Raw genomic sequence first — 144,179 nt, 5'->3', positions numbered from 1 at the left:
GGGATGATTGAGCCACTCATGCACAAGTCTCTCCAGAGGCCGATGGTCGTGATAAAAAGTGATTTAAAATAGTTTTCCAACGTTTTTATCCACAAAACCCATTGGTCTCCGATTGCACACCTGTACATATCATTCATGACGATCACAGGGAACTGAATGATGGGCAATTTAGAGGCCAAACCAGCATGCGAGCTAGCGGGTTTTTTTTAAAGGTTTAAAATAACATTCGAGAGATCAGACCCCAAAAAGGTTGACAATTTTTTTTAAAGGCACTGTTCTTGACTTGTGTGTTACGTTTTTATGATGATGATGAGCCGAAGCTTACAATGAAAGCCTAAATTTCATACCTTGAATAGTCCATGTACTGGAGGCTGAATTGTATAGTCTCATTGCAGTAGTTTCACATAAACTAAGAATATGTGATGTGCTGTGATCATATTCAGCATATAATACAGGTGAAAAACTCAACACATCCGTCAATAACACTCCGGCCTTAAAACAAAATGAAACGATATAACAGGCAACGTTTTAGGCAATGGCCCTTTTTCACAGTACATAAACAGAAGGGTCATGAGAGGTCGAGTTAATAAGGATTGGAGACTGCACTTGACTGTAAATGGATATACGCATCACTTTCAAATGGAAGTAAAAATGTGTGAATTTAGAATTACGTTATTACGCCAATGTATTCGCTCTGATGGTCCTCAATGTTTAACATACCAAAACGGTGTCAAACACGTGCTCAACACTTTCCTTCCTTTGACAAATGCCATTTCAAATCTCGGCACTCTGTTTTTTTTATTGATGAATGCATGAATTAATGCTCGCGCATATTTAATTTTTAATAGCATAAAAATGTGCTAATTAAGCTAATCCCGCTGGGTAGTCAAACGCACACGTTATTTAAAACGCACTCATTATTTAAAAGGCAACACATTTGCTCTGTGCATATTTGTTTGAGCGGAAGGAGGGAGTCTGTCGGCTAACTGGGCTGTACTGGTCGAGTCTGGGCTCCGTTCATTTAGGCCACTTCTCGGATTCATGGCGGGGGACCCAAGAGGCCAAGGTTGGGTTCGAGGCTAAACGCGACGAGGCCAAGCCGGGGATGAGGACCGAGGGCCTTTTACACGGAGGCGAGGTGTCAAGGCCACCAAAGGCCGCATCCTCCTGGCTGAGGCCAGTGGCTGGGCGGTGCCTCTAAGCCGGTCTTCTTCATCGCAAGGCTCGCGGGCCACTGGTGGCCTTTACTGCGGCCCATGATGTGCAGCCCCCGACAATAAACACACACGTGACAACACACCCCTCCTCCCGATCATCGTCGTGCTGCTGTCAAACCCCCAATGGTTTCAAATGATGTCTTCTCGGCGAAAGTGACCTCCCCCCCCCCACCCCGTCTGAAAATTAGCGAAGAACACTGATCTAAGCCGAATCCTTGGACTGTGGCCAACACACTCGAGCCAACAAATTCAAGGATGAGATGTGAGAAAAAGTCATCAAGCCGACCCCAAGGCCGAGGAACGGTCTTGACGACTCGAGGTTTACGCTGTGCTGGGCAAGGCAGGGGTAGGGTTACCTCCTGGTTACACCAGCCCGCAGGGGATTATTGTGCCCGTCCGTCGTGCAGGGAGGGGCTGGGTGGGGAAGGAGGGGCTGTGTGGGAATGGGAGGTTGGGGAGGGGCTGGGTGCGGAGGGTGGGGCTGGGTGGGGATGGGAGGGTGGGGCTGGGTGGGGAGGGTGGGGATGGGCTGGGTGGGGAGGGTGGGGCTGGGTGGGGAGGGGCTGGTCACCCCGTGGTGCCCTTATAAAACTCAACGTTTAACCTACTCAGGCCGGTTTGTGCCCGCCCTCACAGTCGGGCATATTTGCAGAATACCCCACGCCGCCGTTGACCCTGGCCATTGACCGAGCAACCCAACGTTCCTACCAGCTCCCTCCGCAGGAATTTGTTTGTTGCGTGGGATCAGTCTGTACTGTGCTACAACTGGATTAACTGAACTGGGTTGGGCTAAGTTGAGAAAGATCGTGCTGGGCTTGGCTGGATTAAGCTGGAACAGACCTACAAGCCGGCAAGAGGCTGCCTCGTGTTTCTTTGTGAAGACCCTAACCACAATTACATGCTTATGCTGGCATTAACACTGATACACAGATCTGCAGTGCTCGCATCTTAAGTAGTAACTTTTAAACCACGTACAATTGGGCGTCGGGGGGAGGGGGGGGGGTGTGGTCTAAAACTCGTGGCTAAAACTCCACATTCCTTCAACGGGGACGAAACTCGGCGAATCCCATGATATCTAGCTTGGGAATCACCATAGGAGAATCACGATTCCTGCAGGAATTGTCCATCACTTACAGGGGACCCCTCAAATTATATAGAACCTGGAGCGATTTCAATTTGCAACCTAGGGATTGTGGTGCATGAACTACAAGTGCATATTTATATCTTGACTTAAAGCTTTCGTGACTACAGGAAGTCATGCAGATTGAACAATAATATCTACGTGACTTTACCGAAAGACCCAAAGAATATAAGTTATCTGTGTGTCTATGTTGTGTGTCTATCTCTGTGTGTCTCTGTGTGTGTGTCTATGTTTTGTGTATCTCTCTGTGTCTCTGTGTTGTCTCTCTCTGCTTGTGTGTCTGTCTGTGTGTCCCCGTGTCTGTGTTTGGTCTCTCTCTCTCAAATGTAGTTCTACCTGATTACGACTGCTTGTGTTGCAATCGAAACGTCGTATTATATTCTTTCATTTATTTATTTTCTTTCTACGTGACTTTACCGAAAGAACCAACGAGTAATACCCAAATAATATGTAGATATTGATTTAAATATTAATCAATTCCTTTGCATTCTTTATTTCAATTATTCTAGAATGCAGTTGGGATTGAAGATTGTGCGTGCACGCGTGTGTGTGTCTGTGGATTCTGTGGGCTGTGAGCCACGGAGTGGGAAGGGAGTGATACGAGCAAAACCCAGCTGGATAAACCAAGGGACTGAAAACAAATGAGCATTCAAAGAACGCTCACTTCTAAATAACCTGAATAAATTAGGGCGATATTGTTTTGCAGATTTGAAATTGTATTAATGACTCGTATGAGGTTATTTCATTATTTTGCAACATATCAAATCACTCAATAAAGCATTCCATCTTGTTAACATGAATTCATTTTTAACATGTTCAAAGAGTTATGCAAAGATGCAGGCTGCTTGTGTAGATCCTCTACTGAACTTTTTGTCTGCATGTAGGAGTGCACCACAACTGGCAACTTTACACATTTCACGGTTCTTATTAATGGGAAGTCCATGATTCTGACAATGTATTACCTTAAATGCAAATCCTAAAAGGTATACATATTGAAATAATCTTGATTTGAAGCTTTCGTGACTGCGATATTGCTGACGGACGCTTGTACTGCACCTGATACGTCGTGATTTATTTTATTTTATACCTACGTGACTTTACCGAAATAACCAAAGAGTATATATTGAAAGAACATCAAAATAACAACTGCGTTGTATTCCATGTGCAATTCGTCTGTTATCTGCACGCTAAACGTCCGTCTTTTGCACGCTCGTTAGGCATTAATAACCTCGACTGTGCATCCTCAGGTGAGGAATCTCACCTGTTTAATATTTAATTTCCCATAAAGTTGCTCGTGATTTAAACCCGGGGATTTGCTAGGCTGACGCCCCGGCACGAACGCAATGGCGGGTAGCAATCTGGAGAGCCCAGTTGCAGGTTTTGTGTGACACTGGGCATGATTTATTGACGAGCTCTCTGCAATATTGATGTGCTGCTTTGACTCGGGCTGATATTACAGCTGGGGTTAGGCGAGCAAGCATTGTTGCGCCAAATGCTCCCACTCTCAGGCTATTTAGGGCCGACAGCAGGGGGCAGGCAGCTGGCTAAAGAGCCTCGTCGACTCCAGGAATCATGCTTTATTTAACTTACGGGGATTTTATTTGTCGAATAAGTAAGCACTTTAAAATACCACCCCTCCCCCGCCCCAATATGCATATGTGTGCATATATGGGGGTGGACTTCTCCACGCATCTGGCTGTAGCCTAATGAAGCTCGTTGTAATTACTGGCGAAACGTCGTACTCAGATTGTAAATGTTGTGGCTTGGCTCTCCAACACACCGGTTAGTGCTGTACTAGTACACTACACTATACACTACACTATACACTACACTACACACTAGTGCTGTACTAGTGACGAATTGGCCACGTTCTGTTTACGTGACAACCCTTACTCGTTGGCTGTGTCGGGTGGTGGCGGGTTTTAACGACACATTTATATATTTACGGGATCTAACCCAACCAAAACCTATATTATGGACATGTGTGCATGTTGTTTGTCTCCTATTGAGCAGTGTTATATCGTGCCTGTTATTGAAACGCGAACCATTTTATATTCCGTTTAACACGTAGCAGTCGGGCTTTCGCGACCGATATTATCTATAAAAGAGGTGTTTTTGGCTTAGATCTCTGTAAATATAAATGTGTCGTTAAACCCACCACCACCCGACACAGCCAATTAGTAAGGGGTTTGTCACGTCAACAGAACGTGCCAATTCGTGACTATCGTCTTGGTTCTTTCGGTAAAGTCACGTAGAAGGGAAGTAATAAAATAATAAAAATAAAACAGAATAAAATAATTCTCACGACGTTTCGGCTACAACGCAAGCAGCCGTCTTCAGGTGAAAACCAGGTCTGTTATTATTTTATTACTTCCCTTCTACGGCTGCTTGCGTTGTAGCCGAAACGTCGTGAGAATGATTTTATTATGTTTTATTTTTATTATTGTATTACTTCCCTTCTACGTGACTTTACCGAAAGAACCAAGAAGATGAATCCCTGCAGTCACGAAAGCTTTAAATCGAAATTCGTGACTAGTTCAGTACACCGGTGTGTTTTGTAGAGCAAACCCGCAGCATTTTCTATTCCTCTTCTTGGTTCTTTCGGTAAAGTCACGTAGAAGGGAAATAATAAAATAATACAAATAAAACATAATAAAATAATTCTCACGACGTTTCGGCCACAATGCAAACAGACCTGTTCTTCACCTGAGGACGGCTGCTTGCGTTGTGGCCGAAACGTCGTGAGAATTATTTTATTGTTTTATTTTTTATTACTTTATTATTTCCCTTCTACGTGACTTTACCGAAAGAACCAAGAAGATGAATCCCTGCAGTCACGAAAGCTTTAAATCGAAAAATCCCTATGCGTTGTTTACACATCGCACAAGGTACTCATTTGAGGCTCACGCACAGAGTCAGACTCACACTCAGCCTGGTTTTGTCACATGCACACCTATGCAGACCACGAGAACGAGAGACGATATTCGCCAAACAAATGGCTTGGGCCACCCACAGCAGCTTTGTGCCAGGCTTTGCTTGAAATTCGAGGCTATCACGAGAGGTGCTGCTGGCAGGTCACGGGACAGACCCACGGGTGTCCGTACGGGTTGGCCGAGACGCCTGTCAGATCCACCAACTGTGCTCCCCACCGAGTCGCCTTGCTGCGATTTACCCACCCGGACATTTCCCGTGTCCGTTGTTGTGAGCGTCGCTCATTGCTCTAGGGGGTTGTTTATGTCTCTGCAACAAAAAAAAGTATACCCCGTGTCGCCTTTAACAGACTCATCTGTGAGACAACTTTTTTTTAATAGACTGTCAGGGCAAATGTCGTGCGACGTGCCACCTATGAAGGCCGGCAGGTCGCACAAGGGAGGTGGATGCAGGCCAGTGGTACCAAGGCCGTAGCCATGGAGTCAACATTGGGGGGGGGGGGGGGGCCCAAATCTTCCAGGGGGTCTGGGGGTCCCCTCCCAGAGAAAAATCTAAATTTGAAAACGAATTTCTTGCCTAAAATATTTAAAAATTCACTAACACATGCGATTGACTTTTTATTTATTTTTAACAATAATGTCTAAGAGTGTATTGTATTACATTGCTCTGTTTTTGATTTTTTTACCTTTTCTTGTTTCATTGTATATAATGGCAGAGATTAAGTACAACTATAACCACAATCATATAAACAGAAATCTATTGTAAAGCAATATATTGGGGGGGGGGGCATTTTGAGCATATTTCAATATTATAGTTACGGCCTTGAGTGGTACGCTGGGCCGTCTTTGTCTGCCCCCGTGTTGATGTTTTACACACCACACCATCAGGTACTGTCCTCGTTTAAGGCTAAGTCGACTTAGAGGAAGCCCTGGACCGATTCAAATATTCGCCACTACTTGGACAACAAAGATCCCCCGTATACCCTTAACATACGGTTGGGGGCAAGTGATGTTAGCGAGCAGCCCATATGAAGGCCGGAGCGACACACGAGGGGGTGGGTGGCCAGGCACCACGCCCGACCGCCTTTGTCTCCCCAATGGCGATGTTTGCTACACACCGCACCAGGTGCTCATTTGAGGCTGAGTCGACGCAGAGTCGAGTCGTGGGCACGGCCACGGTCCATGTGGACGCGTCGGCATCACGTTGCAACACCTCCCTCTGCTGGCGGAATGTCACGACTGCATTTAAACCGAATTCCGGATCATTCGCACTCGTTGTCTTCAGAACGCGTCTAATACCAAATGAGCAGATGTTTGCGTTGGCAGAAAGACGGTTAACCTCAGAATATATACACAGCTGTCAACCCATGCGGTTTAGCCCGTAGTCTTGTAGTTTTCAGGTCCAGACGGCGTACAGCCGTTTCAATACGGGCACAAAAAAATGTCTATTTGTTTGTGTTTATCCCTTGTTATGGTACTTTGTAGGAAGAACGCTGAGATTTATAAGGGCACCACGGGGTGACCAATGAGATCTGAATTGGTCTGTAATAAGGTAGGGCACTGGTAAGGGGTTGACAGGAATGTAGTAGTGTAGTGTATAGTGTAGTGTATAGTAGTGTAGTGTAATGTGAATTGGTCTGTAATAAGGTAGGGAGGGCACTGATAAGGGCTTGACATGTTTGTATATATGCCATTTTTTGCCAGTTTGTCCGCTCTTCTTGCAACGTGCAATGCCCCAAATAACTGTAATAAGTTTTATTGAGATGTTTCATGCATTAAATATATATTCATTATACAGTATTTTGTTTGATTATTTTATAAACGTACTACAATTTCCATGACCGTGGGACGATCGAAAGATATAAAGTGCGTACAGAACAGTAAACACAGGAAGCAAAATTTTGCAGTAATTTGTGTAAAATAATGTAGTATACTACACCGGCACTGCCTCCTCTCGGATATGTGTGGGGCCACCCGTCATAGTGATGTGCTGCTAAGGAGAGTAAACTTGGCTGACCCTAAGGGACATTTGGTTGTACAGGGCCCACTCCAGAAAACCCCCAGCGCCAGCCTTGTATTATATCCTGGACACCATTCTGAGAACGGCTGTAAGAGAATGTGACGTAATCCAGAGTGACAAAGCCTGCCACGACCAACAATGCCCTCTTGGCCCGCACGTCTGGCAGAGTACATCTTTGTAAGATGCAACTTTCACTTTTCGGCAAACGCCGTGTTTCATTATAATTTACACATGTTTCATTATAAACGCACAAATAAACCTCTGAATGGACCACCATGTTACATTACTGTATAGTAATATGACAATTTCAACTTTAACGCACCGCGAAGAGAAAGTATGACTCAGAGGAGCGAGAAGCCACCACAGATAAACATGAAGCCAGCCACGCGATGCGCCGGTGCCAACAACTGCCCACGCTCTGCGGTCCTCTCTATATATGTCGAGGTGCTATCGGCCAATTGACGTCTCTATATGTGGGAGGAAACTGAAGCACCCAAAAGGAAAAAAAAACACGCGTTTGAAGGAGAAATACTCTCCCGCATTTTTGCTGTACTGCCTTCTCCTGGCGAGCCAGGGTATAAAGACCTCAACGCACATGGGAAGAGAGTTTCGCAACATTTATGCGGTAATCCACCAATCCTCAGTGCCTCCACAGTGTTGGATCACAGGCATGAGGAATCTAAGAGCGCTGTGCATGGGGATGAGTAATGTAAGTATTTTGAACTTCCTGGCATTCTTCCAACTCACGTGGGGTCTCTCATCCTTGTCTATTTTTTTTATCAGATTATTTCTGTCCTGGAGCCATCTCCCAGTCGACTCCACAGTCCTTCGTGCACTTTAAAAGATACCCTGACGTGTCACAGCAAGAGCAATTGCCTTTTTTCACAAATAGAATTAAAAGAAAATAATCAACCGTGTGCGACTGCGGTGGAGTGCAACAAACAGTGGAACGCATCATGAACTCGTGTTGAATGCATGCCAATAGGGTTTCTGTGTGAGTCTATGGGTCTCTGTGTGAGTCTATGGGTCTCTGTGTGAGTCTATGGGTCTCTGTGTGAGTCTACGGGTCTCTGTGTGAGTTTATGGGTCTCTGTGTGAGTCTATGGGTCTCTGCTGTATGAGTCTATGTGTATCTGCTGTGTGAGTCTATGGGTCTCTGCTGTGTGAGTCTATGGGTCTCTGCTGTGTGAGTCTATGGGTCTCTGCTGTGTGAGTCTATGGGTCTCTGCTGTGTGAGTCTATGGGTCTCTGCTGTGTGAGTCTATGGGTCTCTGCTGTGTGAGTCTATGGGTCTCTCTGTGCGTCTATGGGTCTCTGCTGTGTGAGTCTGTAGGTCTCTGCTGTGTGAGTCTATAGGTCTCTGCTGTGTGAGTCTATGGGTCTCTGCTGTGTGAGTCTATGGGTCTCTGCTGTGTGAGTCTATGGGTCTCTGCTGTGTGAGTCTATGGGTCTCTCTGTGCGTCTGTAGGTCTCTGTTGTGTGAGTCTATGGGTCTCTGCTGTGTGAGTCTATGGGTCTCTGCTGTGTGAGTCTATGGGTCTCTGCTGTGTGAGTCTATGGGTCTCTGCTGTGTGAGTCTATGGGTCTCTCTGTGCGTCTATGGGTCCCTGCTGTGTGAGTCTATGGGTCTCTGTTGTGTGAGTCTATGGGTCTCTGCTGTGTGAGTCTATGGGTCTCTGCTGTGTGAGTCTATGGGTCTCTGCTGTGTGAGTCTATGGGTCTCTCTGTGCGTCTATGGGTCTCTGCTGTGTGAGTCTATGGGTCTCTGTTGTGTGAGTCTATGGGTCTCTGCTGTGTGAGTCTATGGGTCTCTGCTGTGTGAGTCTATGGGTTTCTCTGTGAGTCTATGGGTCTCTGCTGTGTGAGTCTATGGGTTTCTCTGTGCGTCTATAGGTCTCTGTGTAAGCATTCTCCGAGGGAACGAGTGTAGCCAGCCTCTGGATTCACAACTTAGACGCCGATCTACTGCTGCCACAGAATTCCTACCCATATCGAACAGAGAATACTCCATACCATAGTTCACCACGTAAAGGCACTATCTCTCGGTCTCTATCCTGGTGAATTATGCGTTCACGAGCTTCATTCCGATGCGGTTTTCCTCCCTTGCGCCATGTGCTCGCCATGTGAGTCGACTTTCTTTCAGCTGGTCTCAGATGGCTACCATCATTTTTGCCTTTCTCTCCATCTCTTCATTTCTGACCTGGACAAGAGTTTCGTGAAAACTAATTATTTGGCGATGCTGTGTGACGTTAAATGCAGCCATACATTATCATTACCACCACACCGTAACAATGCCTTTGACAATGGTCCTTCTGCATAGCACGTGCATCAAGGCCGTGAGGCACAGAGTGGACAATACGAGTTGGGGACTGCACTTTGCACCGAGGAGCCTGTGACGAGAATTACAGACATGACTACGGCACTGCAACGTTGTGCTTTGTCTCGTCGGAGTGATTGTTCGCACCTAAAGAAGGCATTGGCACTGCAAAGAAAAGCAAGCTTAAATTTTGACTTGAAATTTTGTGATTGCAGGAATTGATATTCTTGGCTCTTTCGGTAAGGTCACGTAGATAGAAAAATAAAAATAATTAAATTAAAATTATAAATGAATTGAAAATAATTCTTTTTATCTTCTTGGTTCTTTCGGTAAAGTCACGTAGAAGGGAAATAATAAAATAATAAAAATAAAACATTATATTTTATTATAATATTTAATAGTTTTATTTGTATTATTTTATTATTTCCCTTCTACGTGACTTTATCGAAAGAACCAAGAAGATGAATCTCTGCAGTCACGAAAGTTTTAAATCGAAATTTAATTATTTTTATTTTTTATTCAACATTAATTTTATCATATTCTTGGTTCTTTCGGTAAATACATATATTTTTTTTATTATTTTATGATCTCCCTTCCACGTGACTTTACCGACAGATCCCATGGCAGGAGAGTTGAGAATGCTGTTACCGAGCAATGCCTGCCGCGTATGCATTGATGAGTCAACAGGCACTGTCCGTTGTGGTCTCCTGGAGTCGCCGTTGTTGTGAGAGCACAGGGCCAGTAGCTGCCCTGGACCTGCCCAAGCAAAGCAGCTGCTGACACGAGGCTTCGGTCTGGAAAAGATCAGAGAGCTGAAACAGAACAGACATCACCGCAGGGACAGATCGGACGCAAGATGGCAGTCCAGAGTCAGTCGAGAATTATGTCTTTGAATCGAATGAAATAGCTTCTGCAGACTTTCCGCATGTTAAATGTACCTCTGACCCATGATTGTTCTTCATAAATCACGGTAGCTACTGGGCCTTTTGACATATTTATTGAGCTTAACATAAAACGTTGAGGTATTTCTGCGATGGGAGTGTGTTTCTTTTTTCGTCCCATTACTGCTTTTGCATATAACAACTGTGAAGCACGGGAATAATTTTATAATTATCATCACTGGTCGTGTGGTGTCACATGGTTTTGTTTGATTAAAAAAAAGTGTTTATATCGTTTGAACAATATATAATAGCAGGGAAAGTTGTTACCCTTGACCCGGGTGTGCACACCAGGTACTGTACGTGATGCCATTTTTTAAATCTGGAATGCAACGAATTTGTTTCGCTGCAACATCAGCCGCACACACACACACACACAGAACACACATTCACGTGGTCCGATTAACATTGCTGGCTGTAACATCAGCCACACACACACACAGAACACACCTTTACGTGCTCCCATTAACATTGCTGGCTGTAACATCAGCCGCACACAGAACACACCTTTACGTGCTCCCATTAACATTGCTGGCTGTAACATCAGCCGCACACACACAGAACACACCGTCACGTGGTCCCATTAACATTTCTGGCTGTAACATCAGCCACACACACACAGAACACAACTTCACGTGGCCCCATTAACATTGCTGGCTGTAACATCAGCCAAACACACACAGAACACACATTCACATGGTCCGATTAACATTGCTAGCTGTAACATCAGCCGCACACACACACACAGAACACACATTCACGTGGTCCGATTAACATTGCTAGCTGTAACATCAGCCACACACACACAAAACACAACTTCACGTGCTCCCATTAACATTGCTGGCTGTAACATCAGCCGCACACAGAACACACCTTTACGTGCTCCCATTAACATTGCTGGCTGTAACATCAGCCGCACACACACAAAACACACCGTCACGTGGTCCCATTAACATTTCTGGCTGTAACATCAGCCACACACACACAGAACACAACTTCACGTGGTCCCATTAACATTGCTGGCTGTAACATCAGCCAAACACACACAGAACACACCTTCACGTGCTCCCATTAACATTGCTAGCTGTAACATCAGCCACACACACACAGAACACAACGTCACGTGCTCCCATTAACATTGCTAGCTGTAACAGCCACACACACACACAGAACACACCTTCACGTGCTCCCATTAACATTGCTGGCTGTAACATCAGCCACACACACAAACAAAACACAACTTCACGTGCTCCCATTAACATTGCTGGCTGTAACATCAGCCACACACAAACAAAACACAACTTCACGTGCTCCCATTAACATTGCTGGCTGTAACATCAGCCACACACACACAAAACACAACTTCACGTGGTCCCATTAACATTGCTGGCTGTAACATCAGCGACACACACACACATAACACACCTTCACGTGGCCCCATTAACATTGCTGGCTGTAACATCAGCCACACACACACATAACACACCTTCACGTGGTCCCATTAACATTGCTGGCAGTCGTCACTCGAGACGCGCAGTTAAGCGAATGCCTTCATCGCAACATCTAGCTTTTGAACGACAGAGAAGCTTTGCGAACAAAATAAAATAGCCCGAGCCCTCTCGTGTGCGCAAGTGTTCACAGACCGCGGTGCAGGCCACGGATAATTAGGATCCGGTTACAACTTATGCAATGCCTGCAAGTCCAGGCAGCACTCCGACTTTGGATTAAAACTCAATTCAGCTGAAGTCACCTAACTTGTCACTTCCAGCACCTGACGGTGTATGCACGGCACGGGGGTGTTGTGTTTAATTTACAATCTTCCAGTTCGGGGAGAGGGGTGGGGGTCAATGCTACGTGTTATGTTTGTTCACCAATTAAGTAATTTGCGTGTTCTAGATTTGAAGCTTTCGTGACTGCAAGGATTCATACTCTTAGTTCTTTCGGTAAAGTCACGTAGGTAAAAAAATGAAATTAATAATTAATAATTAATTTTATTAATTTTTAAAAAAATGACATTAAAATTAATCATTTAGTTTTTTACTTGTAATTTCATTTTTTTACCTACGTGACTTTACCAAAAGAACTAAAATAATAATTAGCTTGTATTCATTTTATCTAATTCGGCTCATTTGGATCGTGACACTGGCACAGGTAATATCGATGAACGCGATTAATTGCGCACATACAGTATTTCACGACAGAGAGTTTTCTCCATAGTTCAAAGTCCCCCATGTACCATCCTGAACACGTAGGCCTGCTCCTTCCACCGGTAAAGCAGATGACAGCGCGTTATTTGTTTTGCAATAGATGCCACCGATAAATGTCATGTAGCAGACAGCTTATTGGGTGCCACTGCATTGGCAGTGGTGCACGAGCACAAATAAGGCACGCAAACAAAACAACGCAATACATTTGTCAATAATGATGAGGCCATGAGAGGCGCAAGATAACGATATAATAGGTGGCGTTTATGGCGATGGCCATTCTTCAGAGCACGCTTCGTGTGCCAGCATCGATGATTATAATGACAGCAACATTGAGGCAGCGTTGAGCCTCTCCGCAGAGTGGCCGAGCATTGGCAGGGTGGACTGTGACCAACGATGTTTTCCCTGCCCTGATCAATCAGTCACGCCACGTCAACGCTAAAGGACCGTCCTTAAATGACGTCACGCGATTTTGGACTATTTTTGATACCGCCCCCCCCTCGTCACACAGCGTCACAAAAAGTTAGACCCCCCCCTCAAATATGACGTCACAAAGCTCCCCCTCTCCCAAAAAAAAAAATTCAAATCGTCATTGAAGTGCGTATTTAATGTGGCGCTGCACTCTGATGTTGTAGGAGAAAACATTTATTAAAAAATCTATTTAATTAAGTTGAACGTGTCTATATTTATTTAAAGTTGCGCATTTTGATGTGACGTCACATTTCTCAAACACCCCCCCCCCTCGTCACACGTCGTCACGAATGTCTGACCCCCCCCCCCCTAGATGCGTGACGTCATTTATGGACGGCCCCTAATGTGCACTTCCCCAGAATATTTCTCCGCAGATTTGGCACTTTGAGACTTCTTCCCCCGGAAAAAAGACCCTTATCCTTGCGTTGTTTGAGAGCGTTTAGCAGACTTGATGATGACGGGCAAGGGACCTTTCATTTTAGAGATGCCTAACAATCAATGCTGAGCACGCAACTGAATTCGAAAACTGCTCCTTCGTATGTCATTGTGGCATTGATTCAAAATAAAAATGTCACCCCCCCCCCTCTGCCCACTCAAACAGCAAGCTGAGTCGACAGCCCAAAGCGAATGGTGGGTATTCCTCATTTCTATGGCAAGGACGAGTCGTCCCGAAGAACAGTTGTTCACGACAAAGGTGGAGCTTAACGTATTTTGTTGACAGCAGAGAAACAATGGGATGAATGGACCTGCTCATTGGGATTTGAACTCACAATCATATTCCATTCTTCCCGACACATTAAAAGGGCATTTGTTTCTTGTTGGTATCGGTAGTCATTTAAACATGCAACATTCTACACGGGTTCCCACATTTTACACACACGCACGTCGCTAAAGCAAACATTTTGTTAGGTCTTCGTGGGTATAAATAAATTAAATACGATGGCATTACTGCACTAGGACGCCGCTTAATGGCCTCGTATGTCAAACGGTGAATGGGCCCCAACTCAGTCCCATAAAATCCTTCATGTTAATGCACTGAGTTACGATCACGAGATGGAAATCTTACATATAAAAAAGAGCACAAACACTGGAAGCACCGAGACGCAAGGTCGTTTGGCTGCGGGGGGCTCTTTAACGAGGTACGACATTCACGGAGAGCCGCAGCCTCGCTCCGGTAGCTTTTGGCCGAGGTGCCCCCTGCTGCTGCTGCTACTGCTGCTCACCTAAGCAGCAGCAGCAGTAGCAGCAGCAGAAGGAGCGGGCCGCGAGGTGAGGGAGGCGCCCGTTACCAGACGGCAACTTCCTGCGAAAGCTTTACCCGTCGTGTCTGTTGGGGGAGGGGGGTCCCCCTTCAAGGCGGGGGGGACCCCCCCCCTCCTTCCTGCCTCTCCCCGTAACAGCAATGATTTCAACTCGCTCTCGACGGCAGGGAACGGACTCAAGAGGCGCGAGGAGCCACAGGCAACGTGCGAAGGCGGCCAGGTAAATGAACTGGCACCAGCGCTTGTCCAAGCTCCGCGATCCTCTGGATATTAAGATGTTTTCAGGCAATTGGCGAGTGTTTATGTGTCGGAGGAAACTGCAGCGCCTGGAGAAAGCCCACGTGTGCGAGGAGGTAACACTCTATTCCACACAGATGATTAGGTGGGGTCCTGTATTCGCTGTAGATGCATTATCATGGCCAGGCCACGTGCATAGCCATCAGTATTTGGCTGCTGTAAATTTCCACGTGATAAGCCGAATCGTTGAGCTATCATTTGTGGCCAGGTCGCTTCTGAAAAAAGAGCTATGAAGCTCAGTGGGCCTTGCCTGGTAAAATAAAAAGAAGTGTTGTTATCAAACATACGACTCATTCTTAGAAGGCCGCAAGTTCAAGTACCAGTAGAGGAGTAACTCAGCACTTCATCCATCTGCTTTCAGTAGAATTCTCAACATTCTGTCCCGTTCCTCCGCTCAATGACGGTGGAATTCTTTACCCAAGGCTATCAGAGACTCGGACACCATTGCTGGTGTTTTTTTTATCTCATCTTATAACTAATTTTAATTGCCTGGACCATTTAACACCATGGGGACCTCATTTGCCAGTAAAAATATGATAATTGGTTCTTTACCCTTCTACCTGGCAACAAAACTGACACCTTTTAACAAGGAGTCATGTTTGCATAGACCGCAATACCTGCAGTCATAAATACAAACAAAAGACATAACTCTGATAATGTGCACTGTCCTTGAAGTTGATTGGTCCACACCCGAGACAGCTTTCCTTCGAGCCTAGTCTCACATGGGTTGGACCAGAAGACGCCAAAAGGCGCACAACTCAAAGACAATGCACCATCAGAGTATGAGGTCCCCATAGTGTAGATGCTTGCCCCGAGCTCTCATACTCTGATGGTGCATTGTCTTTGAGTTGTGCGCCTTTTGGCGTCTTCTGGTCCAACCCATGTGAGACTAGGCTCGAAGAAAAGCTGTCTCGGGTGTGGACCAATCAACTTCAAGGACAGTGCACATTATCAGAGTTATGTCTTTTGTTTGTATTTATGACTGCAGGTATTGCGGTCTATGCAAACATGACTCCTTGTAAAAAGGTGTCAGTTTTGTTGCCAGGTAGAAGGGTAAAGAACCAATTATCATATTTTTACTGGCAAATGAGGTCCCCATAGTGTAGATGCTTGCCCCGAGCTCTCATACTCTGATGGTGCATTGTCTTTGAGTTGTGCGCCTTTTGGCGTCTTCTGGTCCAACCCATGTGAGACTAGGCTCGAAGGAAAGCTGTCTCGGGTGTGAACCAATCAACTTCAAGGACAGTGCACATTATCAGAGTTATGTCTTTTGTTTGTATTTATGACTGCAGGTATTGCGGTCTATGCAAACATGACTCCTTGTAAAAATGTGTCAGTTTTGTTGCCAGGTAGAAGGGTAAAGAACCAATTATCATGGACCATTTAAGTTATAGTTTTTTTTCTCTTCGGTAGTCATTGTATGTTTAATTTTATGACACTTTGAGATGTTTGTTTTTGTGCAAGGCGCGATACAAAATAAATAATGTTATGATCATTGCTGTCCATGACGAGGAGTGGCCATGCGATGCTTGCAGATAGACTGACTTTAATTTTTACTTTGATTACAAAGCACACATGTTCTTCCTGCAATGTCTATACTGTATTGCAAACGGTATCGGCATCGTTCTCTAGCTTTGCAACCAAAGTGTTCTATTAACGCCGTAATATTTTTCATGTATGGGTGGTTATAATTTGCATTCATACCGGACATGCCATACGCTCGTGTCTACTTGCAACGCCAGCTTTAGCATACACTCGGCGCAATTGATGGATATTAACTGTTATCAATATTATTTAATGGGCTGTCATTTAAATAAACCTATGATCATATCACTCCGACATGTGCCCGATGTCTCGTCTAGTCTCAGATTCTAGGCGTGGGTGGTGCTTGAATGGGTGACTACTGCTATGTACGCACCATCCGATTCACACGGTTGGCAAAGTACGGTGCGAAAGAAGTTCTACATACATACGCGAAGGGCGGATGCAATTGGCGTCGCGAGCAGTAGGGGGCAGTGCAGCGAAACACGTTGTTGTCTCTGCGAAACCTTCCCCAACCCACCTTCGTCAACCCGCACTGACCAAAGTGGTGAAGTATGGTCAGATATCCCTCACAGCCCACAAGGTGTGGGGCCAGTGGTCAGGGCGGTGAACGCTGTCATCTAGCAGTGGATTTGTACAAGACACAGGCTGTACAGAACATGCACATTTAAATACAATTTGTCTTATGAGTCAATCTATAGGTCATGGACTTCAATACATGGGTTTTTTTTTCTACTACATGAGTGGAAGTAAAATAAACAGACTTCAGTGATTCACGTACAACGGAAACATTTTCCCTTCTTCATAAAACCGCTCATCAGCAGACGCAATACATGCGGTGGTGGAAATTGAAGCCAGCTGCAGCAGCTTATCCGGCAACATTATAGCTCACGTTAAGGCATTGCTCGCAAACAATGTGAATAAACAACAGCTTACGGAATGTGTAACGCTTGCGAGCTTCGGAGCCATTCGTCGTGTGCCTGCGAGCCGATGTTTGGTGCCGAGTGGCCGGCGGGCACCTTGACAAGGGAGGCAGAAGCCGGGGGGGCTGTGACGCCCTCTTCGACGTCACACGCGGCCTTGGAGGGCCGTGACAGCTGGGCCAAAAAAAAAATATTTCTTAAATACGTAAATGTTTTACTGTACAGCATACCGAGAGAGAGAAAAAAAACCCCACAATATGGTCGATGCAAACATGACTCCTTGTAAAAAAAGTGTCAGTTTTGTTGCCAGATAAAAGGGTAAACAAACAATTATCATATTTTTTACTGGCAAATGAGGTTTCAATGGTGGAAATGCTTACCCCGAGCTCTCATACTCTGATGGTGCATTGCCTTTGAGTTGTGCGCCTTTTGGCGTCATCTGGTCCAACACCATGTGAGACTAGGCTCTAAGGAAAGCTGTCTCGGGTGTGGACCAATCAACTTCAAGGACAGTGCATACATTATCAGAGTTATGTTTTTTGTTTGCATTATGACTGCAGGTATTGTGGTCTATGCAAACATGACTCATTCTAAAAAAAGGTGTCAGTTTTGTTGCCAGATAAAAGGGTAAAAAAATATATAATATACGGAGATTTATACTCCGTGGAGATGTGTGATCGCGCTTTGAGTGGCAGGCAGAGTTGTGCCAGTAAGGTGGCTCGTGTGGATCCAAGAATAAATTTGACTTGACATGACTCACCGAGGTTGACATTTGATTCTTTTCCTTTACCTTTCCTATACTTTGCACTCCCGTCGTGTTTTTGTACTGTTGTTGTTGTGACGTTCTTACCCCGTGCTCCGACTGGACATTTGTAGAATAGAGCTGTATAGCTAATCGGATTCTCCAGTAGAAATACAGATTCTGTTTCTCAGTGGATCTCACAGCGTGGCAGTTAAAACAATGGTGCAAGAACTGCCTTTTTGTGTTTAGTAGTTTGTTGTCCCCCCCCCCCCCGTCGCACCTCCGCGTTGCACGGTTGACTATGTACGATGCGAAAGAAGTTCAAAATGCATGCATACGTATGTTTGTTTCATTCCCTCTGCCTATCTTTTCTTAACAGTAAATGGAGACACCAGAGTTAGTCGACTGGCGGGTCGCGCGTGGCGAGGAGGCGACACTGTGGGCACTCCCACTTCGTCCAAGTCGTTTGGTCAGCGTGGTTACAAAAAAAAGGGCCAATGTAATGTCTACAGATTGGCTCTGTTCAGCTTGCTCGAGTAAAAGGCCCTTCCACTAGTTCAAGTTAATTCAAGTTCATTTATTAGGTATAGCCCTGTGAGCCATTCGGCTCTTGAATCGGGTGCAACCGCAACAAACAAAAAACAAAAACATGAACAAGAAAACATGTTAAAGTGAATATGTGACTAAGTGCAAACAGAAAATCCAAGTAAAGACAGCAAAATATTGCAGAAAAATCACCGTACACCAACCCTGTGCAAATATCCCAGTGAGATGAAAGTCAAACAACAACAACCACAAGACAACTTAGATTAAGGCCATCAGTCTAACTCTGTACTACAACAAACAAACATGGCCAAACCAAAAAACTTTTCGAAAATCACCAAAATAAAGCCATAAAAGCAATGCAACAGTGATCATAGGAACTGTGACCGAATTTTCACAATAAACGACGTAAACAACATGTACTACCAAAACTCTGCAGCCATAGCTGGCTGCATGAGTCACTCCACAACAGTAGGAGCATCAGTCGGAGTATCAACATTTTTCAATGCACCTTTAAGATCAGCGCATTAAATCAACACACTAGCAGTGCCGTGAGAAAGCTATTGCAGCCCTGCACCTTTGCATCTATGCATATCCTACAATACGGAAACTTTCTCAACCCATTCATGACAAATGGCAGTTTAACAAAGACGTCGCGCAGCTGGCTTGAGGGTAGGCAAATTCGTTTTTTTGTTTTTAACAAAGTCGCTGCACACAGGCCCGGAGGCTCAACTTCAAGCGGCTCACAACATTACCGCATTGCGGCCCGTGTGCCGATCTCGCACCAGAGTTCACTCACGAACTAAACGATTTTTTTCGATTTAAAGCTTTCGTGACTGCAGGGATTAATCTTCTTGGTTCTTTCGGTAAAGTCACGTAGAAGGGAAGTAATAAAATAAATAAAAATAAAACATAATAAAAATAATTCTCACGACGTTTCGGCCACAACGCAAGCAGCCGTCCTCAGGTGAAGAATGGGCTCAGTTCAGCTTTCTTCACCTGAGGACGGCTGCTTGCGTTGTGGCCGAAACGTCGTGAGAATTATTTTATTATGTTTTATTTGTATTATTTTATTACTTCCCTTCTACGTGACTTTACCGAAACGTCGTGAATTTTTTAATTTGTTTTATTTTACTTTTATTAATTTAAATGTTTTACCTACGTGACTTTACCGAAAAAACATAAGAGTATGAATCCTTGCAGTCACGAAAGCTTCAAATCTAGAAGATAAACGATTTTTATTTTCTATTCTACCAGGTAAGGCCAACTGTGAGCTTTACAGCTCATTTTTCAGAAGCAACCTGGCTATCACAAATGATAGCCCAACCAAGTGGCTCATCACGCCTGTTGATTCTAAAAAAACGTGGCGGGGAAAAACCGGTACGACCCCGGGAAAAATCCACGCGACCACGAGGAGAAAGAGAGAGAGGGGACGTGCAAACTTCAAATAAACAACAGGCGTCAGGGTCGTGTGGCTTGTCGACAGAATGGCTACTCAGGCTACTTGCTCAGTTCACCGTGTAAAGTCCACTGCCTATAAAAATTCACTGGTCAACGACAACAAAACATTGTTTTCTGGCCTGGAAGTTTGCAGCTGTTTTAGACTAATTTCAGGGTCCTGATTCCAAATCTGATCTCAGATTTGCTCTATCACATCTCATTTTTATGCTATCGGCATACCCCATTTTCATTGATTTTACCCGAAATTAACTCTGTCACTTATGATTGCAAGTTGTTGCGAGTCAGTGACTGCTTTAGTGCTAAAATATGGTGCTGTATTTTGAGGATAGTGTGTTTAAAATATCATTTTATGTAGATATCCACAGTTATTTAATATTTTTCTTCTGCAGTTTTTATTGAAAATGCAATATTTGATATCTCAAAAACCTGATGTGATAGACAAAAACTGATGCCAGATTTGAAATCAGCACCCCAAAAATACATTAAACCCGTTGGAATACCTTATGCCAGAACAAGTGTATTGACCAGTGTTATATCGCACATAGGTTGCCGGCGTTATGATTCCATTACAGCTAATTGGGTCGCTGCGTTAGTTTACTTGCTTGGCGATTGATATGCCTGATCATTTTGGCGTCCTTAAATAACCTTTTTGGAAAGTCATGAAAAAAATTCACACAAAGGCAGAAGTGGGTGTTTGAGGAATGCATGGAAATGGGCGAATGTATACACGGTGCTGTATCTTGTTATTTTTAAAGGCACCAACCTCAACCACGTTATAGATTTTTTTCCCCCATTCACCACGCATTTGGACACCCTTACAAAGGATATTTTTTTTTTGCGATAGGACGGAGTGGAGTACCTTCTTTAACGTTTCCACCATCAACTCATCTACCTACAAACTGCCCCGATTGCTGTCTGAGACCCTGCTTCCATTCACGGACAAGACCACATCAGCAGTACTTAACTCAGCTCACTTGGTTTCTCTAATCAAGGACATTTCACTGTCTCCAGATGATTTGCTTGTCAGCTTCGATGTAGTCTCTCTGTTCACCAAGGTACCTGTACCTGACACCATAGCAATCATTGAGGACTTGGTCCAACAGTGACTGAATCCTGATGTACCAACATTGGTGAGGCACTGCCTTACCAACACTTACTTCACCTGGAATGGTACATTCTACAAACAAAATTAACGTACCCCTATGGGTTCTCCCTTATCACCAGTGGTAGCGAATGTTTTCATGGAAAATTTTGAAATAGATGCCATCCTGACATCCATCCTACGTCCTTCCCTGTGGAAGAGATACGTAGATGACACTTTCGTCATCTGGCCACATGGCCAGCCAGCACTGAACCAATTTTTCAACCGCATAAATTCCATACACCCATCCATCAAATTCACCATGGAAGTGGGAAATGATGGCAAGCTACCATTCCTAGATGTTTTGATCGAGAAGAGGCCTGATGGCTCGTTGGGATATTCCGTCTACATGAAAGCCACCCACATGGATTCCTATCTAAAGCCTGACTCCCACCACCATCCGGCCCAGAAGAACTCCCTCATCAAAACACTACACCATAGGGCCCGCTGCATCTCCGACCAGCACTGCCTACGTGACTTTAACGAAAGAACCAAAGAGTATGGATTCCTGCAGTCACAGAAGCTTCAAATCAAAATTGACTAACCACTGCATGGTATCTTCTTGGTTCTTTCGGTAAAGTAAAAAAATACACTGCATGGTACTCACAGACATTGGTGTATTTTCACGCTCTTTCATTCCTTGCCTAACTGCACACGTGCATTCAAGCACATTGAACACGATTGCTCGTGACATACGCGCGTGTGTGTATGCTTCAGACAGCCACAGCATTAGAATTGTGTGCAAGCACATTTTTACATAAACGCATAAAACTGTTCGAATTAACACTCTTGTGGCAGCTTTTGCGCCCATGAGCACAATTGAGTTGTAAGTTCAAACTCGGGTTGGCAGTCGATTTATCCCATCATCACCACGGGATTCACGGGGTTGATGGGTATGCGGAATTATTCACAACAGGCTGGCGCAGAGCCGATGTGCACCATCCCCTTTGCTCATTCAATAAGGGAGACGCGTTGACCTTTTTGTGCGGGAGGGGGGAGTGGGGTTACGGGTACAATTGTGGTTGTATGAAAAGGCTGGATCACGCCACTAGGACTGTGACATTCCATCCGAGGCTGAGGACCGGCAAAGGAAGATGCGAAGGAAATAATTCTCGTTTGAGGGTCTTATTGCATTTACGTTCAAACTGCTGTGGAGGCCAAAGTGTCTAGAAAAAAAGTGATTTCTTTTTGTATCTCTACACAAGTCATTGGTAGCTGTGTATCAATGAATTGTATACCGTACTCGTCGAATTAATCGAATGCGTGGTTGCATTCCAAAGCTTTTAATCTTCATCTTTAATTTCAGATACAGACGTTAACGTTATTGTGCTGCATAATCACCTCAATGTCCCTATCCGATTGCCACTGATATATATTCCCTGTGTAGGGTGATACCGCATACAAAGTGATGCACTTCCCAGAAATATAGACTCATTGACACTGACGCAACGCAGCTCATTTCATGGCCAGGGAATGATGAACACGGCCCATGCGAAGTGATCATTTGGGCTACTTGTTTAATGAGGATGTGGGGGGGGGGGTGAGGGAAGTGATAATTGGATACGGAAATTCACTCGCATGTGACATGGCCGTTCGTTATTTAAAAAAACAAAAATCTGTTGATAATTGTTGACGTGATATGTCTAGACGGTCGAGATGTATCTTCAACTGCGCATTACTCGTGACCCAGAGAAGCCAATGCGGTACAGTATATCAATATTACCACTAGTTGTGCACAATTGAATATGAGGATAAAATATAACTGCTGTCATCAAGAATATTTACAGTTTATAGATACCGTACACACATAAAAAAAGTTACGTCCACACATTTCGTTCTAACAATAACTAAACATTCAAATGAATGCGTTAACCAACCATGTAACCTTAATTTTGAAGCTTTCATGACTGCAGGAATTATTCTTTGGTTCTTTCTGTAAATAAATTATTTAATTTATTATTTTATCTTTATACGTGACTTTACCGAAAGAACCAAAGAATAATATAACCTTCGTTTGTTTAAGTGTATCGCTTTAGTTATTGTGACGTAAGGCTAACATTTTGGCTCGCATGTATGTGACATCCATTCTGACGTTACGTAAGTAATGGTTTTGGGAGCCACAATTAAGAAAACGTCAGGGAAATGTAATTACGTTGCAATTAAATATAATCACAAAGTATAGTGCAACGCAGAAATTACATTTCTCCACATTTAATCTACAGTCAGCGGTCGCCGCAAATTAACACGACCGAAGAGCATTATCCTTGGTGAAGTTGCCGAGTAATCTCCCACTCGACAACGGGGGATAAAAAAAAATCCAACAAGTCGTGTCGCCACACCGTGGGCATGTTGCTCAATATTAAAGCCCTCTTTTACCCTCTGTTGCCATCTCTCACAATCAACACTTTACGTCATACCCTCTTGCTCATTTCACAATAAGCCCTGTATGGTAAGAGGACGGCGGGGTTTTTTTTTTGGTTTAATCTGGAGTGGTACGATAAAGGCAGGATTTTATTTTGTACGTCTAAAATTACTCGACTATCACGATAGTATCTTGAGACGCTGCACAGGAGGTGGGAGACGAGAGGAAAAAACATTTTTGGAAGATTAAAACAAGAGAGGTTCGGGTTTTCAGGCAGAGGGAAAGAAACCCCACAGCGCACGGGAGAGACGAACGGGATTTGTAACCAAGATCACCCGCAGGCGGAGACGTGGGAAGGTTTTTTTTAATGAGATAATCGATTCAAACTAGCGTTGGTAAATCATTTTAGCGTTATCGCCAGAAAATAACTGGTTAAAGCACCGGTTACCGTACTCTTAGGTTTTTTCGGTAAAGTCACATAAAATGTATCTGGGAATAAAACATAACATGGTTTCGCTTTCGAACCGAGGAACGAAGGGAGCTGCCACAATGGTGTAATGCACAGCACGGTGGACATGTGACCCGAAGAGAGGGCCTCCGGTTTGACTCCGTCTCCCGGTGCAGCAGTTGAAATAAACGGGACAGGTTTATTCCGTCACACGTGCCACCTTTATCCGCCCAGCGGTGTAAATGTGGAACACCGCCACGGTCGGTTAATCAAGTTCAAGTTCATGTATTAGGTATAGCACTATGAGCCATTTGGCTCTTGAATCGGGTGCAACCGCAACAAACAAAAAACAAAAAACATGAACAAGAAAACATCTTAAAGTGAATATGTGACTAAGTGCAAACGGAAAATCCAAGAAAAGACAGCTAAATATTGCAGAAAAAATACCGTACACCAACGCTGTGTGCAAAAATCCCAGTGGGATGCAAGTCAAACAACAACAACAACAACCACAAGACAACTTAGATTAAGGCCATCAGTCTTACTCCGTGCTACAACAAACAAACGTGGCCAAACCAGTAAACTTTTCGAAATCACCAAAATAAAGCAATGAAACAGTGATCATAGGAACTGTGACGGAATTTTCACAATAAACGACAAACAACATGTACTATCGAAAGCGATGAGGTCAGTGCGAGTCCGTCCGCCTGTTTCTAGGTGTCTGGTTAGTGTGGGAAAAGAAGGCCAATATTGGTTTAACACGTAGCAGGCTTTCGCGACCAATATCATCCATAATATAGGGATTTTTCGAGTTAGATCGCGTAAATATATAAGTGTGTCGTTAAAACCCGCCACCACCCGACACAGCAAACTAGTAAGGGTTGTCGCGTAAAGAGAACGTGGCCAATTCGTCACTAGTACAGCACTAGTGTGTAGTGTAGTGTATAGTGTAGTGTATAATGTAGTGTATAGTGTAGTATACTAGTACAGCACCACCGGTGTGTTGGAGAGCCAAGCCACAACGTTCACAATCTGAGTGCGACGTTTCGCCAGTAATTACAACTAGCTTCATCAGGCGACAGCCAGATTTGTGGAGAAGTCCACCTGTTTCGTTCGGTTTGCGGATTTTAACGACGCATTTATATATTTACGCGATCTAACCAAAAAAAAAACTCTATTATGGAAGGGCAATGTCTCTCAAGAGTAAGCTTTCTTGAGCCGTGAACAAGCGAATCTTCAATTGCCGGGCTCCCTTCGGGTGTGCCCATCTTGTGCATTAATTGCGAAGATTCCACAGAAATCCGTTGCCAGCTCCTGACGATTATCACTGGACAACTCGAAATAAAACCGTGTTTTTTATTTCAGTTTTAAACACGGAACGTGTCTGTCTCCTATTATTTCGCACGCCATCCATCAGTTTGATAGTGGTGTAAGAAACTCTTAGAAACCCTTAGGTTCTGTGGCCAGTCTGAAGTCAGGAGAGTTTGTTTACATTCCATAAGTGGCTTCAGTCTCACTTCACACGCGCGCCGGAGCCTGCCCAGGGCGCCTACTGGTGCTGTTTGCAGCAAAAAAAACAACTCCACGTCCCCCCGCTCGGTTTTCCGCTCAGCCGGTCTGCATGATTACCAAGGTGACATGGAATGTTTAAGATGTGCAACGGTGTCTACTTTATTTTAAGGCGAGTTTGTACGTAACCGTGGAAAGCTGCGCATAGTTAGAGAATTAATTAACCAAGAGGTATCCAGAGAAAGCAACACGTGGAGTGAGAACACTCAAATATCCGTGCACATACTGCAGCAGCCCTCTCGTTGGGCTGCCTTCTATCAGCCACCTCATGGCCCTGTTGGAGGGCTCCACGTACATGATGATGTGTGCATGGTCCATCAACGCAGCCTGCTGCCTAGTGCTGTGTTAAAGGGTGAGCGCCATAACCCACGCTTTGCCCCCAACACACACGCGACCTACCCATCGACTAACTGCGGTGTTAGACGTTTATACTGCTGGGTGGACAAAGGAAGGGGGATTTAAGACATTTTTATCTCTTTAAAAACAATGGGCAAGCATAAAAGGTTCATTTAAAAGCATGAATCAAACTACCTCCACGTAACCAGGTCCTGTATAGATACAAAGTTAAAGGCACAACCCTGCAATTCTTTGTAAGAGGCACTGCATGTAGAATGGTCCCCAATGGGGAGCCGTGGTGGCGAGATGTTAGCTACATCGCCTGGTGTGCAGGAGGTCGTGGGTTCTATGCAGACTCTGACTCCTGCATATATGGAGTTTGCGTGTCTCTCTCTCTCCATGGTCGCGTGGACTTGTCCACGGGTCCTCCGGCGTTTCCCTCCCACAATTAGAATCAACGCACGTGTAGAGTATATTTGGCTGCTGTAAATTCCAACGTGATAAGCCACTACGTTGGGCTATCACTCGTGGCCAGGTCGCTTCTGAGAAAAATATCTGCGTAGCTCAGTGGGCCTTTGCCTGGTAAAATAAATAGAACATTTACTTGAGTCAATAGTGGGAGCTCCAGAGATAACCTCTCGAGAGTATGCTGGCGTACTCTTTGACGCGGTCCAGACGTCTTTGTAAGAGGAGAGAATGCCCCACGTTTCACGCCACCGCACGCGACCGCCCACTGTGATAATTTATACGGCTGGGTGGACAGAGGCAGTGGGAGGTAGCGATGGGGGCATTACAACAAAAAAAAATTAACCCGTAAAAACAAAGTTTTTCACTATAAATCCTTTATATGCGTGGCGGCTAGAGTCCTCTCGTCCTCTGGCTTGAGATGGCTGCCACCTATGGGTCAGATGATTGTCTGCCACCATTAAGCAATTGGTAATTAAATATTTAAAAAAATTTCCCTTAACAGTGTAAAATTTTGGGAAAAAAATTTCACGAAAATTAATTGTCGAGCACAACGAGTCTGTGTGCAAAATGTCAGCTCGATTGGATCACGGGAAGTGGGTTAAAAAACGACCGAAAGATTTGCACGGTCGTAAGCAAGCACGCAAGCACGCAAGCAAGTGAACTTAATATAAAGGATTTAAAAAGAATTTAAATGGCGACCTCTGGATTGCAAAGTAAAACGCGTAAAAATGTATCCTTGTATGCAGTCTCGTTAAAAATAAAAAACACGCATATTAATCTGCTACCAAAATAATGAGCGGTGTACCTTATGGGAATACTTAATGAAGGGGCTGTTTTCATTGCACGGCTTAGAGTAATGAACAGAACTGCCTCTATTTGGCTCGCGTAGCGGTGGGTACTGAACGCCATAGGGTGGTGGTGGGCTGGTGACTGCGACCTCAGATGAACATTATGCAGCCAACGGCAGCCGTGTGCTACTTTTGCGCGGTTGGCTTGCCGCACCGAGGTTTGCTTATCCAGCGGGGGCTCGTGAGATATTTTTTTTTATATTAATGGAATGCGAAATGTAACAGGAACTGGAGTTTAAAGACATTGGTCGCCTGTCGCTCTGTTGCATAAGGAAATGAATCAACATCGAGGCAAAGCGTGACATTTTTGAAGATGTCACGTAAAACACCAACCTTGTTGTCCACCAATTACTCCACGTGGCAATAGCCAACGTCGTCGAAGTGATGTCCCGCTCAGTGATCAATGAGGCGGTGTTCATTTCCAGCCAGTGGTGGAAATTCCACGTTCCAATTGTGGGGGAGGTGAGTCTATCCATTGGACAACCTCCGATTAACACGGTTGGCTACGTATAGTGTGAAAAAAAAATAAAAAAACAACGAAGCTAGGGTTTCAACTCATAGTCTTCTGATGGAGATTCGCTTGCTTAATCGATGAGCCTCTTGACCGGTGGGCATGTCGCGGCAGATTAATCAAAATGTGGATCACGTGACAGACAGCGATGCAGCGTGCGTATTACTGAAACCGTCATTTGCACAGATCCATAACGGAATACTGTAATGCCATCTCTTTGGCTGATAAAATCGCGATGCAGGTGTTGTCGAGGCTTCGATGGCTCTTTAACTCTGCTCATAACCATGGGCATATGTACGTGTTCGAACTTGCTGTCCGGGAATCATCACAAACTACATTTCAATAAAAAATAGCCTTACGCGTATTCATCCTCCATGAATTGTCAGCGCGCAACCCTGCAATTGCGGACTTCTATCTCACCAACGACAAAAACACCCCCAACAAAGGAGACCACGTGCCCTTCTCTTGGCACAATTGGAAGAATTCAGCGGCAGCTGAACCGTTGGACTTCACGCATCTGCGACAGTGAAAGGCTCCCCCCCCCAAAACGCGCCGCTCTGTGCGGTTGGCTCAATGCAAACAATTGCGAGCCGCGGGGGGCGCCCGTGGCAGCACGGCGCGCGAGAGGATGATCGGTCTGGCTGGAGGGGTGTGAGCGTTAAGAATGAATGATGGGCCTGGGAACAACTCCGCCTCGCAGTGCGGTTACGTGCCCCTTGTGTCCCCCTCCCCTCCCCCCAAGGTCAGACCCCAGGGACGTTCTTCTCGCGCACCGCCGTAAACACCTTGTAACGATGCACATGGGGCATACTTTCAGTTTATACTCGCGGGTGCTGCATACACCGCTTTGTGCCCCCCACCCCTCCTCCTGTAATTAAATCTGCTTCTTTCGAGGGGCCACTGGCTTGACGTGGCGTGTAGCGCTCAGAGCTGTGCGCGCAAATTTGCGCTGCATACATCCGATTATTAGCACTGTCTATTATTAGAAGCATGCGTCGATTGCAGGCCTCCCGAGGAGCAATACGTTTGGATAGGGACACCCCATACCAGCCAGGTACTCAGCAAAAAAAAGGCGATACGCGATGTGTGCTCCCTTAGCAACATCCGCACTGACCGGGGTGGTGAAGTATGGTCAAATAATACCCCGATGACTGACGCACCCAAACTGAATAAACTGGTTTTATTTCCCCCGCCCACAATTAAATCAATACCACATGTCTCTGTTAGGACATTAGGCGTCATTATTTTGGTATTTTACATTTTCAGAAAAAAGACGGCGGAAGAAATGTGTACCTTTGGATAGCAACGAAATGCGATTTATGGGAATACGTAATAAGAAAAAACGAATTTGTCTTCATAAAAACGACTGCATTCAGGGAAGAGGTCGTGCAGATTCAAGGCTTTGGTCAGAACAGTTCGTTATGAATGATGAGTTGGTATTCATCTTGGACGCGAACAGTGGGAGGGAGTCATCACCGCAGATAGCCGGGGGAGGCAGATCCAGACAGTTGAGAGGGAGTGGGGGACAAGCCGGTGACCTCCCTAGACATGGGGGTTGGGAATTGTGGATTTGCGTAAAATTAGACGGGGCACGGTTTTCTATGCCTTGACGGATATTTTTATGACAATAAGGGCAATATCGTAGTTGCAGGTCACTATTGCAAAGCTGTCGGTTGGCACGGAATCTCGCTGAGAGTTTTAGTTGCAGTATATTTAGAAGTGTAACGGGGGGATTAAACGCACCCAAGGAAACGTCTCACGCGGAGATGGAGCCGCGAAAGCAGTTTGCGCGGAGGGATTGGGTGGATGAGATCACGGAACCATGAGATAACGATGGCTTGGGGAGGCCTTCGTCCAGCAGTGGATTGATCATGATTTATGATGTTAATGAACAAAAGCATTATGTATGCTTGTATAAGTCAAAAATTGCATTTCAGTAAAAATAAAGGAAAAATGTGAAAAGGCATTTCAAGCAAAAACACAGTAACCCATTTGCTGACGTTGATCAGCAATGTTTTTCTTTCCTCCGTACATAAGTCCAGCACTGCGTCATGTTTGTTTTAAGTTTCTGGTTTGCAAATGTTGAACTGCCCAAGTATTACAACACTTACTGTATTTAGAGTCTATCTTGTGATTTCACAACAATTTTACGGCGTCAAGTCGTGGGAGTGCATTGTCAGTCGAGGCGTGCTGTGCTGTGAAAGTATATAAATGGGCATTCTTGTGCCTTGGCAGTTACAATGCGAAAGTGTGGGATATTTAGCGGCGTGTGAAATGCCCCACTGCCACCAGTGGATTACACAGAGTGTGGCCCAGTGATTTGCATTAAATCACCAGGAGTCTGAAGTCTGAATGTAAATCCTTTTTTTTGTGTGTGGAAAATCTGTTTATGTTCTAGACATTCGGTGGTGGCGCTGGTCCATCGGGTGGGTGCGGGGGAAGGGGACGAATACAATTACTTTTGGGAGCCCCTTTTAAATTTATAAAAGCTTAGCGAGATAAGATAGAATATATATATTAAGTGAGATCTGAGAATTGTGGATAAAAATACAGATGTAGTGCCGTGACAGAAATGAGATGCAGACAAGATCGACGGGAGTGTTATGTTAATCGGCGTCTTGTGTTAATGGAAATTATGATGTTATCTATTAGACGCACCCATATTTTCTTTCACAAGTCTGAGGCCCCGTCAGTTGCTTGGGGATCTAAGATTATTACTTGGTTTGGCGTTTGCTTTGTGCCACCACTGTCGACGTCCGAACTGGATATTGCCTTTCCAAGTAATTTTTAAGCTCGTTTTGACTTTCGAATGGGAACTGTCATCTTCATAACTGTATCTTAGAAAGGGACACAGAAAGTCGATATTATTTTCGTAGCCGCGTTTGCTCAAGTGATGCACGACGCAGTTGACAAACGCGTGAAACACGAGGGGTGACAGTCCACTGCACACCGACACACAATCATAATTTGGTCCCGAGGGTCCTTTTTTTGTAGTTCCCCTAAAACCTCAGCGCACACACACCTCACTGAAGCATTTTGGTATGAATGATGCCCCACATATAACCATAACGCGTCCCACTTTGAAGCTATAAATCAAATGTCCCATTGCTTGACTGCAGTGCGGCCAGCCTTTGGCAGTGCAAAGCGTATGAATCAACGACGTATTTATTCATGGGCGGGATGCGTTAATAACACATGGGTGACCTGTTTCGTCATTTAATCTCATGATGACTGTAATTGCTGTTTTATATTCTACTGTACACTCGTAAAAGTTAGGGTATAAATAATGCAGTGAAATTGAAGGATTTCAAGAAGTAAAAATAAAACATAAAACATTTTCACCCAATTGTTGGCGTGACAAATTTGAAGCTCATATTTTCATGAAAGCCTATACGTGAATGTTGCATTGTTGTGAGTGCTGTGCAGCTGTAAAGTCTCCAGCAACACGGAAGCAAGTAGCCTATCTTCATCAATTTGTTTGGACGTCCAAAATAAACACATCACCCAAACATCGCACCGCCTGGCTTTGACATTCCTTGAATACAATCTCCTTCATGAATGGAGAATGAAAGACAAGCCATAGTAGTGTGACTGTGGCCATGTAACCCACACTACGGACCATGGAGTAAACCACTGTCATCTGTGCTCCTTGAACTAAGAAATAGCAAAACTACACGAACTATCTGTCTCTCTCCTGAAGCCCTCTGGCGCCTAGTAGACCTCGACATTGCCACACGGGAGATTAAAATGTATTTGCTCTCATAGCCATCGGTGCCTCGTACACAGTTTCTTCACAAAACCAAACTCTCTCGTTCTGGTCCTCTGTCCGTCTTGTGTGATGCATGCACTAAAAAAAGTGGCATTTTATTGCATTCATTCAACGTTATCCACGTTGTCATAATAGTGTGGAATGTTAGCAGTTATGGTCCTTGCCAACGGGATGCGGAATATCCCCTTTAATGACATGGAACCAAGTTGGGTTTTGAGAAAATCCCTTATAGTGAGTGGTCTCATCTGCAGTGTGGATTGCTGATGCACTAAATAGTGCCGATTCCTGCCCAAAGACCACATTACACACGAACCACGCCTAACCGACGACAAGACACCGGCTGCGCTGCTTTCGTCAAGGGTGTGTGTGCATCGCCAATAACACGTTCCTGCGGAGGGAGCTGGTAGGAACGTTGGGTTGCTCGGTCAATGGCCTGCAGGGTCAACGGCGGCGTGGTGTATTTCGCAAATATGCCCCACTGTGAGGGCGGGCACAAGCCGGCGTGAGTAGGTTAAACGTTGAGTTTTATAAGGGCACCACGGGTTGACCAGCCCCTCCCCACCCAGCCCCACCCCTCCCACCCCCCACCCAGCCCCACCCTCCCCACCCAGCCCCTCCCCACCTTCCCCACCCTCCCCACCCAGCCTCTCCCCACCCTCCCCTCCCCACCCAGCCCCACCCAGCCCCTCCCCACCCAGCCCCTCCCTCCCCACCCAGCCCCTCCCCACCCTCCCCTCTCCACCCAGCCCCACCCCTCCAATTTTTGGATGCACGACGGACGGACACAATAATCCCCTGTGGACTGGTGTAACCTGGCGGTTCCTACCAGTAAAACAGTGGGAATGAGAGACGAGAATGCCGGGCAAACTTCTCTCCTCTCAGCTGAAGGGATTTTGAGTTGCCATATCCTGGCATGGCCGAGTTGGGCTGGGACCAGGAGCTTGGCTCGACCCTCACATGCTGAAGGTCGATGTAGATGCAGAGCATCGATGACAATTTCGCATTCAGGTGAATATAACCGCTTCAGGAGCAGCGGAGCGTATCGCTGCGATGTCTCCGTCATATTTTGTGGAGCGGGCATCTGCGTCGTGACCACAGTCGCGCACCGCTTGAGAGCTTTTAATTTTACATTCGTGCATCATCAGAGTATCCGCATCAGCTGCCATGGTTTGTGCAATGGATGCGGTTTAGGGTGGAGCGTGGCATAAATGGAGTGGAAGATGGAAGCCTCCAGGCGGGCCGCTCTGTTAAGTGAGTAAATGACGACGAATGCGCCCCCCCCCCTCAACGCAGCGACCGAACGTCAATCATCGACCCCCCCCCCCCACCGGGTCTCCGGGGCAAAAACAAAAAAGGTGGCTAATGAGGTGGCTCACCCAACGAATCGCTCACCAAATGTCTCTCGTAAGCGGGTGTCCAATTGCCGTACTTTCGCACGTGGAATGAAAGTAACGTAGATGCCATTGGCCGCCAGCGTAAATGGCAACCCTAGCACGCAGTACCGTGTGTCACGTTGGGTTCGAGGAGTGGTGGCACGGTGATTAGCGCACTGCACTGAAACCGGTGACCTGGGTCCGATTCTCACCCACGGCTAACCATTACTGTAAGTCTGTTTTTGGCCTCCCCTAGATAGACTTAGCCTTGCAAATTAGTAGCTGGCATGGTGTTTTTGTTTTGTTTTGGCGTCCTCTGGTCTAACACCAATTGAGACGAGGCTCAATTGAAAGCCGTCTCTGGTGGGGACCAATCAGTTTCAAGGACAATGCATATATTATCAGTGGTTTATTTATTTATTTAAAGCTTTCGTGACTGCAGGGATTCATATTATTGGTTCTTTCAGTAAAGTCACGTAGAAGGGAAATAATAAAATAATAAAAATATAAACAATAAAAATTCTCACGACGTTTTGACTGCAACACAAGCAGTCATCATCAGGTGTGAAATCCACAGCACATTTTCTTGCTTATATTTGTATTATTTTATTATTTCCATTCTACGTGACTTTACCGAAAGAACCAAGACTATATATAGTGTGTTATTTGTTTGCATTTTGACCACAAGTTTTGTGGTTAATGCGCACATGATTCCTTGTAAAAAGGTTTCAATTTTGTTGCCAGAAAAAAGGGGAAACCCCTATTATTATATTTTGGTACTGGCAAAGGAGGTCTAATGATGGAGGGTGAGATATTTTGTGGAGCGTATGCTGTGATGTGTAACCAAAATCCAGTGAAATCCAGGCATCAACAAAAATCATGAAGGTGTGTTCTGGATGTTTTCTTCGGTGCACCTTAAGAAGTCCATGGAAGTGGAGTTCGGAGTATTTCATCCTCCGCTGGTTTGGTGAGGTCTGTACAGCGCACAGTTATATTGGGATCGCTTTGAGCGACAAAGATCTGTGGGACCAAAGGGAATGGGCGCGTCAGATTTGTGTCCATTTCTCGGTAAGGATGGATTGGTCACCCCGACCCGATTAGAAACATGCGTTTAGATTAAGAGGATTTGGCTGCTATACATTTCCACATAAGCCACTTCATCATGTGTGGCAGGGTCGCTCCTGAAAAATACGGTAATAGCCCAGTTGGCTTTACGTGGTAAAATAAAATATTTCTGTTTTATTTGTATATTTATTTAGTGATCTACTTAAATCTTTCCTACACAGATACTTTGAACTCATCTCGTGTTTTTGTATTGTTTGTTGTTGTGACGTTCTGACCTCGTGCCCCTCCCTTGTGGACAACTGTGATAAAAAAAGAGCTTTATAGCTCATCGGATTCCTCCTGCAGGAAAAACACAGATTATCATTAAATTTTAAGTCTTTAAATTGATTCCAGACGATGTCGCTCCGCCCCATCTCCCGGGAGACCACGCCCCCCACAATACCTGCCCCGCCCCCTTTCCCCACTGCCACCACCGTCCCCCCCACCCCCGCACGCGCTTGGGCGCGAGAAACATCCGGGTCACGCGCACGTGACCGCGGGGGTGGCGGTGGGGGTTCGGGTGGGTGGGTGGGTGGGGGGGCGGAGGGGGTGGGGGGCTGCGGTGGGGGGAGGGGGTTGTGTGTGGGGGGGGCGGAGGAGGGGGGGGGGTTGTGGGGGGGGGTTGTGTGGGGGGTGGGGCAGGCGCCACTCGGCGCCATCTTGGACGCGAGCCCGCGCTGCGGGGGAGGCGGAGTGAGCGCCGGGCAGCCGAGGGGAGGCGGAGTGAGCGCGTCTCACGCGTGACACGCAGACGACTCTCGGGGCTCGCTCATGCCGCCAGCGCCGCCAGCGCCAGCACCCTTCTCCCGCCGTCTTCTCCGCGCTCCAGCCGCCGCTGCCGCTCTTGCTGCTCGACTGCCAGATGGCACCGAACGGGCGCTGGCGATGAACACGGCGTGATCCAAGGGCCCCCTCGAGACCCCCCCCCCTTGCCTCATCGCCCCCCCCCCTTGCCTCATCGCCCCCCCCCCTTGCCTCATCGCCCCCCCCCAGCCCCTCCCCCTCGTCCCCCAGCCCCGCCCCCTCGTCCCCCCAGCCCCCCCCTCGTCCCCCCAGCCCCTCCCCCTCGTCCCCCCAGCCCCTCTTCCTCTCCACCCCCAGCCCCCCTTCCCATCGCTTCCCCTTTGCTCTCAGCTCAAGCCCCCCCGCTTCACCCCCCCCCCCCCGCTTCACCCCCCCCGCTTCACCCCCCCCCCCCCCAGCTTCACCCCCCCCCCCGCTTCACCCCCCCCCGCTTCACCCCCCCCTCCAGCTTCACCCCCCCGCCCCCCAGGTGCGCGTGCTGAGGGGCGGGGTTAGAGGGGGCCCTGGCCCCGCCATGGCCGCGTCGCGGTGCGCGCTGCTGCTGCTGATGGTGCCGCTCGTCTCGGGTAAGTGGCCGTCCGCGGCTCGTTACTTTGCGTGTTTTGTATCGACGATGTTGTCGCTCTTCGTTGTTGTGTATCGACACGGGGTGGTGTTGGGGGGGGGGTTGTTGCCGTAGTGGCGATTAGCGACCGGCGGTGTCGTCTCTCGCCCGGTGGTGTCTCGCTGGGCTTGGGACCGTGGTGGTGATGATGGTGGTGGTCGATCCTGGTGGTGGAAAAGGGTAGCAGAGCCGAGGTAGTGGGGGGGCAAAGGTAATAATAGACGATGGGCAGTGCTGGGTGGGGGGCATGGCCAAGCTATCGGTGAGGGAGATGATGGGCAGAGCTGGGGGGCTCAGGCAGGGGCAGAGGGGAAATGATCGGCGGGTGGACTGAGGCATGATCAGAAATAATCTGGGAATATAATCGATGAGAGAGATGGGCAAGGGCTGAGGCATGCCCCTGGTGAATTTGAGAGATAGAAATCACTGGGGCATGCCCACGGCCAAGGTTTATATAAATGTTATCCTGCGAATGGCAATACGTGCAAGAAGCTTCTGCTAGCCACGAGTTCGTTCTTGATTTGAAGCTTTCGTGACTGCAGGAATCCATGCTCTTTGGTTATTTGTGTAAAGTCACGTAGGTAGAAAAATAATAGATCACGACGTTTCGATGGCAACACAAGCAGCCGTCATCAGGTGGGACAACCAAAGCAAGAAAACAGCAGAACCGGAGGGTTCGTGTAGGTTTGCAATTCGTTAAAAGGAGCACGCACGCTATGTTGATTTTTACAATGGCCCATGGTTTGTGCGGTTGCATGGTCAACAGTCGCACTTTGTGGCATGTCTTTAATTGCCCCTTTGATGCTGCGTGGTTGATGGTGTTACACCGCCAGTGTCTTCGAACCGTGAATGTCAAAAAGACCAAGAAGAGGGCGACGTTTTGGGTTATCGAACGAGAGAGGTGGTGGGGGGGGGATTGTTTTTCCTTCATTATGGGACGTCCCCGTTGTTTTAACTCTGTTCGCGCCAGCGTTCTTGCGGATCTGGGTGAGATTTTAGGATGGCGACAAACAGCGCGATTTTCAGGAATGGTGATCTGGATGACTCGATGGGCGAGCGAGGTGGTTGTCGTTTTTAAACGAGCCAAATAAAGATACGCAAACTCCTTTGCAGTTTGCACATCTCTGCGGATATTTGGTGGCAGAATGTTTACCAGTAAGGGGGAGCCCAGGGGATTGGTGCCGGTTTCAAGTGTCCCGGTGATGATGCTATGTTGCGTGATATAATTGTGCATCTCGCAGTTTTGTGTACAAGCTCCCTTGGCCCATGCCGTCGCTCAATACTCTGCCACTGAGTAGATCAGTGAGATGGTGACAATTTTCAGCGTATCAGCGGAGGCACCCAATGTCTTTCCTGCAAGTTTCTGGATGCAGGGTGATCCTTGATTTTCTTTTCACATATCCGTTTTATGTGGAGGCTTTAAGGCCAGGCTTTTATACGTGATAACCCCTAGAAATAAATTGTAGTTGCGTCTTAGCTCACTCGGCTACCACAGGATACATCAAGGGTGGCATCTGTGGCATGAATGTTTAGGTGTAAAGCACGCGTGGTGGTTTTGGAAGGCTTTCGTTGGACTATCAAGTGATGTAAATATGCCTCCCAATATTTGTAGATCAGCTGTTAAGAGTTATTGCCATTGTACTCGCGATGTATTATGCCCTGTAGAGCACGGACTATGTCATCTGCATGTATGAACTTGCGAGATGATGTCAATGGCAGGTCACTTATATACGTTAGGTGAGGGGGGAGATTGGCAAGCCGGGCTCGGCCCATGTAATACCTATAAACATTAGTTAGTGAAGAGATTTGTACTGTACAGAAATGTCTTGAAAGAGCATGGAGATATACATCTAAGCATGCATTACTTCGAACCAACTAATTGTGTGCATGTGCCTCTTACACATGGCTTAAAATCCCATTGGGATGAAAGAGATGCTTAATTATGGAATGAAACAATGCTGGCCTCTGTCTAAGAGCATCGAGCAAAACGGCACGCAAAGCACGTGAGGTCATGCCATGATTCCACCAAACTCACGTCCCGCATCATATACATTCGTCTTATGACCATATGACCTCGTTACATGTTCAAAAACATGTTTCTCTTCATCACTGCCAGATGCACAGAGTGAGTACACGACAACAACATCATACGCGCGTGCACGCGTGCAACACCCGCGACTATTTTGAGTTATCCTCTGTTTGCGCTGTTTGGTCGTGATGGCAATCTGTGAACTTTGTATCTCCACGGGGAGGTGAGGTTTGTTTTGTTTTATCACTCGCGTGTGCCTGTAAACATTTCCTTTAGCTTTGTGCATACCCATTTATAAAATAAGTTGTCACGTGAAATGACTCGGATCATTTTGTTTTCAATCTTATAAGTACGGTAATGTGCTTTATGGGAGATTACGTTCATGAGTATTTCCCGTCGGTATCTGGAATAAATAGAGTGAGTACAGTATATGTAATGGAATCACAGAGTACTATAACTCATAGCTGTTTGCCATAGCAATGGGTTATTGATTTTATAATAACTCTTGCAAAAAATTGCGCTTGGTGGTACTCGTATTTGTAGAATGATAATATTTAGTCGCCAGAGCACGTAACTTTGTTGTAGATTTAGTCACTGATGTCAATTGGGTATGTATGTTGAACTTCTCTTTCGCTCCATACATAGCCAACTGCGCTCATCAGAGGTGCGGGGGAAAGACAAACTAAACACAAAAATCGGCTCTTGAACAGTGAAAGTAACCGTGGTTTGTGTCCGTTAGCCATTGCATTAATTACAGTACTTGTAAAATAAGCAATATCAATGAGCAGAGTTTGATTTACAAACTTCCTTTTCCAGTTGTTCAAATGTAACAAGTGTTGAATAGCTCTAAATATGTGCTAAGATGCAGTCACATGTGTTTCGGCTTAACATGGTTTATGGATTCATATTTTACCTTTTAATATTTGTAATGTTTATTGCAGGATTATTACAAAGTTAATGTTTCCATTAAAACTAAATCTAAGTTTTAATGTGTGTTTTACATTGGTTGGAGTGGTGACACTTAGCTATGAACGTGGTGACCTCAGATTGATTCTCATCCAAAGCCAACATCCGTGCGAGCCATATCTGGACTAATCTTGGCACTCCCCCCATTCACCAAAGCACACCAACCAGCATGGTGAACTATGGACAAAGACACCCCATGACTGACACAGTATGGAGACTTAAGCAGTAGTTAGAGCTGTAAATACGTAGGGGGAGGGGGGGGCGTTGTCTGGTTCCCTCTGATTGGACATTTCATTTTTTTACAGCGGCCAGTGTGTTGGAGAGCCACACCACAGAGTGCGAGTACTTCAACGCACACTGGCAGAGGTACAACACCAGCCGCAGTGGCACCGAGGGGTGCGAGGGCGACAAGCGGAAGCACTGCTTCGCCTCCTGGACCAACAATTCGGGCAGCGTGGAGCTTGTGCGTAAGGGTTGCTGGCTCGACGACTTCAACTGCTATAACAGGTCTGCGCTGCGGGATGGACACCTGCTGTTTCATATTGCCACGGTCAAACGTGAAACTGGCCTGTCGACGACTGCAATTTTCAAATAGTGCGTCATATTTCACTGTGGAAATCTTGTGAACTAATGGAAGTGTAAAGGTATTTATAAAAAAAATTGCAAAAAATTGGGAGAAGTGACATGCATAATCCTCCTTTGAAAATTATAGCGATTGCGAGATGTTAACTTCCTCGCCTGGTAAACCGGAGGTCGTGGATTCGATCCCGACCCTGACAGCCTGCTGTATATTTGGAGTTTGCGTGTTCTCCCTGTGGTCATGTGGATTTTTCTCCGAGTTCCTCCGGTTTTTGCCGCCACATGTAGAAACATGAAAAGCTCCTTCGTGCAGCTATCATTTATGGCCAAGTCACTTCTGAAGAAGAGCGATAGGTAGCTCAGTGGGCCCCTGACCTGCTAAAATAAAAATAGTAAGTTTAAACATCTCGTTCAGTTTCGTTTTAAAAATGGAGAACTTTCCTTTAAAAAATAACTGTTGATTGTTCTGTAGCTCTGGCTGACATTACATTTGGCTGTGCATACCCACAAAGCTTTCACAGTCAATGGCTACATGTAAATCTCATTAAGGGAAGTCCGGTTTTATTGCTGTTTAATATACCCTCACTTTATTAAAATATTCCCACCTCATTTTGAACACAATTAGTTGCAACGCTTGAGTGCTTAATAGAAATAGAAGGTTCATTAGGGCTCTCTGTTGCATTGTTTTGACGACTATGTATTTACATGTTTCATTCTGCAGAGGGGAGTGCACTGAAACGAAGGAAACGCCGAGCGTTTTCTTCTGCTGCTGCGAGGGGAATTTCTGCAACAAAAAGTTCAACCATATTCCCGTCATTCAACAAGCGACAACAGGTCCGTTTAAAACATTGCTTCCAAATGCAATAGCAAGGCAAATTGTCTTCTAAAGCCCTAAAAAACGAGGTTGCCGAGAGGGAATGGCAAGACATCAATTCTGTGTGGTTAAAGTAGACATGAGTCCTTGCAAAAGATTTCCATTTGGTGTTTTAATATCTTAACACCTGCTTTATTGCCAGAAAGGGTAAGACCTATTCTTATGTATTCATGTATCCAATATGTGCTGGACTTTGTGTTATTCTCTTGTGCACTTGGGTATATTCACACTAAACACTCCTTTAGGCATTGGCCTTGACTTCTCAATGAAGGACCCACCTGAAAAATCTTGTCATTTTTCTGTCAGTGAACTAATGGCATTCTAGCATCATGCTGATAAAATGTGTGTTGTGTTTTTACAGTTTATTTACATGTTTATTCTCGTTTAATTATATTCAAACATCGTCAGTAAATTTATGTTGATGGTGCAGGTTAGTGTTTATTTTGGCTTTCATCTGTTTTTAATTGGGTAACTAGAATAGGCCCAATACATTTATATTCCAAGTGCCCTGTAGGATGGTACTTTATTAAAAATGCAAATGCGTCCTATAATTATCTGGTCTTGGAAGGAACTCAATGACCTATGTATGGATGTGTCGTACATTTCACTTTTCTCCTGTTTATGAATGCATGTCTATCATATGTTCCTTGAAGAGCTCGTTCCTTTTCAATAGTATACATGCAAATTGTATTTATATTCCAAATAATGCCTGGTATTGTTAATGTTTCATCTACCATTAATGTGTTTCTAGCACAAGATATTACTAATCTTGATATAAAAAAAATAATTGTTTCCCGTGCTTAGTTAATCCCCTCAGAGTTGTAAAAAGTGCAATACAAAATATGATGATTGAACGTAAAATTCCTTTTACCAAGAAAAAGACGGCTACTTGAAACATTTCTGCTGTCAATCCTGAGCCCATTGGCATATGCTGCTGCTCCCGTTTTGTCTTAATTGTTTTAATTCAATGAGGGGTTGGATTGCAGCCCTCAGGCATTTAACACCACAATTGCATGATTAGATCCTTTTCATGAGACCCAGCATGATAATAAATATTTTGAGTTTGGTTGGCGAAACATTTTAGGTGATGTTAAGATATCTCTGCCCTTTGGCATGATGTTCTTTTTTATCTTCTTGGCCAAAGAAACCACATTTGTTGTCAAATTTTTTATTTCTGTCAATCTCTATTTGTATACATTTTGGAAACATCCTGGCAGTCGATGGGCGCTAGTTTTGAGTGTCCATGGCTTGTAGTCAACGTTCCACGACAATCATTTTTATATTTTACCAAGGATTGAGTTACTCTGTTTTGTGACCGCTTGAGAACACTTGTCAAATAGGTTTACGATAGAGAGTGGGAGAGCCATGGATATAGCATTACATTTTAAATGATGTGGGATTGCACAACACTGCTTTGGCAAAGGAACTATGGCTACAAATGTCTGGTTCGTGTTGTTGAAATTTTTTCACACTACGTAACCAACCGTGCAAATCGGAGGTGCGGGGGGGGGGACAACAAACAACACAAACAAAATGAATAGGTGACGTTTCAGGCAAAGGCCCGATTTTAATGGGGATGCACTCTCGTTGAACATGGAATATTTTTTTAAATATCTTATTAGTGTAGCAATAGCATTTACAGATGTAACCCATCGCTTCATACATTCGATACCCGTTTTATATTCAGTAGCGCTATTAAAATACCCGTTGAACATTTCACGGTTGTACAGTGATATATTTTACAGGTGTTCAGTTCAACCTACATGTTGTACTTTTGTGGTACAAGAGCTGTTGTAAACGCATCAGGGTGGACCTTGGTCATGGAACAAAAACTACAGCAAGATTGTTTTTATGGCTCTAAGAATGTTTTAAGACCATTTAGCATTGGACATTTCCACATCATGAAGAATATAACACCTTTGAGTGTCAAAGTGATTTACAGCTCAAAGGAGCATTAAAGCTGTGCACATCTCCTTTTACATCCCTCTGAGCCAGTGGTGGACAATTCACATTCCTATCCGGGGGCGAGCCTATTCATCCGACAACCGCTGTCGATTTCTCCACAAAGTGGTACCAATTTTATAGACCCCCAGAGGGATGATCGGCGGAGTCAACCTCCAACCAGCATTAAACTCCTCAACCTGATTACGACGCTACCCTTGAGCCACCAGGCCAGAAACTTTTACATTTTATCACAGGCTGTGATGTATTGCTTTTATAATTTATAAAATTAAAACATACATGTAGTTTAGATGTATACAGCATAATGTTTATCTCGAATTAATCAAATTCTTAAATGTATTGTATAATATGTAATCCGACTGAGTGGAGCTGTTAATGGAGTACTGAGCTCGCAATAAGTGTTAATCTAATGGGTTGAATCATCTCTCTGGAGGTACAGAGATTGGTCCTTTTCAGAGGGATGTGGTATTGTCAACATCTCAGGGCCACCAATAGAGATGTGAGCACTATCTCAACACCAACTGGTTGGGTGTATGGAGACACTTAGGACCTCACTCTACACTAAATGTTTCTACTTGAAACGAAATGTCCACATACCTGGTGTTGTGTAAGCTGCTAAGGTGTTGCTCTGGTGTGGTGGTGTGGTAGGTCCAGTAGCAGTGAGCAGCCGCCCAAGTGCATTTAACACCGCGGTCTACTCCTTCATCCCCATCCTGGCCGTCTCCCTGGTAGCACTGCTGGTCTTTTGGGTGTATCGCCAGCGCAAGGTACCCTATGCCCAAGTGGAAGCACCCTCCGAGGTAACTCTGCCAAGTCCTTGTTTTGTCTCTCAAAATAAGTCCGTAACACACATGCGAGAAACGACTTGTTGCGTCAAACATTTGAATGACAGTTTCTAAACGATTGCTCAATCAGATTAGGGCATTAGGCGTGTGGATATATATAATACATTAAACGGTGGATTATTCGTATGATTGTATAGGAGTATTCTCTACAATGCACTCTGACGGTTGTTATATGGGTTATGATTAATTTAAGATTAATTTCGAGAAGTTTATTTTCTTCGTCTAATATGGTGTTTTGAGCATTCTCGGCCGCAAATTATTTACGTGTTGCTAAAATAGCACATTCTGTTGGAGATTCCTTGGTACACTTAACATCAAAAGGGGGGAATTGATGCCCTCTCGTGGTATTTTTGAACAGCGTAATGTTGGGAATGCTTTCTTAAGAGCAATCAACTCGAATAACTGCACAATGCGTAGCGATTGAATTGTGGTTCACATATGTTTGGCATTTTGCCATCTCAGCAGGTGGCAAGCCCACTCCATACTTTTTCAGCCAGACTGGATTTTTTTTCCTTTGTGGCAAACATGGTTGGTTAGTTAATTAAACAAATATATGTAATGTAATGATGAGGATATTTGGCAGTCTCTTAATGGCTCAATCTGTTGGGTTTTCCGGTGCAAGTTAACATGCGTAAAAAGCTAATAGTGCTAATGGAAGCAGATGTTCATGCAGGTGGCAGATGAATTCAACATTGCAGCAGGGAGGATTGTAATTCATGGTAAAGGTTTTTTTTATGTTGTTGTAAAGACATACAATACTTTAGCTAATGCATGTATATTAACATGCACTTTAAATAATGTATGGGTTACAAAATGGAGTTGAGGAATCAAGGTAACATCATACATTACGTTCAGACAGGTCTAGACAACAGGCATCCATCAATGATCAAACAGTACCCTCTACAGATTATGTTGAATTCAAAATTTATTAATCCCCCCCCCCCACAACAGCAGGTTGTAGTGGGGAAGCAGATAAAAGACCCAATGGATCATTTATTAATCTCTGCATGTGGAGTGAATGATCTGAAACATTTTGTATTTACTCATACAGTACATATTTTCTGGAGAATGTATCTTTGAATAACCTGCGTAGCAATAGGTAAAGCTAATATTTGTTCAATCCTGTCCGTTGTAATAAGATAAATCTCGTGAAATTGAAATATGTTAGAAGCTGGATATAAGACCACCTCTTTAGAGTAAGGCCAGGTGTGCTTGTATTCAAGAGTGGCTGTACCAGAAGTTGGCCTTTTTATTCCCAATTTTTGCTTATCAGAACCATAAGGTGTGCTTACATCCATTCCTCAGCTGTTCGCCTTGTTACCCTGCTAGCATTGTCGGTAAAGAGCTATCTCAAAGATCTCACACACGAATGTTGCGACAATCTCCACTTTTTGTGACTCCCGATCGTGGCAGGAGGAACCTAATGGAGCGTCGTCACCACCTCTGGCTGAGCTCAAGCCCGTCCAACTGATTGAAGTTAAGGCCATGGGCCACTTTGGTTCGGTGTGGAAAGCCCGCCTCCTTGGTGACCATGTGGCAGTGAAGATATTCACCGTTAAGGTATAGAATAATTTCAGTTTTCCATGATAACCAGAGAAAGATGACTGCATCGCGCGCTTTCAGATGCGCTTCTGCGGCTGTCTGGAACTCTCTTCCTTCCAATATTATAAAGCAACTGGAGTTTTGCAGTTCTAAATTTAGGTGGATAACTAATTTCTTTAGAACTATTTTCTGTGTTTAGTTTGTTGTCCTTCCTCTTTACCTCCGGTTAGCACGGTTGGCTATGTACGGTGCAAAATAAGTCCGACATACATAGATAGATAGATCGTTTATTGTCATTGTCACCAGTACAACGAAATTTAAAATGCTCACCAGTCAGGGCATCATTCATAAATTTAAATTAAATAAAACAAGAAAATAAAAATAAAATTAAATGAAAGATAATCAATTTATACTATATATAAAAACAGCCCAAGTATACCCACATACCCACATAAGGTTACATTTTGTCATTGCACATCTCTATTTCACAATCAATTGTAAACACTATTACTTAATAATTAATTAGCATTATTGAGTGTGGTGATCGCTGTAGGATAAAAGCTCTGTTTGAATCTGTTTGTCCTTGTTTTGACTGATCTGAATCGTCTGCCTGATGGCAACAGCTCAAACAGTGAGTGTCCAGGGTGAGAAGAGTCCTTTATAATGTTCTGTGCTTTTTTGATATGTTTTCTGTCCAGTAATTGAAATAATAAAATGCACGTTTTCCACTCAATGAGTTTTGACTTGATTTTACACTGGAGCCTAACTGGGATCCCTCTAGCTATTTGAGTGTTTTTAATCTATTAGAAATGTTTTTTCTTATCCTCTTTGGTTCTTATTCTTGGTTCTTATGGTAAAGTCACGTAGAAGGGAAATAATAAAGAACCAAGAATATGAATCCCTGCAGTCACGAAAGCTTTAAATCAAAATCTCTTTGGTTCTTTCGGTAAAGTCACGTAGGTAAAACATAATAATACCTACGTGACTTTACTGAAAGAACCAAAGAGTATGGATCCTTGCAGTCACGAAAACTTCAAATCTAGAATATTTTCTTATCCATTCACCTATCTGAAATGTCATTTATCTACATTTGTGCAGGTTTGTGTAACGTACATCGTCACGGGGTGTGTAATTGTGCTATCTGCTCATATTTTTATGTTTACTTGCCACAGGAGAGACGCTCGTGGGAGAATGAGATTGATATCTTCAAAACGGCTGGAGTGGCACATGAAAACCTGCTGCATTTCATTGCTGCTGAGAAGCGTGTGTCAGGGCTTGACACCGAGTACTGGCTTATCACCACGTTCCATGAGAAGGTACGGTGGGTCGCATTGGTAAACCTGTAATGTTGACAATTTACAGGCAGTATATGATACCTTATCAATGAACCTGAGCATTGCAACCCAAAAGTAAAATCCATTAACTTTTATTTATGTAGCTAGAAGATATTTTTTCTCTCAAATTGACTTCAAGATAAATGTTACTTCTGAATTTCTATAAACTAGATGAGATATATTTTAGAAATGTGCTTATACTGTACTCAATATTTTGTGAAGAGCATATTTTACACGCTTTTTTAGTGTATTGTGTTACTATTCTTTGCCATTGATTGTGGCCAATTAAATAATAAAACACAATGGTCTCATTTACTAAATTCAGATAAAATCGTATTTTGGATTTATCAGCCAATTCTCTCTTGACTATTGATTCCCAGTAGCATTTGTTTAAGCAGGCAAACTCTGGACAAGTCTAGACTTTGAGGCTCATTCACAAAGTGTGTGGCCTATTGCACAAGTGCTGCTGGCTTACTTGATATGATAGTTTTAATTCTACTTGCCAGGAAACCTCCTGTACAATAATGTAAAGTTTTCACGTAAGATGGAAGAGACCGGCTGAACTTGCAATCTTGGCTCATGTGTGCAGGGATCTCTGGCGGAGTACCTTAAAGGCAACGTGCTGTCATGGAGGGAGCTTTGCCATGTGGCAGAGACGATGGCCCGGGGTCTGGCCTTCCTACATGAGGATATTGTCAGCCCCAAGGGAGATCTCATTAAGCCTGCCATTGCACACAGGTTAATTGGGCATCATCAGCTGTTTGCCTTGCCCCACCATTCTGCGCGTTCGAATGCTATTCAATGTTTTATGCTCTGTGATTTAGCCAGACTTACATTGCGGTTGAGATAAGAAGCCACGAGGAAGATGTATCTGATACATTAATTCTTGTCTTTTATATTTGTGAAGCAATATGCCATTAAAATTCATTGTTTTTCATTATTGCATTTATTAATGTTACCTTTTGACACAACTCATGACTTCTCGTAGTTTTATTTATTCTTGTATAGATTTTAGCATGGTATATCACATGATGCAATGAACATATTATGTATTACATGTGCATTTATTTGAAAATGCTGCTTGTCCGATATGTTGACATGTAGGGACATAAAGAGTCGGAATATTCTGCTTAAGGGGGACCTTACAGCTTGCATCGCAGACTTTGGATTGGCAGTCAAATTTGCACCGGGCAAACCTGCGGGTGATACCCATGGGCAGGTACGTTACCAAACATTGCTTGTTGTTAATGTCATATCGTCAATATTTTAGTTGATATTTTATTCCAAAAACACTTTTTTACATCTGTTAAAGTTCCAAAACAACATTGCGAAAATGTATAAATGTACATTGTAATAAGCTCACTGACGTAGATGGTTCCAAAAAAAGAAATAAAGGTTTTAAAATGGACTATGCATGCCTTAGTTTTGTACGGCATCATGTAGAGATGAACAACAGCAATAACAGCTATAAATGAAGGTCTAGGTTCTTTAGCCATTCAGCGTGTCGGTTGTGAGCTGGTCCATTGCTTTGCACACTATTTTACATTTCTTATAATTGAGGGATTTCATAATCATGGTTTTATCCGATTGTTAAAACAATATTTGCCAATAGCAGAATGAGGTACTGCATTAATTGGGGTAAATTTATTGCAATAATGCTGCTTTGGCGATGCCAACATCAGTTGGTGGCATTTGAGAAAATAATTTAAGAATTGCAGTGTTCAGATATGTAAATGTTTACAATGTAACTTAATATGAAATGTGGCATTTCGAGTTTTCGTATGCTGTCAGATATAAAAATGTAAAAAAATTAATTGCTTGCACTATTAATACATTGAATTGTAGACATTGCAATTTTCAAATGTATTAAACGTGCTGCTCAGTAAATTAGTTCACATTGACGCAGCTATCAAGGCTGTGAATATTTTATATTTATTTGTGAAGTAACACTTGTTGCAAAGCTTGATTTGGATGCGACTCAGACAATAGTTTTGTTGAAACGATTGTAAGACACTGCGTTCAATCGTGGCATTGATGGACCTACTGTTGGAACTTTTGGTAAGTGGGACGCATTGTATGACTTAGCGTGGCACTTCATCATTTAGTGTTGCTTGCCACACAGTCTACTGCCAGGCTAATGTCTTGCAGCAGAAGGAATCTACGTGTGGGTGGGGTGTTCTCATTTCAGGTGGGTACTCTGCGCTACATGGCCCCCGAAATACTGGAGGGAGCCATCCACTTCCAGCGCGACTCTTTCTTGCGCATCGATGTTTATGCATTGGGCCTGGTGCTCTGGGAGCTTGCCTGGCGCTGCACAGTTATCGAAGGTATGCTGCAATCGCGAGTGCTTGCGTTGAGCGCTTTTTGAGCAACAATACGTTTAATGTCTCGTGTTACAGAGCAAGCAAAGTTCATTCACTCCTGTAAAAAATATTGTCTTGTTAATTTCACTTGCCACAGATCCATAGTTCTACATTGTATTAGTTCTTAAACCATCGATCCTAATGGCACTGTACGTATCCTTCACTAATATACATCGGCATATTTGGAAAGCGGAACAGCAGCTGTTGTTATTTCCAATGTGTCTCCTGGTAAAGCACCATTGTGTAATTATAATTAAAGTCTGTTTTGAATTGTGTGCTTGATTTGTGAGTACTTCTAATTCTTGATGGTATTTACTGCATTGTGCATGCTAAAAACGTGTTACTTTTCGAGGCAATAGTCACACTATTTACCAGAATATCACAATCTGTTTACTTACAAGTAAATCACAAAACCTTTACTGTGTGCCTTTAAAAATTCCTGTGTATTTGTTGAGCTTATGTTTCACTGTGATACCATAATTTGTGATGATTGTGATGGTGTTTCTTACCAATTCCAGAACCAGTGGGTGAATTCTCACTCCCGTTTGAGGAGGAGCTAGGGAAACATCTCTCCCTGGAGGAAATGCAGGACCTGGTAGTGCAGAAGAGGGTCCGGCCCACAATTAAAGATTGTTGGAGGAAACATCCGGTACACACCTGCTCGTTTTCCCAAAAATCTCAATATATGATCGCAATCTTTCTCCGTTTGGGATTATACATGGCAAATGTCACCCCCCTATTTGGCAGGCGAATACCTGTTTGCGGCCCAGGTTCTGAGTCACCCCAAAGGTGGGGACAGCTACCACTGGAGGTGCCTTCTCAAATATTTGAGATGCGATGTTGAGCGCTTGAGACGCTCCCACGCATAGGACGCTATATCAAAAACAAGTCGTACGGCAAGAACAACGAGTTTTATTCGTACAATCTCTCTCGGCCCTCATGTGCAACAGCTACCAAGTGGTTAGTGTATATAAACGTCACCGTGATTATTAGTTGTTGATTGCAAAAAAAAAAGCTTATTTATCGTTTAAAATCCGAATTGGTTCTATTGCGTCATTTCCAGGGCATGTCTCTGTTGTGCGAGACCATGGAGGAGTGCTGGGATCACGAGGCCGAGGCCCGGCTCTCAGCCGGCTGTGTGGAGGAGCGCGTGCAGACCATGCGCAGGATATCCAGCAGCAGCAGCGGCGGCAACAACAACGCTGGCAGCACAGGCCCTGTTGATGACGGCACCGCTGTGTTGGCAATGGCCATTTCGTCGCTGGCCAATGGACACCTTGCAGTCGAGCGGCTGCAAATTTAATAACACTCTTGCTTTGTGGAGAATTTTTCCGCCGAAGAAAACTTTTAAAGTTTGCTCATTGAGTCCCCCTTTCTCCAAGCCGAACCTTCGCAAGCCACCACACGTTCTTAACCCTGGGGTGGAAAGTACTTTTTCTTCTTCTGAGAATTACTGTGAAAATCTTACACTGGGAATAATTCTGGACTATATCCTCAGCAGTTTCAAAATGGGACGGAGTACCATGCGTGTAAATATGTATTCTGTAACGACTGAAGCAGATGTGGTGCTTCACCAAGGCTCATGCCAACACCTCAAAAACATGGGTATATGTTTTCCATTGTGTCTCTTATCAGTGTATGTAAACTAAACTAGGTCAGGAATTTATTTTTATTTTAAACTGTCATTGGGAAAAAAAATAACAACCCATTGTGGGAAGCAGCTCACCGATTTTCAGAATTGTAAAATGTGTAGTGGTATTTTTTTGATCTGCTCTCTTTATCTTTCATTTGCTGTGAAAATGTTTTTGTTTGTTTTCACGGCACATTTAGAAACGTGTGCCAACATGCCAGCAGGACACTACGTCAAGTGCAACATGCAGCAAGCAAAGTAGATCGTCGGTCCCCCCCCTCTCCGTGCCAAAGTGCAGTTGGCAAGGACTGAATGGAACGCCACCCGCTTTTGCGAGAAATCTTTGTCAAGAGGCAGCTGTGGGATAAGTGCAGCGAAGACGTGCTGAGTTCGTGAGCACATGTTGCCCAGCAAATCCACCTTTTTTGACCGGAACAAACCTCAGCATTTATTTGCATCCACACTTATTTCGCGGTTGTGTATAGCGTTACCCATGATCAACGACGCTCACCACCGGAACATGGTCATTCGTGGTTATACGATGATCTTACAACGAGCTGTGTTGTGGTTTTCAATCTTTTAAGTTTTACTATTGTGCATTAAATGCCATTTCTGAATGCTCATTTATAACCATGAGTTCTACAACGTTTCCTTAATTTAACAACTCACGTTTTGAATTTCTAAACTTGACCCAAAATATTCTCATTTCATTTTAATTCAGGTCAATAAAGATTGCTAAAGATGTTTGTAAAACAGATGGGTTGCCATATTATTCAGGTAGTAGATAACCTAACGGGCTTAAGTTATGGTTATGTGCGCAGTACTGTAATGGCTAACATTTCTGCTTATATATTTGCTCTCGCTGTACAAACTGCTCATGAAAAACACAATTCAAGCGCCTGCATACAACGGGGTGTTTCAGTTTGTAAAGCATTTTTGCATTTGTGCTTTGGCCAACAAGATAATATATGGTCATTTTTACATCTCACTTTTAACAGGTTGCTGTCAGCCACTGTATTCGTTAATTATCTTCAAAAGTTGATGTTGAATCTGCGTACACTCGGATAATAGGCCGTACATCTTCAACTATGCAGAGCCACAACATCGGTAGATGTTAAGCCATTGAAACTTCATCGAGGTCTCACCCCAGTACAGTATTCGAATGTGTCACATTGCATTTTGTGTTGATATCAGCATAAGAAACCAACTCAATGTTAATTTTCATGCTACTGCACGAGGTACAAAAAAAAGTTGCAAAACCTGCATGCCGAGTGCATATCTCAGGGTGCATGAGCTGCCTTCAGGCTTGTTAACCATGACTGCACTGCACGTCACTGGTTACATTCACCACCAAAGTGTTTAATCGCATCACCATTCATTGAGATACTGAACACGAACGAGCACGCAAAGACTCAACACTGCATTGTTAAGTTTGCAATGCCACAAATATCGCACGTATGGTTACCTATTTGCTGTATGCCTGATCTTTTGAAAATACCATCCCTGCTCATCATACCTCGTTTTTACCAATGCTGTATGTTACAAAAATGGTGGTAACTTGAAATAATATTTCATGGTGTTGTGTTAACCATTTGGCATCGTTAGAAACTACCGATTCCTCCTTGTGCACACTGCTAGTCTTTGACGGCCCAAGTTTGGAAGCCCACTGCACTGTTGCTCATCCATCCGTTTTCAGAGGTATAATTGTACAGAATGCAGGTGAAACAACTTTGTCGGCGATATTGTTCAACATAGCTGCTGTATTAGAAAGACTTTATAATATACACTACTTATAAAAACATGTAAATAGAATGTAATGTGAAAAAAGCAATTTTTGTACATTGCCATTAATGTAAATGAGTAGTAAATGTCCTACTTACGTGCACTGGCCTGTTGTCTGCCTCTTTAGCTACACGTGCATCTGCTTTGCGTTTCGTCATGCTACATCAGAGAAAAACAATTATTTAACCATTTTGGATGTCTATAAAATGCACCCAAGGGGGGAGAGGTGGTTGCACAGTGGTCAATGCACAGCGCTGTTCACCTGGATGACTTTGCCGATTCGTGGCACACAGTCAACATCAGTGGCCAGTCTATATTTTAACCGGTCCTAGGCCCCCTTCACAAATGCACACTGACCAGCCTGGTGAAGTGTCAGTTTAACACGTAGGCTTTCGCGACCAATGTTATTCATAATCAACGTTTTTGGGTTTAGATCGCGTTATTTATAAATGTGTCGTAACCCTCCACCACCCGACACGGCCAATCAGTAAAAAAGTGTCACGTTGACAAAAGACAAATAGTTCACTGCTTTAGCCCACCGGTGTGTTGAAGCCACAACATTTACAATTTGAGCACCTGATGAGTTAATGATGACGTCACCCTGCTGCTGCTCTATATAAGAACGGGAGACACAGCAGAGCCTCACCATTCTGGCGAATTGCCCGATGATGCTGGATGCAATTACCAGCGAAACGTCGTACTCAAATTGTAAATGTTGTGGCTTCAACACACCGGTGGACTAAAGCAGTGAACTATTTGTCTTTTGTCAACGTGACACTTTTTTACTGATTGGCCGTGTCGGGTGGTGGAGGGTTACGACACATAAATAACGCGATCTAAACTGGTGAAGTGTGATCAACCGCCACCACCCGTATGGCATGATAAGGCTTTCAACACTGGATTGATACAAAGGCAGTACTGAATTGTTATTGAAGCGTCTTAACCAGGCCCCCATATGGAGACTACAACGCATGCGGGTTGATGTGCGTCGCAGGGAGTGGAGGCATATATTTAGAGATCCACGTACACAACTAATTTTAACTGCATTGGATATGAACCAAATAACTTCTGATAACAACACGGGCTATGTTTAGCCACGGCCCGTTTGAAACATCTTTTGGAGGGAGGAAACGTGAGCGCGATAAGCATCTGCTTGTTTTCCCTCTATCAGCTCTTTACATTTCTATCCACGTCTGAAAGTAAAGGTTAACTAGCATACTAAATGGTGGTAAGATTAACCGATGTCTTTAAATGCACGTACAGTACCGTTGCACTTGACTTCCCCAAGCCTTTCAACGCATGTTGCATATTCACGGATTTGAATCCAGGAGGCCACTCCGGTTATTACGACAGAGGTTAATTTACCATGTGTGCCGTCTGCTTCAAAGTGAACGTGTAATCATCCCGTCACGTCGTTTCCGAAAGGGTAGGCCACTGTGCTTTATCGTCTAAATTTGAAGAAGAAAACAAGTACCTGGTTCTTTCGGTAAAGTCACGTAGAAGGGAAATAAAATAATACAAATAAAACAATAAAATAATTCTCACGACGTTTCGGCCACATTAGTTTATTATTTTATTATTTCCCTTCTACGTGACTTTACCAAAAGAACCAAGAAGATGAATTTAGTCACGAAAGCTTGAAATCGAAAAGTACCTGCAAATTTACTCAATTGGTATTACACGTTGCAAAATCGCCCCACACCACCACTATACAACTTAGTGGTGGTGTGGGGCGATTAAAATACAGGGTCCTTCAAAAAATGTTAACACTTCGGAGAATTTGCAACGATGCAAGAAATGTGCCTCCGGGCTCTGGAGACTACCTGGAGAAGATTCCAGGCACGTGTTGACAACGATGGCGAACAAGTGGGAGACTCGGACTTGTTGAAGCTATTAACATGACATTTGTTATCACTCTAAAAAACGCAAGTCCCATGTCAGTGTTAACATTTTTTTCTGAAGCACCCTGTACATCGTGTTCGGTTGATAGGCTTGCTGCCTTAAATTATTGGTGCGAGTTCAAAATGTACCACCTAACGAACATGTCATTGCAGGGGCTTTCCCATGTACGCAGTTCAGCACGTGGTAAATATTTATCGCGTCGTCTGCTGTGTGTGTTGGGGAGACGTCGCCACCTGCTGGTCGGTGTCGTCCAACTAACCTGAGCCGTGGCACGCCGAGGATGAAGCGGGGAGCCGTCCGCGTTTACTGTTGTGGAAGTTTTGCTTCTAAAAGCGGTGGATGGGAACGTGGCACCGCCCGACCGCCTCGCCGCCACCGTGCGCAATCTTGAGACGCCTTTGCCAAGATTTGAGTGCCGCCAAGGAGGCTCCGTCGAAACTACAAAGAGGAGATTTAAAATGGGGAAAAACAAACATCCACAAACGAGCCTTGGATACACGGTTACGCATCGTGAAGTCTAGCGATTAAAGGATTAGCACCAGTGTCGCATGCTTTGGGTGAATCAAAGGGAACGGGAAGAGCTCTCCTCTATTCACAGCGCGGAGTGACATGTAGTCCGTGAACGTTTCAGCTTATGTGTGTTTTACAACTCGAATGCCTGGCCGCCTGGAGGTTCCTGCCCTTTTCACTGTGGGTGCTGGGCCAGCTCTTGTCTCAGCCCGTGTACACGACCAGCTACGTGACAAGCGACCTGCCCCTCTGAAGTCCACATGGGGCAGCATTCTTGTGGTTACGTGCCGGTCCTGCCCTTCGCTCCCACGTGAGTGTGGGTGTGGGCTTGTGCCCTCTATAAGATGCGCCTGCCATTCTTCCACTGCGGTGGTGGGTGTACACCCAGGACCCCATTCAAACCCACAGTGACATGGTCTCAGCTTTCTGACGAAAGTTGCAAGAGATAATTTCATCATCGCGTGCGGCTGGAGTTGGCATCGTCCCTCACTCCTGATGTTGAGGGGAAATGGGCTAGGTTAAGGACTGTGGCTCATGCAGCTGCAATGGCTGCGTTGGGTACGCGGTCCAGACCTCCCCAGATACCCTGGCTGACAGAGGAGGTGTTCAGGCTGGCTGAGAAAAGTGACAGGCCCACTCTCATCGGCTACAGCATCCCACGTCAGAGAATGAGGAGGCTTACCGCAGCCTTCGCTCGGAGGTTCGGAGAGCCGTGAGTCGCTGCAAGGATGGGTGGTGGTTGCAAATTGCTGCGGAGATGGAGTTTGCCTCAGTGGCCCGCGATCACAAATGGCTATTTAATTCCATAAAATAAGTAACCTGCAGCGCCACACCTATTATCATCATTAGGGGAAAGAATGGTGATCCAATCTCCGACCCCCAGGAACAGGTTTGCAGATTTCCTGAGCATTTCTGTGAGGTCCTGGGGGAGGCGAAATCCCTCAGCTTGGAAAATATCGTGGGATAAAGTGGGGATGACTGCTGAGGATGCGGTGCCTCAAATATTGGAAGAAGTCACCCCCTGTGAGTGGCTGGCTGAGGTGCCATCTGTTGAGGAAGTACTGAAGGCGATCCAGAGCCTGAGACCAGGAAAGGCACCAGGCAGAGATGATCTCCCAAGCGAAATGCTGAGGGAGGGTGGCGTTTGCACAGACTGCCCTACATTACATCATAACAACAGTCTGGACCACTAGACGGGTTCCACAGGATTGGAAGGATGCCCTGATGGTCCCCCTCTTAAAGAAGGGGGACTGCACAGACTGTAACAACTACAGGGGCATCTCACTCCTCAGTGTGCCGGGAAAGGTCCTTGCAAGGATTATTCAACATCGCCTTGCCAGGCATGCCGAGGAGAGGCTTGCGGAGCCCCAATGCGGTTTCAGGAAAGGGCGGTCCTGCACAGATGCCATATTTTCTATCCGTCTGCTACAGCAGAGGTGTAGGGAATTCCAACAAGACCTACATCTCTGCTTTATTGACCTGGTCAAGGCCTATGATACCATCAGTAAGCCTGGGCTCTGGGTTGTTCTTCGTGCTTTTGGAGTCGCTGACCCGCTGCTCACGATCATTAAGGACCTTCATGATGGTGAGCGGGCCCGGGTAAAACTACGTGGCTGGGAGTCGCAGCCATTCCCTGTTCACTTTGGGGTGCGACAGAGATGTCCTCTGGCTCCCACATTATTTAACATATATTTCGACCACGTAGTTCGTGAAGCCTTCAATAGCTGTACCGGAGGAATTTCCATCTGGTAGAGAAACAATGGGAGGCTGATCGATGCCCGGGTGCGGTCAAGGGATGGCTCCCTATTGCTCAACCAAGTTATGTACAGTATGCCGATGATCTGGTAATTGCTGCTCACTCAGAGGAGGAGTTGGAGGTGCTGCTGCTGAACCTGGAGCTTGCGACTAAGAGGTGGGGACTTACCATCAGCCCCACCAAAACTAAGCACCTGCCTGGGTATTTTGGACTATCGGACACTCCACCCTCACAACTCCCAATTGGTGATAGGGCAGTTGTGGAAAGAGTGGAGTTTCCCATACCTGGGCAGTGTGCTCATGACCGGCTCCGGTTTGACAGCAGATGTCTCACTCCGAATCAGTCGAGGGGCATTATCTTTTCATCGGTTGCGTAACGCTGTGTGGAAGCCACCTGGTCTGTCGCTCCGCACGAAGCTTCAGGTCTTCGTGGCCACAGGCAATCTCTCCCTTCTCTACGCTTGCAAAACGTGGACCCCCCTAATGGAACATCTTCGCCGGTTAGAAACATTTAGGCTGGCCTGACTACGATTTATCCTGGGTTTAACCAGGTTGGAATGTGTGAGGAGCTCACATATCCTTGAAAGATCTGGACAAATTACCATCGGTGAGCTCCTCCGGCAGGCAAGGCAGCGTTGACTGGGTCATATAGCCCGCATGCCCAGCCACCGCATGCCTAAACAGCTTTTGTTCGGCCGGATCGAGGGGGCTAAACGGGCGCGGCACGGGTTAGAGAAGAGATGGAGTGATGTACAGGAGAACGTGGAGCTGAGTGGACTTGCCGATGACTGGTACCAGCGGTGTCAAGATCGGCCTCTGTCGAGGAGGCTCATGAAGGACGCTACTGGGCAGTTGGAGGCAGTCGCCCTCCAACAACAACGGAGGGGGGAGGAGCGACGCTCACAACAACGAACGGAGCGCCGGGTGGCTAAAGCTCAGCAAGTTGGCACAGTAGGGGGCACAGGTGGTGCATCGGCCACTCATCTCAGTCGACCCGTGGCACCTGCTGGGTCTGCCCCGTGACCTCCTCCCAGTGGACGTTTGACACTTCACGTGACCTCAACGTGCACATAGCCTGGCACAAGCGTCGTGGTGACGTCACCGCCACTGAGTGGCGAGTGGCGAATGGCGGTTTGTTGTTGTGCCCTCTGGTGGTGAGCGGTGGTGTAGCGGTTAGGGCGCTGCGCTCCCAACCCAGCGAGCCGAGTTCGAGTCCCACTCACGGGCAACACCGGTGACGATTATCTGAATCGGTCCCGGGCCTCCCCTAGGTCTACTCAGCCTAAAACGAGTACCTGGTGTGGTACTGTAAATATTCAAACTGGGGAGACAAAGGCGTTCGGGCGTGGCGTGGCGTACCGTGCCGGCCTTCAGAGGCGCTTGCTAACAGCACTTGCCCCAACAGTCTGTCAAGGCTATACGGGGGATCTTTGTGTCCTCCCTTTGCTCCCACCTGTGGGCTTTGCTGCACCCATTTTGGGTGCCGCACCTGCCCTGAACTCCCACGTGCGCGTGCGTGCGCGCGCTTGCCCTGCCCTCTCTGGGCATTAGACCTGTCGCTGCTGCTGCTCTTGGCTTGTGACTCGCACGTTGAGTCCCGCCTCCACGTGGTTCCGCCTCCACGTGGACACCTCCCCGCCCTCGCCAGGAGGCTTTGCGGAGTTTAAATGCGTCCGGGCGCTGTCGTCTTGAGGACTCTTGTAAAGCCGCGCCCGCTGTTGCTGCCGCTGCTCCTGCTGCTGCTGCCGCTGCTGCTGCTGCTCCTGCTGCTGCTGCTCCACGGTCCGTGAGTTTTTGGCAGTCGTCAGCCTGCCCGCCATGGCGGACCCTGCCGAGTGCAACATCAAGGTGATGTGCCGCGTGCGGCCAATTAACAAATCGGAGGAGGCGCGGGGAGACAAGTTCATCGCCAAGTTTCAAGGCAACGATACCGTCATCGTCTCGGTGAGAGGAGGCACCAGGCGGAACGGGGGGGGGGGGGGCATGGGAGGTGGCAGTAGCGCCAGCGATGGGGATGGGTAGAAGCAAACTAATCAAACGCTCAGAGAGCCCCGGGTTGATCGGGGTGGGGGGGGGTTCAGGCACCGGTAATCATCACAACAAAGCCACGGGTGCGTCAAACGTCAGCTCGAACGGCGTGTGCGTAATGAGACTCAGAGGCACGATGCACCTGGCGGACGAGGGCAAGGAAGGGAATGTTTAGACGTGGCATGGGCAGACATGGGGCTCAGCTGAGGCATTGACCCCGAGGTATATGTGCCCAGGGCGCTATGGGTTAAGAGCGTTGGTTAGACGCGGGGTCGTTGTAAATATAGCGAAATGAGCTTTTCAGAAATAGGTTAGGTATCGAGCATTGAGACATAGGGCAATCGAGCTGAGGGTCACAAGGCATACGTGGGGTATGTGCCCAGGGCGATACGGGTTAAGAGCATTAAGCAGGTATATGGGGTATTCTCCTGGAATGCAAGGCATTCACCTGGGACACGATGCTTATTGATTCACCCGATGGACTGCTGGTATGCAGCATATGTGGGGCATTCACATTGCGTTGAGGACATTGGCGACCATGGGCAATTGGTAGAGGGCACGAGGTGGTTGAGAAGCTCCTGTGTCTAGAGGCTCAGGCCTTGCTGCTGCAGGTGTCGCCAGGTCACTCTTGAAAATGAGACTCTCCCGGTCCCTTGGGTTCTCACCTGGTTCAACAAAGGAACATGTATTGGACTCACTTTGCATCACACCTGCCCTCAGCCCTGGCTGGTGGTGTTGGGAGTGATGCTGCTATTGAGATGTGTTGAGAACTCCATCGGATGTGTTGATATTCAAATGAGATGTGTTGAAATTCCCATGAGTTGTCTTGATATTCCCATTAGATGTGTTGAAATTCCGATGAGTTGTCTTGAAATTCCCATTAGATGTGTTGATAATTCCCGATGAGTTGTCTTGATATTCCCGTGAGATGTGTTGCAATTCCCATGATATGTGTTGAGATTGCCATGGGATGTGATAGATTCCCATTAGATGTGTTTAGAACCCCATGCCATCGTGTGGGTGAGCGATGATGGGCACGGCTTCAGCTGTGCCACTGTGGCAATTGCGCTTCCTGCTTGTCTCAAAAGAGAAGAACACATCTTGTTGCAGCATGGGCATTACCAATATCGTTTGGGTAGCTGAATTTAGAGAGGATCTTCTTTAAACGTAACACTTGGCTTTCGCGACCGATGTGATTCGCGGAGAGCTTTTTGGGTCAGATAACGTAAATAAAGTGTGTGTTTGTGTGGTACACCCTCCACCACCTGACGCAGCCAATTAATCCAGTTGTCACGTGAACAAAAAAATGCCACTTTGATTACTGCTTCTGAGCAGTGCTCTCCAACACACCGGTGCCAGCTGAAGCGGTAACACGTTGGCCACGTGTGTTCATCGCGTGACAACTCTATTAATGGGCTGTGTCGGGTGGAGGAGGGTTTCACGACACATTTTTTTAAAATTATCAATCAGAATCTCTCCCCCCACCCTTTTACGTCGCTGAGTGTCTGCGTGTGCCAGCGCATGCCGACCGAGTGAGGCCACCCGGTGAGAGGAGCGCCCAGGTGTCGGCCCCGTGTCCTCGATGACGCACACCGCAGCTTTGCGAGTGCGGTGTCGTCGAGCCGGCCGCGTGATTTCGATAATTACGAAGGGGCGGTGCGTTTTCCCCATTATTGGCTAACGCTGTGCCCGCGGGCGACGCTCGCTGCGTTTCAGAATAAACCGTACGTCTACGACGGCGTCTTTCACCCGGAGACAACGCAGGAGCAGGTGTACAACGCCTGTGCCAGGCAGATTACGAAAGGTGAGCGGCGACCGTGCCACAAGACGCTGCCTTGACTCGCAAACGTCGCTGTGCCCATTCCCCTGGCCACAACGAAACAGGCGTCACTGTCAGATGCGGTCAGCACGTGAACTCGGCGGTTCTTCGTCGCTGCACATGCAACTTGCCCCTGGTTTAATAAGCCACACCTGATGGAGGAACTTCACACACACACATAAAAAAACCCGGTTTGGCAAGTCACGTGGGGTGGAGAGTCCACTGATTTAAATTATGATTTTATTGTACCACGCATGTCCGCCCCCCCCTTCACCAAGAAAACTCTCATCTAGAGATGATGTTGTTACGACCCTAAGCTCCGCTTAGAATGCTTCATGACACATTGCTTCATGCATTTTACAGATGTTCTCGAAGGTTATAATGGAACAATTTTCGCTTACGGGCAGACTGCTTCTGGTAAAACACATACCATGGAGGTAAGCTATTCCTCTGACCTAGTTACACACACACACATGTCACTTAAGGGGCAGCAGTCAAGGCAAGCCTTCAACGTTTGATTTGATTATGAAAGTGAAACATACACCGTGGTAATTCATTATCTTGTCCTGAATGTCACAACAAAAATCCTAAGGGGGTCTTTTCCATGAAGTCTGAAAACATTTTAAAGTAAGGAGTTGCATTTACTGAGCCTCTTAAATATTGAAACGGCAACTCTGAACGCTTTACAGTGCAAATGAGAAATACACAGCACAGATTGATGGGTAATAATGGAAATATGTATCGAGGCCACAAGTAAAGAAGGAACAATAAATGTAAACTTAAAAAAAAAACATTTAAAACTATAAACAATATTTTATTTTACTAAATAAGGCCCACTGAGCTGTATAGCTCTTTTTCAGAAGCGGCCTGGCCACAAATGATAGTTCAACGAAGTGGCTTATCACGTGTAAATGTATAGCAGGCAAATACTCGAAGCACATGATTCTAAATGTGGAGTGAAAAACTGGAGCACCTACAGAAAAATCCACTGGGAGAACATGCACACTCCAAATATACATGTCACAGGTGGAATCGAACCCACGACCTCCTGTATGCCGGGCGAGATAGTTAACATCTCACCAACGCGGCACCCCTGCTAGCTTTCAATTTCGCTTTCAAAACGCACAGGATTTATGAAGGCCAATCCACCATCCACCGCACCATCTGTCACACCATGGCACAGACGAACTTGACCGTACCTACAGTATGGGGACCTCATTTGCCAGTAAAAATATGATAATTGGTTCTTTACCCTTCTATCTGGCAACAAAACTGACACCTTTTTGCAAGGAGTCATGTTTGCATAGACCGCAATACCTGCAGTCATAAATACAAACAAAAGACATAACTCTGATAATGTGCACTGCCCCTGAAGTTGATTGGTCCACACCCGAGACAGCTTTCCTTCGAGCCTAGTCTCATATGGGTTGGACCAGATGACGCCAAAAGGCGCACAACTCAAGGACAATGCACCATCAGAGTATGAGAGCTCGGGGCAAGCATCTACACTATGGGGACCTCATTTGCCAGTAAAAATATGATAATTGGTTCTTTACCCTTCTATCTGGCAACAAAACTGAGAGTTTTGTTGCCAGATAGAAGGGTAAAGAACCAATTATCGTACCTACAGTAACAAGCATAATTCCGCCATGAATAAAATGTATGTGTCACCTGCCAATCTCTAGGGAGTGCTGCATGACCAAGAACATATGGGTGTGATTCCAAGAATAGTGAAAGACATATTCCACTACATTTACTCCATGGATGAAAATCTTGAATTCCACATCAAGGTAAACAATGGCAGATGACATCGCAGAGAGATGCAATTTCACATTAATGATCGTGTCCTATCTGTGCACTTGGCACGAATGATTCAATAGGATTTCAATGCTCACATTGCAGGTTTCATACTTTGAAATATACCTTGACAAGATAAGGGACCTTTTGGATGGTGAGTTTTTATTTTATTATAACAATCACATCTTCACTACGCACGCATTCCTTCGGAGCACTTTTGATTTTTTTTTACGTTGGGAAAAGTTTTTTTTTTATTTTGAAGCTTGACTTCAATTATTCACTGTACCCGCTCCCCCTCCCCCCACCCAAAAAACCCCCTGCAGTTTCAAAAACGAACTTGTCGGTGCACGAAGATAAAAACAGGGTGCCGTATGTCAAGGTGAGTAACCATAACTTGTTCCTCGATGACGTAAAGGTCATGGCTTGCCAGGAGCGTGTACGTGTTTTTTTTTTTCCGATGATTTAGCATAAGCTTTTGGAAGGCATTTAATTAAAGCCGCGCTGCCAGATGGCAACATAAATTATATATATAATTTTTCATTCATTTGATAAAATAAATGCCTCCACAACCTGGATTGCCTTCAATGTGTGAGCTGGTACTCGCTACAGCACCTCAGATTAGCACGGTTGGCTAGATACAGTGCGAAATAAGTTCAACAAACATACGTACATACAGGAGACCATGCGGCTGGTTCTTGTTGACTCACCTATTGCATACGTGTTATGCTCGGTAGCGCAATCTCAACTGTCCTGTCATTAATGTAGTGCTTTCTTTAACTCCGAACAATTACTACGACTGGACAAAGTACAAGTTTAACATGCATACTATTTTGGGCTTTGTGAATTGATGCGTCATGGGAGATGGAGGCGGATTGGTGAAGGCCTTCATCCAGTAGTGGATGACCACGGATGATGATGATATTTTGTTCACGATCATGATCACTACAGCATGGTTCTCAACATCAGATGGAAGGTATGCGTATTGTTTAAAAAACTAAAATCAAGATGTAAAATGTTATTGCCCATTAAAAAAGAATAATAGTAATAATCCGTATTTACTTCTCAAGAATCTCAGGGCAGAACTTTTTTTTTTCTCGAACACCTTACTTTTGGACGTTTAAACAATTCCTCGGTGAGTATTTTTTTTCTTTCCGGCAGGGAGCTGGGGTTCTTGGGGAAAACTCCGGAACGTGAATTTGCACTTGTCCCAGTGTTCCAGCAACAAGAGCATTCGCTCTCACGGATGTGGAGAGCATCGGCACGTTTCCATGAACACGGCGTAATGTACCGGCCTTCACGTCCGCCGAACCTTTAAAAGGGCGCTTGTAAATTCAAACTTGTGAATTCACACTTGTAAATTTCAAACGAAACAATGGGAACGTTATGCAAATTTTCGTTGGCGTTGGGAAATTTTGCCAACTAACTGCCTCCCAACGATCACGCAAAGAAGCCCTCCCTCGTGCACTTTAGTTCTATTTTATTTCTACTTTATGAAAACTGCGTGGCTGCGCGTGAAATTGTTTTTTTTTATCCTTTTCCGCCTTCCCAAGGGGTGCACGGAGAGGTTCGTGTCCAGCCCGGAGGAGGTGATGGACGTGATTGATGAAGGCAAAGCCAATAGACATGTGGCTGTGACCAGTGAGTCTGCACGCAGAAACCCACCGTCATTAATTACGCGCAGTTTCTCAAGGATAACATCGGGGTACAGGGACTCCTTTGCTTATGAACATTCGACTTACAAACTTCCAGAGATACGAACAAACCTGTCTCCGTATGTCCACTTGCTTGTTCGGACCGAGAGCCGTTAAGTTCAACCGCCGCTCAATAGATGGCGATGGTGGCGTCTACATCTACAGGAGATTATACAATTTTCAAAGCTAAATTTCGATTTAAAGCTTTCGTGACTGCAGGGATTCATCTTCTTGGTTCTTTCGGTAAAGTCACGTAGAAGGGAAATAATAAAATAATATTATCTTTTATTTTTATTATTTTATTACTTCCCTTCTACGTGACTTTACCGAAAGAACCAAGAAGATGAACTTTCAAAGCCATTCCTCGTATTTGGTGTACATGTCGTACAACGTGTTTGGAATCGACAGGAGTAAAGTTGGCCTTACGAATAAATCGACTTACGAACGGACCTCTGGAACCTAACTCGTTTATAAGCAGGGGAGCCCCTCTGTATGTTGATTGATATCGTGCACTTACACGTAGTGCCCTTTTGTTAACTCACTGCTGGATGAGGGCCTCCCCACTACTCCGCGTGGGTCGTGGGGGATTATTTGACCATACTTCACCACAGCCAGCCAGTGCAGGTTCGTGTGAAGGTCAGGCAAGCAGTGTAGACGTTGGCAGCGTAGAGGTACAGCACAACGACCCTTCGTTCACTGAGCGCCACGGATGCAGAGGAGCGCTCGGAAACCTTGATAGCGCTTTGCACGCACGCAGAGAGAGACGAAGCACCCCAGGCGTGGACGACGAAGCTGTTGGTCTCGTTGTTAGGGACGGAGCGGGACACAACGATGGCTACAAGAAAAATAAAAAATAAAATTGTGGCATTTTTCGGGAAACAACGCTATCTAATTGCGCTCTTCAACATGGAGTGGGCAGGGGGGGGGGCACAACATCGATTGAAAAAGCTATCGAATCCGCGGCTCTGTTGTCAAATGTGTTATCGGCTGTTCACAACCATGGGCCTGGTGGCCCAGCGGTAGAGCTAGCAGCTCGCAATCGGAAGGGTCGCAGAGTTCAAATCCTGGTTGGCGGTTGACTCAGCCCATCATCATCCCTCCGGGTCCGATAAAATAGGCACCGCTTTGCGCAGGGAAGTCAGCAATGGATGTCCGATGGAGAGACTCGACCCCATCACGTGGAAATTTGACTTGTTCACTCAAGTACTTAAACGAACAGGTGAACCAAAGTACCGGATTTTAACCGCCCTACAGAAACAGGTTTCATTTAGAAGACGAGACAATGTTTAGTTTGTTGTCCACCGATTTGCACGGTTTGCTACGTACGGTGCGAATGAAGTCCAACATAAACACATACAATAGACCACGTCCATGTACTGAGAGGATTTATTCGGAAGATGTCAAATTTAAACCTATCACTGTGTGCATCGCCGTATTGATTGTGAAATTTTTACTCTCTCTATATATATATACCGAGGCAGCCTTGAATATAATGAAAAGACAAGGAATTTACGGAATATATATCAGATAAAAAATATATATCAGATGTATAATATACGTGCGAAAACTTGGCTTCAATAGTGAGACTTTATGAAGATAAGATTAAAAGGAAAAAGGGTTGTGTGCCAAGGCAATACCGTTCCACCAAAGTAATTCTCTCGCTGCGTTTGAATAAGTTTTCAGGATGTTACATTTGGCAGGATGTGGTGTCATCATAAATCGTGACCCATCTTTTGCTTTATTCCAAACGAAATCGGATCATTGTTTCGAGAATATCAACGTATCCGTTTGTCTAGGCCAAATAATATAATCCCACCACCGTCTATGCCCGAGAGAGTAAATAAATAATGACATCAGGATGGATTGCGTTCGGAAAGTAAAGCAGTGCCGTGCGGTGCACCGTTTCCTTTGTCAAAAAACAAATGACTACGCAAGCGTTGCGTCCTATGCTGTTATGACTTATGCCTCAGAAACATCGTCTCTGACAGCAGCTGGCATGTTCCACGAGCTGAGAAGAGCCGCAGCGTGCCACGGGGAAGATCTATACTCGGCGTCGCGATGAGGGATAGGGACACGATGAATGGATTAGAGGGTAGACACAATGCGGTCAATGGGACGGAAAGCGTTGGGAATAATAAACGTGTACACGGCACGTCTGGAGTGGGTGGATGCAGATAATGCATCGAGTCCACAAACCACATCGGGGAGCGAGCGAGGGGCAGACCACTCACCAGATGCAGGGACGAGATGAGGAACTTCGCCCGACTAATTTTGGATGTTGACGAACAGAGGCGCAGGGGGAGTGGTGTCGTCTGAGGGGGGAGGGGGGGGGCTTTGTCCAGCAGTGGACCTCTACAGGCTGATGGGGGGGGGATGCTGGTAATGATTCATGTGACAGATAAATCTTGTCCGAATAAACCTTTTCCTTCGTCAAATGCATCGCAACTGAATGGCTAAATGCCCCGTGGGACATGGCAGCGACGTGGCTGGGCGGGTAGCGTTGTTCGCCGACTGCTGCAGAGGTATAATACCACGGACGTTGCAGAAGTTATTTGAAACAGCATTTGCCAAATTTGAATATTTACTCGCCAATTACATAAATGGATGAAACCACGTAGCATCATCGCCTCCTACTGGCAGACATCGTTCACGTGTGAATCATCGCGCCTCCGTGTGAGCCTTGCGCTGTCAGACTGACGCAAATACTAAATGTACGAAGCCATCGTCAATTGTGCTTAGTTTGTCCTTCCCCCGCCGATTAGCACGGTTGGCTACGTACGGTGCGAAAGAAGTTCAACATACTCACGTGCACATTGCTGTGAATGCTCACGCTGATCGGGGTCCCATTGCGAGAGAGCGGTGGGCTGTTTTGCACATCTCTTCATTTTATCATTCGCCAATCTAGACATGAACGAGCACAGCTCACGCAGCCACAGCATCTTCCTGATCAACGTGAAGCAGGAGAACGTGGAGACGGAGCAGAAGCTCAGCGGGAAGCTCTACCTGGTGGACCTGGCTGGCAGCGAGAAGGTCAGTGGCCAGGGAGGAACCCCGCGGGAGACTCGGGGCGGGCTGGGGGGGGTGAGATGTTTGCGTCGACCGCAAGCCGAAGACCCCCCACAGCAGGCGCTCCCCCGATACGGATTTACGTCCCGAGGCCTCCGGCCGGAATGCGTCGCTTGTGGACGCGCCGCGGAGTTGCTTATTTATTCGTTAGCAAACCTGCTGAGAATTGTCCATTGCATAGGGAAAAAACACAAGCTATTCTTGAGGCTGTGTTGGGGTTTTTCTTTTCTCTCTCTCTCTCTTCGGGAAGTTCCTGCATTTGGGGGTGTTTGATCGGTTCCTCGATGAGATTTAGTTGATCGGAGGACAACAACAAAAAACGCGATGGCAGGAACAACTCGTTTATGTGATGGAGTAGGACTCGCATGTCAATGCAGACGGACCGGTAACCCAGTTGCTGCACCGCAGTTTTCTGGCCACGCCTCACCTTTTGAGGGAGTGCCACCCGCACATTGAATTGATCCGCTGGCCTCCCAGGCATGTTCCACGAATGCACACGGTGAAAGCACTGACTTCCCAAAGTCATTGTGGGATAATGTTTTGTTTGCATTGACACTGACGTCGTTCCCACCCCAGCGCAATCCCGCTGGGACACAATTTGTACTGTTCGGAAAAATAGTCCATGCAACTGGAGGTAAATTGTGGGCAGCAGATGGTAGTTTTAGGGGGGGAAAAATCCATTGTTTTCCACTTTACTTTTGCGCTCTCACATCTCTGCTCGCTGCCTTCGCTGAACCCCCGCTAAACCGGCGTGGCAAAGTACGGTCAGATAACCCCCACGACCGACCGAAACGGCGTGGTGTAGGCCCTCATCCAGCAGTGGAGAGCCGTGCGTGAACCTGTTAGGGACCTGGCAGGCTGCGGTCGCACGCGTGAATCGTCACAGTGGCGTGCGTGGGCTTCCTTGTTGCAGGTGAGCAAGACTGGGGCTGAGGGCTCCGTGCTGGATGAGGCCAAGAACATCAACAAGTCGCTGTCGGCTCTGGGCAACGTCATCGCCGCCCTGGCCGAAGGCACCGTACGTGTCCGCGATCGTGTTCGTTCCGGGATCGCGGTGCTGCGGCCGTTCGCGATTTATTTGACCCGTGTGAAAATCGCACGAGAGCTTGCTGTGTGGTTTTTTCTTGAGCTCCAGTGGCTTCCTAAGTGTTGGAAAGAAGAGCGTTCCAGACGGACGCAGAAGCGCGTCTAAAAGCGCGCGATGCGGTTGACCGTCTTTGTTCGATGGCGAGCCAAAGGCCGCTGCAACTGCTGCGAGGACGATCGGAGCTCACGCGATGACGGTTTATGTTCCTTGACGGGATCGGCGAGGCATCGTGGTTTGCTTGTGCGGCGAGCTGTTTGCGTGTAAACGAGTGCGACCTTTATAATGTCTTCGTTTCGGCCACCGAGAAAGACGCGTCACTCAACCGTGTCTCGCTACCGCCGCTCGGCGGGAAGTCCCGACGTCGCTGAGGCTCGGCCGGCGGTCTGCGTTGTCTTGCCGCGTGCAGAGGACGCACGTGCCCTACCGCGACAGCAAGATGACCCGCATCCTGCAGGACTCGCTCGGCGGAAACTGTCGCACCACCGTCATCATCTGTTGCTCCCCGTCCATCTACAACGAGGCCGAGACCAAGTCCACGCTGCTCTTCGGCCAGCGGTAGGGAGCGGCGCGAGCGTCGGGGGGGGATGGGGGGGGTTGGTGGTGGTCTCGTGCTTCGTTGGTCGAGCAGCCACCCCCGTGTGTCTGGTGCGTTGGCCCTGTGGTTGCTCAGATCGGGTGCTTCCGGAGTGGTGTTTTACTCCACGATGTGTACAGACTGTGTGAATGTTATGTACGTGTGTGTGTGTGTGTGTTGAACTTCTTCGGCAACTTCCTATTATTATCGGAAGGTAGAACGTTCCAGGCGGCCGCAGTAGAAGCGCACCTGAAATCGCGCGACGCGGCGACCGTCTTTGTTCGATGGCTAGCGGCCAAAATCCGCTGCTGCCGCCGCGAGGATGACCGGTGGATAAAACAACAAAGTACATGGGCAGTCCTTTCACTGTTAATGGGCGGAAGGGCCTCCTACACCAGAGGGAGCCCAGGAGAGGGTGATCAAGAGGGCACTTCGTCTGCTCGTCCACGCTGACCAGAGTTTTTCTTGATATAAAAAAAAAAGTCGAATCGAATTCAATAGACTTTCGGTTAACCATCACGACATGGTTGCACTCACGTCAGTCGCGCACTTAACGGAAAGATCTCGGAAGTTAGCGTCTGTCAAGATTGCAGTTGGGGCCCGACTCAGTCCATCCTAAACTAAGTACCAGTTTGTAGGAAGTGGGCGGTGGTCATCTAATGGACGCCATGAAGAATTCAGATTCCCACTACAGCCTCAAGGGCAATCCATGGAAATGAGCATTGACATTTTTTTTAATTCTATTTTTAATTCCACATGTTTGTGTAGAAATTTGTGACGACGATGCTCGACCGAACTTGTTTGAGACAGCTTCGTAATCTCCACGGGAGCAACGCGTTCTTTGTCACCGTGATGCCAGTGCGGTGGTGAACCCATCACCTACTCAGCGAGGCTGCTCATGGGGTCGTAAATCACACTCTGGGCCTACTGGAACGTTACGTGTCCTCCTCCTCCCACCACTCCTCCCTGCGGTCGTTTAAATGCGCGGACTTTTTTGCGCGGCCATAATAGTTAAATTAACCACCCGCAACAAGTAAGTAATATTCCCATAAAATAAATGGAGCCTCCCTTTCAACCGGCAGTAAACAATGAGAGGTTACATTGGGAGGTTAATTAATAAACAAGCAATGGAAAGTTGTACTTCACGATAAAAAAAAAAACCGCAAATGTTTCGCTCATGCCACTGCTGGCAGAAGGGCCTCCAACGGGAGGGAGCTCTGGCCAGAAGTATTGTAAGAGGTCAAGTCGAGTTTGTTTCCTTAACCAGGTGAGGGTGACCTATGGATACTGCTGAGTGGACAGAGGTGGAGGGAGGTGTCTGGGGACGGGGGTTATTTAAGAAGCTTTGTTTCAAATGCCACGCCGAGAGATGGAATCCATTTCGATTTAAAGCTTTCGTGACTGCAGGGATTCATCTGCTTGGTTCTTTCGGTAAAGTCACGTAGAAGGGAAGTAGCCGAAACGTCGTGAGAATTATTTTATTGTGTTTTATTTTCATTATTTTATTACTTCCCTTCTACGTGACTTTACCGAAAGAACCAAGAAGATGGAATCCAACCGTTGATTTCTCTGGATCGCAAGTCCAGTGCGCTAACCGGCACACTGCGGTAGCTTTCCCTCGCTTGCTATACAAGGGTTCACGAAACGTGCATTGGACATGGCGCGGTTGTTCCGTTTCTGTAAAACGTTCCATTTAAAAAATGTAAAAAAATAAACGGCGCGTGCCGTTACTTCCTCCAGGGCGAAGACGATCAAGAACACGGTGACCATCAACATGGAGCTGACGGCCGACGAGTGGAGGAAGAAGTACGAGAAAGAGAAGGAGAAGAACAAGACGCTGCGGGCGTTGCTGCACCGCCTGGAGATGGAGCTCAAACGCTGGCGCTCAGGTCCGCTGCTCCTCCACGGCTCCTTCTTCGGGAGTCTCACGGGGGGAAGGGGGGCGGTGGTAACGGGGGGGGTGGAGGGTTTGGATTTTTTTGTTTCCTTGCGCAGCCACGCGCCCTCCCGGACTCGCGCGCTCGCGTCTTCAAACGGCAGCAAGCGGCGCGCTCGGCAGTGAACGCTTTCGTGAACATCGCGCCATGATTTGCGGCAGCGTTGGTTGGTCGTGCTAATCAGCGGCAGAATGTGTAACGTCTATGATGGGCTAACAATTTGCGTAATGGCTTTTTTTATGCTCTCCGCTCCGAAGAATGATGCGCGCATTGCTTTGTATGCATCCCGGCGTCTGCTCGTGGAAAACGTTATCCTCGTACAATGCGTGTAACTGCCTACGTTTCCGAGAATTTTCACGGCACGACACTGTGAACAATCCCTCCGGTTTGAAGCTAAAATATCCCATCTCCAATTTGTTAAGAAGTGCCACTGCCCAAAACCGTTACAGTTTGCCCCTATTCGTGGAGAACGCGATGAGACGTTGGTGAACTGTGTGTACATTTACATCTCACGGCAGAGTCAATGAAGTCAGCGGTTCAGTTATGTCTCTGCGTGTCGTTATATATGAGGTCAGCGTTGTGCACAGTCTGGTGCCCTGCCTGTCCCCTGGATTATTTGCCTCCGACGTTCAGAACTTCATAGGGGGATCTCCTGGAAGAGTCGGCAGATATTGAATGAATTCATAATAATGTAAATATGTACGCGTAGAATCGTTTAATTAGAAAATAGCCTCCAGAAGTAGATTCCTCTGTTATTGTCTTCCGGTGGCAGAAGTTTCTCCAGGTTCAACTCCCCACCTCCCACGTGACCCTCGCGGAGTCCCCCGGTGTTTATGTGCCTCAGCAAGGATAATTGGTAACTGCACTGTTTTAGTTTTTCTTCCCAGGATCATCCTCCTGTTGAGGCACCTTGTCCTGGGATCATCTGTACGTCTTGCCGGAACGTTAAACATTTAATGTCTGGGTTTTGTCCCAGTGTTTGTACCTCAGGGGTGGCAACCCGAGTTAAGCCTGACTCTGCTGACAAGACACTGCATGTCAATAACCGGTTCAGATTTTTGCTTGCGTTAAAGCCAGTGTGGTGCCGAAAATCTGCACTTTCACACTTTAAATGACTTGAAACTTTTATGTGCGTATGTAAGTTGGAACTTCTTTCGCACCGTACGTAGCCAACCGTGCTCATCGGAGGGACCGATATGTGCGGGAGACGCTTTCGCCCTGCTCCTTTGATTTGTTACCCATCGGTGCGGTGCGGGTGCGTGTGTGTTTGTGTTTCGGCAGGCGAGTCCGTGCCCGAGTCGGAGCGATTCGACGTGAAGGACTGGAGGAGCCTGAAGGCCCTCGTCAGCGAGAGCCTTCAGGCCCCTCCAGGGCCCGTGCCGGCCTCCCCAGGCCTCGGCCTGACCAGCAGGCCCGTGTCCGACGAGGAGGCACAGAAGTGCAAGCAGGAGATCGCGAAGCTCTACAGCCAGCTGGACGACAAGGTGGGCGGTGGATCGGGGGCCTTCGGATCGCTTTGCTGCTGCTGTTGCCGCCGCCGCCGCCTCGGGAATGAAAATGCACCGCTTCGTTAACACACAGGCAGTGAATAACGGGTTAAGTCGAGATTAAAACGGGGGGCCTTCGCGGCGGGAGGAAAATCAACCCCGCCGTGTGTCTGGGCGTATGTCGGGCGGGCGGCTCGCAATGGGGAGGCTCCGAGGTGGAGCTCTGCTAGGAGGGTTGACTCAGCCCATCATCCCTCAGGGGGCCCATGAAATGAGAACCACTTCGTGGGGAAGTCAACAGTGGGTCGTTCCATGGATAGACTCGCCCCTGCCATGGGATTGTGGAATATTCCACCACTGCCTCAGGGCTGTGAACGGAAGATGATTAGCAGCAATGCCTCAACGCTCATTTGAACAGAAAATCAGTTGTGTTCTTTTTTAGTTTGAGAGGTAAGGTCGACCTCGGCATTTCAGCTGAGCAGCCTTCTTCTGGACTATTGAGGCCTGTGATGACACTTTGTGGATCAGGGGTCAACGCGGGCTATCACCCCTTTGCGGTAAATACAATGACCATCACTCTGTGGGAAGTCTGCAGCAGTCGTACCTACGGAGAGACCAGCCCCCCCCCCCAAACCATGGCAATGTGGAATTTCAACCACCGACAGCAGCACCTGTACAGTAACACCTTGGATTGCGAGTAACTTGGTCTGCGAGTGTTTTGCAAGACGAGCAATTTTTTTAAATAAATATTAATTTGATTAACGAGCGAGGTCTTGCAATACGAGTAGTACGTGTATACGCTTTGTCTGCCGAGCGTCACGTGATCACAACTGATATACGAGTGCTTTGATATACGAGTGCTTTGGATTACAAGCACGTTTCCGGAACGAATTATGCTCGCAACCCAAGGTTTTGCTGTAATTGATTGGCAGCTGGTGAGCTCTGATGCAAAGGGGTGTTGGGTCATGTTTGAAAATGCCAAAGTACAATGTGCCTTCAAAGTGTGGAGACGTGTACAGGCAGCACGGAGGTTAACGACGAGGTTAATGTGGCGGTTAAATCAAGTCTATTATGGTCATTAAGCTAGCAAAGTAACTCGATAAAGTCCAAACTTTATAAGAACTTAATTTTATGAGGATGACAACGTGATCGATCAGTTCACAGCCGTATCGTGGGGAAGAGGTGGGGACGGGGAGGGGGGATGCAGGGAGAGGGAGGGAGCGAGGGGGAGAAAACAAATCACAGAGATAAATCGGCATTGCTCACCCATGTATCATATCTGTTTATTATTTTTATTCACATGACGCTCGTTTACCCCTGGAAAGCCCCACTGAGTCTCTTTCAGGAGGGGTTCTTCCAGGTTTTCATAGTGGGAGTGGGGGGGTGACGATTTCTACATTTCCAAATTAAGTACATAGTTGGTGAGGACTCTTTCAATCGAATTTGTCAAATTTTGACCATGCCCTTCAGTGTCATAGCTCTCAACGGGTTTGTCCAAACAAAGGGCCCCATTTTAACACGTAGTAGTAGTAGGCTCTTCTTGGTTCTTTCGGTAAAGTCACGTAGAAGGGAATTTTTTTTTTTTATTATTTCCCTTCTACGTGACTTACCAAAAAAGAATATTATTTTATTATTTTATTATTTCCCTTCTAATAAAAATAAAACATAATAAAATAATTCTCACATGCAGTCACGAAAGCTTTAAATCGAAATTTAGTAGTAGGCTTTCGCGAGAAATATCATCCATAACACTGGTCAACACACTTTTTCTGGCATAAGGTATTCCAACGGTTTTAAGGTAATTCCAAATCTGGCATCAGTTTTTGTCTATCACATCAGGTTTTTGAAATATCAAATATTGCATTTTCAATAAAAACTGCAGAAGAAACATATTAAATAAATGTGGATATCTACATACAATGATATTATAAACACACTATCCTAAAAATGCAGCACCATATTTTAACACTAAAGCAGTCACTGACTCGCAACAACTTGCAATCATAAGTGACAGAGTTAATTTCGGGTAAAATCAATGAAAATGGGGTATGCCGATAGCATAAAAATGAGATGTGATAGAGCAAATCTGAGATCAGATTTGGAATCAGTACCCTGAAATTAGTCTAAAACAGCTGCAAAAGACCAGGCCAGAATTTTTTTTTTGTTGTTGATCAGTGTAATAGAGGTTTGTTTGGGTTAGATCGCGTAAATACAAATGCGTCGTTAAACCCGCCGCCACCCGACACAGCCAATTAGTGAGGTTTGTCACGTAAACAAAACGTGGCAAAAAATCGTGAACGAGTACAGCAACACACGGAGTGTGTGTTGGAGAGTAAACCCACGACAGCATTTACAATTCGGGTACCGCGACATTTCGCCGGATGCAACCCGGGCCCCGATCGGTGCCGCCAAGGTCCCCGATTCACCCACGCAATTCGAACAAAACTCCCCCGGTGCTCTCAGGTCAACTCGACCCCGTGCCCCGGCTGGACGTCTGCGAAGAAGAGCTTCGTAGCTCGTCGGACTCCTCCTGCGGCCTCTAAAATAAAGATACTGATTCTGAACTGCGTTCTAAAATACACCGGAGCCCGTATGTGCAGAGTCATTGTCGCGCGAGCCTCCTTCCTCCACTCTTTCAGAATCAACGGTGTTTAGGTCGTAGGGTAGATCTGTAGCAGCATATGGCGATATTTATAAAGGAAATGGCCAATCGTGGAGTTACGGAGACACATCTCCGGTGATAGGAGAGAAAGTGACTTTTGTTTTTTTGGTAAAGTCACGTAGGTAAAAAGAAATAAATAATAAAACAACTCATACAAATAATAGAAATAAAATAATAAATCACGACGTTTCGGAGGCAACACAAGCTTCCTTCATCGGGTGTAAAAAGGCACAGCAAAATAACTGTAGTGAGCGTTATTTGTGATGGGACATTATTATTATATAGGCTAAGAGGAGGGGGGAGGAGCCAAGGAGGATGGGTGCAGGATGGGGGTGTGTGCGTGGAGTGACTTTTGTGTTTCTAATGGGCTGGTATATTCGGTGATGGATCGGGTGTGTTGAACGTGTGGCTTGCTCTGTTCGATCCTGTCGGTTTAAGTCTCTTACGCAGAGTTTTGCGCTCTCTTGAAGGACGAAGAGATCAATCAGCAGAGCCAGGCGCTGGAGAAGCTGAAGCAGAAATTGCAGGAGCAAGAGGAGGTATTTTCTCTCGTTATTGATTTCACTGCGCACCCATTCCGTGTTTTCACTTAGTTTTGTTTAATCCAATAAACTGTTGTTGTTATTTTTGTACCCCCCCCCCCCCCCCATTATGTTTAACCACCCATGGATAATGGTAATTATAACATAGCAATGTATAATAATACATAACCGGATTGGGTGGTAATGTGGTCAGATTGCTTCATTCGCAGCCGGAAAGTCATGCATTAATTCATCTCAATGGGAGTTTGACTTGGCCCATCAACTCTGCAGGGGCCATAAAATACGTACTATTTCGTGTGATGCCAATGGGGTGATTGTCCCATGGCCGCCACCGTAAGAATGTTGAGGTATCCACCACTCGGCTGTAGGGCCACCAAGAGACATACTCACGACTCGGGCTGGGACCACTTCATAGGTTCAGTCGATCGATCCACGCAACATCTGCAATCGAATCATTTTTCGTGCTCGAATTTGCTCAGGCACCTTCAAAGTAGCGGCTGCCCTAACACCCTTCCTCCTGAAGATAGAAAACACCCCCTCCCCTTCCCCCCACTGTGAGATTATTTTCTAATTATGTTCAATGTAGTCAAGAAATTGAACCGATAATCAGTGAGGCTATGGACTACGTAAATAAACGGACGGGCCCAGCTCCACTTAACGTCTGGTGTACGGTGGGGTTAATGATGATGATGATAATGGTGGTGGTGGTGGTGGGGATCTTCTCGAACTTGCACGACTGACGGTGTGTGCGCCGTACCGTGTCGACCGCCAACCCCGCTTCTACCCGTCAGCTCCTGATAGCGTCGAACCGAGAGCAGAGCCTCGGGCAGGAGGAGCTCCTGCGCCTTCAGAGCGACAACAAGGCGGCCAAGGAGGAGGTGAAGGAGGTGCTGCAGGCCTTGGAGGAGCTCGCCCTCAATTACGACCAGAAGAATCAGGAGGCCGAGGAGAAGACCTCCTTGTTCGAGGCGCTGAGCAAGGATGTGCAGGAGCAGGCGGTATGGCTCCTGTCGCACCCCCTGGTGTCCATCGATCCCAGACTCACCCTGGTGTTCATCCATCCCAGACTCACCCTGTTGTTCATCCATCCCAGACTCACCCTGGTGTTCACCCACCCCAGACTCACCCTGGTGTTCACCCACCCCAGACTCACCCTGGTGTTCACCCACCCCAGACTCACCCTGGTGTTCACCCATCCCAGACTCACCCTGCTGTTCACCCACCCCAGACTCACCCTGCTGTTCACCCACCCCAGACTCACCCTGGTGTTCACCCACCCCAGACTCACCCCGCTGTTCACCCACCCCAGACTCACCCTGGTGTTCACCCACCCCAGACTCACCCTGCTGTTCACCCACCCCAGACTCACCCTGATGTTCACCCACCCCAGACTCACCCCGCTGTTCACCCACCCCAGACTCACCCTGCTGTTCACCCACCCCAGACTCACCCTGGTGTTCACCCACCCCAGACTCACCCTGCTGTTCACCCACCCCAGACTCACCCTGGTGTTCACCCACCCCAGACTCACCCTGGTGTTCACCCACCCCAGACTCACCCTGGGATGTTCACCCATCCCACACTCACCCTGCTGTTCACCCACCCCAGACTCACCCTGGTGTTCACCCATCTCAGACTCACCCTGCTGTTCACCCACCCCAGACTCACCCTGGTGTTCACCCACCCCAGACTCACCCTGGTGTTCACCCACCCCAGACTCACCCTGGGATGTTCACCCATCTCAGACTCACCCTGCTGTTCACCCACCCCAGACTCACCCTGGTGTTCACCCATCTCAGACTCACCCTGCTGTTCACCCACCCCAGACTCACCCTGGGATGTTCACCCATCTCACACTCACCCTGCTGTTCACCCACCCCAGACTCACCCTGGTGTTCACCCATCTCAGACTCACCCTGCTGCTCACCCACCCCAGACTCACCCTGGGATGTTCACCCATCTCACACTCACCCTGCTGTTCACCCACCCCAGACTCACCCTGGTGTTCACCCATCTCAGACTCACCCTGCTGTTCACCCACCCCAGACTCACCCTGGGATGTTCACCCATCTCACACTCACCCTGCTGTTCACCCACCCCAGACTCACCCTGGTGTTCACCCATCTCAGACTCACCCTGCTGTTCACCCACCCCAGACTCACCCTGGGATGTTCACCCATCTCACACTCACCCTGCTGTTCACCCACCCCAGACTCACCCTGGTGTTCACCCATCTCAGACTCACCCTGCTGTTCACCCACCCCAGACTCACCCTGGGATGTTCACCCATCTCACACTCACCCTGCTGTTCACCCACCCCAGACTCACCCTGGTGTTCACCCATCTCAGACTCACCCTGCTGTTCACCCACCCCAGACTCACCCTGGGATGTTCACCCATCTCACACTCACCCTGCTGTTCACCCACCCCAGACTCACCCTGGTGTTCACCCATCTCAGACTCACCCTGCTGTTCACTCATCCCAGACTCACCCTGGGGTGTTTGTCCATCCCTGCTGCTGCGTGGAAGTCCCCGGTTGTGCCGCGTGGTTGCTCCGATGTGGTTTGCGGGTTTTGTGCCGCGTGTCGTCCGACGTTCATTTCCGCGTGAGTGGGACGCAAAAGATGCCCTCGGAGAGCCATGGCGTCACCTGTCGGATCACGTCGCCCATTGCCGTTCATTGGACCGATAAGAACCCCTTCGCAGGATGGGTGAAGGCAGCTGCAATGGGAACCAAGTTACTCATGAGGTCCCTTTGCGTAGAATATCGGTGCGAAGGGCTACTAAGGGCCTTTGTTGTGATCCTTGGAATGGGATGAACCCTGTCGGTTCTAATAGAGACATATTTATTCCTTGAAGGTCTGAGGTCATTCATTTTCATTGCCATATCCTTCCAGTGGTCACTTTGTGATTTCTGCTGATGAACTGGACACATGCAGACTGACCCATACTACAAACGAATATCGATATACTGGACAGACGATTGTTTTATAACAGTGGTCGTAACGCAGCAGTCCTCTGCATTCGTAAGCGTGTCGGCGTGTGACGACGTCCAAGACGCGTTCGTTTCACTCGTTCAGATCAAGCTGGCGACGCGAGAAGAGGAGTTCCGGCACCTCCAGGACGTGAACGTGCAGCAGAAGAGGCGCGTCGGCGACGTGATGGCCGCCCTCGTCAAAGACCTCGGGGAAATCGGCGTTGCCGTCGGCAGCAGCGAACTCAAGGTGCCCTGGCGCATACGCTTGAACCCCCACCAACGGCAGTTTCGTCAGTGCAGCTTGAGCGCGCAGTTCCGATGCTCTCTCCCGGGGGGGACGGAAAAATCCGTTACCGCGTTGTCACGAAGACGACGGCGAACGCCCTTTGGAGGCGCTGAGCCGTGCCGCGGGAGTGTGGAGTTTCCACCGCTTGCTCATGGTCACCAGGCTCCTCCTTCCGATATTAGGAAGCCGCTTGAGCTGTGCACTTTTAAATCGTCTAGGTTGAAACAACAAACTTCTTTGGAACTGCTTTTTGGTGTTTAGTCTTTTGCCCTTTCCCCCACACCTCCGATTAAGCGCGGCCGGCAACACACAATGGAGCGGAATATTGCCCCACTGCTCATTTGAGCAGAGAGCCGTGTTGATCTATTTTCATTCTTCATCTGGACGCGCGGGCAGCGAACGCCATCGACTGATCCCGGCCTCGTTGGCAAACGGTCGGCGCAGGAGCTTGCGATCGAAACGCCCTGCGCGGGTCGGCGAGAAGCGACGCGACCGTGCCGGAGAATTCTCTCTGCCGGCGGCGACGTTGCGTTCCCCCCCCCCCCCCCGTTACCCTCCCCCCCGTCCCAGGTCGCCGATCCGAGCGCGGGCGGCGACGAGGACGTGGCGGCGGCGCGCCTCTATGCCGGCAAGGTGAAGGCCGAGGTGACGGCGCTGGCCAAGCGCTGCCAGCAGATGGAAAGCGCCCAGAGTGAGAGCGGCCGCAGGGCAGAGGAGAGCCGGCAGGAGCTCGCACGGTGTCAGCTGCTGGTGTCCCAGGTTCGGCTTCTCCCGTGCACCACCATGTGCGCGCGTGCCCACGCACACACGCACACACACGCACACACGCACACACGCACACACGCCGCACGTTCCGGCTAGCTGGAACGTCTCGGGTCGTGGCGGTTATTTGACCATACTTTGCCCGCTGATGGTCAGTGCATCGCCACCCTTTCAGATGCGCTTCTGCGGCCGTCTGGAACGTTCTTCCTTTCGATATTAGGAAGCCACTGGAGCTATGCACTTTTTAATCATCATCCAGATTGAAAACTCGTTTCTTTAGAACTGCTTTTTGTGTTCAGTTTGTCGTCCTTCCCCCGCACCTCCGATTGGCACGGTTGGCTACGTATGGTGCGAAAGAAGTTCAACGTGCATATACATACATATGAGAGATGGCCGATTGATTGTGCAGATTTCTTAAATCCGCACGCTTCTGTCCACCTGGTGGTATCTGGAGTAAGATCAGGGCACTCAAACCTCCTCCCAGATGTCTGACCAGCACGGAAGAGTAGACCAAATAGCCTCTAGAGGAGGCTGTCTAGCGCTCACTCAGGGGGAGGGCCTTCTGCCAGCAGTGGCGTCAGTGAGACATTGCAGGGCTGCGCCTCTATATTTGCGTAAACGAATGCGTAATGGCGTTCGAATTGGCAACCGTAATGAGACTTAATGCATTGATGAAATGGATCGATACAATTCCAGCGAAGGTGCCAAATTATTGTGATGAGGGTGAGGTAAGGAGTTAGCAGATAATCACACTGATGGGCAAGGCAGAGTGACAGTGTAATTGACGTTCATACATAATGGATAAGAGATGGTTATTTTGCCAAGAGTTAATTTCACAATTGACATTTACAACGTGCTCTTAACGTATTTGTATTCTTCCGTTATATCGACTCTAATATAATTAAGGTTTATGAGATGCATATTTTTTATATGAAGGCCTATTGCCAGGAACATCTGTGCAACCAGCAGTAATGTGTTTAACAAGCCCGACTCTGCTGATGAGCTCGATAACGTTGAAACCGGTTCAGAGTTTGCTCGTTTAAACTCATCCCCCTTGATGTACTGAAACCACGTGATGTACACCGCTACCCACAATGCTTTGCGGGAGAGCGCAGTGAGCCTGTGTGTCGTTTTTGTTGTTGTTGTTGACGTTGTTGATTATTACAGTTGCCAACGCCCCCGCTTGGTCCACGCGTGTTCACTCTGTCGGGACGTATCGCTGCAGCACGAGGCCAAGATCAAGTCGATGAGCGACTACGTCCAGACGGTGGAGCAGAAGAAGAGGCTGCTGGAGGAGACGGTCGACAGCCTGAACGAGGACCTTGCCAACATCAGCAGTCAGGGTGAGCCCGATGGTCATCGCCCCCACTATCCGGGTTCATATTAACGGTATTGGTTGCGTTTGAGGCAATATGGAAACAGGTTAACAGGTGGGCCACGAGAAGGCCACTGTCTCCCACCCAGAGTAAACCACTCTGGTCTGCGCTCCTTCGATTAGAGGATGAATAGCAACACTTACACAACTCTCTCCTGAAGCCGTCTTGTCGCGGCTAGCACACCACACTCCTGTCAGCGTGCACAAGAATATAATCGCCCACTGTGATGAGCATCATTGGCCACCGCGAGTGGCCGCAGTGCACTGGCCGTGGTATTGGTCTGTCTAGCGTGGAAAGTTCTGACCTCAATTGTGATATTCGGGCCAAATCTTTTGAGGAATGGCGGTTCTGTGGTCCTTGCTAGAGTCCCAGTGACCCAGGAGCCCATTCTTGACCACGTCAGATCAGAATCAGAATATTTATTTCTACTGGAGGAATCTGATGAGCTCTTTTTTCAAAGATGTCCAGTATGTGCAGTATTGGTGGCATGTGCTACCTGAACCTATCCTGGGCCTGTCCTCGGTCATCTCGGCGTTAAATAAGTATCTGGCATTGAACATCGGCCATAAAACGTCCTTGTCAGCGGCTCTGGCCAACACGGTCTGTAAGACTTAGTTGTGAGGGTCCTCAGTAGAATACAATATATGTTGTTGAGACAACCCTGAGTGGCTTAACAGGACTGCAGATGGCTTCGAGTGAGAACGAATCATCGCCATCTCGTAATTCATCTTTGAGCGTCTCCTTCAGGGAGCCTCACCGTTGCCGCTGACGATGTGACCGCCGTGGTTTTTATCGCTCGTTTCCTTTTTTCATTCGACGGCAGAGCAAATGAAAGAGACGGCTTTCAAGGACAAGGAAAAGGAGCACCAGGACATGCTTCAGGACTCCACGAACATGCAGGTGCGTGTGTAACCACCCCCCCCACCCCCCCGCGCTGGTCAAGACGGAGGTCGCTCTCTCGCGCCCGAGCCCGCCGCTGCCGTGTGGCCGCTCCCGCTGACCGGCTCTTCGCACCGCCGTAACCCCCCTCCACCCCCCACCCGCAGAAAGCACTGGAGCAGCAGATGACCTTGCACAGGGAGAAGCACCAGAAGCAGCTGTCGCGCCTGCGCGATGAGAACGAGGAGAAGCAGAAACTCATCGACCGCCTCCAGGAGTAAGCGGCTCCTTCCCTTCCCCCCCCCCACGCACACGAGTGTTTGTGTGCACGTCGCCTTGTATGCGTGTGTGTCTTGAATTTATTTCTCACCGTACGTAGCCAACCGTGCTAATCGGAGGCACGGGGGAAAGGACAAAAGCAGTTCTGAAGAAATTCGTTTTCAATCTAAATGATTTAAAAGTGCACTAGCTCCAGTGGCTTCCCAATATCGGAAGGGGAGAGCGTTCCAGACGGCCGCAGAAGCGCATCTGAACGCGCCGCACGATGCGCCCTCAGATGTTGTCACGATTTGAGTTGAATGTTAAAAGTGCATTGTTTGCCAATGTTGTGCGTGTCTCACGAAGCAACCGTGCTTTTGTCAAAACAAGAAACCTCATTAGAAAGACGAATGCTCTCTCGTTGTTTCTTTACTGCCCAAGGAAATCCCCTGACGGATGTTCATTCTCTGCTCTCGCAGCGCGAACCGGTGCCACACGCTCGAGCAGGACACGCTGCGTGCTGATTACCAGAAGCTGAAGGTCGAGGAGGAGGAAAAGAGCCAGAAACTCAACAAGCTTGTGTGAGCGGTCGCCGCTGAGATACACCCAGTATTGATCTCGTCGGCTCGCACTCCTTCGGATTTTCACTTTTGTCTTGCTTAACTCAAGTGAAAAGTTGCTTCTTTTTGTTGTTGTTGTTGTTGTTGTTTTTATTCTCTGCCGTGTACGTTATGGCAGTGTCATTAATGAAGGTCGTGAGCAGGCCAAGCAGGAGCTCAAAGGATTGGAAGAATCGGTGGTAAGTGGCTGTTGGATACCGTGCCATATTTGTCTTTGGCAAGCTTCATTTATGGTGATACATTTTGGGGTGCAAATGACGCTCGATACGGTTGAGAGTAATGGTTTTTGCGTTGTCTCCTCCAGGCCAAAGAACTGAAGACTTTGCACAGCTTAAGGAAGATGCTCGTTTCAGACCTGTCGGCAAAACTCAAACGGGTAACGAACGCCACACGCTCGACAAAACAATCGCGGGGGAAAGTGCAGCGCACATACAAAGGGTGCTGAACAAAGCCTTGAGTGGTCGACAGTCGACACTAACATTTCCCTTGCCGTGTCTGATGGCTGGTTTATTTTCGAAGGACGTGTACGGATGTGACACGGCCGCGTGGCTTTTCCACGGCTGTTACCTGCGGTTTGTGCCGTGCACGAGCTTCCAGGCCAGTGCCTGGAGAAGCTCCCGGCGCGCGGGAGCGAACCGTCGGACGTTATTCCGAGCTACACAAAGCGGCACGGCCATTGCCGGATTAAGCTAGTGCGGGGCCTGTAGCATATGTTATAAAGGGGGCCCTAAATAAAAAGAATCACGAAAATATTATAACACAAATTTTTTACTTGCACAGTAAAGCTATTGTATTTTTCATTTTAGATATATTACAAATCACTAACCTTAAACATTCAGTCGTTCATAAAAGTTGAAGGCTGGTATAGTAGTATAGTAATAAAGCAAGTGCAGAATCACTGAACTGGAATTGATTAGCTTGAAACATTTGGTGCTGGGCATGTATAGCTACTTTTGCTACTCGGATAATCCGGCACTGGGCACAACCAGAAATCACGGGCGGATAGCTTTGGTGCCTCGCCTGGTATACAAGAGCGCATGGGTTTAACCCTGACCCTGAAGCCTGTATACTTGGAGTTTGCGTGTCTCTCTCCCCGTGGTGACGTTGATTTTTCTCCGGATCCTCCGGTTTTTCCTTCCGCATTTAGAATCAACACGCCTTCAGAGTATTTGGCTGCTATAAATGTCCACATGATGATAAGCCACTTCGTTGAGCTATAATTTGTGGCCAGGTCGCTTCTGAAAAAGAGCTACACAGCTCAGTGGGCCTTACCTGGTAAAATAAAATAAAATCGTTTAAGTTTTATTAGAAGTAATTTTCTCGTTTGCTCACCGCGCACATCTTGACCCTCGTGACACTCACCTTTTTCGCAGAATTCAGACGCCTGACGAGGACGCCGGGGGGAGCATCGCGCAGAAGCACAGGATCGCGTTCCTCGAGAAAAACGTGGAGCAGCTGCATCAGGTGCACAAGCAGGTGAGAGGGGCGCCAGGACCGACCCGGCACGGCACCTGACCCGGCGCTCGCCGCCAACCAAACTGCGGCAGCCACCGGGGAGAGCTGTATTCTTAGGTTTTTTTTCGGTACAGTCACGTAGGTAAAAAATTTTAATTAATAAAAGTAAAATAAAATCTAAATCACGACATTTCGGAGGCAACACAAGCTTCCGTCTTCAGGTGGAACCGTCACAGCACGATAGCTGTATCAAGTGAGAGAAATTCCAAGAAAACACTCCTTGTATATATACTGGTTGAGGGTGGGAGGAGCCAAGGTAGGCCCTGAATATTATTATTGTGAGGTTCGGTGCGGCTGAAGCACGCTGTTAGGAATGAGCCTTTGTTGTGTAAACTAGGTGCGGATGGGGAGAGCTGTGTCCGTTGTCGTCCGCAAACAAAGAGCCGGATGACGAGGCCGCGATTGACGAGCTCCTTCGTGGATGCCCCACTCGACGAATTCATTTGCGATCATGGCCGCACAGCGTCCTAATCGGTGTATCTCCCGTTGAGGTCGAGAAAATGAGCGTTTCGTGGTATTCATTCCCTCGTTTGTCACGATCTTGCTGTCCGCGATTTTTGACTATGCGCGAATCGCATCTTGAACTCTGCACGACTGCATCGAGAGAGAGAGAACGTGATGAGATAAAGTGATGAGAGGGAATGTGATGCGAGAAAGTGATGAGAGATGAAGTGGTGAGATACGGTAAATTCATTTATAAACTATTATTTAATACTTCAATATTTTTTATTACAAATTTTTTATTTTTGTGTTCTGACAATTTAAATTTTTGTAATAGCTTATTTACGTATTCAATTAAGGTAATGTGTTTAAAAAATTCGGTGTTTAACACGTAGGCTTTCATGATCAATATTATTCGTAATAAAGTTTTTTGGGTTAGATCGTGTAAGTATAAATGTGTCGTAACCCTCCACCACCCGACACGGCCTGCAAGGTTTGTCACGTAAACAACGCACCTATTAGTTACTTCTTCAGCCCACCGGTTTGTTGGAGAGTAAATGTACCGGTCGGGCTGAAGTAGTAACTAATTGGCGTCGTTGTTTACGTGACGAACCTTGCTGGCTGTGTCAAGTGTGTGGAGGGTTATGACGCATCCAAACTTACGCGATCAAACCCAAAAACCTTGATTATGTAAAGATAAATTTCGATTTAAAGCTTTCGTGACTGCAGGGATTCATCTTCTTGGTTCTTTCGGTAAAGTCACGTAGAATGGAAATAATAAAATAATAAAAAATCAAACATAATTAAATAATTATCACAACGTTTCGGCCACAACGCAAGCAGCCGTCCTCAGGTGAAGAACAGGTCTGTCGAGAAGACAGAGATTTGAGTGACACACCTGTTCTTCACCTGAGGACGGCTGCTTGCGTTGTGGCTGAAACGTCGTGAGAATTATTTATTTTGTTTTATTTTTATTATTTTATTATTTCCATTCTACGTGACTTTACCAAAAGAACCAAGAATATGTAAAGATCGCGGTGTTCGTAGGCCAATATCATTCGCACCTCCCGGAGCGTATCTCTTGGCGCGAAACAACGAGGGAACGCCGTGATCGGCGGCGCAGCCGAGGTGCCGTTCACTTCACCGGTCCCGGAAAACCACGCAACAGCGCACCGTACGGGGGGAGGGGAGGGAGTTGGGGCCGCGGGTCTCCGCGAACCTTCGCCGCCTGCCTGCCCCTCCGCGCGGCGCAGCTGGTGCGCGACAACGCCGACCTGCGCTGCGAGCTGCCCAAGCTGGAGAAGCGCCTGCGGAGCACGGCGCAGCGCGTCAAGGACCTGGAAGCGGCGCTGCACGAAGCCAAGGAGGGCGCCGCCAAGCAGCGGCGGCAGTACCAGCACGAGGTGGAGCGCATCAAGGAGGCCGTGCGCAAGCGCGGCGGCGCACAGCGAGGCCACATCGGTACGGCGGTGCCGCCCCCCTTCTTTGGCGTTGTTTGCGCGCGTGTGTGTGTACGTATGTTTGTGGTGTGTGTGTGTACGTATGTTGTGTGTGTGTGTGTACGTATGTTTGTGCGTGTGTGTGTACGTATGCTGTGTGTGCGTACGTATGTTGTGTGTGTACATATGTTGTGTGTGTACATATGTTGTGTGTGTGTACGTATGTTGTGTGTGTGTGCGTACGTATGCTGTGTGTGTACGTAGAAGGGAGGAGCGTCAGTGTAGCGGTTAGTGAGTTGCGCTACAAACCTGGCGACCTGAGTTCAATTCCCACTCACGGCCAAGACCAGTGACGATTGTCTGAACCGGTCCTGGGCCTCCCCTAGGTCGACTCAGCGATATGTAAATACAGCCACTGGTGAGACAAAGGCGGCCGGACGTGCCGACCTTCACAGGTGCTCGCTAACAGTACTTGCCCCAACAGTCTGTTGATGCTGTACGGGGGATCTTTGTCCTGTACTTTTTTCCCAACTCTTTTTCGAGACGTCTGCCCGGCGTGGAAGAGTAGGCCCAATATCCATCTCGAGGGGGTTTTACTGAGCGTCCTCAAATCGAGGCCCTTCCTCCACCAGTGGCACGAGCAATACATTGCAGGGCTGCACCTTTACCTTTGGTTGCGGTGGGGAAACCGAACCGCACTGTCCCTTGTGGTGAAGTATGTTCAGAAAAAGCCCCCACGACCGACACGGCATGGGGAGGCCCTCATCCAACAGCGGATTGGCCACCAGTCGAGATGAGCATTGTTGCAAATGCTCATGCAAAACATCCCCTTATCTGAAGATTTGAAAGATAGATCATTGGATGGGCAATGAGAAAGCTGCAGGAATTTTCTCCCGGACACGCCGGCGACAATTCAATGACTCGCTAAGCCCATCACCGCCGTCGTCTTTGTGGCCGTAACGGTGCTTCCCCGAATTTCTCTCTGTGCTTGCAGTGAAGCCAATCCGTGCCGGACAGCAGCAAATCACGTCCCCGTCCTACATGAAGACCATCCTGGGGGAGGGAGAGGTGTTTCCCGCGGCTCAGCGTTCCGCCAGCGTGTCCATCGAGAACGAGGCGGTGGCCCCCACCATGTCCAGAAAGGCCAGCGAGTGACCCGGCTTGACCCCGCTCTGAACTCGGGGAACACCCACCGCTCTCCGGCTTTCCACTAACGACGCCTCTGTCGGTGAAGATTAGCACCGCGCTGGTTTTCGTCGTGTGCTCGGCGGTTGCCCTGTGATTAAAATCTTGACGCTACGTGGGGTGGAGAGTGGTGGCGGTGGTGGTGTAGGTGTAAGTGCGCCGCGCTGCGAACCTGGCAACCTGAGGTTGATTTCCGGTCACGGTTGACGTCGGTGGCGAATGATGCCTGAATTGGTCGCACGGCATCATCGTGCCCGCCCCTGCATCAACTTCCAAGGACCAGCGTAGGTGAAGTATGGCCAAACAACCCCAATGACCGACAAGGCGCGGTAAAGCCTTTGTCGAGCAAGCGGATAGACAGAATGGATGAAAATGTGTTTGTGACGTTAGTTAACTTATTGCTAGAATTATGTCGTTTTATGTTTCCATTGCTAAAAATACATTCTGGGGAAATTGGTTGGGAATGATTTGTTTTCATAAATCAAGCGTCAGTGTGGGATATGGGGTGGGTCAGATTTACTATTAATCGACTTTATATAGAACCAGAAAATCTCAACACGTCCATCAATAACACCACCTTAAAATAAAAAAAATAGCACGTTAAACGATTTAAGTGAGTGAATCAGAACCATGGTCGTAACGTCTCCAATTATATATTTTTAAACACACTCTTATTGACGAATGCATTGATTGTTGTTGTTTGTGCTTCTCCGCCACTGCCCCCACAGCAGCAGCATCACCAAATAATGTTTATTGTTAAAGAATCAAGCGGAGGGTATTACAAAACGTGCATTGTGCGAAATTCAGCAAAAACACACGTGACAAAAATCAGTGTTCGATGAAGCATAGTTAAACATGAATCAATACATTTGCAAGATAAGAAATTACTGTACAATTGAAATTACTATGCATTTAGATTGAATATATATCGGTGATATTTGAGAAAAATGTAACCTAAAATGTAATATAATCTAGACTTTGTTCCTGCAGGACTGTACATTATTGTAACCTGTGACGCGTGGCATCACTAGTGCACCGTTAGTATCGCCACACCTATCTGAATTTGAGAATTAATTCCACCATCCCGACTGTCACGCAGTGTGTTTACAGGCCAACACATACTGCCGCCGCGGCTAATGCCGTAATGAGATACTTTAACGGCTTCCCGCCACGAGCAATTGTTTTTGAGCATTCACAGCCCTCGCATTTATTCTCAGCTACCAATAAAATCTGTTCCCGCCGAACTCGAAGCGGATCGGAAGCAGTCCCCCAAAAAAACCCCGTGCCCATTCCTGCACCGCCATGGCAAGGCTGCCCTACACATTCACCTGCCGGAGTCTGGACCAGCCTGGGGTTGCCCAGGATCGCCCCGTTCTTTTGAATTCTTTAAGGAAGCCCTCCTGGGGAAAAAAAAAATCTCTTAAGTGGTCCCGCGACAATAACAATCACTACTCTTTGGTTCCTTCGGTGAAGTCACGTAGGTATAAAATAAAATAAATCACGACGTTTCGGGCGCAACACAAGCGTCTGTTCTTAAAACAGTCTGCTTCAGCAGCAGGCCACGCTTTCCCACCTGCTGACGTACGCTTGTGTTGCGCCCGAAACGTCGTGATTTATTTTATTTTTAAACATACGCGACTTTGCCGAAAGAACCAAAGAGTATGGATTCCTGCAGTCAAGAAAGCTTAAATAACAATCGCGTTATACTGGTAGGAACCTCCTGGTTACACCAGCCCACAGGGTATTATTGTGTCCGTCCGTCGTGCAGGGAGGGGCTGGGTGGGGAGGGAGGGGCTGGGCTGGGAGGGGAGGGTGGGGAGGGGCTGGGTGGGGGGGGCTAGGTGGGGAGGTTGGGGAGGGGCTGGGTGGGAAGGGTGGGGCTGGGTGGGGGGTGGGAAGGGGGTGGGGAGGGGCTGGTCACCCCGTGGTGCCCTTATAAAACTCAACGTTTAACCTACTCACGCCGGTTTGTGCCCGCCCTCACAGTCGGGCATATTTGCGGAATAAACCACGCCACCGTTGACCCTGGCCATTGACCGAGCAACCCAACGTTCCTACCAGCTCCCTCTGCAGGAATGTGTTTTTGTCAGGTGCATAATGTCGCACACACACACACACACGCCGTCCCACGACGATGCACGGGTAGTGCTCCCCTCTTCCTCTCTTGTGAAGATACTCTTTTTCGATTGACGCGTCCATTTGTGGTTGTTGTTGTTGTTGCTAACTCTGAGGTGGCAACCCCTATCTCAGCCCCAGCGTCGCTTTGCTCGGGGTGCGTGAGAGCAATGCGAAGTGGACCGCAAGGGACATCACTACCTGTTTGCCACTTTAGGTAATAAAACAAAAATAACAACTTTTATCTGTCGTTTTATTCGAATGGATACAATTTGATCCGCATGCCGTCATCTCGGACCGCGTTGTGCCGACGGAGGTTGCTTTCCTGGAAGCGTTTTAACGCTTCAACTTTGCGGGTTCGAATGTCGCCCCCACGCACGCATTAGTCACAGACGGCTGTGTGTATAAACTGAGTCTTCCTCTGCAACCAAACGCATTTGTTCTTCGCATGCTCGGCGTTTGTGTAACGGTTTGTCGCGCAGTCGGTCGCCATTCAACACAGGAGGGAATCGAGCAAGATGAAGCACTTCGCCTCCAGAATGCAAATGAGTGAACATGTAATCATTGAACTTTTAGACTGTTTGAGGATGTTTTCGATTTGCACGTGTAACTTTACAATTCACAGCAAGTCGAGAAATGTGTGCATTGAAGATTATAGCTGCTACAACAACGGTATAGACGGAAATAGAATTTGCCTTATGGATAACCCTCGGCTCCTGACATAAGAATGTGGATTGTCCACCACTGGTTTAGGACCATGATCGAGTGATGATGAGTGATGCTCGTGTGAGCAGGTCAAGGAACAGCTCTGCAATATATCTTCATCGAAACGCTAGGCTAGGTGTGTTGTGGATTGATTGTATAGTCACTTTAAGATGTTTTCTTGTTCATGTTTTTTGTTTGTTGCGGTTGCACCCGATTCAAGAGCCGAATGGCTCACAGGGCTATACCAAATAAATAACACTGAACTGAAATGAAAACAGATTGTACCAGTGCAACGCCCATTATGCGAATGGCGTAACGAACCTTTAAAGTACAGCGCAGGTCACGTGTATAACACAATATCTTTATACTTTTTGGTTCTTTCGGTAAAGTCACGTAGGTAGACAATTAACGACAGCACTTTTTTTCAACGTTGCATTCTGAAATGTGTTGGGTTTTTTTGTTGTGGTTACTCTATTCCTGTGTGGGTTGTGGCGGTTGTGCCGTACGGCTGCCCGATGTCTTGTCGGGCTGTCTGCGACACGTAAATTCAACTTCCTTCGTACCGTGAGTAGCCAAGCGCGCTAATCGTGAGTGCACACTCAATGTTCAGTCGTTGAACAGTGGACACCAATGTACAACCGGCCACACTTCGCGCACTGCGTTATAGGCACAGCTTAGCCAATGCAGTCATTCACTCATCGCGTGGTAATAATGTGTACACAAGCTGTTGTGGCTTGTCACGTTTACCCTATATGTATCGTGCTGGAGGTGCTTGTATAGCTATTGATATGATCGTGTAAGTGTCGATTGTTTAGTCGTGCATGCTGCTATAAAAGTACCGTCATTTGAAGTGTTGGTTGTCAACGCTAGGTGTGTGGGTGTTGTGCAGCATTTGTCCAGGTGTTGTGCGTATGTACGTTGAACTTCTTTCGCACCGTACGTAGCCAGCCGTGCTAATCGGAGAGCTGCGGGGAGAAGGACGAACAAACTACCAAAAACAAACTGCATCGCCTCGACCCACGCTCACGTCGCTGACAGCATCCTCGTCCGTCCTTGCTCCGTAGCCTCCACCACCGGCTACCCCGTCCATCGCTTCGTCGGTCGAAGTCGTTTCGATGTTTGTCGTCGCAGGAACGCATCTCCCGACGTGAACCGGCGCACTACTGCGTACGTATAAAAGTGTAATTCGCATGCGTTTTATAAGTGAGGTGATCGGCCAAAGGCAATAGCCGTGTTGCACGTGGTGGTGACTGTGCAACAGTTCAAGGAGGATGAGGCGGACGGAAGGAAGCGACGGGCTAGCGCGGTGTGGGTGCCATGAGTAGGGATTGACCGTGGTGACCCCGTGACCTTTGGATGATTATTTCTAGCCGAACGGCGCAGTCCGCCGACCGAAATGTTTTTGTTTCGTGAGCCGGCGTGTAACACCGGGAGTTGAGATTCGCCTCCGTGACCCGGGTTATCTGCCGCGTGCCAGTGAATTGCTGCGTATCTCGAGCCCGACAGAAATGCCGTGCCACATAAAAACGCCGAGCGCGCTGCAGTAAATGATGCGCTGTTTTATGCTAATGGGACCCATGTCGATGGCTTTCACGCGTGCTCATTTTGTTTCGCTCACCCAGTACAGTGGGTCTGGATTCATGCATCAAAATCGAAAGATGTAACTTTCATAATAATCTGAGTGATTTGTTTTGATTTCGTGTCTCGTAGAAATGTAAGGGCAACCCAAGTGGAAGCTGTCTCTGTGGGGCACAGGATGACCCCAGAAACTGGCCGGCAGTTGGACATTATAAGAATAGGTTTTACCCTTTCTGGCAATAACACAGGTGTTAAGATGTTATAACAACCAGACAGAAACCTTTTGCAAGGGATCATGCCTGCATTAACCACACGAACTTGTGTTGAACATGCAAACTAAAACATGCTCTGGTAATTGCCAGAGAGGGTAAAACCTATTCTTATACTTTTGCAATGATGACTTGGACGCACTTGTCTTGAGATGGTTTATTTTATTAAGGAGCCACGTGCTCACACTCGGACAGGCGGAGACCCCCACTGCAACAGCCCCGAGTCTCCAGCGCATCTCCCTGATGTACGGTCCGAAGCCACGCCCCCATTCCCGAACCTTCTCGCTGGTTCTAGATCGCTCGCTCTACCGGCAGACTCCACCGTCCTCTTCCGTTACCTGGCCACGCTCTTATTCTCGATCATTCCCACAGCCACCAGTCACTCGCACTGTAGGCTGACTCCCCTGTCATTACCTCCCGTGGCCACTAGTCCACTCACACCGTAGGCTGACTGCCCTGTCATTACCTCCCGTGCCCACTAGTCCACTCACACCGTAAGTTGACTCGCCTGTCGTTACCTCCCGTGGCCACCACTAGTACACTCGCACTGCAGGCTGACTCCCCTGTCATTTCCTCCTGTGGCCACCACTAGTCTACTCACACCGTAGGCTGACTCCCCTGTCATTACCTCTCGTGGCCACTAGTCCACTCACACCGTAGGCTGACTCCCCTATCATTACCTCCTGTGGTCACTAGTCCACTCACACCGTAGGCTGACTCCCCTGTCATTACCTCCCGTGGCCACTAGTCCACTCACACCGTAGGCTGACTCCTCTGTCATTACCTCCCGTGGCCACCACTAGTCCACTCACACCGTAGGTTGCCTCTACTGCCATTACACTTTGATACTGGCAAGAAAGGTCCCATGTTAATTGGGCATTAGCCTGCCAGTAGGGGGCGATGACTGCTTTGTTGTGGGGTGCTGCGGTGGTGAGATCTTGTCTCCCTCGCCTGATACGCAGGAGGTTGCAAGGGTTTAACCCCAACCCTTACGATGCCCCTATAGTCCACACAATAATTTTGCGAAATGTTTTCCATTTAAGCAGCAGAAAATGTAAAAAAAGGCTAAATATGTGCACTACTGAAGTATAATTATAATACGCAACATTGACATGCGCGACGAGGGTTGTTGTGGGTAGAACGCAACGGCAGCGAGGACAAATTGCATAATTGTGCCTTAGCGACTCCAGTTTCAGCAAATGAGCGTTCTTTTTTTTAATGGTTGTTTTGGCATATAAATGCAGACGGCCAGTAAACACGCGGAGCTCCACTGAGAGGGCTGCGGGAGGTGTGAAACTCTTTGCTCGTCAGTTCGAAATGCTTATCGACTGCGCAAACGCGCTATGGCTGCTGTGTGATGTTGTGACCAAGTTTGGTGGGTCGATGAGCGTTTCAAACTCAAGGCCGTGATATTGCTATAAAAATATTTTTTAAAAATTGCTATGCTATGTAAATAGAAACAACAATTTGCTAAACCTTGGCCACAATATGTGGACTTGTCTTCAAATAACAATGCATAGATTTCCGGTTATATTATTGTGGTTATGGTTGTACTTTATTAATCCCTAATCTCTGCCATTACATTCAATGAAACAAGAAAAGAAAAAAAATGAGCTATGGAATACAATACACTAGTATTCACTATTGTAAAAAAAAATCCCATCCCATGTGTTAGTGAATTTAAAATATTTTAGGCAGGAAACTAGTTTTCAAATTTAGATTTTTTTTTTCTGGGGGACGACCCCCAAACCCCCTGGAAGATTTGGTCCCCCCCCAATGTTGACTCCGTGGCTACGGCCTTGTTCAAACTGACAGACAGAAGTGGGCCTGCAACATATTTAAGACTCGCAGCGCACATCCCTTGGCACTTGCTTAGTGCCGGATTATCCTCGTAGCACAAGTAGCTGCATATGCTACGGGCCCCGCACTTTCAAGGGCCCCGCGATAAATACTTTCAACCAATCAATTCCGATTCAGTGATTCTGCACTTGCTTAATTACTATAGTACTATACTGCCTTCAACTTTTATGAACGATCGGCTGTATAGCAAATGAAAAAATACAATTACTTTACTATGCGAGTTAGAAATTTGTGTTTTAATATTTGTGATTTTTGTTTTTTATTTTGGGCCCCTTTATAACATATGCTACAGGCCCCGCACTAGCTTAGTCCGGCACTGCACCTGCTGCCAGGTGACCGGGGGAAAAAAAAAGATCTTGGGTGAAAAGGCTGGCATCTATGGGCGGAGGGGGGGGGGGTGCGGAAGAGCTGGGGGTGGCGTTTTCCACCTCCACACACGTGTTCTGCGTTTTTAAATCCTTTATATTAAGTTCGCTTGCTTGCTTTGGACCGTGCAAATCTTTCGGTCGTTTTTTAACCCACTTCCCGTGATCCAATCGAGCTGACATTTTCCACACAGACTCGTTGTGCGTGACAATTAATGTTCGTGAAAATTTTTTTCCTAAATCTTACACTTTTTAGGACAAAAATATTACATTTAATTACCAATTGCTTAATGGTGCAATGCAATCATCTGACCCATAGGTGGCAGCCATCTCAAGCCAGAGGATGAGAGGACTCTAGCCGCCACGCATATAAAGGATTTATAGTGAAAAACTTTGTTTTTACGGGTTATACTTATTCTTGCCTAACTAAGCTCGGCTATGTAAGCCCATTTTGCAAACCGCTCGCTTTTACCGCCGAGGTGACTTTTACTGCCACATACGCAGCCCGTGGCGACGCTGATTACGCGGCACAGGAAGAAGTGCGCACGACAGAATAAGGGAAGCGTGAACAGAGGGCAAGAGACGAGAGCGCTAAGATGGATGTTGGGAATATCTCCGCAAATGAAGTGGTTAGCGCCTCAGGGTCTACTACTGATATTCTTGGGAAGGCGAGGTAAGGCGAGAGATTTAGACGGTTCGGGCACGTGTTGTAAGTGCAACGAGATGGGCTGCTGAGACGCAGGGCAGCTCCAAGCACTGAACAGTAAATGTATTCAATATTACGCATACTAAAAAATATATTACATTAAAAAAAACAATGGCATATTTATATCAAACATTAGAGCAGCATAGAGAGCATTCAAGGGACGGAATATACAAGGTGGGAGACTAGAGGAGGGAATTCAAGCCAGATTGTAAGACCTTTTGAGGACGTGAGTTTTTTTGAGATTTCAAGGTGGGGATTGACTCAGCGGATCTGATCTCAATGGGCAGTGCGCTCCATAGACCAGATGAGAGGACATCAGTGAAAAGGAGCTTCATGGCTCTTCGGATTCCTCGTGGAGATAAATCGAGATTCTGAACTTTTGAACGGATGAGTTTTTTGAGATTTGAAGATGGAGATTAAACTCAGCGGATCTGATCTCAATTGGCAGTGCGCTCCATAGACCAGATGAGAGGACATCTGTGAAAAGGAGCTTCATGACTTTTCGGATTCCTCGTGGAGATAAATCGAGAATCTGATTCCGGATGCGACGGAGCGAGATATGAGGACGGTGACCGTGATGAGAAGCGAGGCATAGAATCTAAAGGAACACCACGGAGCAAATACAATGTGAGCCCTGTGCAATAATAATAATGGAGACATACAAACACAATTTCGAATTAATAATAGCAGGAAGAGGTCACGGCAGGCATGCGTGCGTGCGATCTCGTGTTGCAAATGTGTGTAACAAGAAGCAGAGAACACTTTTAAACTACCGTAATTGCATGCGCTTGTTTCATTATTTTGTACCATGGTGTTCTACGATGTACAATTCTCACGACAACATGATAATTCAACTGATTTTATTCTAGTTAAACCCTGGAAATCGTTTTATTTCTTTTTCCAAAACCATCCGCGCTGTCTCAGCTTCCTGCAAGTCGCGAATTGTTAGTTTTTTTAAACAGCAGTGGGGTTTTTTGGCGTCGTTGCTACGGTTTGTGCAACGCGTTGCAATCCTGATAACTTAAAGCTACGATCCTGAAAAATCGATGGAAATGTGTTACCGCTCGCGGCTGTAGCAGGTAACTTCCGTGTCAACCCAAGGATTTTTCGGAGAAAAAAACGCGGTCATAATAAACGTTTTTGGGTTAGATCGCGTTATTTTTTTTTCTATATGTGTCGTAACCCTCACCACCCGACACGGCCAATCAGTAAAAAAGTGTCACGTTGACAAAAGACAAAAATGATCATTGGTTTTTTACCCTTCCATCTGGCAACAAAACTGACACCTTCTTTTACAAGGAGTCATGTTTGCATAGACCCCAATACCTACAGTCATAATGCAAACCAAAAAACATAACTCTGATAATGTGCACTGTCCTAGTGCGCCTTTTGGCGTCATCTGGTCCAACACCATGTGAGACTAGGCTCTAATGAAAGCTGTCTCGGGTGTGGACCAATCAACTTCAAGGACAGTGCATACATTATCAGAGTTATGTTTTTTGTTTGCATTATGACTGCAGGTATTGTGGTCTATGCAAACATGACTCCTTGTAAAAAAGGTGTCAGTTTTGTTGCCAGATGGAAGGGTAAAAAACCAATTATCATATTTTTTACTGGCAAATGAGGTTCCAATGGTGTAAAAGACAAATAGTTCACTGCTTTAGCCCACCGGTGTGTTGAAGAGTGAATCCACAACATTTACAATTTTTTAGTCGGACGTTTCGCCGGTAATTACATCCAGCATCATCGGGCAAGTAGTTTGCGTCGTTTTTTATCCTCCCAACGCTCAAGACCGACCATGCCAATGGCATCGCGTCGTCATGGGAACAGAAATCCATTTGAAAATCTCGCAGAGCAGCGCACCGCGTTGCAGGCAGGACGGCTGCGGGAAGAATGTGTTCGCGGACACATCTCCCCTGGTAACAGTGGTTGCACGTTCTCTTTGCGTCCCTTGCTGTGGAGCCACGAAACCAATGTTCTTTTATCGCAATTGAGACGAATCAAATGGATGGCTGGGTTGACATCAGCAGCCCGCTGCACTTGAGAACCTGGTTTAAAGATTGGAAGGTTGGGTCGTGTCTATAACCTGGGTTGGAACACAATACCAGTGGTTACCGGTTCAGTGCTTTGACCACTGATGCAACCGGGGCACCTCAACACAGCCTCAACGCATTGCCTGGTGTGGCACGGTATACACCAGCACTGGTGAAGCAAAGGTGGCCTACGTTGTACTCTATGTACAGTACGCGTGTTGAACTTCTTTCGCGCCGTACGTAGCCAACCGCGCTAATCGGAGGTGCGGGGGGAGGAAAACAAACCGAAAAGAAAAAAATCAGTTCTAAAGAAACGAGTTTTCACCCGAGATTTCAGAGAGCGTAGCTCCCAGTGGCTTACTAACATCGGAAAGGAAGAGCGTTCCAGACGGCCGCAGAAGCGCGCCTGAAAGCGCGCGATGCAGTGACCACCGCATTTGTTCGATGATGGTGGTTTATGCTCCTTGACGAGAGTTCTGACCGCATCACCTATTTGCTTTCCCTATTCGGCTTAATAGGTGCTCGCTGACAGCCACGTTTCTGCAACTCTGCCGTACATCTGCACCCCACCCTCACCCCCCCTCAACATCCTGCAGCGGTTGCTCTTTTGAAGTAAGTGTCCCTTGTGTTGGGATCGAGTGAATTCTCTCAGCAGCACCCTCGGCGTGTCTGGGAGCAGCTGAAGCGATCTCGGGCTTTGGGTGGCAGCCGCCGCGGTCAACGAGGAAGCGTTGACTCCGGCGTTCAAGTTCAAAGTTCATTTATTAGGTATAGACCTGTAAGCCATTCGGCTCTTGAATCGGGTGCAACCGCAACTAACAAAAAACAAAAACATGAACAAGAAAACATCTTAAAGTGACTATGTGCAAACATATAATCCAAGAAAAGACAGCAAAATATTGCAGAAAAAAATCACCGTACACCAACACTGTGCAAATATCCGAGTGAGATGCAAGTCAAACAACAGCAACAACCACAAGACAACTTAGATTAAGGCCATCAGTCTAACTCTGTACTACAACAAACAGACATGGGCAAACCAAAAAACTTTTCGAAAATCACCAAAATAAAGCCATAAAAGCAATGAAACAGTGATCATAGGAACTGTGACCGAATTTTCACAATAAACAACGTGAACAACATGTACCACCAAACTCTGCAGCCATAGCTGGCTGCATGAGTCACTCTACAACAGTAGGAGCATCAGTCGTAGTATCACGTGAACCACGTGTGCCGAACTTCTTTCGCCCCGTTGCGTAGCCAACCGTGCCGATCGGTGGCTAAGCTCTGAGCCCCCGATGAACGGCTCTCGTGGGTAAATAATAATGTTAAATAAGATAATAGTTTTTTTACCCTTCTATCTGGCAACAAAACTGACACCTTTTTTTACAAGGAGTCATGTTTGCATAGACCACAATACCTGCAGTCATAATGCAAACAAAAAACATAACTCTGATAATGTATGCACTGTCCTTGAAGTTGATTGGTCCACACCCGAGACAGCTTTCCTTAAAGCCCAGTCTCACATGGGTTGGACCAGATGACGCCAAAAGGCGCACAACTCAAAGACAATGCACCATCAGAGTATGAGAGCTCGGGCTAAGTATTTACACCATTGGAACCTCATTTGCCAGTAAAAAATATGATAATTGTTTTTTTACCCTTCATCTGGTCCAACCCATGTGAGACTAGGCTCTAAGGAAAGCTGTCTCGGGTGTGGACAAATCAACTTCAAGGACAGTGCACATTATCAGAGTTATGTTTTTTGTTTGCATTATGACTGCAGTATTGTGGTCTATGTAAACATGACTCCTTGTAAAAAAAGGTGTCAGTTTTGTTGCCAGATAGAAGGGTAAAAAAACAATTATCATATTTTTACTGGCAAATGAGGTTCCAATGGTGTAAATGTTAAATAAGTACAGTGCTGTGGGAGTAGTAGGAGCAATAATAATAAAAACACGAGATAAAAACATGAAGTTGAACAACGGTGAAATATCTGCGCGTGCGTTTAGGAATGGCAAACACTGCTTTGCAATCATGGCCTCGTCAAAGATGTCTCGAAAAAGATATGGGAAAGAAGTGCAAGACAACGTTCTACATGGATAGCCTTGAACAGGCTGTTGGAGCAAGTGCTCTTTGCGAGTAACACCTATGAAGGCCGGCACGGCACACAGGTCGCCAGCAGCACGCTCGGCCGCCTTTGTCTCCTCGGCGCTGATGTGTTTACACCCTACACCAGATACTCGTTTTAAGGCTGAGTCGACCTGTTCAGAAATTCGCCACGGTTGTTGCCCATGAGCGGGAATCGGAACTCGGGTAGCCGGGTTCGGAGCGTGCGGTGTCTCTAACCACTGCGCCACCGCTCCCCGCAGGAGTGGGTGTTTGTCTCACGCACATGGGTCGCGTGGGGGTTGTGGTGGTGGTGGTCTCCACAGAGCACAGTGCGTGGGGTAGGGGAGTGTGGGGGTATCGGGGGGATGTGCAAACATCACCGTGAGTGATGCCGAGTGGATTGCAAAACGGGGGATGGGCCAGGTGTGTGTAACCCGGCCCCCGCCATCTGTGCAGCACGCTGCGATCCACCTGGGCTCTCTCGCCACTCGCCACGTGACCAGCACGAGTGGCTTCGTCTCGCTCCCACTCGGGCTGCCCGGCCGTGCAAGACAGGTGAGCGTGTCTCTGACACGAGGCAGGTGAGTGTCTCACGCGAGGCAGGTGAGCGTGACCCTGACACGAGGCAGGTGAGTGTCTCACGCGAGGCAGGTGAGTGTGTCTCTGACACGAGGCAAGTGAGTGTCTCACGCGAGGCAGGTGAGTGTGACCCTGACACGAGGCAGGTGAGCGTCTCACGCGAGGCAGGTGAGTGTCTCATGCCTCGTGTGGGATGATCGATATTTATAGGCATTACCGCAACTGTAGAACGCGCGGGTGGCAGTCACTGATTTTGTAATGAACACATTCCTGCGGAGGGAGCTGGTAGGAACGTTGGGTTGCTCGGTCAATGGCCAGGGTCAACGGCGGCGTGGTGTATTCCACAAATATGCCCCACTGTGAGGGCGGGCACCAGCCGGCCCCTCCCCACCCACCCCCACCCTCCCCACCCGGCCCCTCCCCAACCTCCCCACCCAGCCCCTCCCCATCAATGCCACTACACACCCAGCCCCACCCTCCCCACTCAGCCCCTCCCCACCCTCCCCACCCTGCCCCTCCCCACCATCCCCTCTCCACCCAGCCCCACCCCTCCCATTTTTGAATTCACGACGGACGGAGGGACACAATAATCCCCTGTGGGCTGGTGGAACCAGGAGGTTCCTACCAGTATCATGCCTTCATCTTGAGCCGTATAACCCACTGGTTCGGAGCCGTTGAACCAACAATGTTGGCCCAATGTTCCTTGTTTACTTGAGAATAGCTGCTTTTAGCATCATAACTTTAGGTCTCAAATTGTAGTGGACATTAAAGTAGATCCAATCACGCAACATTGACGAAGGACGATTTGGTTCATGCTGCTATTCATGCCGCACTGTGTATATTATTAGATCATCGTCGTGTGTCGTGTCAGACAGGGAGTGTCTACTGCCGCTGGTGCTGCTGCTGCTGCTGCCAGACACAGATGTACATGTTAATTTGAAATGTGTTTAAAACCGTGTTGAATTTTAAGCGTGTCTCGTGCTTGCAAGCGGCGCACAGCAGTCCCACCCTCCCCGCAAGGCGTGCGTGGGTTTGTGCTGAGCTGACGCAGCGGGCAGCACCCTCCCCCCAGGACAGAACCATCGACCACAATGTATGCACGAATGAGTAACCGCGCAAGGGCGATTTGCTGTCGTACACAACCCGGCATTGGCCCGGTGCTTGTGAATAGACGCGCATCAAGTGGGCGTCTGTGTTCTGTTTGTTGGTCAAGGACCACTCACCGCGCAGCGCCAACGTCTGATTTTCCTCGGTCACAATCGGGCGCGCGCAGACAGATGTAAAGCTTAATCCTCCTTCCCTGTGTTGTGAACTTGTACCTCCGTAATGAAGTACTGCTACATAGCAATTAAGCCTTGGGGATCGTGAATGATTTTCAACGGCGAACAGTCTGCATCCGACGGATATTTCATTTTGTTCGGTCGTAAACATCTTGAATAATAATAAGAAGGCGCACATTTTTGGTTAATTTCTGCAAAATTTGACATACTTGTCCCGAGTAGAAGAACATTAGTCAAATTTAATTGCAGCATTTATATTTAATATGCAATGCATCTCAACTTCATCTTGAACTTAAAGTTTCTGCTCAAACTCCATATACAACTTATTGCTTTAGTTGAGCCACTGATTTCCACGCTTAAGCCGATTAATATTTAACACAAGTGAGACGAGGTCATATAGAAGGCTGTCTCTGGTGTAGACCAACCAGTTTCAAATGCAATGCATATATTATCAGAGCATGTTTGTGTATGTTTTGCCACAAGTGCGTGTGGTTCATGCAGACATGATTCCTTGCAAACGTTATCGATTTGGTGTTTGAACATCTTAACGGCTGTTTTATTGCCAAAAATGGTCAAAACTATTCTTATTTTTCATAATTTGGATACCGCCAAAAAGTTCCCATATATGTCTGTCCATGAACTCCATGTCCCTGTTACTGCCAAGGTGAGTTTACGTCACCTCCTTTATGCACCTTTATATTTAAGTTTTATGACCATGTCCATAGTGAATGAGCATAGTTTAGCCTTCATTCACTTCTGATGATACAAAGCATCAGATTTGGTATCATTTTTCATTGACGAGGCATGACACACAGGCATGTACCTGTACAGCCCTTTCATCTATCCACTGCTGGATGAGGGCCTCCCCGACGACATGCTGGTTCTGTGGCCAGTCGTAGCTTGGTGAAAATGGGGAGGGGGCAAAGACATGGCAGTGCAGCAGTAAGTACAGTACAACAGTAGATGTTGCTAGTTTTCTCTGGTGCCCACCGCATAGGCCCGCAGCCTGGCAATCTGTGTGCGTGGTCGACCACAACACCTCGGCCATACAGCCGTTCCTAACGCTGTTGTTGTAAACGAGTACACTGGGTCTCAAGGCCGTTTTTTTCAGGAGGGTTTTGCGTTGAAACGCTGGGCTATTTACTCAGCAATATTTGTGTAGTGTAATAGCGCCGGCTGGTGACCAACAGCGGCAACTGCGGTGTACAAACAGTCCACACGCCGGTGAGCGTACACACGGGTGCATGCGCTCACGAGTTGGCTGTGTCAGGTGGTGGCGGGTTTTAACGACGCATTTATATATTCACGCGATGTTAAAAAAAAAACTATTATGGATGATATTGGTCGCGAAAGCCTACGTGTTAAACATACACGGCTGTGTGTCGGCAGAATGGAGGAGCTGGGTCAAGGGTCATGGAGGGGGCCGTCTGGAAGCCCCTGGAACCTGCTCGAGGGTTCGAGAAGGGAGGAGCGGCCAGGGGCGGAGCCAGGCCGCGCTGGGAGCATAAAAGGGGCCGAGAGCGGGGAGCTCGAGGCTGTCTCCGTGGGAATTGGATCGTCTCGTCGTCGCTGCCGGCTCCGCTCGACGTCGCGCTGCTAGATAGCCCTGCCAACTGTCTCAGTTAGCGCCGCCGATGCTAGACGGCTCGTGCTGTGTCAAAGGCGAGAGAGCATTGAGCTTGGGTAGGTGAGATCGTGTGTGTTAACAAAAGTCATCTCAGTCAGTCGACCCGTGGCACCTGGGTCTGCCCCGTGACCTCCTGCCAGCGGGCGTTCGACACTTCACGTGGCCTCAAGGTGCACATGGCCTGGCACAAGTGTCGTGGTGACGTCACCGCCACTTAGTGGCGAATGGCGGTTGTTGTTAACAAAAGAAGGTGCCTCCACGAATGTCGTCTCCGAAGTCAGTACACTACATTTGCACGTGATCGGGAGAAAAAAACTAGATTACTCAGAAGAAGAGAAAAAAAACCCATCAACACTCATGGTGATAACACTCAAACGTTTGTGGAGATAGGTCGGACGGATACGTGACTTTCCATCAGAGGTGGAGTGTTTCGTGCACTCGGTGAAACCTGCATGACTCACCGACGAGCAGCGCCTCCAATGTGCTGCGTTACCGATGTTCGTCTCACGGGGATGCTGCTGCCTGGACTGGCCGTGGAGCTGATTCCTCTGGAGTGGCATAACATTCCATCAGGAAGTGCAACGTGTCCCTGTGGAGGAGCTGTGCTCATTAAAATCCTTCTGCCGTCAACGTTGCTCATGCTGCTGCTGTTCCCGCTTATCCCTGAGCCATGTGGCAGAGTCAAGGAAGGAAGACAGACGCCTCTTCCTTGCCTGGTGTGTCACTGCTAGCAACTGCCTCTCTGTCAGTCTGCATTAATCCCTTGCTCTCCTTACCTGCGCCAGAGGCCTTGGGGCTCCAGTTTGGAAGGGCGAAGCAATCCATCTCGGGTTTTTGCAATTTGCAGGAGGATGTGTGGAGGTGAGTTAATGGAATGGAATAAGAATAGCGACATATGATGCTCCAGCGCTGGGCTGTTTTCTCCAGGCCACTTCTCGTGGGAATTTGCATCGTTTTGTCTTTTCATTGGGTTGAGGAAGCTCTCATGAAGCCAATGCCATGATGTTCAGATTATTCAATTAAATTGCTTTTGAAATGGACAAAAAGCGCATCCACCTCCCGAGCTCGAGCTACGGACGCACACTGCCTACCTGCAACGCGTCTGCTGCACGTGCACTCGTCCACCACTTACGATGCAAAATGTTTTACAATCTGAACGCAAGATCGAGATCAACATGGTATTGCCAAAGCCAAAGATGGCGGCACCAAAACACACCTTGCCAACACTTCCTACCCTCTGCAAGATCTCGCAGCTGCTGCACGGTAGACATGTGACCTCCGAGATCTGATCAAGATCGAGATCAACATGGCATTGCCAAAGCCATAGATGGCACCAACCCACTTCCTCGCCAACACTTCCTACCCTCTGCAAGATCTCGCAGCTGCTGCACGGTAGACATGTGACCTCCGAGATCTGATCAAGATCGAGATCAACATGGCATTGCCAAAGCCATAGATGGCACCAACCCACTTACTGCCAACACTTCCTACCATCTTCAAGATCTCGCGGCTGCTGCACAGTAGACATGTGACCTCCGAGATCTACTCTTCCCCTTTGTCGCCGGAGACGGTGGAGGCCATTCGAGGTGCCTGTCTCGATATCCGCCCCTCCCCCATCCTGCATGTAGCACTGTGGAATTCGCATCAATATTTAGGGGGAAACGGCAAACGTGTATGTGGTGAGATGCTGTAACAGTGGAGCCGGGGAGGTCAAGTTTAGACTGCAACATTTGTGTGAGCTTGCATAATGAAGCTATGGAAATATAATGTATCATCATGGCCTTTTGATCTTCATCTTCATAAGTCTCTTTTTTAGGCAATAAATAATCAGCTGTGTATTAAAGCTTTTTGTTCGTGTGTGTGTGTGTGAGGCTCCTCCTTGGAAAAGTTGCGCTAACTCCGCACTTACTATTCAGACACCAGGCTTGTACATTATGCGAGAACGGGCTCCGTTGCACTCGCTGCACTTTCAGCTTAAGTGGAGGGGGGGGGGGGGTTGGTCAGCTTTTGCAGTATTTTTTTCTTAATGCCATACTCAAGGAAAATGCCAGTTGAAGTGGGTTGATGCAATCTGCCACAGATCCTCCCTTCGCGAGGAGTTTTCAGATGTTCCTACGCCTGCAAGTCGGTCGCGAGCAACAGCGAGTGCAACCGATGGGCAGAGAACGAGTAATGTACACCAGGTCGTCAAACCTGTCCACCACGTGGTGCACGATTCGGGTTGCCACGTGTTCCTGTTTTCTCGGGGATCGTCGACTTTTGTTGTTGTTTATATTGTTGTTAAACTAATAGGGGTTTTCCCCTTTTTTCTGGCAACAAAACTGACACCTTTTGCAAGGAATCGTGCTTACATTAACCACAATGCTTGCAGTCAAATGCAAACAAAAAACAATACTCTGATAATTTATGCATTGTCTTTGAAACTGATTGGTCCACATCAGAGACAGCCTTCTTTAGAGCCTCGTCTCATATGTTGTTGTTAATCTGTAAGCATTCCCGGCACGTGAAAAGTTCTGACACGTTCAATTGTTGTCAGTGGCGTCAAAATACACCGCTCAAAACAATGCGTGTAAGTGCAGTCCTACCGTCTCCCTGCACTGTGAGGAGGGATTCGTCTTCCCATGATGTGCCCTGGGTTATATTGCTTTGTTTTGCTCCTCTTTGGAGGCAACCCCCAACCCAGCCCCGTCTCCGCTTAACTCAAGACGAGTGGAAGCATGTCGCAATTCTACTGCCTGCCACTTCAGCTAAATGCAAGCCTCGACTCGGGGTGAACGGCTTTGTGCGTCCTCGTTATTTCACGAGTTCAGAGTTCAGTCACGACCCTCAGCGAAGAGACGCGTTGTTATACGATGGATAAATTCAACGCGTTTGCGCGTGATTTTATTCCAGCAGATCAATTAGCTCGGCAGCGGCCGTCTCTTCTCTTCTCTCTCTTTCTCTCTCCTCTCACACGTCTTCCAGTTATTCGTTTGATGAATGATAGCTGCGCAAAAACGACTTTCCCGAGGCTACAACACTCGAATTACATCGCTTCTGCCCGGCTCTCACGAGTCGACGGGTCGCGAGGGAAGGCACGCGCGCATAACGTTCAATCCGAATGACGAACGGAGACTAAACATCACCCCCCCCCCCTGATCCTTTTTTACAAAGCACGAGAGCGAGCTGCCCGAGTACTCTTGGGCCCTGCCGCCGCCGCTGCTGCGTCTCGCCGTTGCAGGAGTTGCATCTCGTGGTGATAAGGGCACGGCCCTCTTCATCGCCGCCATCGCCAGGCAGCGCGAAGCCACCATGCACCCCCCCCCCCCCGTCCCGTCCCACCTTTCCGGAGCAACGGAGAGACCGGCGATTTTTTTTCGTTTGCCGGCTGTTAATGAAGAAGGAGCCGCGTTGCGTGCGAGGAAAACCCAAAGGACCGTCTGTTGGAAGGAGAGCCCCGGGGTGCCCAGAGAACTGCGTGCGCACCCCACGCTGCAGATTTTCATCGGCGTGCGACAGACGACGACCGCAAAGCGTTCGTGCATGAGCCTCCAATGTCCGTCGAATTGATCAAAAGGTCGCCCAAAGAATTGGCAAAACAAAAACCAACGCTACAAAAAGCATTTGCCTTGCTGGTCACACCGTTGATGTCGTCGTTGTGCGTGACGTCGTCTCGTAGTACCGCTTTCATCTTCTTCTTCCTAGCGTTGTTCCCGCTGTGGCGCAGGGTCCGCTTTTCGGCATTGTCTTCTCCATTTGGCTCGGTCCAGGGCATCTTCGGGGGATGCGTTGACCGTCTTCATGTCTTCCTTTATTCGATCCATCCATCGCTTCTTCGGACGTCCGCGTGGACGGCGGCCCTCTGGCTCAATACGCACGGCAGTCTTGGCCACTGATGACTCTTCACTTCGCATCACATGGCCGTACCACCGAAGCCTTGCCTCAAGCATCTTGTCCGCAATGGGGGCCACACCAAGTTGCTTCCGAACGTCTTCGTTTATGACACGATCCCATCGAGTGAGTCCGAGGCTCCATATGAGCATCCTCATCTCCATGGTGTGGAGAGCTTGTTCGTGTACAGTTGTACCGCTTTCATCAGAAGTCATTTACTCTGAGAGACAAATGCATGTTGCTAAGCATTACATAAATCCTGAATATGCATGCTTTTTCTTTGCTCGTGGGATAAAATAGCTTTTTACATAATTTGCCTCGCAAGACGTGGCTTGCTGCACAACGAAAAGCAATGTGTTCTTTGTGCAGCATCACAGCTATCATTTCCACTCGCAAAATTATGCCTTCTCGAAATGCCAGCCTTTGATTTCCGAATTCATTTTTTGCGGAGCAGATGCATGTGAACAAAGCAAGTGGCATTATAAAGCATCCGTACTTTGTAATCTCAATGGTAAACCGAAATTATCACGGCTGTGAAAAAAAGTGCAATATGCACTGAGAGATTTGGAATGCAAAGCTGAACAATGCATCGTTAGAAGGGCAGTGGTGCCGTGGCTGAAAGATCGGTGATCAGTGGCCTTGTTGGCTTGGCAATGCTCGAATGGAATGGTAATCAATACAAACAGTGCCCTCCTATCAATCAGCCACCGACTCTGCTTTGTGGTTTGTGTGAAAAGCCCTGCGGAAATTATACCCAACAGTGGCCTAAATGAAGGTCGTTGGGTACGATTCTAACAGATGAGATAAAGTAAATGGCACACATGTATGTGACGTATGTATGTATAACAAAGATAGCAAAGACCCCCCCCCCCCGTATGAGCACATGGAGCGGTAGTGCAGCGGTTAGTGTGCAGCCCTTCGAACCTGGCGACCCGAGTTCGATTCTCGCTCACGGCCAACGCCAGTGACGAATATCTGAACTATTTTGATTTAACGCTTTCGTGACTGCAGGGATTCATATTCTTGGTTCTTTTTTATTGTTTTATATTTATATTATTTTATTATTTCCCTTCTACGTGACTTTACCGAAAGAACCAAGAATATCTGAACTATTCTTGGGGCTCCCCGAGTTTGAGTAGCTGGTGCGTTGATGTAAACATCGCTACTGGGGAGACAAAGGCGGTCGAGCGTGGTGCTGACCACTCACCCCCTCGTATGTCCGTGGCCGACCTTGATATGTGCCACTCGCTAACAGCACTCCCCCCCAACAGTCTCAGGCTATACAGGGTATCTTATATACACAGAACTGCGCATATTATATTAAAATGTATATTCACTATAGCTCGTTGTCAACCGCTGTTGGATGAAGAACTCCACATATTAAATTGGTTGGAATTGTTTTTTTCTTACCATACTTCACCATGCTGTTGAATCAAGGTTAGTGAAGACACGGTTCAGGACCCGATTTCGACGCAGTATTGCTCGCCACTGATGTTAGCTGTGGTCTGGAAAATTACTCAGATCGTCAGGTTTAGCTGTGCAATTCGCTGCCCACGTAAATGCGGGGCTGAAAGACATTCACTTCAGATTCAAAAAATAATAATTTATTTTCATGTTCACACTGGTTTCTGTTGTACAGTTAAATATAAAATGGCAATTGGGATTGCTTCAAACTGCTGCATGTGCGTGCGGTGTGAAAATGTTGATTTTAACTAACGAGCTAAGAAAACTATTTTATACGGCGCCATTCACAAGGCTTTCGCAGCGCGTTGTAGAAAAGAACGCGGCTCGTAACAAACCGTGAGCGAGTATAATTTAACAAAACTGAAAAAAGATGAAAACTAAATATGATATTTCATTTTTTTAGACCAATTATCATTTTAAATGTAAGGAATATAAACACGTCCGTTGTTTTTGTATTCGGTATTATTTGTTATCACCGTAGTTGATCAGTTTCAATCAAACGTTTTAAATGTGATGTGTTCACAATGTATCATTTTTAAACAGCAGTGGTTGTTTTTGTTGATGGCATCTTGAAACGTGAATTGTTTAGCGACCTGTAATTTGTGCCGCATGCATAAATGTCACAAAGTGTGACGGTCCTCGCAAACACATCATGAATGTCACGTTGTCCTGATAAAGATTATCGGGCAAAAAAAAAATTTGTGAACTTTAATTTTTTTTATCCCATTTCTTCTCCAGTATTGCTTTTGCCATCCATTACAAAAAGCCAAAACAACCATCTCCTCAATCTGTCTGCCTGGTAAAAGGTGACGCATCTCGCACGCACACACACACACACGTGCCGAATTGTTGTTGTGCGACACAGATAATTACATTGCGCCGTGAAATGCATTCGCGGCATCTCGCGGGGCCTCTAGGGGATACAAAATGTGTTTCTCCTTATGCACTACAATGACACTACGATAGGTCCTATGAAAGAGGGGCTTCGCCGGGTCTCGGGACCGCTGCAATTCTGCACGTTTGGCCAATTCCCGTGCGAGGAAATTGGGAGGACGTCGAGATAACCTCGAGATGATAACCTCGAGATGATAACCTCAGGACAATGACCCGGAGGGTAGCACTCAAACGTCGACAACACGGACGGGTTACGAGACCTCCTTGCCGCATTGCCATGCACCAGCCACCTCACATCCCAGCAGGTTTAGGAGTCTCACGCAGGGCCAGAAATTAAGCCGAAGCAAAATAATCTGCAGCTAAGGGCCTCATATTACGAGGAGGCTTCTAAATACGAAAGAATAATAATAGGAAGTTACAAGTTTTACGTAATCGGTTCAAAAATAAAGGAGACGGGGGGAAAATACTCTTTCAAATGGTTATTTTCATTTCGATATGACAAGAATTTCTAGGCATTCCTCGATGTATGAACTCTAATCTTGACATGGCTTAGGGCCCCAGAAATGTCATCATCCGGCCCCGGTCTCACGGCACAATGTCGTGTCTGCATTTCAGGTGTGCGCCACTACACTGCATGCGGCGCATGGTGGATTTCACGCCACATTTGGTTTCACACCGCAGCGCAAGCCAGGCATAATGAGTATTAGGTCCATTATTATCGATTGAAAAACTCATAATCTCGAGTCAATTCTTCAGAACTGCTTTTTGTGTTTAGTTTGTTGATCTTCCCCCGCACCTCCGATTAGCACGGTTGGCTACGTACGATGCTAAATAAGTTCAACATACATACATTCGGATTATTATTATTCCGATTGTTAAGCCAGGATAGCTTCACTGAGTCTTGAGATTAATTTTTTCAGGGTCCTGCCGAGTTTTTGTAGTCGGGGCGACATTGCTTCTGCTGCTGTGTCATCCCAAGTAACTAATTTTCAGGTCATTTTTCTACATTGAGATATTTGGCGAATACCACTTACATTATATATATATATTTTTAGGGCTATGGGAGGACATCGTGCGGCCTAGAGGAAATCCACACCGAGAACATACATACTTCACACAGATAAGGGTAACAAAATCCAGGGTCTCCTTAAACTCTTGAGGCACAAGTGTTACCACCGAGGCATTCTGCCGTTGTCCATGATGTGTTCATCGCTTCAGCCCTCGTGTACGTATCCTGCCTAAGCGTGGGTTAACTTGAGAGGCGTTGCGTGAGAAGCAAGCTGCCCTCATGTCTTTGCGGAGGGAATGCGGTCTCCTGCACGCTGATGAGAGACCGCTTGCGTTCTGGTGCAAAAAGGTCGAGGCACAGCAGTGAGTTGGTAACGTTTTGAATTCTTAATTTTACCCTCCCAAGCATTCATTATTAAAATATTTTTGAAATATAATATATACTGTACGTATAATATGTGTGTGTGTGGGGGGTAGGGGGGGTTGTACAATGATTTTCGGTGTCAAAGAAACTCGTCGTATGCTTTCAACATGTGCCGAATTATTTCATAGCAATCGTAAATATCACACAAGTCCACCGCAGCAGACGTGATGAATAAAAGGGTTAAAATGTAGGCTGACCCAGGCCGTAGTGGGTTCGCTGCTTGTTGCAGAGGTAAACGGTTCTAACCCGGTAGGCCACCATGGTTATTACTGCAAGAGAATTTGACGTTAAAGTGTAGACTGCGCAGCGTCTGATCCCCTGATGTCATCAGGAAAGCGTGGGCCATTGTGTGCCACCGTCATGGCCCAAATTTGCCCAGTCAAAACGACCTGCAAATGACGGCAACGTCACCCCCCACCCCTAGACTGGTAGCCTGTTTGCTGCCTTGCATGACAGGTGCCGGGTGACTTCGTGCCGCACAGGGACATCTGCCACCGGGAGAGAGCCACTTTCCCATGATGGAGATGAGGTGTGACCAGTGGTGGAGCCAGGGGGGGCAACCCCTCCAACAATGAGAAATGAGAGGAGTTGTTAGTAAGTAAGGACTTACTCTTTGGTTCTTTCGGTAAAGTCACGTAAAATAATAAATTAAATACTAGCATACGACGTTTCGATTGCAACACAAACAATCGTCATCAGGTATAAATGAAATAGAAACACAAATATAGTATACTTAGAAATGTAATGTAATACAACAGAGTCGGATAACATAACAGTCAACACCCTAATTTTTATGTTATGTTTATACGTGACTTTACCGAAAGAACCAAAGAGTAATTCCTGCAGTCACGAAATCTCCAAATTAAGTAAGGACTTGTCCCTTGCTTTTCATTCGACGCGTGTGCGGCGATGGCGCAGCCATCGATCGAGGGTCGAATTCGAACCGCGTTGTGTGATCGGCATCGCGCTCGCTGAAGGTGCTGATGCCTTCAGGGAAGTCGTGTGCTGTATACGCAACTGCGCACAATTCTGTGAGTCACTTACAACCGCTTTGCCGTTACTTATTGCCAATTATGGACTCAGACTATTGTCCCATCATCTCATAGAGTCCCTGGCACATAATAATATGCTACACAGTGACAGTGGGGGGTCGCAAAATGCCGATTTATTACTCATAAACCCCAATGATCCGATCGAAATTAGGGATTTTGATCGGTTAATTGTGGGAGAGCACGTGCCACCCCCCATGACGTAAGTGGCTTACCGCTTGTAAACTGCTCTGAGAAGTCCCAGCACTAAGTGGCGCTATATCAAAAACAAATACTGTTTTTATTATTATTACTACGTGTCTGTCACAGTACGGCAGAGCAACATTGCGGACACGTTAACGCGTCCTGAAATAAATAAAAAAACCACCGGCGTGTGAGTTTCCCTTGCTCCGCGGAATTCTTAGTCTCCACGCAAGCGAGCACTGGGCGGCGTTGAGCTCCATTTGGCGAACAATTTCTGATCCGGCGGTGGCAATTTCACACCCCTGTGGCCGAGCGTGAGACAATTTGAGAGCAAGGTGCGCGCGTGCGCGTGTGTCTATGACAGTGCCGCTCAACGCTCGGTGTGCCACGCGGATGAAGCCGTTATGTCACCGAGCCGTGTGCGGGCAGTCGTCTGCGGTGCGAGGCCGTGGGAAAGAGGCAGAGGTCGCAAACGGGTTTTGATTCCTTACCCGTACCCGTACCCGGCCGCACCAGGGTCGCAAATGGGTACCCGTACCCGTAGCCGGCCGGGTACGGGTACCCGTTCCCTACCCGTACCCTACCCGAAATGAGTGACAAACGGTTACTCACCGGTGACTCACGGCCTACCCGTACCCGTGCCCAGCCGGGTACGGGTATCCGGGTATCGGGTAGGGTACGGGTATCGGGTACCCGGTTGCGACCTCTGGAAAGAGGGCACCGAGACCACGACGGGTTGCTGCTGCGTCAGCGGAATCCTGCGCCCCGTGATGGCCTTCGGGAGATCGATTTTTGCACACAGCGTTGGTGTACGGTGTTTTTTCTGCAATATTTTTGCTGTCTTTTCTTGGATTTTCTGTTTGCACTTAGTCACATATTCACTTTAAGATGTTTTTTGTTCATGTTTTTTGTTTGTTGCGGTTGCGGTTGCACCCGATTCAAGAGCTGAATGGCTCACAGGGCCATACCTAATACATGAACTTGAACTCGAGGAGGCTCTCCCGGCCTGAAGGGGAATCTTCGTGGAAGCGCCATCCCGCAGCAAAGGCAATAAACAGTAACGCGAGCTAGGGCCTCGTTTCACGTCGTAAATGTCCTAATGGTTTTACCGCTGCGCAACAACGCCTCTCCTGCTGCAATCTCAACGGGCAGGCACGGCACTTCGTCGGTGGCTGTTCTGCTCGCGAGGGATATGGGGCCGTCCATAAATGACGTCACGCGATTTTGGACGATTTTGACCGCCGCCCCCCCCCCCACTCGTCACACGGCGTCACGAAAATTCAGACCCCCCCCCTCCCTCAAATATGACGTCACAAAGCTCTGCCCCCCCCCTCCCCCCCAAAACCATATTTACATTTTGAAAATAAAACATGTTTTCAAATCGCTTTAAACTATTGTCATTGTAGTGCGTATTTAATGTGGCGCTGCACACTGATGCTGTAGGAGTGTTGTTCTAACAATTAGTGTTGTTATGACAATTCTATATCTATTTAAAGTTGCGCATTTTGATGTGACGTCACATTTCTCAAACCCCCCCCCCCCCCCTCGTCACACATCGGGGGGGCTGTCCGTGGAGGGTTCCTGCCCAAGTGTTTTCGCAGTCGCGTGCCGATGTTGCCGCGTGCACGAACGCCCGGACGTTCGTGTCGTGTGCAAGGCTGAGAATTATATCCCTACATGCGTCTTCATTATCTTGCAAAACAAAAACACGAATAAATGATCTCGTGACATGCCCGGGGCGGGGCGGGCACATTCGCCACGTGTTGCCGAGGTTCACGGTTGGAATCCGGCAGGCCACCCTGGTCATTGCTGACTGGTGCATTAACCCTAAAATGCGACGCGCCACTCGGCTGGACAGCGGGCCTCAGAACAGCGGAGGCCATCGTGCATCGGCGATCGTGCTCCAATGTTGGCAAGTTTGAAAAATGTCCCTGCAAATTACTCCGTTTGTTTTGCGCACGTAGAAACATTGCCTCCCGACTGAAACAACTACTGCAGACTGTGGGTTTACTCTCCAACACACCGCTGTGTGCTGTACGAGCAAGGAATTGGCATGTTGTGTTGCCTTGACAAACCTTACTAATTGGCTGTGTCGGATGGTGGCGGGTTGAACGACACGTTCATATTTGCGCGAACGAACCCAAACAAATCTCTAGTTACGGAAACCGCAGACTGTTTGAAGCACAGCACCTTCGTGATGGCCGTGAGCTGTACGAATGTCGTGAATACCAAACGCACCGAATTATTAGTATTACACCAACAATTGAAGCAGACACACGTCATGGCATTGCGACTGCTTATTACTGTTACTTGTTATAATTATTATTAGGTTGCACAGCAGGCATTGCGTGCCAGCGGTGGGTTCATTAGTCAATGCACGCTCTCTCGCTGCACCAATGCCATCCTACCCGGCACCACAATGCACAGGGCTCAGGGCTGTTGCTGCTGCATTGTGTGACTGATAAGACTGGAAAATGGGCCTCATACGGCATTTTTTTGTAGCTTAGTTTCACTGTTTAACGTTTTACACGTTTCTTTAATTGAACAGATAGCGTTTTATTCAATGCAAATCTTTCGGGCTTTAAAAAGATGGGTAGCGCATCTGTTGGCATCTCTCGTTAAAACTCTTAATTAGCGAATGCATTGTGATGCTCACGTAGCAGTGGCCAACAAAGATAGCCCTGCAGCCTTCACTATCATTCTTCTTGGGTCAATTCTGGAAAATGTGTCTTTTTTTAAATGTATTTTTTAAATCCTTTATATTAAGTTCACTTGCTTGCTTGCTTGCGCGCTTACGACCGTGCAAATATTTCGGTCGTTTTTTAACCCACTTCCCGTGATCCAATCGAGCTGACATTTTGCACACAGACTCGTTGTGCGTGACAATTTATTTTCGTGAATTTTTTTTCTCCAAAATTTTACACTTTTTAGGAAAAAATAAATTATATTTAATTACCAATTGCTTAATGGTGGCAGGCAATCATCTGACCCATAGGTGGCAGCCATCTCAAGCCAGAGGACGAGAGGACTCTAGCCGCCACGCATATAAAGGATTTATAGTGAAAAACGATGTTTTTACGGGTTCATTTTTTCTTCTTGGTTCTTTCGGTAAAGTCACGTAGAAGGGAAATTAAAAGAATATTATTTTATTATTTCCCTTCTACGTGACTTTACCGAAAGAACCAAGAAGATGAATCCCTGCAGTCACGAAAGCTTTAAATTTAAATTTAAATATTTTTTTGTTTGTTTAGTTGAAGACCGAAATGCATCTCCGTGCATCCGAGTCACGAGCGAGAGCTCAGTTTGAAAGCAGCCGAATGTAAAGATGCCTTCCTCGCCAGCGTCTTCCCGGGTTAATCGCAGCTGAGGTGTGCACTTGATTATAAACGGGAAAATTCCGCGTCGGTAAGTGGTGCTAACGAGGAGAATTTAACTTTTTTTTTGTTGTTGTTGAAATTATTATAATTACACGGCCTGGCGCAATGTATGGCTGTATGCGGTGTTGATTTGTTGAAAGTGTGTACGCCGGTGGCAGTGTGGGGATGTGTGCCTGGTAAGCCTGAGAATGGATCTTCTCTTTTGTGCTACTGACACTGAAGCGTGTCATATTTTCCACTGGCATTTTGGAGTTTGTAAAATATAACCCGTAAAAACAAAGTTTTTCTCTATAAATCCTTTATATGCGTGGCGGCTAGAGTCCTCTCGTCCTCTGGCTTGAGATGGCTGCCACCTATGGGTCAGATGATTGCGTTGCACCATTAAGCAATTGGTAATTAAATATAATATTTTTGTCCTAAAAAATGTAAAATTTTGGAAAAAAAATTTCACGAACATTAATTGTCACGCACAACGAGTCTGTGTGGAAAATGTCAGCTCGATTGGATCACGGGAAGTGGGTTAAAAAAACGACCGAAAGATTTGCACGGTCGTAAGCAAGCAAGCGAACTTAATATAAAGGATTTTTTAAAAATTAGTCGTTGCACTCGACGCACCAATGACATATTCTATGGCTCTTTTTGGTAAAGTCACGTAGGTATAAAACAGAATAACAATAAAATAAGAAAAATAAAGTGAATAAAAATATCACGACGTTTCGATCGCAACACAAGCGGCCTGTTCCTGATGACGACCGTTTGTGTTGCGATCGAAACGTCGCGATATTTGTGTTCACTTTAGTTTCATTATTGAATTGTTATTATTTTTTATTCTATCTACGTGACTTTACCGAAAGAAACATGGAATATGAATTCCTGCAGTCACGAAAGTTTTAAGTCAAAATTTACACCAATTACATTTTAAGTGTCCGTTTTATATAATTCCCATGCCACTGGTACTGTGTGAGAGTGAAAATGAGTCTGTTAATTGAAATATGATTGTGTTTTAAAATGCAGCGTTTCACGTGGATAGTCATCTTTTGGATGCTGTAGCTTTGTTAATTGATTATTATTATTATTACGATTATTTACCCAGGAAAGCCTCACTGAGGTTCAATACTCTTTCAGCAGGATCCTGTGCCAAGTTTTGGCAATAGGGGAGGGCGATGTTACAATCTGTAATCCCATTTAAGTAATTTTCAGGTAATTCCTCACTCAGCATTGGAATGTTTGGCCAATACCAGTTTACACTGAACGCTGTTTTTAGCGATGCGAGGAAATCGGATAACCTGGACGGAAGCCCATATAGAACAGGGAGAGAACACACACACACACACTCCACTCAACAAAGTGCCTCAGTTAAGAATTTCACCCAGACTCTTCTTGCGATGAGGCACAATCCTCAGCACTGAGACAGAGCGGTGTTAGAGTGCTGGACACTAGTATCTGGGGTGCTGCAAGGTTCTTGAATTTGGTCCTCTCCTCTTTAACATTCATCCGTTACCGTTTTGGTTATTCATGTTCATATATACAGGCATGATGTGCAACTTTACTTACAAATTCAATCATTCTTGAGTTGAAGCTTTCGTGACTGCAGGGATCCATGCTCTTTGGTTCTTTCGGTAAAGTCACGTGGGTAGAAATAGAACAAAATAGATCACGACGTTTCGATCGCAACACAAGCTGGATTATTTTATTTTGTTTGTGTTGCGATCGAAACATCGTGATCTGTTATTATTTTATCTACCTACGTGACTTTACCGAAAAAACCAAGGAGTATAAATTCAATCGTGTTTGAAAACCTATTTTTATTTCCAGACTTGCCTTCGAATGCCAAACCTGTGGTACCACTGGCTTCAGTGAGACATCGCTTACGTTTTGTATTGTGCGTTGTTGATGCTGACCATGGTGCGCTTTGAGATTTTTCTGTAACCGGTGTGTTTGGTGTCGATTTCGAAAAAATGTTGGCACCTCTCGACCCACCGTACAGGTGTGGCTCACGATATTAGCAATGCATGATGATGCTCAGTTCAGGAACGGCTGTCATAATCAGGAAGTCAATTTGCGAAGTTGATTATCTATTTATTTGGGCGCAAAAGTGGACCGATGTAATTTTGCACGGAATTAAAGAATGAAATCCCTTTAAACTCCGTCTTCAATTTAGCTCAGCACTCATAAGGAAACGCATAACGATTTAGGGCAAGCAATTGCATGTAATGTCAAATCAGATACCATCAGTATTTGCAGTGATTTTACACTATGACGCGCACAAGTGTTAGCTTAAAGTTATATAAGCAAAAGTGGGCATTATATTACCCAACGACACTCAGTGTAATGTGTTATAATTGGCCGGAGGTCTTGGGTTTTAATCAGCTGTGTTGTTGAACTTGTTCGAAATGTTACCATTGACTGTAGATTTTGAGATTAACTAAACACTTTGAGAGGCTTACTTAAGATAAAGAACTCCTATGGGTGTTGGCAGACAAAAACACAATTTGGTAGCAATCTGGTGCAGCTTGTGTGATAATCAGAGTGCATGGAAGCACGTTAAGCAGACATTACATTGCTGCTCTCATTGATTCGTTGGGTTAATTTTCATGCTTGTAAATGTGTTTTTTGTTGTCTGTATTAAATAGCCTGCACTTTCATTTCAGAGATTCACGACGTCTTGGTAACATACCCGTCGCTGTGGTATAATGAAATAAGTTTATCATTAGATCCAAAACTACTGTGGCAAATGGAAAGGTGCATGCTTGGAATAACACTTAAAGCCAGAAAGGCCAATACTACACGTGGATATACTAAAAAATGTCGTCGACGATTCTTTTTGCAGTCAATTCCACGGGCCTCCTTAAAAATGGCGGTCACCCCAATATCCTGGTCTCACGAAGGCGGGAAACCCCCTACAAACCACACCCATCGTGACGCGGCTGATGCCGATGATGTCACCAAGGTCATGACCTCCCAGACAGCTGCATAGTGGAAACAGAGGTGAGACTTTTCTTCCAACTACTAACAACCCACACGTCCTTTGGACCTGCCCGTCCATGCCTCCGAACGTGTCGTCTTGCCTGCCAGCCAGCCAGCAACACTTTTTTTTCTCTCACACAGTCTTGTAGTAGGATTTTCAAGGCCTCTAAATAGTGGAGCAATATAACTGATAATCAGCAGCGCACTTAAATTAACGGAGAGCCCAGCCCCACTCTGTTTTTGGATAAATGGCGTAAAGTGAGAAACACACCGTGATGGCAAGCTACTGGATTTGCCGATGTGGGATGAGTGTGTGCTGGAGACCTGTCCAGGCCATCACACCAGTTGAGTCAGATGGCCCTCACCGTGCGATATAACTCGATGATGTTTGTCCTGTCCAGTCGTTCCCCCAGATATTCCTTTGAAAATATCTCAATCACTTCAGCTCTACATCCCCCCCCCCCTTCCCCCTGGAACTCTACCGGGCATCACGTCCTACTGGGCGAAGACCCCAGGGCCGGGCCCAGGACACGCTGCCGGCGGGACGACGTCGCTCGGCTTGTCCTGCGAACGCCAAGGAACTCCCCGGGAAGAGCTGGAGTCTGTGTATAGTGTCGTAGTGTGTAGTGTATAGTGTAGTGTATAGTAGTGTATAGTGTAGTGTATAGTAGTGTAGTAGTGTATAGTGTAGTGTATAGTAGTGTATAGTGTAGTGTATAGTAGTGTAGTAGTGTATAGTAGTGTATAGTAGTGTATAGTGTAGTGTATAGTAGTGTATAGTGTAGTGTATAGTAGTGTATAGTGTAGTGTATAGTAGTGTATAGTGTAGTGTATAGTAGTGTATAGTGTAGTGTATAGTAGTGTATAGTGTAGTGTATAGTAGTGTATAGTGTAGTGTATAGTAGTGTATAGTGTAGTGTATAGTAGTGTATAGTGTAGTGTATAGTAGTGTATAGTGTAGTGTATAGTGTAGTGTATAGTAGTGTAGTAGTGTATACAGTAGTAGTGTATAGTGAAGTGTGTAGTAGTGTATAGTGTAGTGTTTAGTAGTGTAGTAGTGTATACAGTAGTAGTGTATAGTGAAGTGTATCGTAGTGTAGTAGTGAATAGTAGTGTATAATGTAGTGTATAGTAGTGTTGTAGTAGTGTACAGTAGTGTATGGTGTAGTGTATAGTATAGTGTATAGTAGTGTATAGTAGTGTATAATAGTGTAGTTGTGTATAGTAGTGTAGTAGTTTATAGTAGTGTATAGTGTAGTGTATGGTATAGTGTATAGTAGTGTATAGTAGTGTATAGTGAAGTGTATAGTCGTGTAGTAGTGCTGAAATCTGTCGCCAGAAAAAGTGAGGCCTGAACCGCCACTACTCAACACGCTGCCGCCACGACTCTCACCAGGACAAGCGGATTGAGAACCGAACGAACGAACGAGCCTCAGCCCTACGTTGCTTGGTTTCAAATGATGGGTTTCTCTCCAGCCTTTGGTGGCGATGGTTTGCGTAACCTGTACACTGTGCATGAAGTCAACCGGGGGCACGTACATGCAAGTCTAATCCCGGGGTTCAGCAGGGAGACTTACACGTTGAGTTTTGGATTTTTTGTTCAAGGTCTACCTCTTTTTTTTACAAGCTTTTGTTCAACTCACTCTGTTGTTGTCGTTGTTGTTGTTGTATCCTCAAATCTTGTAACTCAATTTTAACCCATTTCCCAATGTGGTATCGACTGCAAACTTGGTATACTTATGTCATACTGATGACAATACTATTATCTATCATGACAAATTAAAAATATATATTTTTAAACATTATTTTGTATATGTTATGTTTCGGCTTGGGTCTAATTGTCCACGGTCAACTGACGTTGGTTGTAATTGGCCACGGCCCCTTACGTTATGGCAAGTTTCGGGGCCACTTCCTGGAGTCGTGGAGTTCTTCCATCACTACAATACATTCATGCTTTGGATGTGACCATTGATATACTGCTGGATGGCTGCTATGTACATTTCATAATTTCTTTTTAAAAATGAAAAAACTTATTATTGCTATATTTTATGAGAATATGAATTTGATAGCGTCATACACGACTGAGTAGGCAGGTGGAAGAAAGCCCAAATTGTTTGCTGACAACCTGATGAAGGGTTTGAAGAGAAGATTGTTAGTTTATTCAACAATAGGCAGTAATCGCACAGTGAGCATGTACCCGAGTGTTTTGGTTTTTTGTACGTTACGCTATTTCGGCAAATGTCCTTGAATTACAATGTCAACTTTAAAGAGGTTTCTCTTTTTAAACAATGCAATATTGGTGGATCTGAACCAATACTTTCGTGAACATTCCTTTTCCTAATGGCAGGCCCTAGGCTATCCATATCATCTTTACAAATTACTTTCCGCAAACTGCTACCTATTTTACCTACGCCAAAGTGATGATTGGCTATGCATCTCTCTGAAAATTTAATCCTCTACTTTGCAATCATCACCGCGATATCAGATTTTAACTGGCATAATCATGACTGTACCACAATGATTAAAATCGATCAAAGACATACACTTACATTTACATGCCGGTTGTGATATCTTGGTTTTTATATTTCACACTTTTTCTACCGGGGCTTGCCCACTTCGCTGACTTAATTTAAAAGTAATTGTCTTTGACCACGTAACCTTGTATTCAGATTTGAATTCAAGCATTATTCTAAGCAATGCAGTCATTATCATTGTCTTTGGGTCTAAGCAATGTGCTGTAATGATTATCATTGCCTCGATTCTCAGGCATGTAATTTATTTCGACTACCTTTGTCCGGGCTGTTATTAAATTGCTTTGGTGAATCACAACGTTGAGGAATTTGGTATTGAAATCGTTTGCACACGAAGTTATCCATTCCGATAAGTACAATCAAGACACACTGCCTTAAATGGGCATGTAACAGCTCTTTGAATGACTAAACAATGATCATGCTTTGGCAGCGTGACATTATTATTATTATTTTTGCATGATGGAACAATGGCTCTGAGAAAACAATGATGAAACACGTTCATAGTCAGGATCCTTTCTCCCGGATAAATGAACTTCAGCAACCTTGAAATGAGATGGCTTTAAGGTCTGTAATTAAAAGAGACATATTTAGGCGTGGAGTTGTTTATTCCTTTCGTGCCAAGACCGAGGCAGGATGAGCTGCTGCTGACATGCCTGTTCATGAAATACAGGATCCGACTGTGGTGAGTCCTCATTCGAACGACACATTGCATCCCCGTGGCTCGAGAAATGTCAATAATAATGAAAAATAATTTAAATGTATAAATCACCCTTAAACATTAATTCTCAGGGTGCTACGCATGAAAAGGCAGAAAATAGTTAAACATCAATCAAGGAAATAATAAAGTGAGGAAGACGTTTGAAAATAACTAAAGAGAGAGAAAGCCACTTTAGACAGACATGTCTTAGTCGAGATTTGAAGATGTGTAATTGTCTTGCAAGTCGCTGACCTTGAAGCTCAACGAGTTCCAGAGTTCAGCTGCCGCAATTGCAAAGACGCCTTCACCCCCAAATGTGAAGCCGAGGCCGTGGTGACAGCGAGCAATGCACAATCTGAGCATCTTAATAATCTCGATGAAATGAATATTCGTGGCTGAAGGAGGTCATGAATGTAGGGAGGAGCAAGTCCATTTGATACCAGCGAGAAAATCTTAAAATCAATATTGGAGTTTCCATGCACCGCTACTCTTGGGGTGCTCGATGGTGAATCACTACGTGGCAGGAGTGTGGGATGTGGCTACGACTAGGGGAGGCCTTCGTCTGGCAGCGGAACTTGACTATGATAATGATTTTTAAAAATATATATTTCGACTAAAGCTAACACTCAGCTTCCTTGACTGCGACTGGCTCACCAACTATCAGCGCCTCACCCTGTGCTCAAACAGCACCCACGCTACGGACGTGTCCACCCGTGCCCACGGAAATAGTCTGGAAGATCATCGAAGGACTGCCAATGAAGACCTCTTGATTTCTTTCCGATCATGCTCCTGAATGCCTACACAGAGGAACTGTCCATGATGGTATTTCACACGTGTCGAACCCATCTTTCAGCTCTTGCAATTCCCCGTTCATTTGGGATAAACATTTTCATCAATTTGCTGGCCTTGTTCTGGGCTAAGTGCAACAATCCTGATAGTTGGGTTGTGGCTAGCCTTGGTTTTACTGTTCCCCCGTACTCACAATCACAAAAGCTCACCAAATGAGTTACTGCAAGGCCAAGTGCAGTGGTGACCGCTGTGTGAATTATATTTAACGGGGGGCATGCACGCCCGTAAACGTGGGAAGGAGAGGAGTATCGGAACTTGCTGGCACGCGTGACGTGCTCCTAGGAGGACACAGCGAGGACGTGCTTCGGGCTGCCTGGATGAAACGCATTCAGTATATGCGGGAGCGCCCCCCATGTGCTCTGTTATATATTTAGTTGTTTACCAGAAGCGACCTGGCTATCACAAATTATATGTGCCTTAACATATGGAAATGTATAATAGGCAACTAGAGTGCTCCAATTGCATGTTGATTCTAAATGGAGGGGAAACCGGTGGACACAGAGAAAAATCCATGCGAGCACAGGGAGAAAATGTGCAAATTACAAATATACACAACAGGCGTCGTCCGGGTCGGGATCGAACACACGACCTCCTGCATACCAGGCGAGGTAGTTAACATCTCGCCATTGTCGAGATGTCGCAGACCGAGACGGCGGTCGGCGCTGTCACAACGCGCGGGGACGCACACTCGGCCTCGTGGGGCCGAGCTACGAGGAGCGCCTGCCACAAGCTACTTCCCCCCATTCATCTTCTTGGTTCTTTCAGTAAAGCCACGTAGAAGGGAAATAATAAAATAATAAAAATACAACATAATAAAACAATTCTCACGACGTTTCGGCTACAACGCAAGCAGTCGCAAGCAGCAACGTCGTGAGAATTATTTTATTATATTTATTTTTATTATTTTATTATTTCCCTTCTACGTGACTTTACTGAAAGAACCAAGAAGACGAATCCCTGCAGTCACGAAAGCTTTAAATCGAAATTCCCCCCATTCATGAAGCCATTCATATATACAGACACAAACACAATTTCAACCGAGAGGACGGTTATAAACCAAGCAATCATTAGAAAGATGTCATAAACCACTTTGGGTCATGACTTATTTGTGTTTTCTTGTCAACCTCCACCGTCAGCAGTGTGGGTGTGTGGAGCAAGGTGCAATCATTGCCTGGCGGCCCTTTGATTGGTGTAGTTGCTTGTTTTCTACCTACATTAACATTACCTGCCCGCCCATTATGCTGCTGACACACTTGGGCTACGCCCATTTCTAAACCTTTATAAACAGTTTGCCTTTAGAGGCTAACCCCCATATTCCTGATGACGACCGCTTGTGTTGTGATTTAAACGTCGTGGTTTTTATTTTTTTATTTGTATTACTGAAATAACCAATAATAAGCCTACATTATAGACTGCCAGTATGCTCATGCAGGTTAAGAACCAGGCTACAGTCTACATTATAGATTGCCAATACACTCACTCAGTTTAATAACCATTGCTACAGTCTCCATTACAGACTGCCAATATGCTCACCAGCTTAAAAAACAGACTACAGTCTACATTCTTCCCTCCAAATTTATGAACATGCGTTTAGAGTATTTTGCTGCTAGATATTTCCATACTATAAGCCACTTTGTTAAGCGACCATTTGAGGCCAGATCACTTCTGAAAAAAGAGCTATATAGCTCAGTGGGCCTTAACCTGAAAAAAAAGATAAAAAATGTATAGTTTCAATAAAAGGTAACACTCCTGTTTGTGGCCTACCTTGGATTCCCCACAATTGCTGCCTGTCCTTTCACTACCGCTGGGCCACGACAACATCGACCGCAATCAAGTCCCTGAGCCACCACTTGTCTTCCTCATCATGCCCTTCATTTTGAGCGTAGTTTCTCTCAGGCCTGTATTTTTCAGACCACATGCTACCGCCCTTATGAAACGAGTGGCCGCTGCTATTACGGCTCGCAAAAAGTGCGCGCTCGTGTCAGAGGTCAAACACACGAGTAAGTGGACCGGCCTCTCTTCGATCCGGGTTTTGCCACCTTTGCGTGATCGCCTACCCACTCATTGGGATCTGACACTGGACTTCAGCCCCTCGTTGCACGTGGGTGGACGTGTTCCTGGCCAGTTCTGCCTTCGTCTCCCCTCCTCCCGTGCTGATGGTTGCACACTGCACCAACAAGGGCATGACCGGGAATCGAACTCGGGTCGCCGAGTTCGCAGCAAAGTGCGTTAACCACTGAGCCACCACTCCCCTTTGTGTGAGTTCCCACTGATACGCCCATACACATGCATCATTTACATATAAATTTTTGTATGTTTACATTTTTACTTTGTTTTAATTTCGCTACAAATGTTTTTTAACGGTCATTTTGTCCGAGCCCACATTTATTAAAGGAAATGTATTTAATTTAATATAAATGTATGCTTGTGCACAGTTTAAAATTTTATTCTGTAACGCCGTTGTTTTTGCTTATTTTCTTTTTTTCCTCTGTTGTATTTATTTACGTGGTCTGTTGTTGTTGTACTCTCCGTGTGATTGATTTTGTCAATACGCTAACCCGGGTCACTCTCGCCAAGTGAGCCTTCTCTCCTGGTCTCTTCACATCCCACATGGGTTTTGAGCTAAATAAGCTTGAGTCTTGAAGTAAGGCCAAATAGCATGGCGTGGGGAGGCCCTCGCCCAAGCAGTGAATTAACTATAGCGCCCTCCACACTTACACATACGTGTGCATCACGTTGCCCTTGAAACATTTCGGCGCAATCGGAGAGTCTTGAGATTGCGCGCTCGGACCAGATCCGGCTCCGCCTGCTGAAATTGTCGCAATTGAACCCACTTATTGAATCGTATCTTAGCAAGAACGTGAAATCCTCTCGCTTTGCAATTGTCCGCGGATGGAAACCGACGGAGGCATCCGTGGCGCTCTGGGTTCCCTGTGTTTTCCGCATAGTTGTGGCTACGCGATATAAAAGGGGCAGTGACACCCTTGGGTGAGTAATGTATTAATGCAGCACACGCCTTTGATGAGAGATCGTTTTTTTCAAGTCAATGCCTCCTAATCTATGTGATCCTGTGACTTTACAAGTCAAGTGATGGACACATGCCTTGTTCCATAATTTTATTTTATTTTTTGTATTTTGTTGACGAAAAAAACCCAGCATGAGAGCAACATTTCGTTTGAAATGCACGCCTTATTTAGATGTAACACGATGAAAGTAATTCGGCGTTTGTACCCAATGCAAATGAGTAAGATATTATTATGCATCTACAATCATTTACGGCGGAGCATTGCCGCAGTGGTTGATTGCTCCCTGAATTCAGTGAACTGAGTTCTATTCCCAGTCATAGCTAACATCAGTGGGAAATGATACTGGTAGGAACCTCCTGGTTACACCAGCCCACATGGGATTATTGTGTCCGTCCATCGTGCCGGGAGGGGCTGGGTGAGGAGGGGAGGGTGGGGAGGGGCTGGGTGAGGAGGGAGGGGCTGGGTGGGGAGGGTGGGGCTGGGTGGGGGGTGGGAGGGGTAGGGTTGGGTGGGGAGGGGCTGGTCACCCGTGGTGCCCTTATAAAACTCAACGTTTAACCTACTCACGCCGGCTTGTGCCCGCCCTCACAGTCGGCCATATTTGCGGAATACACCACGCCGCCTTTGACCCTGGCCATTGACCGAGCAACCCACCGTTCCTACCAGCTCCCTCCGCAGAAATGTGTTTGAACCAGTCATGGCCCCCCCCTGACCAACACACGCTGACCAATAAGGTGAGGTTTAGTCAATCTAAATCCATGGCTGACATGACGTGGCGAGGCTTTCATCCAGCATTCGGTTGATAAAGGGCAATAAATCATTATTATTTTCATGACATTTGAAAAAAAAAACTCTCCAAGTGGCAGCAAGCTTACATCCAGTCTCATTTAAAAACAGTAATAATGAGTGAAATACACAAGGCTGCATGAATATGAAAGTGTCTCTGTATTACCCATTCGGTTGCCATTACTCCAAGTGGCATCGTGCACTCCGCGGCTGGCAGTGTCATCCCTGCGTCTGTGTGCTTATCACTGCTCGCGAGTTTCCTTTAGAAATTAAATCATCAAATAATGTTCGCACGAATCAGAGTTAGAATTGACATCGCACTGGCGTGTGCGCGCGTTCCCCCCATGATGTGAGAAGCGGGTATCTGACAGAGGCGTCTCCGTTCGCAGCGGAGAAATAGGTACGGACGGCGCTGCGGGCGCGTAAAATTGGCGCGCGTGATTTTTGGCGTCACTGGCGCTTCACGCGGCTTTGTCACTGATGCGAAAGGGCGCGGGATGCAAGTTAGGCGGTGGTCCCTACGATCCATTAGCGCAGTGGCTCTTCCTTAACCTGGTGGTGCACGAGCCTGTGGGCGGGGTGGGGGAGCGAGATGCCCTTTCTTGGGGGTGCGAGACATTGCCAGATGTTTTTTTTGAGAAGGCAAATCATTGACAAAACAACTTAAACACGGGCACGTAAAATTTCGATTTAAAGCTTCCATGACTGCAGGGCTTCATGTTCTTGGTTCTTTCGGTAAAGTCACGTCGAAGGGAAATAATAAATAATACAACTAAAACATAATAAAATACAATTCTCACGACTGGCACGTAAGTACCACTATTTTTTTTTCATCATCATCATCATCATCAAACCCTCTATGTATTTATGAACACATTTTTTTTTACGATTGAGAACCAAAGGGGTTGCAAGGCTGCCGTGAAGGTTAAGAACCATTAGCGGGTCCCCTCGAGCCTCCGGTCACGTGCGGTGGGGTGGGGGGGGAGCTGTGAGCAGTCGTCTTGGTGATTGCCTCCTCGTACAGCGATGCACGGGGCGACGTTTTGCGGCAGCGTGACTCTCTCACCATCTCGCCGCTCGATAAATCCCATCTCTCTCCAGGCAGCAGACCAACAGTTTTCTCTTACGCTTAAATGACAATGTAATATTGTCGCGGTGGGGGGGGGGTGGCATTTTAGACGGATGAATCTGTGGCTGACAGCGTGAATGGTGTTCACTTTTTGAAGGGGGACAAAGCCAGAGTCGTTTATTTTTCTTATTTGCTCGAATGGGTTCCAAACCCCCCCCCCCCCGTCCTATTTGCGAACGGTTGCACTTGGAAGTCGCGATGAATGTATGTGCAATTTCATTTTCATTGCTGCTTAATTGTAGTCACACATTATTCATCGCCAGGAAGATAGTTTATTATTGCTGCCTTTTAAGTATAATTTTACTGTAAATTGACTTAATGATACCATGAACGGCCAATTAAAGTTATTATTTTCATGGTCTGGTGCACGGAAACAATCACAGATCTAACGTTTTTGATTCACTACATTCCGCAAGCATTTTGCATCGTTACGCCGATCGTACAACGTGGCTGAGTTACTTCCGTTTCGGTGAAAACACATTTTTAAATGGAACATTAAGTGTCCAATGACTTGCATAAGATTTAATAAGAGGGCCCACCACCCATCACTAAACCCCATAAGGCTCAAAGACACGGAATAAACGTGTGTGTCCACGCAGCCGTGCTGCTACTGCTACCATTGCTTAGGGTACGTGCAGCGCTTTTGTCAATCCACTGCTGGATGAGGGCCTCTTCACGTCCGGGTCATGGGGGTTACCACTGATGGTCAGTGGGAGCGCCTGGTGGAGTTGCCATGTTCTCCCCGTGGTTGTGTGGGATTTTCTCTGGGTCCTACAGTTTTTTCCCATCCACATTTAGAAAAAATGCATTTAGATTATTTGTCTGAAATACATTTCCACATGACAAGCCACTCCGTTGAGCTATCATTTGCCGCCAGATCGCTTCTGAAAAATAAGCTAATAGCTGAGTGGGCTTTACCTGGTGAATAAAACACGCGTGTTATTGTCATTTTCTTACCTTTCCTATACTTTGCACTCCTATGGCGCGTTTGTATTGTTTGTCGTTGTAACTGTGAAAAGAGCTTTATGGCTCATCGGATTCCTCCAGTATAATTACAGATTCTGACAAGTTGAAATTATCATCTGAGCATTTACAAACACACATACTTTGAATAATTAAAGACATTAAGTTAAATAAATTTCGGTCATTATAGGAGCTCTACATTGTTTTATTTACCCAGTATTCTTACACGGTTATGTTTTTCTGAATAGTCTGAATGTAGTCTATCTCCATTCATAAGGTGCATACAGTGTGTATGTGTTTATCCACGACACATCTGTTGGGGTTTGCACACACACGCACATAGTATGGAATGTATTATTTTATATTCCTTGGAGGTCATGTGACCCAATTTGATATATTGATGGCATTGCAGAATGAACTTTGTTTTATTTCCTTTGTGTGCAGTGACCCAGCAAAGCAAGGGGTGAAACCCCCCATCGTGGGTCTGTGCGTATTGCAAGTCACACGGCGTAGGTGATGCACCCCTTTCACCCCGGGATCTCGGTTTCAACCATCTGGCCTAATCTATATTTTCATCTCCTCCAAAATAATATAATAATACGTAAAAAAAATAACTGTTTAAACCACACGCTAGTGCTTGAAACGCTGCAAGCCGATCGGATGGATGATGTGCCAAGGCACAAATCTGACAGCTGTCGTTGGGGCTCAGCCAAGGAAAAAACCCCGCTCCGTCCCAAATCAGATGTCTGATATCGGCCGCTCAATTCGCACCGTGCGCTTCCCCACGGCGCCTTCAATTCTGCGCGGCTTTTGCACGGTGGTCTCGTCAACACGTGTTACTAGTCTAAAGTGTCGGGCAGGAAGGGGACTGTGCACAGCTTCAAGCTTTGTGCGGCCTAAAGCTATTGTTCTTTTCGCTTTACAAAAAGATAACCCGGCGAAAGAAAAGTTGTCCATTTGTTTTTGGTTTTTTTAACAGATGTCGGCACTTCCACTGTTTACCCTTCCTCCGCTCGTGTCACGTGCTCACGTTAAAGAGGCGCACACGCGCATCTGGGATGCCTCTGGACACATTCAAACGGCACTCCCCACCCCCCCACCCCCTCGAAGTGCATTATGATTATCCAACATACCACGGCTATTTCATGACAATACCATTCTCGTTGGACGACAGCGAAATTGTCGAAATTATTTTCATATTCGCGTGAAGCGAAGAAGAAGCGGAGTAAGTTGTGCAGTCGTCGTTGCACGTGTGACCCCTTGCAGAGAAGGGGGCAGTGACACCTCGAGCCGCGCTGAATGACGGCGATTTGCATGCGCAACGCTCTAACTCACGCTGAGCCACCCCACGTTTCTATGTTGGGTTCTTGAACAAAACAAACAAACAAAAAAACACGCAAAAAATAGAATGCGTGGAGCCAAAGTGGCGGAGGGAAATGGGGGTTTTCCAGCGTCGAACGCCTACCGATGAAGGTTGAAAGAGCCCATGTCTCTCGATTTAAAGCTTTCGTGACTGCAGGGATTCATCTTCTTGGTTCTTTCGGTAAAGCCACGTAGAATGGAAATAATAAAAAAAAATGTTTATTATATTAAATTATTATAGTTTATTATGTTATATTATTTTATTATGTTTAATTTTTATTATTTTATTATTTCCATTCTACGTGACTTTACCGAAAGAACCAAGAAGATGAAGCCCATGTCTCGTGTCGAGACAATGCAATTGTAGTGACATTCTGGTAGACAGTCGTGCTGCTTCGAGGGACTTTACTCAGTAGGACTCGAGCCAAAGTGATATGAACGTGTTGCCAAAAACCTTGTCGATATATACCAGCTCATTCGGGCAAAGCGATGCACATGAAACAGCATGGGCGAGTAGGTCTCCTCCACATGACATCATAACACGTGGTGTCGTGTTAGTCTCATGCACGAACTTGACTTGCTGCCCACATTGGTAATGTCCAATACGGTAATTAGGAACATGGGCAAACTTTCCGATGCAGGACCGTCCTGAAAGAGTGTTATGCCTCAGTGAGGCTTCCTTGGATGAATCAAATTCGACCTCTGTGATGGGACCTTTCGATACCATTCCCATCTGACTGGTGGTGCTAATTACCCAGCACAGCTCTCTTCATGCCAGCTGTCTTGAGTTCTTCATTTGATCATTTGACTTTGAACATTTTTGTTTAATTTTTTCCATCATCAAAGGATATATTTTTTATAATGTTATAATTTAAATGTATGTGTTTTTAATATATACATATTGAATTTCAAGTTTTATAACTTACCATAAATATAAACGTAATTTTTTAGAAAAAAATATACATCAACATTTACATCGGGCTGCATAAAATCACGTAATTAACTCAGTGAATGCAAATTAAAGTAAATCAACAGACGGGCGTTCTTTGTGGAATTATTTCCCATCGGGACATTTGCACTTTTCGGGGCATGTAGCTGACCTGTGCTGAAATGCCAATCGAGTTTCTGGAGAGAAGTGTCCCTCGTCGGTTCTTCCCATGCATAGCATTCCCTGCGCGTGAAAGTTCTAAAACGGTCAAAGTGATTCCTTGTCCAAATGAGCAACTGAGGTCGTGTGATCATCTCCTGTTTAGAGCCCCGAACCTGTCGTGGAAATTCTACGTTCCTGTGGTTGGGAGGGGTGTGGCAAGTCTATCCATAGGACAATCACTATATTACTCGTTTTATCAACCCCAGACGATGATAAGTTCAAGTTCAAGTTCATTTATTAGATATAGCCATGTGAGCCATTCGACTCTTGAATCGGGTGCAACCGCAACAAAGAAAAAACAAAAACATGAACAAGAAAGAAGCTTAAAGTGACTATGTGACTAAGTGCAAAAAAAAAATCCAAGAAAAGACAGCAAAATATTGCAGAAAAAGCACCGTACACCAACGCTGTGCGCAAAAATCCCAGTGGGATGCAAGTCAAACAACAACAACCACAAGACAACTTAGATTAAGGCAATCAGTCTAACTCTGTACTACAACAAACAAACATGGCCAAACCGAAAAACTTTTCGAAAATCACCAAAATAAAGCCATAAACGCAATGAAACAGTGATCATAGGAACTGTGACCGAATTTTCACAATAAACGACGTAAACAACAAACAACATACCGGCATGTTGAGCTCGCATCCTTCCCATTGTAAAGTCGCTCACTCTGCGGGTGAACCTCCTGGTCAACAAAAAATGTAATATATACCTGCAGCCAACGCAACGGACGCCATTGCATGACAAAACGTATCTCTGCTAAATATGCACTCCTGCATGGTGATGCCTGCGCTGTTTGACCTTTCGAAATCGTTATGGAGACATCACCGTGAAAGCAGAGAGTGGAAATTGCGAATCGTGTGCAATTCTCGTCGGCCTTTTTTTTTTGCTTGAGCAGTTTCTTAAATTAATAGTTTTCTTCGAAAGGTTAATTGGTGCTCTCTGATATGATGACATTACCAAAAGGGCCCAAAAAAGAAGAACATCTACCGGCCGCTTTAAACATTGTAACAAAAAAGTGATGGCGATCGCGAATGCTTATTAAAGGGATTCACGGTCGCGGTCAATGGCAGGTCTTAATTATTGCCTTGGGGAGAGGGGGGTCTTTTCAGGAAAAAAAAATCTGAATGGTTTTTCTTTGAGTGCTTTAACAAATCTAAAATTATTCGCTTTTCTAAGAAAACCCCATTGAAAGCAGCTGGCGACCACGAACAGGCCGGCATTTCAAGCGAGGCACCTCTGAACAACCTCGTGCTAATCGCACAATCCGATATTTATAGCAACCGTATCGCTTGAACTACTCAAACGCTTCCAGCTTACTGTGTGAACGTTTACAGCAACGGTGCATTCGACTTGGAGACTTGGCACTGCCGACCAATCCGTGAACAGCGCCGCTTCGTCCACCGTGGCAGGCATGACGCATCCACTGTGGTTATTCGAGACACAATATAAACAATAAAACTAAATCTTCTTGGTTCTTTCGGTAAAGTCACGTAGAAGGGAAATAATAAAATAATAAAAATAAAACATAATAAAATACAATTCTCACGACGTCTCGGCCACAACGCAAGCAGCCGTCCTCAGGTGAAGAACAGGGCTGTCGGAAAGACAGCGTCTGAATGAACTATTTCCCTTCTACGTGACTTTACCGAAAGAACCAAGGAGATGAATCCCTGCAGCACACGAAAGCTTTAAATCGAAAAAAAAAATATTTTACCAGGTAATGCAAGACTGAGCTGTATAGCTCTTTTTTTCAGAAGCGACCTGACCACAATCGATAGCTCAACCAAGTGGTTTATCACGTGGAAATGTATAGCAACCAAATACTCTTACGCGCGTGTTGATTCTGAATGTGTAGGGTAAAAACCGGAGGACCCGGATAAAAATGCACGTGACTACGGGCAGAAAGACACGCAAACTCCAAACATACAACAGGCGTCAGGGTCGGGATCCAACCCACAACCACCTGTAAACCAGGCGAGGGAGATAACATCACCGTGGCGTGCGTTGCGAATCATTTGACCCGGGGATTGATGTAGGCCAACTCGGAGTCGAGATTATCGGCGTAAGGCACGACCACTCGCTACCACTATTATCGTACCCCGTGTTCCTATGATCCTATGAAGTTGTTTCGGACATGCTAGCGATGGGCAATACATCACTACTCTTAGTTCTTTCGGTAAAGTCACGTAGGTAAAAAATGAAATTAAAACTAATAAAAATAAAATAATACGATTTGCTGCACTTCATGCAGCAATAAGATTTGCTGCACTTGATGCAGCAAATCTGGCTGTGACGGTCCCACCTGATGACGGAGACTTGTGTTGCCTCCGAAACGTCGTGATTTTATTATTTTATTTTTATTAATTTTAATTTCATTTTTTACCTACGTGACTTTACCGAAAGAACTAAGAGTATGAATCCTTGCAGTCACGAAAGCTTCAAATCTAGAATCAATACATCGCTGTTCCACCGTCGATATCCCCCACATCCCATATGCAGGCAAAATGCGAGACGGATGCGGCCTGTCGAAATAAATTTCCGGAGGAACAATCCGGATGGTTTTGGCAGCAATTAAGCGCTGCCTTCGTCTGTGAGTTCATGTCAGCGGCGCTTTCGTGTGTCAGAGACGAGGAAGCGTGGTGAAGTGCAGAGGCTTCACCACAAGAGGTCATCACGTCGTTGGCTGAGATGACCTCTTGATTTTCGTCAAAAAATGTGACAATGCATTCTCCCTCTCGAGTGTCGTTTTTGCGTGACGAAAAAAAACACACACGTGGCTTCATTTTAACGGCAACTTATTGATCACATTCCGATACGTGTGGATTATAATACTTTATAAGCTTCGTCTTTGTCTTCTGAATGCATTTTCTTCCTTCTCCGAAATGGGAATTGATTAAATTAAAATGGCCTTCTCGTGCACGACAATCGTGCTACTGAATGTCAGTCAATGGGATTGCTGCGGATCATACACCGGTACAAATGGGAAGGATGTCATAATTGTGTAGCACGGTTCCTTGCCTTACCTCTGATCCTGATAACCCACGAACCCCTGTGAGTGTGAGAAACCACGTGAAAAATGAACAACACGGTAGGCAACCCAATGCCTGCCACTTGGCGGAATTTTGAGTTGTCATAAGCTCTCCGATTATATTTAAAAACAAATAATCTGGATGTACCCGTGTGTTATTCGGCACAATGTCAGATGTTTCACCCCGCTGGAGCGAAACGTCGGACATTGCTCAGAGCAACGCGCGTCAACAACCAGAAAGGACAACGGAGTGCTACGAAGCACGACCCCTACGACCTCCGCAGTTGAGATGCAATTTATCTCACTTGGGTTTTTAATCTTCCTCCATGCAGGAGCGGAGCGGTGAACTATTGCAGGGTTCGTTACACGCGCAATCCTTGTAATTTCTCGCTTGTTTGTGACAGTGAAGATTGCCGGGTTTCGTGAGTTACGTGTGCATTTTATTTATTTATTTTAACATTTCCCATGCGACTGCTGCGAGCTTCATCGAGCACCGAACAGTGTTTACAGCGCTTGTGTATTTGCACTTTGACCTTCTATTACTCGCAGATGGCATTTTATTTTGTGCTAATGAGATTGTCCCCAGGTGAATGACATTGGGTCGTTGTTGGTAATCTCCACTCTCTCAATTCCAAGTCGTGTACTACCTTCCTGCTAAATTATTTTTTTAAAGTCACCCCTTTGCTGGAAAAGGTGACCCGAATTAAATAAATAAAAACTTTACGAGAGCAAAATCACAAGTGTTGGGATGACAAACTTTTGAAGCTACACTTTTGAGGCTATTAAGGACTTCATGAGAGATACGCTGACATTAACCACGGATCTCCCTCTTATAAATAGCTGGAAAACTGGCTAAACAAGATCATCAGTGTAACAAATCATATTAACTCAAATCTGTACTGTTATTTTTACAACAAAATGTAAGGCAGTGAATTGGCAGTGGTGAACTGGCACAGGCTGTTACGAAACATTACTATATATATATCGCTTTTCTTCACCAACCCGCACTGACTAGTTCAGTAAATTATGGTGCTTGCACCTCCAATTAGCACGGTTGACTACATACGGTGCGAAAGAAGTTCAACACGCATGCGAATAACCCCACAGTTCGCACGCAAGGGGAGCCTTTTATCAAGCAGTGGGTTCACATACACTCTTCGCAAATTGCAACAGTCGAAGCTGTAGGAAGGCAGTGTTCGATTTGCGAGGGTGGGTGGATGTACATCTATAAAACTGTAGTGACGAATATTGAGTCACTACGGCGTTGAGCGCCAGCTCCTGCGAGGAGAGTGTGTAACTGTGCGTGTTAGAGCCTCTCTCTGGCACCAGAGTAGGTATGGCATAGGAGGGGGCCCTAGGGGGCATGGTTCTGGTGACAGTCAGAGAGAGGGCAGTTGAGGACGTGACAGTCTGGGGGAACCCGATAGGGCACGTGTAACAAATTTTATAATATTAAATTCCGAGCAACAATTGTCCATCTTACCTTCCAGAGTTTTTTTGCATTGCTCGCAGGTGAAATGAGTTGCCCAGGGTTTGTCTTGGTCCCCGACAGGCATGCCGAAATATGCCTTGTAGGTCTCACACATCTTAGCAGATGCTTCCAAGGAGTGCTTTTTCGCTCTTGTCTTGATAAATTGGCCGCAGACATAGCAAAATGCGTCTGCCGGATGCTTGCAGCCTCTTGATGCCATCTCAGAAAAATGCACCTATGTATCCACTTAGGCAGCTGGAACTAAACTGAACTGGTGGGCTTAAGGCCCCTGTTTTTATACTACTATTTATATTACTGGAAAGTTCTAGAATGTTCTAGAAGCTACTCCAAGTTTACTCAGCACTGAATCTATTTGGAATGTTCTGGAAAATAGGTAAATTTCTAAATATTACTGTCCTGGTCACAAAAGCAAATTTTGTGGGGAATAATAGCCATTTTCTGTACTTTTGAGGCATAAGCAATCAGGAAATAACACTTACTACCCAGGGACAAAAAAAAATGTGTTACACGGGGAGACTGAAAAGGGGAAAATATGCAACTCGGAGTCATCACGTTGGCAATTCAGAAAAGCAAATTGAGCTTGGTTTGACACGACACAACGCCAGACGAGATGGACAATGTCCCATGGTCGAGACTGATGAGGAACTAGCGGGCGGACCGAAGGAGGGAACGCGTCCACACGTGGACCGCTGCGGGTGGCCACGTGCACGGGGTGAGATGAAAGGCGGCGGCGCTGGACGGTGAGGGATATTGACGGTGTGAAAAAGGCCTTCATCCAGCTGTGGATAGACAATGGCCGATGGTGATTAATGGCACGTGATGTGATCGTTGTGAGAGCAATTCGAAGCACGGAATTACTCGTTGGTTATTTCGGTAAAGTCACGTAGAAAGAAAAAATATATTAAATAATAGCATACGACCTTTCGATTGCAACACAAGCAACCGTCATCAGGTACAAATGAAAGCGAAAACAAACCTAGTAAACTTAGAAATATAATGCAATACAACACAGACAGTCGGCTAACACAACAGTCAACACCCTACCTGGTTGTACCTGATGATGATTGCTTGTGTTGCAATCGAAACGTCGTATGATATTATTTATTTATTTCTACGTGACTTTACCGAAAGAACCAAAGAGTTAAAGGTCCTTATTGGAGGATGGCGATGGCTCATCTCGATGATCGCTCCGCAGGAGTTGACGAAGTGATCACCACTTCGAGGAAAGTAAAGCAGCAGTTGTCCTCCAGAGAAACTCGCCCCTGAATGTGGAAGATTCACTCCTGCCCCAGGACCAGCAGTGGAGAATAGCGGTGGAGAATGCTTTAGTAGAGAGGCACTCTCTTTCTTTGACAAACTGGAATGCTTTTCTCGTTCAAATTTTGTTTACAGAGCCTCTTTTGTGTTGACGTTTCTACTATGTCGCCCACGTTTACACACGAAAATATATTGCCATGATGTAGGCAATGTGGCTGCTATGGACGTGACAATTAGGAGCATGATGTTGACCTCCCAGTCAGCTGCTTCTACCGATGAATGGAGGGTCAAAGGTAATGACAAGCGGCTGCACGTATAAAGACTCTCCCGCTGTCGTGCAGGCCGCTGTTGGGAAACGTATGCGGGCAGTCACATTAGCCACTGGCATGACAACATCAAATCCTCTCCCACTTTGTGCCACAATTTGAACCCTAGAGGCAATCAAAATTAATTGCGGCAAATGCTATGCTTGCTTAACGGGATCTTTTAAAATTAATTTGTAGGTGCGTGTTGAAATTTATTCCAGAGATCATTAAAAAAAACTTTTTTTACCCTTTCTGGCATAAATATAGATGTTAAGATGTGTTAAGATGTTCGTAACACCTTTATTTATGGCAGAAAGGGTAAAGCTGTTTTAATCATGTTGATACTGACAAAATGATCCCATAGATGCTAATCCAGAGACTTGGAATTTCCATCAAAGTTAACAAGGCTCGTGATGGTAATTAAAGTTTTTCTTTCTTTCGTTTTCCAAAGTTTCCAATTTATCAAAAGGCAATCATTGGTTTGTCTCAAAAGACCATGTCTGGCTGCGTGAACAAAACACAATCATCGTGTGTCACATCATAACATGAACTCAAAGTCGCTATTACCATGATGCTGTACATATGTTGTTATTTTTTATATTTGTTGCATTTTACGAAGCTACGATACAGGGGCAACATGAGTAAGAAAAATGTTCACCATGAATAAATTCGAACGTACTTTTTTGTGAAATTTAAAGATTTAATTTAACATATACTGTACATCAATATTTCAAGAATCTTACCCTATCAACGAAAGTAAAATCCATCCAAATTATATATTCTTTAAAAAAAAAACATCATAAGATAGTGCTGAATGAACAGGTTTAAAACAACGGGGTTTTGCCAATATTCCACACACAGAATAATACAAGTCTAACACACCCAACGGGGTCTATATCAATTGGACCGGCTACGGTAGACATTACACGTCTTCTCTAAACGGATTACGCTCAGACCGCGATGTTCTAAAAGCAAAACATGTAAGCGGGAGTTGTTATTTTTTTTAGTTGTGTGTGTGTCTTGGTTTTTTATACCTACATTTTTTTTGCTTGGCCTCGTCTCCCAAGCACGCTGACTTTGATTAATGGCGAGATGCGATGTGGCGCACGATGTTGGACAGCCCTCGTAGGCGGGCGAGCGCAGGCAGCCACTGAGGCGTGTAATTACACGTGCCCTCCACGTGCCGCCCAGCGTACACGATTCAAGTAGCCGCACGTAGACGTACACCTGTGCTAGAACGAGCTTCCTCTAACCATGAGCGCCACCGCGGTGGCTTCGTCATGCGCGTGCCCTTGGCGCTTTTGTTCTTGGACGTTGAAGCCCCCGTGGAATTTACACTATGAGACATCTCCTTTTACCAGTGTCAAAATATAGTAGTAGGTTTTTACCCTTTAAACTGGTACAAAACTGGCACCTTTATTCAAGGCATCATGTTTGCAATAACCGCAACACAAGCAGTCAAAATGCAAACAAAAAGAAACAACTCTGGTAATTGTAATGATATGCATTGTCCTTGAAGTTGATTGGTCCACACCCGAGACAGCTTTCCTTAGAGCCTAGTCTCCATTGGTGTTGGACCAGATGACGCCAAAAGGCGTACAACTCGAAAACAGCATTTTGACTGCTTGTGTTGCGGTTATTGCAAACATGATGCCTTGTATAAAGGTGTCAGTTTTGTACCAGTTTTAAGGGTAAAAACCTACTACCCCGTGGAATTGTTGCGTAGACGAAGGCTCGTAAGTGGGTTCCGTGTTCGCTGCCTACTGAGCTCATTTATTTTCTCATCTCTTGATGTCCGGGGACGCTTTTAGCTCCGCGAGGTCTAATGATGTTTTGATATCTCGACAATTTTCAAACATACGGCAGTTTGGAAGAAATTTATCGGATTATTATGCGGATTTATTATTCTGTCTCCTAAGAGTCTGTAAGACAGAATTAGCTTGGTTACGTGTCGTCTTCGACTCGTTCTCGCTCGCCAGGTACTGGATCAAATATCTATTCTGGGACAGCGACACTAACTCCGAGCGCACTGCGGCAGAGATGTTCACGCGTGTGTCTTCGTGTCTCTCCGATGGATGTGTCGTTCGGGCTGTGCTGCCGCGAAGTTGATCGGCACGACGCCCGACGTTTCGCTCCCGTTGTCGGCTCCTAAAGAGGCTTCCAGCGTGCACATTGAAACGTCGGACATCGTGCCGAACAACACGTGGCGCAGCCTGAAATGACACCGGACTGCAGACTGTTGCTCGCTGCGTAACATAAAGGTGTCTTTCGACTCACATGGCCGTGAGCCAGTGAGAGGCATTCTACGAGGGTATGGCGAGCATGGCTGTCAGTAAAATGACCACTCTTGATTTCCCACAAATCATACTAATTTTGTCGGCTCTGAAGGGATGATGGGCTGAATGGCCCTTTTTCATAGTACGCAAATTGAGGAGCCATTTCCTGAATTGTTGCCTTTTATATATATTTCCTGTAAAGGTCACGGTGTTATTGAAACATGTTTTGACAATTTTCGTTTGGCTAATTGTGTTTTTGCATCACTACCAACGCAGCATAACATAATTTGTTTACATTGGCAAGTGAAAAATAAACCACAGAGTGTGAACTACGACTGCTGCCTGCACTAATTCAAGATAGCCCCCGGACTACGACGATGGTGCTGGTGGTGGTGGTGGCGTCACATTTGCCACCACTGCTGTGATCTCCTGCGCAGTCTACACACAATTGCATGCTCCCTCCCTGTTGGAGTGCCAGTACCTCTGATCCCGTCTAATGGACCGGGCATGGGTGCTGTACGAGTCCTATTGAGCTCAAACTGTTACCACAGTTCCAGTGACCTTGCTGCATTATTGGGAATGCACTGTTTTCAGGCGTCATGTAATTTTTTTTTTACTATAAACTAAAACTGTAAACATTTTTTTTATTTGACCAGGTACGACCCACTGAGCTATACAGCTCTTTTTTTTAGAAGCGACCTGGCCACAAATTATAGCTCAACGAAGTGGCTTATCGCGTGGAAATGTAGAGCAGACAAATACTCTAAACGCACGTTGATTCTGAACGTGCGGGGAAAAAACCAAAGGACCCTGAAAAAAATCCACGCGGTCACGGGTAGAAAAATATACAGCAGCAGGTGGCAGGATCGGGATCGAACTCACGACCTCCTGCATACCAGGCGAGGTAGTTAACATCTCCTAGCCACAAGCAACGACGGCATTTTGTAAGAAAATTGTATATTTGGTTTTCAAGGGAGAAGTTTAAAAGGTTCTACGCGTTGGAAATGCTGAAATTGTTCAGGTCCTTTGGCTCGATAAGTACAGTTTTTTATACGACGGAGAAAAAGAATAAGAAGAAGAAAACCCCACTGTATATAATTCAGCGTAATGCATTCGGCGCTTCGACAGCCCTCAGTGCCAACTAATGGGGGTGCAGTGGCATCATGTATTTTTGAGCAGCCTCTGTAGACTGCCCGCTGCTTACCCTTTGGTAATCCTTTTATGTCTGGCTGGATTAAAGGCGAGGCCATCTGAGCCACCGGCATGATGGGAATAAAGGAAAAAAATAAATTGTATATCGACCAGATGACCGCGGCTGGGTTTAACTCCGCACACGGGTGCAATTTGAGAGCGGCATGGCTAAGCTTGAGTAACTGAGATGACAATGCCATGGCTAGGATGTTGAAAGCAACGTATGACGCTATCTACTTTCCGCACCCTGCCATGCATTCACAGCTCGGTCTGTTTTCCGTCTGACAAAGAAAGGGAAAAGGCTCAAGTCTTTTTTTTTAAGAAAGATGAGCCTTTTTGAAAGGTGCTACACGATACAATCGCGAACCGCGCTGTGGTCTTCGTTGCGCGCACTTGTTTGATTTATGAAATTCGGTGCCATTCTTCCGTTGGGCCGGGAAGGGCTATCATCCATTTGGACACGCATCAAGCATTCCCCACAACGTGTTCGTTCCACATCGGCAGACGTCTCCAGACGGCAATGCGCACGTTACCAAGTCATACGTCGTCACAGCAGGGCACGGTGACGAGGAGGAGGTGGTGGTGGGAAGAGGGCCTCATCAATATCCGTTGAAAGCGAAAGTAAAAAACACAGAGCCGCCCTCGTCAGCCGAGCTCGAGAGAAGAATCGAGAGCACGTTTCGTTTCAGGAATATCCCGAGGCCACGGCGCTTGCAAGCACTTTTTTTGCAATAACATAAATAATAAAACAAACACGTGTTATTTAATACTTCCTGAAATTGCGACATCAATTTAATTAATTCCTCTAATAGTTTTTTGTTCCCCTCCCCCCGCCCCGAGCAATTGCTGTGATAATTTGTAAACGCGAATTTGTTCTTGTTATTCTTGTTACCATTAAAACAATTACATTGAGGTAACATCAGTTGGTTACGACCGCCAATGGCGAAGCATCCTTTTTAGTTCCCCGGCCCGGTGAGTTTTTCTGTTTTAACAAGGCGTGATTTATTTTTTCTCCTCCTCAAAATTGAAAAATGTATTTTAATTTTAGCTTTTTTTTTTACAAGACAAGTCAGAATAATTTATGCCGTTGGGCCCAGAGAAGTTTGATTTGTCTTTGTACAAACGTCTGTCCCATCATCCCATGTCAGGTTGTCTGCTGTGACAGTGAGCAGCAGAGAGTAATTACATTTTATGAAAGTGTGCCCTCCCGGTGAGCCTGACTGATCACAAAGTGAACCAATTATAAATGCATTTTAATGCACAAACCGCTCAAGACTACGCATCTGATTTTGCTTGCGTACCACCAATCTTGATTTATATCTTACATCATCACACCGCGTATTGTAATATTTGGAAATGGTAGTACTAACCGTGGATAATTTGCATTGCAGCTATTGCCAATTCTCGGACAGTCAAGTACATTTACATTATCAGTTCGCACTCATTACACACAGAGTGCTTGCCACAAATGGACCACAATGCCTTGCTGATCTCGTCAAAGAGCATAAACCATCATCACGCAATCGCCTCGCAGCGACTTTTGGCTAACCACCGGTGAAAGACGGTCACTTCATCGCGCACTTTCAGAAGTGATTTTGCAGCCGTCTGGAACGCTCTTTGTTCCCATTTTGGGAAGCCACTGAAGCTATGCACTTTGAAAAAATCATCTAAATTGAAAACTCATTTCTTTACAACAGCTTTTGTGTGTTTAGCTTGTTGTCCTTCCCCCGCACCTGTGATGAGCAAGGTTGGCTACGTACGGCGCAAAAGAAGTTCCACATAATACATCCTTTATTTTTGTGGCGAGGTGACGTTGTGTGATGGGAGGAAGGCAATTCTCATTATTACAACTACGCTAGTTTGCCCAGACAATCCTCACTGAGTCTCAAGGCTCCTTTCCAGGAGGGTCCTGCCAAGTTTTAGCATTAGGGGATGATGCTGCTATGCGTAACCCTAGTTGAGTAATGAGGTATTTTTTTCTTTCGTATCGGGATGTTTGGTGCTTCGTTTTTTTTTTTGTTTAAGCGACAACTTATGTATTCGCCGGCCCAGTGGTTTTGGGCAGCAATGGCTCGCAGCAGAGCGCGCGTTGTTGTTGTATCTTGTTGGCGGTGAAGAGATCATGCTGAAGAAAATAATTTTGCAGGTGGGTTGCCAGAGATTCGCATGGCTTGGCATTTAGTAATTGATGGATGCCATCGAGGCCAATCATCGGATATTCACGTCCAGGCAGCAGTCTACTCGGGCCAGAACTGAAAATATATTTGGGATGCGCCTGCTGATGAATTCCCAAGCGATGGGCAATTTTTGTTGCTGTGCACTGAGTGAGTTGCACCAATTCATGTGCAGCTATGGTTGTCCTTTTGCTTTGGAAATATTCAGCTATCACAAGATCACCCATTGCCCCCCCACCCCCCCGGCGTTTCGATTTGGCAGGCCTCAAGAACATTGCATCATTATTATTTCTTGTGCGGAAACAGTTCTCCACATTTGCACCGATGGTTGCGTAACACAGACTTGTGTTGTTCCAATAACAGATTACATTTTTTTTAAATCAACATTTCAGAAAGAATGTTACCGCTGGAGGCTGTTGATGGTATCCGTACTTTTTTCCCATTATGCAAGTGACTAAAATTACATCTGCACTGAACTTGGAGCGCGTGGAATTAAAGAAACAAAGCATTCGCTGGAAACGACCCCGTGCCCCTGTGTTTTTGGGTGCTGTATTTTGCTTCGGTACTTTTGATTTCCACATCAGTGGCCTCGTTCAGAGTGAGACACTCGGTTCCGAGTGGAGAGGGAGGGCGTGTTGCAACAAACGTGCCACTTGGTTCAAAAGAGATCGTCACACGACTCCGCACAGACACCCTGCGTTATTTATTCCCAGGAACCTGACTGTAAGACCTGATCTCTGACACCACTCTCTGGAAGTCCGGTTAGCCGTGTGGTGAGCAGCAGTTGCTGTTCACTATCATTAAAGCTCCACGGACCTAAAGGCAGATAACCTGGACTTGATGTGTCGTATCTTTCAGAGGTCAAACCTTTATCTTGCAGTGCTTTACACGACGACTATAATTTAAAACGAATGTAATGAATTCATATGCAAACGTCTCAATAAATATGCAGACTTCGTTTGCTTTAAAAAATAATCCATCTGCCTTGCGTTGCTTCGCGTTGAAGAACATACTTCATAATCAAGCGTGCCTCCGTCCCAAGGATGTTGTCGTTGTGCTATGGTTAGCGTGCTGGACTGGACATGCAGTGGTCGCCAGTTCACAGCAGTGGAGATGATGGTGCAGCTTTCTTGAAACCACCCACATAATGCCCAGCCAGCATTGTGGATGGGTACAACCACACAGTCTCAATAAAAGAAGCCAATCAGCAGATTGTGTGCGGTGGGATTAAGTGTGGCCAGCATGGCAGAGTAGGCCAACATACGAACTCTCTCGTGCTCCCTGCAGTGGAGGCCCTTCTGCAAACAGTGGCGTGAGCGATGACATTTCAGGGTCTCCACTTTGACCCTTCACGAGCGTGGCGTATTGCAAGTCAACGGGCACCGCGCGTTGGCCTTTGAGTGCGCTCTGGTGCGTGCGTCTTTCTTTTCCTCTTTATCTCCAAAAGTATTTTATGAACAAAACGATGTCAGGAACACAAACACAGAGGCTACGCAAGCGGGGGGTGGGGGGGGGGGATTGACGCCAGCACAAACCACGCACTACGGATTGCAGGGCAATGGAAACCTGTCTCTGCCGCGTGTTTCACTACGACTCGACAACCCCGAGTGTCTTCCTAAGCTGCGATAGCCCTGGAGGAGAAGTAAACACAAGGGAGGGGAGTTGGGGGGGGCAGTGCCTAAATGTCCTCGTGAATGCTCCTAATGAACCAATGCCCACTGGAGGAGAGGTAGCGAAGGGGCTCTGAGCGCGGGCTGCTAAAGGAGCTCTGATCATTGAAGGAGCAGCTGACCGCCGTTGTTGGCACACGTTGGCACACGTTGGTAGACATTGGCACACGTTGGCATACGCGACTAATTGTTGATAGCAACCTGTAGTCGTGGAGTCATTAATAAAATATGTTTTGTAAAAAACATATTGACATCTCCAACTACTGCTACCCGAGGAACCAACTTTGCATTTCCACCCACACAACAAAAAACCATAGAATAGATACGCACGTGAATCCGCACGCACGCACACACAACACAACAACAACCGCCATTCGCCAATAAGTGGAGGTGACGTCACCACGACGCTTGTGCCAGGCTATGTGCACCTAGAGGCCACGCGAAGTGTCGAACGCCCGCTGGCAGGAGGTCACGGGGCAGACCCAAATGCCACAGGTCGACTGACTGAAATGACTGGCTGATGCACCACCTGTGCCCCCTACTGTGCCAACTTGCTGTCAATTTTCTTTTAACAAAAATATTTTATTAATGACTCCACGACTACAGGTTGCTATGAACAATTAGTCGCGTATGCAAAGTGCAAAACAGATACGATTAACTACAAAAGCATCCTTTGCCATTGCCATGGCAATTAATTCTTTTCATCTCAAGCCTCATTTTACAAATGATGTTCAGTTTTGCGCGACATTACAGGAGTCCACTCAGCAGTCTCTTGTCCGTGTTTGAACACACACGGTGCATGCGTTCTCAATATTGTCCCAGATACGTATGGAAACAGGCATCGAATCGGAATTCACAATGATGTTTGGATTCATCAAAATTCTCTCAATACGACTGTGTGTCAAGATGCCGCATAATGACTAAGGTATTGGAGAAGATGGATGGGGGAATATTTGTTTTTATAAGGAGGACGAGGGCTATTTTTGGGCGGTGGGAAATGAAAGAATGCCACGGCAGAGACGACGATGGGAAAACATTGGGTCGAGAAAAATAGTCGCAGAGTCACGGGGCCGAGGAGAATAGGAAATTGTACAAGAGTCGGTGAAAGAGGAATTTCAGATTGTGTGTGTGTGCGTGTGCAAAAAGGATGGGGAATGAGTGCCGATACCGGCAGAAGGCCTTGACTTGCTCAAGCAGAAGGGTCAAGGGTAGGGGGCAGTCGAAGAGCGAGATGGGGGAGGTTTGATGAAAGCCATACGGAGCTTCGGATTCTGTCCTGGCTCTGTAGAGTGCGCATTTTGATCATTTGGCACGGGAAATAATTAAAACGCCTCTTCCCCCACCCCACCCCGCCCCGCCTGTGCGCAACTGCAGGCGGTGCATTGATGGCTGACGTTAAAGTCATGTGGAATTATCGAAATGCTCAAATAAGTATGGGGCCGTGCCAAGGCTTAATTTCCAGCCAGAGTTGTCTTGGCCAGAGATTCAATTCCCTCCCCCCATCTCACCCCACTACCCCCCCACCCCCACACTATCCCCCCCGTTCCTCATCTGGCGTGGGCTGTTGGGGAAATTGAGCCATTTAGCCCTGGGTGGTGTTCATCTTAGTTTGTGGCCCAAAGCCAGAGGTTGGAAGTTTTATACTTGCAGGGAGATTGCAACTGACCGACTCAGTGGGCTCCGCACACACACTCGTATTTTAAATTGAAGGGTAAAAATAAAAAGTCCTTAATGTTATTGGTCTCAGATATACTGTACTATAATGTTTAACGTTGTATGTTAATGCAGAGGTCCCTTGAAAGAGGGATGTTAATCTCAATCGGTTTTCACTCTCTTCTAAATAGAGCTACTTTATTGATTAAAATGCAGTACTCTACAGGTTTATAACTAATAATTTAGCAACACCGAAGAAAATCAAGTTTACATTTCAAGTCAAATGTGTAACCAGCTATCCTTACGGACAAAAAAACATTTA

General features: G+C 46.5%; 2 protein-coding genes across 2 annotated transcripts; both read left to right on the top strand.

Moving 5' to 3' along the window:
• The first annotated feature begins 35,183 nt into the window (after positions 1–35,183).
• Positions 35,184–51,354, top strand: LOC133345289 (activin receptor type-2B-like). The gene is made up of 11 exons (XM_061555922.1): positions 35,184–35,307; positions 38,646–38,847; positions 39,641–39,753; positions 42,404–42,555; positions 44,014–44,160; positions 45,315–45,458; positions 46,066–46,214; positions 46,581–46,695; positions 47,665–47,803; positions 48,358–48,488; positions 48,903–51,354. Exons 1-11 carry the CDS (start codon positions 35,256–35,258, stop codon positions 49,140–49,142), a joined length of 1,584 nt encoding a protein of 527 aa, XP_061411906.1. The 5' UTR covers positions 35,184–35,255; the 3' UTR covers positions 49,143–51,354.
• A 5,164-nt stretch (positions 51,355–56,518) lies between these two features.
• On the top strand, positions 56,519–87,602 carry LOC133345290 (kinesin heavy chain-like). The gene is given in 26 exon segments (XM_061555923.1): positions 56,519–57,362; positions 59,163–59,250; positions 59,629–59,702; positions 60,951–61,055; positions 61,168–61,216; positions 61,386–61,441; positions 62,613–62,700; positions 65,659–65,783; positions 66,733–66,837; positions 67,313–67,461; positions 69,221–69,369; positions 70,699–70,901; positions 74,037–74,105; positions 74,900–75,106; positions 77,189–77,332; positions 77,942–78,130; positions 79,359–79,476; positions 80,333–80,409; positions 80,556–80,665; positions 81,126–81,227; positions 81,385–81,445; positions 81,571–81,642; positions 82,640–82,651; positions 82,653–82,742; positions 84,476–84,683; positions 85,656–87,602. Coding segments are annotated over 26 exon segments (2,937 nt in total). The 5' UTR covers positions 56,519–57,236; the 3' UTR covers positions 85,817–87,602.
• Positions 87,603–144,179: the final 56,577 nt, after the last annotated feature.

This window comes from Lethenteron reissneri, chromosome 21 (genome assembly GCF_015708825.2).
Source record: "Lethenteron reissneri isolate LAM-NWPU_2019-01 chromosome 21, ASM1570882v1, whole genome shotgun sequence".
NCBI lineage: Eukaryota > Metazoa > Chordata > Hyperoartia > Petromyzontiformes > Petromyzontidae > Lethenteron > Lethenteron reissneri.
Note: the sequence above shows the minus strand (reverse complement) of the source record. Positions and strands in the feature narration are given on the sequence as shown.

Bases quoted from the DNA above. Each gene is read 5' to 3' on its own strand.
- LOC133345289 (XM_061555922.1), top strand. From the start codon at position 35,256: ATGGCCGCGTCGCGGTGCGCGCTGCTGCTGCTGATGGTGCCGCTCGTC. The intron at 44,161-45,314 runs GTATAGAATAAT...TACTTGCCACAG, and splicing joins TGAAGATATTCACCGTTAAG to GAGAGACGCTCGTGGGAGAA. The intron at 47,804-48,357 runs GTATGCTGCAAT...TACCAATTCCAG, and splicing joins GCGCTGCACAGTTATCGAAG to AACCAGTGGGTGAATTCTCA.